Genomic DNA, 111,264 nt, shown 5'->3' on the forward strand with positions numbered 1-111,264 from the left:
TGACAGAAGCAGATTGTGCTCGCACAGGCAGTGACTGTAGAAAGTGGCATGTTTTCATCAAATCCATCGGGGCAGGAGGACAAGGGGACAGAGCTGCACAAATGAGGCACTGCAGTGAATAGAATGCAAATTGCAGAAACAGCCTCAAATGTGTCTCATTTGTACTTACGAGGGCCTCCATTACCTGCACATCATAGAATCGTTTCGGTTGGAAAAGACCTTTAAGATCATCCAGTCCAACCAGTAACCTAACACTACCAAGTCCAACACTAAACCAATTAAGGGGAGAGGAATAATTTTATGTTTCCTTGCTTGGTGGTTGGATTATTTTTTAATGAAAGTAAAAACTAGGAATCATTAAGGTTGGAAAGGACCTTTAAGATCACCAGCCCAACCATCAACCCAACACCACTGTGCCCACTAAACCATGGCCCCAAGTGCTGTGTCTGCCTGTTTTTTGAACACCTCCAGGGGTGGGGACTCCCCCACCTCTCTGGGCAGCCTGTTCCAATGCTTGACTACCCTTTCTGTGAAGAAATTTGTCCTAATATCCAATCTAAATCTCCCCTGGCACAGCTTGAGCCTATTTCCTCTCATTCTATCTCTAACTACATGGGAGAAGAGACCAACACCCCCCTCCCTACACCCTCCTGTCAGGCAGCTGTAGAGAGCGATAAGGTCTCCCCTCAGCCTCCTCTTCTCCAGGCTGAACACCCCCAGCTCCCTCAGCCACTCCTCACAAGACTTATGCTCCAGACCATTCACCAGCTTCATTGCAACCCCACATTCCCTACCACATGGCTTCTCCCAAGTCCTAGCACAGCTCCCTGCTCTTCCAAGGTAGCTGGAAGCACTTTGGGTAAAGCAGTTTCCTCCCCAGAGACAAATCACTTGGAACCAAATCTTCTCAACTTGTAGAGCCCTGAGTGTTTCCTGGGCAAAGCGCTGGACAAGCTTCAGTTGCACATGCTCTTCCTGACCATCTCCAGCATGTCCCATGGGAACGGTCCTTATCTCAAACAGGTCCACAGTGCCCTACATGGAAAATCCACATATGTTTCCAAAGCTGCTTGCTTTACTGGTTGTTCTTCTTCACTTGCAATTGAGACCCTTAAATTCAAAACAAATCTGACTGAGGTCCCCAACAGGACTTATTTTGTGACCTCATTGAGCTTGCTTGCTTCGTAGAAAGGTCACTTGGGTACACCAGGAAGAACCTGCTATTTCTATGGCATTTCACAGAGGAGATACAAACTTCATGTGACTCTTGTTTAGAATTATGAATTCATATTTCACATGAAATACACCTTCTAACTTTATGGCCAAATGGCAGTGGCAAAATAAATGTGACACTTCAAATTCCTTTACTGTCTGATGCAATAATTATTACCTTGGCTTCTTTGGGACATCATGTGGTGCATTATGCTGTACATGCATGTGCGTGTATTTTTGTGTTTTCCTAACAGTAAAACCTAGCAGCCTATTTCAGTCCAGCTTGGTGTGGGATAAGGTCTCACGGGGACGTGGCTTCTTGAAGGGCTCATGCATAACTCTTCCTCTTGATTGTCCAAGAGTGCTCCAACCCTGGAGAATGCAGCCAGAAAATGTCAGAAATTACTCTGGCTTTGATACCGCAGGTGGGGATCATCTCACTTAACTTCACATGTCCACTCCTTAGCTAGTATTCTCTCCTTTAGGATGAGGTGGCTTCTGGGGACACTTTAGATATCAACATGCAGGTGAGACAAATCCCTCTTGTTTTGCTCAAGAGCAGAGTTTCCTCCGTTTGCATTACAGCTGGATTATTTTTTCCCCAATAGTTGTTGCACTTAATTTGGGTCATTTTATATGACAGTACACTGGGGTACAATTAACTTTCCTCTGGAGGAAAAAAAAAATAAAAAAAAAGGAAGCAAAACAAAACAGCAGAGTAGTTGGTAATTGTTTCTTCTGGGCAAGAGGTATCTCTGGAGACTCATGGAACACCAGGGACAGATTTCAAGGGCAGAAATTGTCCGTTATAGATCTTAAAGATGGCAGAAACTGCTGGGCAGACTGGAGTGTGCCTTGCTTTCATAGGACCTGAATAAATCCCAGCGCTCTCTTATGCCTGCAGGATGGCTCTTGTCTTGGAATAATACCTCAAACTAACATAAACTGTGAACTGATTTTCCAGAGTCTGAGCTGACCCAACATTCACATCCACACGCTCAGCATCATGTGCCTCCTGCACTCTTTCTCCACAACAGGTTTGTACCAACCTCCCAAGCCCTCATGTACTCAACGTCCCAACCCACTGTTTCACACCATAATTTGAATCATTGCAACTTGGGCCCATTTCTAATACTTATTTCTCTGGTTAGCTTAATTGAATGTACCAGCAAGGACTAAGAGAGCACACTGTAAGAGGGTCATCAACCTTTCCAAGCTCAGATGAAGACTGCACATAAGGGCAGCCAAACACATAACAGCACAAGCTAGAAGAGCCAACTGTATGAAGTTCAACAAGAGCAAGGGCTGGATTATGCACCTGGGAGAGGGTAATCCTGTTATACACACAAATTGGGGGACAAGAGGCTGGAGAGCAGCCTCACGGAAAGAGATCTGGGGGTTTGGGTTGATGGCAAGTTGAACAGGAGTCAACAGTCTGCCCTGGCAGCCAAAAGGGCCAGCTGTGTCCCGGGGTGCATCAAGCACAGCATCGCTAGCCTGTTGAGTGAGGTGATTCTCCAAACTCAACACTGCACTGGTGCGGCCCCACCTCGAGCACTGTGTGCAGTTTTGGGCACCTCAATATACAAAGGACATCAAACTATTAGAGTGTGTCCAGAGGAGGGTGACCAAGATGGTGAAAGGTCTTGAGGGCAAGACTTACGAGGAGCAGCTGGGGTCACTTGGTTTGTTCAGCTTGGAGAAGAGAAGGCTGAGGGGTGCCCTCATCGCAGGCTACAACTTCCTTAAGGTGGGCAGCAGAAGGGGAGGTGATGATCTTCTCTGGTGACCAGCGACAGGACACGAGGAAATGGAACGAAGCTGCATCAGGGGAAGTTCAGATTGGGCATTAGGAAAAGGTTCTTCACTGAGAGGGTGCTCAGTCACTGGAACAGGCTCCCAAGGGAAGTGGTCATGGCACCAAGCTTGCCAGAGTTCAAGGAGCGTCTGGATGACACTCTTAGTTATATGTTTAGTTTTAGGTAGTCCTGCGAGGAGCAGAGATTTGGACTCGATGATCCTTATGGGTCCCTTCCAACTTGAGATATTCTATGATTTTATGATTCTATGAAATCAGGATGGATGGGAAGAGGTCACTCAGCCTGTCCCTCCCACCCTCTGCAGGAGCATGTCTACCAGCGATGGACATTGCCAGCCTCTCCTGCAGTCTACCTGAGAGATTATCCTATCCTAAGAAATAGTCACTTCTATCAAATAGAATTCTTCTTGGGCAACTTAGCAGTTATTTCTTCTCTTCACAAACAGCAAAGACTTATTTATTCCCTCTCTTTCTTCAGGTCCCTTTATATACTCGGGAACTGTTATGTATTTCCCCCTTCAACTTCTCTTCCACAGAAGTTTGCAGCCTCGTGTCTTTCTTCCTTTGCCTGTTGGTGAGATTTTCTAGACTTTCATCATTGCCGTTGCTCTTTATAGTGCCCGTCTTTTTGGAAGCATTATGCACAGTGCAAGACACCACACTTCAGGCGAGGCATTGCCAGTGCCAGGAAGACAAGGAAATGCCAGTTCACACCTCTTGCTCAGCAATGCCATTTGTATACATCATCCCAAGATGTTTAGGCTTGGGTTTTTTCCCAATTTTCAGGCTTGGTTTAAGTACCTCCTGAAAACTGCAACCTGCTACGATATTTAGCCTCCAAATGCATTGTTCTTTTGCCATCTTTGTCTTTAATCCATTACTGGTCTCCTGAACACCATAGCCACCATTCAACAAAGTCAAATAGCAACAGATATAGGTGAGCTTAGCAGCTGAATTACTTGGGAATCCATATAACTTACAGAGGGTGTTCTTCTTCCTTCAAGTATTTGGACAAAGAGCAGTGGCCAGTTTTATCCTTCCTTGACGTCACTGGTTGTGGGGTACCTAAAGGCTCCCCACTTGGATGACACAAGAACATCCCTCCAGCCATGTGTAAGGAGCTACTTAAAAGTGGCTTGATTTTTTTTTAAAGTGCTTCCTTGATGCTGTGAATGAGTAAAAATCACAAGAGAATGCCTCAAAATCATGACAGCAGGTTAAAAAAAAAATCACTAAAAATAGGATATTTTAAGAATTTAAAATAATTGGGAATAAGAGGTTATTCCTGTTCAGTTTGTAAGCCTAGAGTTAGTACAGCTCGGTAGCCATGCCCTGGTAGTCCTAGAAGATAATCTTGTGGGGCTGGAGAATGCTTTTGTATAGAAATGGGATGTAGGACTGGAAATGCCTCTGAGTCATCTTTAGTCTTTGTGGGCAGCTCTACCACATCACTCTTTTCAGGAGCTAATCTAGGAATTAGTTGCTTGCCACCTACTTTCTTACTGCATAGCTTGAACCAGCTATGCTGTGTTAGATGGTCCATTTTCTTCCTTGTCAGATGGCATCCAAACACTATACATGAAGTGTAAAAGATGGATGCGATTTTCTTGCTCTCCAGTGAGTTTGATGAACTGGGTTGCATGTAATTAAAAGTAGCAGACACATAGAAAATGTGATCACTCCTCACACAGTGGGGAGACAGCTGCCCGCCTGTCCAGAGCGATGCTCCGGAGGGCAGGGGACTTCTGGCTCCGGGAAGAACTGAACATGAGCTCCGGGAAGATGGCTGGCTCCTGGGAGGCTGGCTGGGGCAGCAGGGAAGCAGACCTGAAGCTCTGGTAGACAGAGGGAGACTTTGCTAAGGCTTCTTAGATTGCCCAGAGAGGTGGTAGGTGCCCCATCCCTGGAAACATTCAAGGTCAGGTTGGACGGGGCTTTGAGCAACCTGATCTAGTTGAAGATGTCCCTGCCCATGGCAGCGGGGTTGGGCTAGATGACCTTTAAAGGTCCCTTCCAACCCAAAGTATTCTATGATTCTGTGATTCTCCAGAGCCTGAGGGATCTGTGAAATGCAAAGATGTGAAATCTCCCTGGAGCACAGACTTCAGGTAGAAGGGATTAGCTCTGTAAGACAAGAAGACAGTCAGGCACTGGAAGAGGGGCCGAGCCTCCATTCTTGGAGGTCTTCAAGACTTGACTGTAGAAAGCCCGAAGCAACATGATGTGAACTCCACGTTGAAACTGTACTAAGCAGGAGTTTGGAGGCAGAGGCATCCCAAGGTCATCCCAACCTGAGTCTGTGAGCAGCCTGATTTTGTGATCACTTCTGACCATGCTGAAGAGCCAGGACCTTTGCACAGACCTCCATGCATAATACGTGATGTAGAAACGGTAATGCTAAATCAGCCAACGTATTGAATGAGATGTGCTGGTACATCCATCCACCCAGGCAGGATGCTTCACTATTCTGCCAGTGCTCTCTGCTGGCTCGAGTATGGCAGAGCAGCACCTGGATGTGTATTCTTTACAGCCGTTGGAGTGTTTTCTGCTTACCGTGCCTCTTTGCTTTAATGTACCATATGTCTTTGCTTTAATAGATGCTCTCAGGCGACTCCTGCGCATCCCTTCTCCTGCTGTTTGCAGCAATTGTATTGCTGCTGCCAGGGAGCAGAAGAGCACAGCAGCCCCAGGGGCCCTTCCCAGTGGAGCTGAGGGCCAAATAACTGCTCCCCTTTCCACGCCATGGCCCCAGGCAGGCAGAAAAAGAGGGAAGATATGCCACAGAAGAGGAGCCCTGGCTGAATTGCCACTTGCTTTCTGGCCAGCTCCAAGCTGGTGTAAGCTGGTGCCTACCAAAAGGCTGTGAAAGCCAGCAATGTCCTCCATGGAAGGAAAATGGTCCTCCCTAGATGACGCCATCCTGGAGGGAGCGGACCTGCAGGACAAGAAAAGTTCAGTGCTAGTCCTAGACTTTTTCCCAGCTGGTGCAGTGCCATGGGGCTCTGGTGTGGGGCTGTCCCTGCATGCACCCAGGGTGCTCGCTTCAATGTCACAGAGGCAAACCCGCAGCCCCCAAAGCTGCTGCTTATTCTGCAGGGGCCTGGCAGGAGCTGAAGCCACCAGTGCTTTCCCTGGGGACATAAGGCTGTGAGCTGTGTGGACACCAGAGCTAATGGACGGCCCTTTCAGCCCCCCCAGGATTGCTGAGGGACAGGGCTGGCTCTGTAGCTCCTCCAGCAACCTCAGGGCAGTCTATGGCCAAGTGCATCCTCACAGGCAGATATTGGGGCTCATCCCACTTAAGTTTGGACGTCTAACTCTAAGATCCCAAATGCTTCAGCCAGCCCTGTAACGATGGGATGAATCACCTTCAAGAAGTGGCTTCCACCTCTTCTTGCCTTCCACCCCTTCATCCATTTGCCCTCAGAAGTACTAGAGAGGATGCACTGATTTTATAAGCAAGTGCTAAGGGAGATACAATGCATCATCTGCCTCGCCACAAAAGTTTATTTCCTGAGTGCGCATCCACCCTTAGTTTCCATCACCTTCAAGAAGTGGCCTCCCACTGGAACCAGCTAGGAAAACAGCCAGGTCCACTGGCTGGAACTGGTGGGTTAAAGGAATCCCCAAACCGAGCTGGTCTTGGGTGTTACGTTTCTGGAGGGAACAACTATCTCTGTTTTTCCCTCCATGCTCTTCACACTTGAGTTACCATCACAGAACTGGATGAAATGTGGTGAGCACGATGCTGTGGTGAAAGCAAAGCTTGATCCTCATACAAATGAGCGCAGCTTTGAGCAGAGAGCATCAAGTAAGCTCATCACAAGACCACCTGCACAAACCGGAGGAGCACAGGGATGCAGAGGCAGGCGGGATCCCAAATCCAGGACTTGCAAGGAATGACAACCCTGGCCAGGCCCCTCCCAGAGCTGTCCCAGCAGAGCCATCAGCTCCAGTGTCCAGCTGTGAAACCCATCACCATGAGCCATTGGGAGCAGCTCTCCGGATCAGGCGGGTCAGCTTGGGACCTGGAGAGTCCTGGCCAGCGTGAGGGTCTGGACCAGCAACTGGAGCAGGGCTGCAGCCTCGGGAGCCTGAGGTGTCAGCAACTGGGGAGACTGGGAGCCAGGGGCAGCTACTGGGCAGACTGCGTGTCTGAGCCCAGCTGCTGGTGGATCCTCCTTTTACATATGTGAGTGTATATATATATATATATTTTCTCACTAGCGGACTTCCATCCTGCTCTGCCAGAGAGGGGAGCAGGATGAGGCCGTCGGTGCTGTCTGTGTTCATGTGGGAGCTCTGAGCGTCTGTCTGTGATCTGTGTGGCCAGGCATGTGTAGATGTATATACACACGTATACACGTAGTGCGTATGCGTGCTCTGTGCGCGCGCGTCTGCTGGGAATCCATCTTCAGCCTCACTACGGGCTGGGCCTGGGGACAACAGCGGCGGCAGCCTCGCCTCTCCCAGGCTGTTGGATCACGCATGATAGAGTTCCCTCTAATAATCACAAACCGAGAAAAGTGAGAATATAATAGCAAATTGATTTCTGTATTTTGATTTGCTTTTCCTTTTATATACATACATCCACTTTAACCAAAAAATGCAGTACAAACAAAAGTACATTTAACCTATCTGGCCACTGCAAAGATATAATTTCCCTAAACTGACCCATTAATAAACAGTTACTGTAGTTTACTCTCCAGAAACACAGGAAGAAAAAGTTCTTCCCTTGCAAATCCTTACAAAACATATCTTCTTGTGCTTATTTTTTTCTTGCAAAGTTAAGTACGTAAGTAGAATTATCCTCCACACATGTTATTTCCAATGTTTTGACAAATTCCCAAAACATAAACTTCAGAGAGTAATCCCTGCGGGATGCCCTTGGGGAAATCTCACTCTGTCTTCCAGGTGCCCTACAGAGGCTATGATGATTTATCCCATGAGCGTGGGATCACTGGGACATCATTCTGGTTTCATAAAGACCGATGGAGGCTGTTTTTTGACTTCAGCATAATAATTGCTGAGTGGGGGTCTGCAAATAACACGGGAGACCTTTGAAATGAGAGAGGGTGGGTGAATTTCTGATACCAAGTCATGCTGTATGGTAAGGTGTCGACTGTCCTCATGAGTCTCTGTTAACAATTAAATCATTTTGTGCATGGACAAAATCTTCCATCAACACCCGCTTGATGATCCTACCTGCCTGTAGTTTCACTGGGATGGAGGAGAACTATGAAAAACTGCAGAAGCTCTGATGTAAGGTAGGAAAATTAAGGATCTTATTAAGAACCTAGTGATAAAGAATGCAGCAAAGACACAAAAGAAGAGGAAAATGACAATGCACATTGAATGCACATTGAATACACATTGAATAATATTTTTACACATGAATTCACAAGGAATTTGAGTATCACAGTAGGTAATAAACACAACAAATAAGTATTCTTAGTTTAGCACTGTGTTTAAACCACATGGCTAAAATTAGATTTTTGTCTTCTCCATGGCCCATCTTCAAAACGAAGGGTGGCAAAATTGCTCCGTGTTATTGTTCAGTTTTGAAAGTTTGTCTGAATCAATGGTATCCAGATAAATGGCATAAGAGTCTGAAGTTTCAAGTCTGGCTGAAGACTGTAGAGGACTCTAATGTATATTAACAGGATGAGGAACTGAGGGAAGTTTTAAATCATAATTGTTGGAAATACCTATTCAGGCGTCGATATCTGGCACTGACCACCATTCTCAAAATAATGGAGATCTCAAAAAGAGAATACGTGCTGGCAAAAGGCAGTCTGCAGACATACTCCTCAAGCGTATTTCACTGCATCACACCCACTAGCTGCAGGGGAAGAGACATGAATGAATGAGAGAATAAACATGACTACTGTAATCTGTAAGAAGGAGTTTTAGTGACTGAGATTGAATACCCCAAACCTAGTACGCCACCCTTGCCTCATCCAAAGGCACAACCATCCCTGGGTTCATCACACCTAGTTTCGATTGGAGGATGTATGGAGAAATGAGGCTCTGTAGGTACCTGTAGGGAGCAGGACATGACCATTGCTCCTGTAGATGGTGCAGGCAATATTTGACACCAACATAAAACTGCAAAACAGAGTAACTTTCTCTTGTTGGCATGGCTGTTCCATCCTCCCATCTCATTCCCCCCACTTAAGTTGTCCTTACTTACTCTGGACCTTCACTTGAGGGTCACATAATATAGGAAGGCCACCTGCTCTCGCTAAGTATTCTTCATCAGTATTGCTGTTTAAGTGGTTATATGCACTTGGTTATACCTTAGATTATTCATTCCTTTGCCGTATGTGCAGACCTTTCTCCTCTTTGGAATCTTAACATAAATTTAGACACCCAAACTTCATAAGTGTAGCTCTACGCTGTCTGTCTACCCCCTCGTTAAATGCAAGAAGCAAGCAACTACAAGCGATAATCCACCTCAAATATCGGAGAGCTTTTCCAGATGGATACAATTACCCCGTGGAAGTGTCTGACTCCAATTTTAGCAAGCATATTTTCCAATAATGATATTGAGAGCTTCTCAATAAAGACATTCATGGGAGTGAAGGACAAGGATTGTATCATGCACCGAGTTGGAGGAGCATGTTGGCACTCTTACACATTGGAAAAATCCTTTCTAAAGCCTATAAAAATGAGAACTTAAGGTATGTCTTAGCATACTGAAAGGGGGTTTGGAAGGTATAAAATTGCAGGTATCTTTGACATTGTTTGAGGAAGGTTGAACGATGAAAACTTCTTTATAGAGAAGTAACATGGCATTCTGTAAAAATGCTGAGATTATTCTCACTTGATTGATCCCAGAAGTTTCTGGTTAGATATGTTTAATAAAATCTGTATTATTTAACTACAATTGGCTCTGGATTTTTAAATGAATGATATGTATTTTAGATGTCTGCTTGAGCTGTTTCACATCAGCTATGCAAAAGAGACCAGAATCTTGAACTGGAAAGGAAGTAATGAAGGGAAAATTTGCCTTAAGATTTACCCACTTTGGCAACCTTTGGTCAAAATGTTAAAAGGTGCAAGTGTCAATCTTCAGGTGTTATGTTGCATGCACGATGGGCTGCAGGGAGACAGCTGGGATTGATATCCACTCCCTTTCAACATCTGCAGTGCAAGTGTCAACACCTGAACAGACCATCTACCCGCTGAGGGTACCCATAGCCAACGTACCCTCAGAGGGTGACTTGTCTTATCCCAAGCAAAATAGTTCCTAATAGGTCAGAAAAGCCAATTTTTGTATGTTGCCTGGGAGGCCAGATAGACAGCTCATTTATAGCTGTGTACAGCGTGGTCAACCAAAGCAAGCCAGATCTTACTTCTAACGACCAAGGAAACAATGCCAGAAGGAAGGACTACACCTAGCCTGTGGACATAAAAAGATCCCAGTTCCTAGACTAAAAAGCACAGCCACTGTCCCCCAGGATGTTAAATTCCAAGTTACGTTTTCACTTTGTGATGGGGCCTTGTATTAACTGTAGTCTTAAGGTGTTTGAAATGAACTAGATGTTTGAAATACAGGAAGAATGGTCAGTGTGAACAAGGTTACCTGGTTGCAGCTGTGGACAGGATATTTATGAAACACTTCATATGCCCAGAAAAAATCCTTGTGCAAATGTGGGACTTGAAACTGGAAGGGAATCGTAGGTCAAAGGAGAGGTTGTGACAAACTGCTTTCTGTTAAGGACTTGAGAAAAAAAAACTTCTAAGAACTGCTGATGTTTCTTCCAGAGATGGCAATGCCATTGCAAGAAAAAACCCAGCAGTTCTTACATTTTTTTTCTTTTCCATTTAAATTCGATGATTTTATATTGTGTCAACTTTTTATATTGTGTCAACTTTTTATATTGATATTTATGAAGTGGAAATTGCATGAGGAATTTTTTCACCCTCTTCCCTCCACGTCTCTCTGCAGTGATGTAAAAATGGCTGATGAGAACTGCACCGAGGTGACCCAGTTCACCTTCTCGGGACTCACAGAGCACCCACAACTGAAGCCCGTCCTCTTCGTGCTCTTCCTGGGCACCTATGTGCTGACATTAGCGGGAAACCTCGGCCTGATCGCCCTGATCAGGGTCAGCCCCCAGCTTCGCACCCCCATGTACTTTTTCCTCGGTAACTTGTCCTTCTTAGACATTTGCTACTCCTCCACCATCAGTCCCAAAATGCTGCTGGACCTTCCTGCAAAAACCAAAGCCATTTCTTTTGCTGGCTGCCTCACACAGTTTTATTTCTACGCTGTTTTTGCCACAGCTGAGGTTTACCTGCTGGCTGCCATGGCCTATGACCGGTACGCGGCCATCTCCAAACCCCTGCTCTACAAGGTTGTCATGTCTCCTGGCGTCTGCATGAGCCTGGTGGCTGTGTCCTACCTTGCAGGGTTGCTGAATGCCATCGTGCACACAAGCGCCCTGCTCCGGCTGTCCTTCTGCGGCCCCCCAGTCATCAACAACTTCTACTGCGACGGGCCGCCGCTGTTTGTTGTCGCCTCCACCAACACGCGCCTCAATGAGGGTTTAATGTTTGTGTTTGTGGGTTTCAACATGATCACCACCAACCTGCTCATCCTCACCTCCTACGCCTGCATCGTGGTGGCTGTGGGCAGGATGGGCTCTGCTGCAGGCAGGAGCAGAGCCTTCTCCACCTGCGCCTCCCACCTGGCAGCTGTCATCATTTTCTATGTGTCTGCTACTTTTAATTACATGCAACCCAGTTCATCAAACTCACTGGAGAGCAAGAAAATCGCATCCATCTTTTACACCATTATAGTCCCCATGCTGAACCCCATGATTTACAGCCTGAGAAACAAGGAGGTGAAGCATGCCTTAATCATTTTTATCAGGAGGAAAATGTACATCTGAAAGACAATGTTACATTATTTTCCTTTTTTTTTCTCTCTCTACGGAGAATGTTTCACGCAGGTCTCTGTTGCCTTCAAAACCATTTGGCACCTCATATGTTAGGGTTGAAAAATTCATTATTCTGCTCTCAGACTGTGCCCACTAACATAGCTACATCAGTCTTGTCTCAAGCACAAACTTCTCGCCCAGTTACTCTACCTCCCATGCAACAATCATGATGCCACTGTGCAAAACAGGGTGAAAGGTAAATCTATGAGCCAGAGACGGTGACGATCTGGATCTTCACACAGAATCGTAGGATAGGGAAAGTTTGATGGGACCTCTGGAGATCACCCAGTCCACTACCTGCTCAAAGACAGGTCAACCAGAGAGGCTGCTGAGGAATGTGTCTGCTCAGGTTTTGAAAATCTTTAAGGATGGAGACCCCACAAACTTTCTGGTCTTTCAGTGCTTGACCACCCTTATAGGAATAAAGCTTTTTCTTATGTTTACATGGAATTCCCTGTGTTTCAATTTACCTTCTCACTGGGCACCACTGAGAAGAGTCTGGTTCTGTTCTCTTTATTCCCCCCCGCAACAGGTATTTACACACAGTGATAAGATCCCCCCTGAGCCTTCTCTTCTCTAGGCTGAACTATCTGAGCTCTCTCCTGGTATGAGAAGTTCTAGGCCCTTAATCCCCTTCACCGGTCCTCTTCCAGCATGTCCTTGTCTCTCTTGCACTGAGAAGCTGGGACCTGGACATGGCACCCACAGTGCGGTCTCACTGACCTGACCTGCTGGCCATGCTTTTCCTAATGCAGCCGAGAAGGCTTTTGACCTTCTTTGCCACAAGGGCTGCCTCACGGTCAGCCTGATGTCCCACTGGACACCCAGGTCCTTCTCTGCCAAGCTGCTTCCCACCTGGTCACACTCCAGCCTTCACTGGTGCCTGGGGTTATTCCTCCCCAGGTGCAGGACTTGGCATTTCCCTTTGTTGAACTCCAGGAGGTTCCTCTTGACCCATTTCTCCAGCCTTTCCAGGTCTCTCTGAATGGCAGCACAACCATTTCGTGTACCAACCACTCCTCCCAGTTCGGCATCATCTGTGACCTTGCTGAGGGTGTAGTAGCTGGAATTCCCCTCAAAATATTTGCAGCTACTTAGAACCATCACTCTTTTTCGGTTAACCAGAACTATTTGTTTCTATTTTCCATTTTCGTTAAGCAGTCTGACTGCAAACCATATTTCCCGAATGCCTGGTGCATATGCTGAGTGAGCAGGAATTTTAATGTGCAGTACTATATGGAGAATACTTTAAAAGCCATGATAAAATATAAAGTTTTATTAATTCTGAACAAACTTACATTGTATAGATGAATATTTTTAGGCTGAATCATAAAACTTTGCATTAACTTATTTGTTGACAATCACTAGCCTCCAGGATAGTAACTGTGTAACTTCATACCCTTGAACTGAATATACTTTCCAGTATATATAAAGAACACATTAAATGACCTATTCAAATTAATTTTCTGAGTCTTTCTTTAAAATAAGTTTTCTTCTTTAGATTATATTAAGAGCCAGAGGCACTTTTTCCATTTGCTTAGTTCAGCGCAGACTATGAAACAGTGATCAAGTACAAAACCTGGGGGGCTCTGAGCTGAAGTTAATGCTTTTTATTTCCCCCTGTGCATTGCTTTCTATATAGATATGCTGAATTTCATCAGCCATCCTATTGCTCAGCCTCTCCTCATGCGTGACTCCCCTGCGAGCACCTCAGGGTGCAGACCCCTGCATTGTGCTTGGCGTTTCTCAACCCTCCCCATGCTCACATGGGCTTGCTCCAGGTCGCGTCGAGGAGCCCACGCCATGCACCACCCCACTGGTGATTCAGGCAAGCGCTCGATTCCAAGAGGTTCTCTTAAGAGAAGTAAGGTGCTAATGTCCCCCTCCCCAGTCTGAAGTGAGAGGTTATGAACTCCCCCAAGCCTGCCAAGATGTTGGCCTGCGTGAACGGTGAATTCACTAGGACTGGTAGCGTTTTTAACACATTAATGTTCTTCAATACCCTATCAAAGTGGATTGGTTTTAAGCAGCAGCATGTCGCAGGGAGACACAAGGCTGCAACACAGCAGCAGACAGGACTGTGTTTTGACTTGTGCAGGGGAAGGAGATGGAGGACGAGTATTGGGATGAGCCTTGGATGGCTGCAGATCAAACCATGCTTTTACTGATAGAGCTGGCTGTGGAGGAGACCACCTCACAGACTTCAGCCCCTCAGGCAGCAGAAAGCAACTGAGAACCACCAGCACAGTCAGCATCCGTGAACTGGGGTAGTTCATGTGGGTCAGGACCCTGATGGCAACCATAGGTCATAGTGGCCCTGATCAACCTCACCTGGTGCTTTCTTGCCCCGCCACATGCACACTCACCCCGTCCCATGGACTAGGACCCCCCATTTTAGTGGGCCTTCAGGCCTTCCCTATGCCACGTTGTCGGTGTGCCTGGCTGCATCTGTCTCCTGGATGGACCTTGGACCCGTGCTGTAGGTAGTTTCATTGCTGGATGGGCAAATGTATGTACATTGTATTTTGTCTCCAGCCTCATCTCCTTTTGCTTCTGACTGGACCCACTGGATGAACCCTGAATCTGATTCACCATCTGCCATGGCTGTGGCTGTTGACAGACCCCTTATGATGTCCCAAGCACTTGTTGCAAGCTACTGACTGACTCCTGCCAACCAGAAGTTGTTGGCCAGGGGCAGCCGCTCTTTCAGCTGCTGGTGGTGTGATGCACAGATCTGTTTTCCTTCAAACTCCAGTGGTAACTTCTGTACCAACGGAGTGGAGGACTGGAAAAGTGGATGCCAACCCATGAACTCTCCAACCACCAACTTCAGGGTGTGGAGTAGTTGTGACAAACTAAACTGCTTTAGAAGTACTCATTGCCTTTAACAAAGAGGAAAGTTTCCTTCTCCTTAGTGTCTGTGAAGTTGTCCCCCATGGACTTGTTAGGAAGAATGAGGTACGTTTACTATGAGCTCTCTAAGAAGGTTTCAAGATCATTAGAGACTTCTTCACAATGCCCAGAAGGGCTTGTTAAGCTGATGACTCCTGGGTGGCTGGGCCCCATGGGGAGTTCCTTGTTCTGGGAAGGGGAGAAATGTAATTTGTGATGGAAACAGATGTAACGACTTAGATGATGTTGGAGTCCAGGCCTGCGAGAGGCTTCCAGTGGGTCACGCTATGAGCATTGCCTCCCCCCACTGCTAGACAAGGCCTCTTACTATTAAGGGTTAAGAAATCTCCTGTTTTCCCTACATGTACAGTTCATATGCATTTGTTTGCCTTCACTAATCAGAAACTTTATCTTTGCCTTACCTTCCCTATCTTTCATTCACAGGAAGAATATTTTTAAAAAAGTAAAGGGTCCCTTAGGTGTGGTGGAAGCCTGGGCTGGTCTACGAAAAAGCTGGTGTGTGGCTCTGGCTACACCTCCCCTTTTCTGGCTTACTCTGCACTAAATATCTTCACATTTATCTTTGTATTTACCTGCTAAAGGTGTCCTCTATCCAAGGGCTCACTTATGCTATCCCAAGAGGCTCTGCAGCAGATGCAGACTTCTCCAGTACATAGCCCACCAAGTCTAAACTCAATTCTGGGCTTGCTCAGCTGACCTAATTCAAGGCTAACTAATGTTCCTGGTAGGTGGCTGGAGGGTCTTGGTCTGGGATGGTGCGGAGCAGGAGGAATATCTGCCAGCATGTAGCACGTCCCCGCTGGGGCTGTGAAGAATGAGTTGTTCACCAAAGCGGCAATGCGTCCTACCCCAGCAAGGAGCTGTGCCAGATGTCAGACCCAAATCCTTCCCCCGGCCACCCTCAAAGGTGGCATATAGCAGTAGGGACAGACATCTGGCAGACATCTTCCCCCAGGGGACAGCGATCTGCCCAAAAACCCAAGCAAGGAGTTTGTCCTCATATGTTTTATATCTTACGTGGCATAAAAGTAAGGGAGTAGTTGAAGATACAACACTAAATAAGCTTTCTCCTTTGCCTGCCCTTGCTAGGAAGGCAAGAGCCACAGCTGGGGCCATGTGCCCTGCTCTGAGCCACAGGAGAGCCCAGACCTGTCTCTCTGGGGTGGGTTTCTGGGCCCAGACCCATGAGTGCCACCTCCAGATGTTGGTGCTTGACAGCGTAAAGAGCCAGGGCTGAAACTTTCAATAGTTTGGTCCTTCCCTGTGCGGGATGGGTGTAAGCACACTTCTGGTGTGTAGGATACTGGCTAATGAGCGACGTTTGTTCACTAATTGCATTTTCCACACTTCAACCTCCAGGCAGGGTCAGGATGCACCAATCTCCCTCAAAATACCTTTCTAGTCGCTGCTGTGATCTTCCTTAGGCAGGGAAAAGAGGTACAAATCTTGCTCACAAAAATTTCCTTTACTTTCTGCCGGGACTCCGCTTTCTGCTAGCTTGCAGGGGAAACCACATCAGTACAAAGCCTGCCTATTAAGGTTGACTGTTTTGTGTTGGCAAACATTAAAAAAAGAAGGTACACCACAAAATTAGAATTACAAATTTGCGTATCTGGAACAACCGTTATTTTCAGGTGTGTTGTTAAACCTCAGTCATGCTGGGTGGGGCGGGGAGAGCGTGTTTGCATACCTGTAAGGTTACAGGCATACTTGCACCTGTAAAAGCTGAAGTTCACCCTGCCTAACTCTGGTAGTCTAAAACCAAATTGTTTAGAATCATCTTAAAACAGGTGTCTAAAAGCCAGTTTTCCTGGACGGACAGAGAGACAGAAACACAGAAACAAGCACCAGATCGCAGATGCCTGTAACAGCTTATTTGTATTTTACATTTTTTCAAGCACATTATTCAAGCATATCAATTTCACTACTTCCCTTTTCTGAAAAAAAACAAAACAAAACAACAAACCCAGAGATATTAAGGTGAGAATTGCTTTCTTAGTCTTCCATTCACCCATGAATCAGTCAGAAAATGTCTTGTCCTGGCAGCAGTTAGGATTTGGTATGCCTTTCTTTATTAGGGCTGTAGAATTTGGACAGCTTTCCCTCAGTCTGACATTGGCTACGGAGGAGCAGTTTTGCCCAGCAGTTCAGAAGCCAGTGAGGTATCCTTTCCCGACTTGCATCTGGCAAAGCAGCCGGGGGTATGCCTTGCGCTCTCCACTGCCGTGCCCTCTCAATACCCTTCTGAAGCCGTTCTACCTCTGCTTCAGCCAGGTTAAGGAACTTTTCACACTGCTGCTTGATATCAAGCAGACAAATTTATGTCTAGCTCTCTGACTTCATGAATGCGATTCTTCTTCTTCCCTCATTTATAGATAATTCACTGGTACTTTCCTAGATGCTTACCATGGCATGGGATGAGTTTCTCTGCCCAATGTACAAGGAGCCCAGCGAACCACCTCAGAGCCTTGGGAGCCAGCTTAGACTTGGATGCTTCATTGCAGATTTTTTAAAAACATGTGAGATGACTCTCATGTTTAGAGATCAGAAAGTCAGCTGTGTCCCACCGTGTTTTGTTATAACTTTCCATACGTAGTTTTCCTGATACCTTCCTCAGGTGCTTCTGGTGATGGATATTTGACAGGCAGAAGGAAAAAGAGACAAGGCTGGAGGATATTTCTTAGAACAGAACAGTTTGGACCACAAAATTAAAGGGGAAAGACAAGATTTTGGCTTTAAAGATGATCTGCTTTGGCTATACATGTCTTAGATGTCATAGGCATCTGTTCTTGCTCTCTTTTCAAGCATTGGTTTATTTAGACTTTGAAGGCCATTGAGGAAAGACTTTCTGTGGGTTTCTCTAGTCTTGAGTTATTCCGTCTAACTTTAGTCATCAAAATATGTCTACATAAGGAAGGTTGCTCAGTCTGTGGAGAGGCCTTCTCCCTCTGCAGTCAGTGAGGGATTCAGGTATGAAATTGGAATTACAGTGGCATCCAAGGGCATCCAGATTTTGGCTATAACATCACTGAGTAACGAATAAACCCACACCGCAGAAAGAAGGATGCATGGTCATCCACGACTGAGAAAGCTAGTGGGTGGGGAGCAAAAAACACCTGCGGTGCATGAATGTGAGTACAAAGCACTTTAAAAAGGTGAGTTTAATTGTCAGTGAAGATCAGGAGGTCTGAAATACTCTTCATCTTGCCTGGGTTACCTAAAACCTAAGGATCTGTCTTTGAGTTACAGAAAGAAAACCCCACTCTGATAGTCTGATTTATGAAATCAGAAAACAAAATAATCTATGGTCAGCTGTCCACATGACAAAATAAAATTGAAGGATCTTGGCCCATGAGGACCCACAGTTGGACTGAAATGCAGTAGGAATTAAGAGGGGCAGAAATCAGTTACAGAGGAAGCAGGTTATGGAAATAGGGTTGAGAAAATGCTCGCAGTGCAAGGGGATAAATATCAGTTGCAAAAAACTGCACCCTTTTTTGGAGACAACGGCAGTTTTATTTGCTAACCAACATAACAGACGTTGAGAAATCTTCAGATTTCTTTCTGAAGAGAAATCACAGTAGCAGCTCATGTTTGCAACACAACTTAAATGTATGCTCTGAAGTTAATTATGAAACCCTTCAGAAGTAAAATACATTTTAAGCTTTATATAAAGCACTTAATTTTTCACACAGTTCTTTAACTATTTTTTATTTTTCTTATTTTTTTCTTTCTTGTCATGATGGTATTGGCATTTTCCATTTCTATTTTAAATGACATGCCAGAGTGAGGCAGGCTGAAGTCGCAATGTCTTTATTTAGCCTCTGGGTTTTAGGCCAAATCCCAAATGTTATTTAGAAAGTCATTTGTATGCAAGGTCTTTTTGTTTAGGCACTGTTGAATTTAGCACAATTATGATTTCACCTCAGTCTTTGTAAAAAATAAGTCTAGGACAATTGCAGGTAGAGAAATAATCACATTTGAGTATTGTTTCAACTCACAGAACTAAAGGCTGTACTAGCAATCCCTGAAAAGCCTTTAAATAAACAGGGATTTGGGCCTATTCATTGCCCTTCTCAGGGCGCGCTTCATGTCCTTGTTCCTGAGGCTGTAGATGAGGGGGTTCAGCATTGGGGCTACAATGGTGTAAAACACTGCAACCACTTTGTCCCTGTCCTGTGGAGGCCTTGACTTAGGATTCATGTACACGCAGATGGCCGTCCCATAGAATATGCTCACCACCATCAGGTGGGATCCGCAGGTGGAGAAGGCCTTGGATTGCACACGTGCAGATTGGATCTTCAAGATGGCGGAAAGGATATGGGCATATGAGGTGATGATCAATAGAAAGGGGATGAAGACTATGATGATGCTGAAGATGAAGATGACCATCTCCATGAGGGCAGTGTCAGTGCAGGCCAAGGCCAGCACTGCTAGCACTTCACAGAAGTAATGGTTCAAGATGTCAGGCCCACAAAAGGGCAGCCGCAAGGTGAGGCTGTTGATGACCATGGAGCTCAGCAGGCTGCTGGTCCAGGAAGCCACGACCATGTGAATGCAAACCTTCCTGTTCATGACAGTGGTGTAGAGCAAGGGGTGACATATCGCCATATATCGATCATAGGCCATGACCCCAAGCAGAACACACTCTGTCATGCCAAAAGCCAGAGAGAAATACATCTGAGCAGCGCATCCAGAGAAGGAGATGGTCCTCTTCTTGGTCAAGAGGTTCACCAGCATCAGTGGGATGTTGCTGGAGACGTAGCCAATATCTAAGAAGGACAGACTGGCAAGGAAAAAGTACATGGGTGACTGCAACTGGCAGTCAGCTCTGATCACTGTAATGATCATGATGTTCCCCACAATTGTGAACAGATAAAAAAACAGGAACACTATGAAAAGAACAGTCTGTGTCCTTGGCTGGGAGGAAAGGCCTTGAAAGATGAATTCTGTCACTACGCTTTGGTTTTCCCTGGCCATTATTATTCCACTCTAAAGATAAGAAATAGTAACAAGGTCAGCTCAAATCTGTTGCAAGATAAGTGTAACAAGAGCTTACATTTCTTTCTGAAGGGGAGAGAATCTGCCATGGAAAATAATGTACCAGACACAACATACCATCCATTTTATATTATCTATTATGGTGACCAGAGAAATGAGGAAATGCTGAAAAAATTTTCTCATGGTACATTTAGCCGAACCCTATTCAAGTTGGTTGTGGTCTAATTACACAGATTTAACAGAAAAATGACTAATTTGTACACATTTTAATGTCCAACAGAGTTACTATCCTCTTTAGAAAATCAAAATTCGATGTTAGATCAAAAGATTATGTGTTAAAATATTGGTTGTCAATATCTTTTCTTAACATGGGAAGAAACACGAAACAGACTTCTGGAGTGAAACAATCCTTCAGACATTCCCATTATGATGCAGATCTAATCTTTTGGACAAATATCCATAGACCTGTATCCTTTTCCTGCAATAAAGCCAAAATTCAGCACACAGACCACATCTAACAAATTATGTCCAACCACCTCAATGTATATCTAGGATCTTATGACATTCTCATCACTATAGCTGCTCCTACTGTTCATGTTCTGTCTTTACACAGTATTGTCTATGTTTTAGACTTTTCTATGACAAGAAAGTTTCCGAGTAGTATATGGTCACAGTTGCTGGATCCTCAGTCTTCGTGCAGTAAATGGAGAGTAGCAGAATGCCTAGATTAATAACTCTGTGGAAGGCACTAATAAATGTCACTTGATATGCTGTAGGGTATCTGAGACTTCTGAAGATGGCCGCCACATTTGATGCAGGGATGTTGGAGGGCTTCTGCTCCTCTGGAATGAAAATTGGACAAATGACAGGTCACACTGGGATGTCTCGAGTGGTACCAGGCTGCTACGGCCGAATAGATTATTTGGATGCCTAGTTGATACGGTCAATGGACTCTAAAGGGCAATTCAGATGATCAGTTAGTAGGTGATAACTTTAGCTACCTCAGCTTCTCAGCTGTTCCTGAGAACCTGAGTAGCCTTCTGGACCTAACCTTGACACCTGGTTTATTCCTCACTCATGACAGAAATTTAGATGTATAGCTTTCATAGAAGTGTTTATATGTAGATGCTTAAATGCGATGCCTTAACCTGAAACTGAATCCTATCCTGTGTTTTTAAGACCAAGCAGACTCTCACAACCTGAATTAGCAATTATGCTGTCAAGGGAAAGTATTGCAAAATGAAACATCGTTCCAAACCAGAAACTGCTCTGGAAGGGAGCTTAAGAAATAATCCTAAAAAGCTCAATTCAAGGAGGCAGTTTGCCTCAGCCCACGGTTCCAGTCTCAGGTAGGTGAGATGGCTGAGCTGTCACCCCAGTTGATACAACCAGAGGAGACTCTCCACTGCAGTCCAGCGAGCCCAGATGGCTCGGCACCTATCTCCTAGTCAGTGAAGGCAGGTGCATCCCTCCTGCCTTGGAAGGAAGGATTAAGGTGCCAAAGAACCTGCGCCTCCTGCCATGTTAGGTACGCTGTGGTATCCAGGACATCCGTATGGAACAAGCACATATGATAAAAGAGCTGCAGAAGACTCATGTCTAGCTTTTCACTGGCACCTGTGCAAACGTGGCAATCTGGCAATCGGCTCATACGTAAACATCTAAATTTTGATGAGATGGGTCTGATCCCCGATGTTTAATGAGATTTATCCAATTCTTATTCAAGATATGAACTCTCTAGACTAGATGGACTCTATCAGTTATGATGTCAACTATAAGAACCTGAATAATATGAAATTCAGCATCTTTCTTAAGATGGATGTAGAACTTGAGAGACATCTTTCTCTCATTTAAGCACATATATGCACAATAATTTTAAAGCCTGTGCCAACATAAACAGCTACATTCAACTTCTGATTCCATTCAGGCATTTATAATTTACATAACTACACTGCATAGGCAAAGTAAATTAAATTCTGCCTTCAATAAACCAGTTGCGGTAATGTTTTTGATGAATATCATACCACATTACAAAACTTCCTTCAGGATGTGCAAACTCTAAGCCTCTGGGAGCAAGAAGGGAAATTTATTCTAGCTATAGTTGTGCTGGTTTTGGCTGGGGTAGAATTAATTTTCTTCACAGTAGCTAGTATGGGGCTATGTTTTGGATTTGTGATGAAAACAGCGATGATAACACAGGGATGTTTTCGTTATTGCTGAGCAGTGCTTGCACAGCATCAAGGCCTTTGCATCATGCCGCCATGCTCAGCATATAAAGCTGGGGTGACAAAGAAGGAAGGGGGGGACATTTGGAGCAATGGCGTTTGTCTTCCCAAGTAACTGTTACGTGTGATGGAGCCCTGCTGTCCTGGAGATGGCTGAACACCCGCCTGCCCATGGGAAGGAGAGAATGAATTCCTCATTTTGCTTTGCTTGCATGCACAGCTTTTGCTTTACCTATTAAACTTTCTTTATCTCAACGCACAAGTTTTCTCAGTTTTACTGATTCTCTCCCCCATCCCACTGCGGGGGAGTGAGCGAGCAGTGGTGTGGGGCTTAGCTGCTGGCTGGGGTTAAACCAGGACAATAGTATAAATAACCAGAGTGGGATTCTCTATAGGATTTAGTTTTCTAAATACTTTGGAGTATCTGAGACCAAGTGGCTCATGAGAAGTTCCACGTACTTGAGAACTGTGCTTCCAGATCACTTACCTACTTCTGAATATCATCTCCTTATATTATTAACAGAAGTAGATAGCAGAAGCTCTGAACTTTACATCTTTTGATTTCAAAGCAATTTGAAGGATGAGAGTCAATTATGTTTTAGAGGTGAGAAAAAGTAGACAAAAATAAGGTAAGTGCTTTGCTCAAGGTTAAAAGAGTTTCTTAAAGAAACCATTAACTTATCACGGCATATCTATCAGAAGTGACAAATGCCTTGGACCTATATAAATTCTCATATTCTCATATAGACTAAAACACCTTGAAATAATCCTGACATATCTCCGTTCAAGATTTGTAAAATTAAAGAATGTTTTTTCTGTACCTGAAAATGTCCAATCTGCAAGAAGGTTGAAATTCATCCAATAACAGGAATACTGATAGCAGAATACACAAAAGAAAATTGCAGGCACCCCTTGCCCAATCTCCAGAAATGTTAGATACTTGTAGGTAAGAAATAAATGCAAAGTGGCTTAGTTCTTCACAAAGATTTAACTCATTCAAAGCGATAGCAGAGTAGTGGAAGAACTGAAATCACACTTCAAAATTTCCCTTCTGAGACACTGTAACCAATTTTAAATGCCAAAGGGAAGTGCTCCCAGAGGTGGCATTGCAATTACTCCTTGTAAGCAGAAGGCCAAGTATAATTTTAAGTCATAAACAGTTGTAGTTTTGGAAAAGTTTTTAAAATTGCCTGTTCAAGACTCAATGAACTGTACGCTACATTTCAAATGTTAAGAGACCAAATATTTTAATGGATTTGTGGGATTTTTAGGGGATTGTCTAACTATGGAATTTTAGCCAGTTATTCCTATTTTGAGCCAAATGACTTCTGTGAAGGTGAAAGACACTAATACTCCAATTTTGGTCTGAAGACATCAGGAGATGCAGAATCTGATACATCTCATAAGGTGAAATCCTCCTCAGATGTCCAAAAGTTAGTTATCTAGGTCTAAGCTACTAACTTGCTGTACAGTTAACAGCGGAAAATAGCCAGTTTCAGAGCACAAGGGAAACAACACTTCCTCCATGTTCAGCTCAGAGGAATCAGCATTTCTAGAGAGCAATTGATCTCTCTGTTTGGAAAGAGGAGGATAAATACTTATATTTGGTGAAATGACTTCCCAAGGGCTGGTGGAGCGGGAAGGCAGTGGTGGAACGGCTAGTCTAGGTAACTTCCCCTAGCACCAGGTATTCATCTCTTTCCCATCCGCCTGGACCCAAGACGGACACCTCAAGACGAGGGAACTGCACTGGATTCAGAAAATATGTTCGTTTGGGTTTTTTAACTTCAGCTGTTTGAACTGCAAAAATTTGGGCTCAGTGACTGGGTTTGTATCATGACACACTTTTGATGAGGTGTGAGTTCTGGATGAGGTGTGCCAAAGGTTCATTCAAACTTTTGGAGGCCTGAGGGGAAGTAAGACCTCACTTTGGACCTGATTCCATTAGGAATATAAGCATCATCAGCCAGGATAAAGACGCGCACTCATCTCTGAGGAGAGGTCACCAGCTGTAACCCCATCCTGGAGCTAGGTGTTCATCCATAAGTGTTTTTCAAAAATGAGAACTTTTTTTTTTTTTCTTGTGCCCAATAGCCTACAACACTAGAAAGAGGGACCTGTGTCAGACAGCTGTGATCTTCTTTGCCAGAGCTGGAAAAAACAGGGATGGATCATAATATACTCTGCCAGTTTCTGATACTCTTTCTCTGAATATCTATTTTTGGCTGCTGTCAGAAATTGATACCCCTGGGCTGACTCGTCTCACACCGCAGAGCTATTCTGATATTCCTACCAGTGGGGCTGCCCTGTTGGAACAGCAGTGTGGGAGTACAGACAGCACCATCGCCGAACGGCCAGCTGGAACAGGCAGAAAAATGTTGGCAAGCTCAGTTTGCTGATCTTTTTTATACTGCTGCTTCAGGAGGATCTCCAGACTTTCCCTGCAGTTGCTCACTCACATGTCTACAAATACATTCTTCTCTGACATGCTCTTTCGCACAAGAATGCTGGGACGGGAAGCTGAATTTCTGGAATGAGCTCCCCTCTAATTGTATAAAGCTATTCCTGTAAATGAATAAAATACGGGGGGGTCCAAATAAAGTGAAGAAAAATACCCTGTATCAATGAAATCCCCATACTAATCATCACCTGCCCATTCGCACTTCACATTTGCCACTGAAAATCAGACTACACCGATTTGCATATCTGGCTAATCTCATATAACCAGTGAGGGATGAAAACAAACCATTTTCATGTATCTATTCCTACAGACAAAGCATTCCTGAAATTCTTGATGTGCCTTCAAAAAAATTTCATATCCCTATTGCTAGTGAACTTAACTGAAACCTCAACAAAGACATTGACTTTTACTGCTTAATATAATCATATAGACCAGTTGTATATGGCTTAATATGCCTCCTGAGCTACTCTGACAATCGCTGCCATAATTGATTTCTCGTATGAATACCTTGTATTCTTACAAAGTGTATGTCAGCCAAAATGTAGAACCAGTGCACAAGAATACAGTTAAGTTGTGGATATTCATCTGTTTTCTCACTTCTCCATATTTGCTGTGGAGGAGGCGTTTCTTAAGAAAAAAAGGGGGGTTTCCTTAAGCAAAATTCAAATATATCATTACTGTGTGGTTTTTTATTGTTTGCAATGCAACCAGAGCAGATTTTCCTATCTGTCTTTTGTATGGTGCTGTCAGAGATGAAAATGTGCAACATGAAAGAGGTTGTGAGTGATTTATTTTTCTCCTTTAAAAATACTATCCAGTTGTGAAATTTGGGTTGGGCTATAGTTCTGGCTTTAAAATTCACAAGACTTTGGGGATCAAAACCAGTTAGCATTCGGTGTTTCAGTGCCATTCTCTCCTCCCTTTCCTCTATATTTTTTTAAATTCTGTACACAAAAGACAGAATCATAGAATCGTAGAATGGTTTGGGTTCGAAGGGACCTTTAAAGAGCATCTAGTCTACCCCCCCTGCCACGGGCAGGGACATCTTTCACTAGATCAGGTCACCCAAGGTTATGTGCAAAGATGCACATATCCATCATGACCACCTTCCTTTATACCCGTGGAGTGTTATAAATTTGGAATCAAGGACTTTCAAAAGTTCAAACCCAAGACTCCTACTGCAGAAAGTAGCTGAGTAAATCTAATGATGTTTTGCTAAGATACTTTGTTTCCTCTATGTGGGTTGTTTTCTAGTGAAAGTCTTTTTTCCTCTCTTAAATACTTACGCACATACAGTATGTGAGATGAGCTGTTTAGACGCGGTGCAATCCATAGAGCCAACATAAAACACTGAGGACAAGGAGATTAAAGACTAACAGCTAACTATCATTCACCTTGGACTGCACGTGCATACATATGCACACACATGGAGTAGTGTTTGTTACTTTGGTGGCACTTCATACAATCATCATAGAATAGCCCAGGTTGGAAAGCACCTTGAAAGATCATCTGTTCCAACCTTCTGTGGGAAAGGGAACCTAGATGAGATTATCACCCACCCTGTCGATAATCTAGCAACTGGGGACTCTACCACGTCCCTGGGGAGGTTGTTTCAGTGAATGATTGTTCTTACTGTAAAAAATTTCTTTCTTGTGTTGAGATGAAATCTCTCCCAGTGCAACCTGTACTTGTTGCCCCTTGTCTACTCCATATAGCTCCTTGTGAAGAGAGAGCCTCCGTCCTCTTTGTAGCTGGCCTTTAAGTACTTTGAGTTTTCATATATTAGAAACTATATTTCCTCTACTTGGGAAGCTGTGGATTCTTGAAAACTTACCATCATGTAAAGTGGGTATTTCAGCTGATTCAGAAAGTGAAGTTCGTGTTTATTTCTTTCAACGTGGAAAGCAGAAGGAGTGGTTAAATGGCATAGGACAGCCCTTATCAGTGGAATCTTAATGAGTTCCTCAACTTCTCCAAAAGAATCACTCCTCGTACAGAGATTCACGCTCTCACTAGTATTATTCTGCTAATTCATGGCCAAAACTCAGCCTTCCTGCTACTGCTTCCCAACTCCACCTAGAAGGTGCCAGGGCCTTGAGGGCACTAATAGGACTTAATGGCCCTGAGCAGTCTCACCTGGAGCACTCCACACACTTGCCCCTGCCACTGGCCCAGAGCCCCATTTAAGCTCAGTCCAGGGCCATGAGTCCTTCCTTGGCTGCACAGTAGGTGTGTCTGGCTGCAGCTCTGTTTCTGCTTCCTGGGTGGACCCCAGATGAAGATTGTGGCTTTGCCTCCAGCCCTGTTCCTGGCCCTTTGCTCCTGATGGTGCGCTGTGGATGGGCCCTGAACTTAGTTCATTGCTTGCTGTGGCTGCTGATGGACCCTGTTACCAGCCCCTGGCTCTGCCTGCTGTGTTCAACCCCTGCAGGTCTGTCCCCAGGAGTGGACCACTGCCTGCCCTGGGGTCCTCCTTAGCTCCTTGTCCTCTGTCCCTTGGGGACCGGCTGGCCCTTGCAGTTCCCTGACAGTAGCCATGCTGATATGTTGCAGGAATGTGCCTCTGCTTCTAAGATTCCATGGACTCTGAAAGAAAACACTGCTCAGTCCATCTAGCCCAGGTATGAAATATCCCTGAATATCTTCAATATTAAAGTCTTTTCCTTTTTCTTCACAAAACTTGTTGGTTTTAGGGCTAGACTCAGATGTTCTGCTCTACCTTTCCTTAAAGCTATTTTCTTTCTGTTCTCAACCTGCTGCATACAGCAGAAGTGACTAGGAGCCTTCATTCTACTAGGTGTGTGCATCTTCTGCTGTCTCTGGGTGGCCAAGTGGATAGAAGATTTTCATTCAGTTTGATGTCCCAGGTGACTATGGTGAAATAATTGCATTGTTTATACCTGGTATGTAGTTGCACCTCTTCCCCAAAAGAATTTCTAAGGTCTAAAACCCAGTTGTTGGCAGAAGTAGTTATAAACACATAGCTCATCATTGCAAATATAATTTAATAAGAAGATGGGACCAGCTGTGATGGTCAAGCACAGGGCTTGGCCAGACAAACAAACTGACCAGCAGCCTGCTTAGAGGCCACCAGCCTCTTTCAACATCTCCCTTCTCTCACTGTCCCCTTCTTGCTCTTCCTGCATCAGCCATGATACCTCAGTTTCTCCACCATTGTCTCCTCCCAAATAAATGACCCACCCTGGTTGCTTCCCCACCTTCATTCTAGCTTTGCCACATTCATACCTGATTTTGCTATTCCTGATGCCCAGGTAAACTAGACTCGTGGTTCTCAGGTGCTGCTGGCCTTGTGAGGGTCTGCTCCCCAAAGGGTGCCCAACACTTGCCCTTCAACCATCTGTGAAGTCTGCCCATCTCTAGCACCTCTGGTGCCCTCCTAACCCGTGGTGAAATCTGGCTATCCATCATGGTGTTGTTAATTTTGACAGTTCCTCACTGTTACTTGTTAAGTCCAGTGGTTTCTCATGTCATGTCCAGCAGTTTTTCATGGTTTGTTCTGTGAGTTTGACATCAGGCTAGGGACTAGTCATCCTCCCAAATATCTTTTTCTAAGATGAACATTGTGTCACAGGTGTGTCTGAACAACTCAGTTTCTGCATGGCTAAGATTCATGCCCCTAATTTTGTGTATCCAACAGGGAAACGGGCAATTCGTATTTACTTGTCTCTGAGCACCTCATTATCAAAGGGGTGAAATATGTGTCTCAAGGTAATTTTTCCTAAATGTGGCACATAGGAAGGGCTTCCCCACAAGTATTTTGAGACAAAAGCTCCCCTTTTCTCTGCTGCCCCTAAGGGCTTCAGTTGATGTGGCGTGGCATTGGTTCTGCTCATGAATAAATATTTGTGAGTGGTGATCCATCATCTTAGATGACATTTTCTATTTAAATCCACAGCTGGGGCTTGCAAATTTTTTTGTTTTGTCTTTTAAAAATAGGTGGGTTTTCTGTATCAGCAAAGGGTCCCATAAAGATGTCACACAGAATTAATTGCATCAAGCTGTGTCTGATTGCTGAACCTTATCTGGGGAATGCACATATGTAGCATTCATTTATCTGATCTTAAAACAGCACTGCCCATTAGTAATGTTAAACCTGGCTTCTGCAAACTCAGACTACACTGCCAATTGGAAATGTTCCTGGTTTCAAACACATTAGCCCAGATTTATTCTTAGCAAACATCCATGAGGACCTGGATTTCCCCTTTGCCCCATCATTCCCTCTTGAAGATCTGCCAGAAGAACTAAATAAGGTGAGGGATGCTTCTCAACCCAAAAAATATAGCTCCTTATGGAGTGACACAAAGAACACCAAGTCTTTCAAGTTGGGGGTGGCATGTGGGAAAGGAGTGCCCATGAGGCTTTGGGTATAATTAGTGTGTTTAAGGGTAAAATCTGACAGTATAGCTATGCCCTGACAGAGGAGAAAGCAAGCAGTGTCTCACTGTATCTTGTAGCAACGACATGCACAAGCACTTGGGTCCTCATGATTGCTATCTTCTTTTTGATTTTAGTTTAAATGGTCAGCAGCCAAATGGAGACTGAAATTCAAGAATGTCCAAGTTTATTTTGTTTAGTTCATGGCACCTCTTTACCAGTTTGATTTCTAAAGGAAACAAGAACTTTTTCTAGGTGTCTCTTGAGAGCCTCCTTCACCTCTGTGTTCCTCAGGCTGTAGATCAGGGGGTTCAGCATGGGAATCACCAAGATGTAGACAACAGACACCACTTTTTCCTGGGCCAGGGAGTAGCTATAACTGGGGCGGACGTACATGAAGATCATAGTTCCGTAAAAAACTGTGACTGATGACAAATGTGAGGCATAGGTGGAGAAAGCTTTGTGCCTGCCCTCTGAGGAGCAGATCTTCAGGACAGCGGTAAGGATATAACCATAAGAAACAACAATGAATACTAAAGTGCCCAGCGCAATAAAAGTAGCCATGATAAAAAGCACATGTTCATTGACAGTAGTACTGGAGCAGGACAGTTTCAGGAGCGGAAGAATGTCACAGAAGAAGTGATTGATGACATTAGGGCCACAGAAGTGTAAACTGAACACTGAGCTGACAAGCACTATTCCATTCACAGCAGCTACTATGTAGGATCCCACAGCCAGTTGGATGCAAACCTTTTGGGACATGGTGGCTACGTAGAGCAGAGGCTTACAGATGGCCACGTACCGGTCATAAGCCATCGCAGCCAGCAGGTAACACTCAGTGATTATGCAGACTCCACAAAAGTACATCTGGGCTGCACACCCTGGCAGAGAGATGGCTTTCCTTTCTTCAAAGAAGCTCACTAGCATTTTGGGAGCAACTGCTGAGGAATTGCCTAGGTCTACCAGAGAGAGGTGGCAGAGGAAGAAGTACATGGGGGTGTGGAGTCGAGAGTCAAGCCTGATTAATGCAATCATGCCAAGATTCCCCACCAATGAGGCGACACAAATCAGAAGGAACAGCACAAAGAGAATGACCCGCAGCTCCCAAATATCTGTGATTCCCAAGAGAATGAACACATCAACAGTTGTCTTGTTTCTTCTGATCATTCCCTTAATGAACCTGAATCTTTAAGAGGGAGAAAAATCAAAGAACACAAGTAAGTTACAACTCTGGATAGAAGAATAAGTCATAATGATGCTGAAAACACCAGGCACGAATGTAGTAGAAGAAAATTGGATGCCGCTTTATTTTAATGGAAACCTAGCTGTCTGCGAACATGCAAGAACTGGGTGCTGAATTCTCTTTAGAAGCTTGCTGTTATCCATTTAACACTTCTGTAATGACAGTCTCAAAGAAGGATTGCTTCTGTTCCATTGCTGAGATTGTTCCAGGAAAGAGGAGAAGCTTGTTACACATTCTGATCTTTTTTTAATATTTCCTGCTTAGTTCTATTGTTAAATATTCTCAAATGCTTATCTGCATCCACAGTGCCTAGGAGGAATAACAGGATTATTCTGGTTACCTGTTCTGTTGTTCTTAAATAGTGGAGTAATAAGTTGCTCTCAGCTTCTAAGGATGACATTTAAGTTGGCCAGTGCAGTTCTGAGGAGAAGTCCTCATAGGAAGATACCCCAAATTTAAAACAAACAAAACCATGTAGAAAAGCAGTTTATGCTAAAAAAGCAGATGATAATTTCATTACAGTTTATTTGCTGATTCCAAATGTAACAATTCAAAGGAGAAGACGGGGCAGTGTAGTCATGGACCTTGTCCTGCATCCCTGAACCTGTTCATGCTAATGGCAGGAGGAAAGTCTGTAAGTCTGTCCTGACAAAAATCACACTTGTTTTTTCCAACGTTAAGAAAGAAGTTGCGTATAAATTGAAAGAAACATAGGAGCTGACACTGAAGACAGAATCCATCTTGCCTAACATTACCCACTTCCTAGGTGGATAGCTACATTTGAGGTAGCCATCCAAGGATTCACTTACAGTCACAGAAAAGAAGTAGGCACTTTAAGGCAAAATTCATGTAGGCTACTTAAAAAGTCTACTTACTTTGGGGTTAAATGAATTGCCTTTTAGAGGTGCTGGTTTCTCATCGCTGCTTACAAAGAGCACACAATGATTAGATAAACTGTAGAAATCTATCTCTGTAGGGGATAACGTTTAGTCAGACAAATCAGACCATCAGACTTTATAGACATGTTAAATAACAGCATGTCTATGGGTGAAACAAAGGAAAGAACACTATAATCTCATAATTAACTTTTGATTTCTCTTAAAATGTTGACTTCAAGAAAAATACCTCTCTTGTTTTCAGATTGTGGTAATCTTCTGACATTTCTGTGTAAAGTTCTGTAGAAAATGAGAACTATTAATTACAGGTGTATTAAATGAATGCCTGAGCTTGCAAGTGGAGCTTCTTACTGCAACAATGGAATGGTTCAAGTATCTTTTAAGCTGTTGCTATTTGCATTGTATTGAGAGTAATTAAGAGCGTACTTTCAGACAGAGTAGTTCAACTGATTTGCAGCAACCTGCAGAGCCCAACAGCTTGATTGCTAATAATTTTCTGTGCTATAGGAAATTCTAGACAAGTCAGTTGGACTATTTCTAGTGACCAACACTACGGTCTGTATGACAGGTTGATGCTGTTAAATGATTCTTCTTTTGCTGTAACCCCACATTCCAGGGCTCACCAAGCCAGTATTGGAACTTCTGTGGATTTTGGTGGTTTGAGGTTGACTTAAACACATGCTTAAGTCTTAAACCAACCCTGCGTCTGCTGTAACCACAGAGAATGGCTGAATTGCAGCTATCGCAGATCTGCCCCAGCTGAGGGCAGAGACCTCTCTTGTGAAGTACTGACCTGAATGTCATTTCTCACTCTAAGCACAAACTTCCAGGAGCAAGAGTCCAAAAGTCTCCACGTTAGCAAAAGAAGCCACATGGACATTCACAAATATTTGTTCTCCTATTTTCCAAAATAAGAAAAAGAATCTAGCTCAGGTCAAAACAATTTTCCTCTCTATGACCATGGTTTGGGTTTTTTTTTTTTTCAGACTTGACTTTCAGCATTCCTTATATGAAAATTCATTATTTTTTTACTGTTGTGTATATGAGCATAGACCACAATTATGTGCATTTTGTGTGCAAGTTTTAAAGTACAAAGTAAGGATAGAGAATAAAACAGTGACACAATTAACAGTCTGTCAGATTTTATAATATTTCAGGCTATGGATATGTTTCCTACCTTGGAAACTAACGTTAAAAATGTTGTTTTCTTTTCCCCAGGAACAAATGCTGCTAGAAAGCTGGACACACAAGGGCACGTAGAGAAGCTCTGACTACAGGATCAAGTAAGCAGTTGGCACATTCTGCCCCTCTCCGGCTGGCATTGACTACAGATGAGGTGGTATGCACAGTCAGCAGGGGAATGGCAAGGTCTTCACAGTCAACTTCCCTTAAGTGCTGTGTGTGTCCCGGAGGGATGCCACTGAGTGATGCAATGGTTGCAGTCTGCTGAGGTCTTTGGTTCATGAACACAGAGCTCATTAGGAAACAAAGAAAATAACAACAATTAAAAAAACCCCTCCAGAACATAAGCAGAGGATTCATATTATTCTCTAGGTAATGTTATCATTTATTTTGACAATAAGTTGGAGCTTTCTTTTCATGTTGTTTTTACATAGATGACATCTCTCTGGCCACAGATCCTTTAAGTCATGGGGTTATACAGAGCAAGAGGCTGCAGAGGACTGCTGGCCTCATGAAATGATCAGCCTTTATATGAGAACTAGAAGGAGCTGACTTGAAGGGAAGGTAATCATGATTTCAAGTTTTTGCTGGCCCTCATGAAACAATACCAGCACAGGCAAGCTGAATTCCAGTCCACATTGTCCTTATTCAATCTAAAGATAGTTTACAACGCTGGCAGTCTTCCTTATTGGTCCATTGAGATGCATTTTTACTGATTTATGGTCTGTAGTCATCTGAGATAGTTGATTGATACTAGACACATGGCTGGGCCCTGAAAGCACAACTGGATCAGAAGAGAGATACACAGTCCTCTCCTGAACTCAGATAAGCCATGTCCACAGTAGTCTATATAGAGATGTCCGTGCTCTGGATACTTTCTAGGATTTGAGTGATTATTTCACTACATGGATTACAGGAATAGCCTAGAGGTTAGGCTTAGGCAAGTAACTTTTGATTGCTTGAGTGATGAACCCCATACTAAGAATATCAAATGAAAGAGCAGAGAAATGCATAACGATCCAAACATGGTAATTATCCCATATTCCTCTGGGGGGGCATTTCCCACATCACTCCTCACCCAAACCAGAGCATCCATTACATCCCTGTCGTGTGTCATGGTTTAGCCCCTGCCGAGTTTCAGAAGGTCCAGATACATCCATCGGAGGCTACTGGAAGCCTCCGAGGAACTTTCCCATCTCTTCACAGACAGTTTGTTGAAATGGGAGAAATAAAAATCAGTTCTGCTGCGGTGTTTTGCTTTCCTCCCATGTGTTTGCTTTGGTCAGGATCAAGGGTCTTGCCTCAGGCGTGTCATCTGTGAACTCATACCGCAGAGCTTCAAGTGCTGAGGGACAGGGTATGGAGGTAGGAAGGGTAGGATCCATTTTGTATAATTTCAGCAGCATAAAATTGAGCTATGCAAGCCTAACCTAGCCATCTGGGCTTATTTAATAGCCAGTGTAGGAAGGGAGACACCTGCAGAAAGCAATACATGCCATTTTCCTTAGAAACTTATTTTACAATGGAATGAGTTGTCCTTTGGAAGTGCCTATTTCTTGCCAATGATAGCTAAAAGAACACAACTAACTTAGGTTAATAACTTTTAGATGCCTAAAACTAGTTAAGATGAATTTTCACGCGTTTTTGGGGTTCTGCTGACCTCCAGAGCCTTTGAGGTCTGGTGTATTGCCCAACACAAACTGCGTGCCTCAAAGTTGTCCTCATCCCACTTAGATGTTCTTGGAGACCACTGGGAGGAGTGGCTCAGTTCGGAGGAAATAAAACCATACGACCTTAAGTGCTTGCCTACGAACATAGATATGCTCTCCGTTGCACACGTGAACTAGATAGACGGAAGGAAAAGGCAAGCAATGCAAATAAAGCTTGTTAGTTGGAGAATAAAAATATTGAAGGAGTTACCCAAGTTTCCACACAGAAAAGGACATCAGCTGCACATTCATCAAACAAGTTAAACATCTGCTAGTGAAGAGCAGTTGAATTGAAAGCTTTTTAATTGTATCTGTCCACCTAGATAGCTGCTTGATATTCTTACTTTATCACTGAACACCTTTAGGTCAATTAATATCACAACTCTCCTATGAAAGAAAAATGACTAGCTCCTTTTTAAAAAAAAAAATCAAATTGATATTAATGAAAGAGATTAACTGCTGCTTAAAATATAAGGCAATATAAGGCAGTATAAGGTAATATAAGGTAACAAGTTAAACTGCTCTAAATCTTCCTCTGGATGTGTATGTATTACACAGGGTCTTTAGCTTGTGAGAACCAGCACCTTTTAATGTGATATGATCATAATCGCGTTACCAAAAGTTCTAATGACTGCCTGAATTCCATTTTTGAAATTGTCATGGTCACTTCGAGGTGCATTGGAATTTTTTTCAAAAAGTGGTTGCTTCAAGTGGCCTTGTATCCATGACTCTAGATCACAGGTTGGGACTCCATTTTGCCAAAATGGACAGCCTCACTTCAGCACTGTTTTGATGCTTTAAAAAAATACTCTTTATGCGTTTCCAGTGAAAGGAAATATCAGAAGCATTTCCAAGAGTGCTTACAATATCTTTAGAGCATACTGTTTCATTGAAACACTTCCACTCTGAGACAACACCAGTAGCATTTTGTTTGTTCTGCTCTTCCCTTGGGAACATCATGGTCTCCCTTGTCCAAAAGGAAGATATAAAATCTGTGACATTCCTCAAAAGAAACATTTCCTGCATCCAGGGAAAAAAAAAAAAAAAAAAAGTAGTATTTCCCTAGCAGATAAGTCTCCCAATGAGTAAAATTTCCTTCCATTCAGGGACTTGTGTAGAAATTGTTCTAAGTCAGTTGCCTTGTTGACTGAGTGAATTTCAGATGCACTAAAGGAAAAGAGTTGCTGCATCATGATGCAACAGAAGAAAAAATAATTATTAATATATCTTTAAAAAAGGGGGAGTTTATTTTTTATTAATTTTTGCACCTAAAATATTGATCTGGGAACTGAAAACTCTTGCAGGTCTTCATCAGAGACCCCTGAATTTTTAGCAGCTGGTAGGATTTCCGTACATAAATTTCTGAGCATGATCAGCAGCTGAAAATAGGAAGAAACAGCTGCATGTGCATAACCATGGAATATTTTTCAGGGCAAAAAGCTTCTTTTTTACTTTCACCAGAAATCTCTCAAATTGCTTGTGATAGCATCAAAAGAAATTGTGATGTTACGTGGTCGCTGTTTAACTGGTCTTGGCTAAAAATAAAACACAATTGAAATTTTGTGGAACTTGTCACCTTACTCTAGGAATGTAACTGGGGGACCTATGTCATGACCTGAGTCAGCCCAGATATTTTCTGGAGTAAACAGTCGCATCCAGAAAATTATTCCCATTTTAGGATGCACCAGGCCTTCACCAAGAATGAAGGATCTTGAAAGACAAGATCAAACAAAGCTGTCTAAAATGGGATTCATCTCACTTGAGTGTAACCATCCAAAATTTCGGCAGTGAATTTATATTGGTCATCCAGGCTTCCTTTCTCATCAACAGACACACACGTCTCCATGATATGATGCATCCCACCCATCCCTCTATAATGGTTGTAGACGGAACTGACGATGACGCACTCAGACCAACCTTTAGAGAGCCAAATACAGGGGAGATTCGTGGCAACTGGAGTGCCTGGAAACACAGTTGGGAACTGAAGCTCCCCTTTCTGAATACCCAGGCTCTACTGCAACCATCTAGTATCCTAGCTTGAATGAATCAGCTTAGATTATTATTTTTTCAGGAACGTAGACATTTCTGGTTTGTCTGTGCCTTTGTCCACATAGCATTGATATTTACAGGATTATTTAACTGACACCTTTATTAGCAGTTATTTTATTAGATGTCCTCTTGTAATCCTTATATTTCCTGTAACCATAAAGGTGAGCAAGATATATCTGCCCTGCCTAGAATTTTTACTGGCATCAGCAGAAATGTGTCTTAACTTTTGCAAAGTTAAATTATGCACTTTTTCTGGAAAGGTAAAAGTAATACCCAGAATTAATTTTCTAGGGGACTGAGTTGAGTTCAAATTTAATTAATAGTTTCAGCCAAAAAAAAAAAAAAGAAGTGGGGACAATTGCTTGGAAAATCTAAACATATTTCTGTTTGAATATTTAAGAACAATATACATGGCTTTCTTTTCATCAATTGCTTAACAATTAATCAGCCTCAGGAAAATAAACCCACAAAATATTTTGTAAGAAACGCCAGAATGAGATGCAACATTTAATTTCATTTTAAACTCAATGATTTGTGTTTGTTCCAAACTAATTATGTCTTTTTTGTCTTAAAAAAAAAAAAAAAAATCTGCTTGTGGTCCAGCATTTCAATCCACTTTTTCCAGTGTTGAATTTCACTGCTGACTCAAAGGTCGTTATTAACTGTGCCTGAACTCCTTACTCTGCTGTTCACACAGGTAAATGCATAGCAGCTATCGTACTCAATTAATGTGTTTTTCCTCAAGTGATATATCATACAAAGTTTCTTCTGTACCTGCACGATGGTCTAACTCTTAAATAAAATCCCACCTGAGCTCCTATTTCATATTCATGATGCAACACTTCTGATACACAGGAAGCTCTCTTTGAATGTCCTCCTCAGCTTTCCTTTCAATGGGCATCGCCTAAGCCACTGGTTTCCCCCTCTGATCCTGGGCGAGAGGTTTACATTTCCACCACCTCTATCTTGTGAAAGATGTAACGTGGTTGTGCATTCCTTGCCCGCTAGGATCGACTGATCCCCTGACAAATCTTACGTGTGCGAAGCCAAACACAAGGTAATGAAATGCCTGAAGAAAACTGCACCGCACCGAGTTCATTGTCTTGAGTTTCACCAACTGTGCGGAGATGGAGTAGCTTTGCTTGGCCTCTTCCTGCTCAACTATGCTTCGTTGTGCCCGTCCAGCTCAATGCCTGCCTTCATACCCCTGTGTACTATTTCCTAAGCAATTTATCTTTCTTAGGCCTTAGCTGTTTGTCTGCCGTTGCTCCCAAAATGTTGTTGAATCTGTTAGCACGGCAGAAAACCGTTTCTTTAACTGGCTGTGCAATGCAGGTGTTTCCTCTTGTCCTATCGCTTGTTCTGTGTTACTGCCAGCCATCTGTGCACCGGTGTCATCAGTGTCCTGGTGTTGGATGTGGCAAACGACAGCAGCTCGCCAATGCTGCCTTTCTGCTCTGGGGAGGAGGCAGAGGCCGAGGCCTGCCTGGCCAGCGGAGACTCCTGTGTGCTACCAGAGGAGTGACCACGCAAATGTTTACCCTGGAGCCTGTTAAATCCTGGCCGCCATTTGTTTCTATGCACTAATGCCAAACATCAACCAGCCCCTGCGATGTGCAGGCCGCATCCCCCTCGCTGGGCTCCTCGGTGCAGGGCAGCCCGGGGGGCCTGGCTGCCTGCGAGCCGGCTGCTCACCCCAAAGCCCCTGGAGAGCCCAGCCCAGGGGCAGGGGCTGCCCCCGGCCCTCCTTCCCCGGCCTCAGGCGCAGGTTGGTCGGGCACCAGCACGCCCACCGGCCCCGTATCCCCCGCAGGGGCTGCCCACCCCGCGGCCGCCGCCCCCCCGGCCTACACTTCCCAGCATGCCGTGCGCCGCGTAGCCGCTTGGCGGTGGCGTCATCACGCCGCGACGCCGAGGCCTGATCTCCATGGCGACACCGAGCGTGCCCCTCAGGGCCCGGAAACCCCGCCGCGGGCAGCCCGCCTCCCCCGCACAGCCTTTTCCGGGATGCCGGCCCCCAAGTGACCCTGAGGAGAGAACTATACGCGAGCCGCCCCAGCCGGCCGACAGCACCCCGCCGAACCGCAGAGGGCTCCCCACAGGCCCCGCAAGCGGCCCCACTGCGCGCGGTAGCCGGGTGTCACCGCGCCGGCCACGCTGCCAGGGACTACATCTCCCAGCATGCTCCGGGGCTGCTGCGCATGCGCCCCGCTGCCCCGCCGTTCACGAAGCCTCCTGATTGGCTCAGCTGGGAGCTCCTCCGCCGGCAGCGCCCCCTACGGCCCGCGCGGCGGCAGCGCAGGGCAGGGCGCCCCCAGGCGGCGGCTCAGCGCCGGCCCGGCACCACGCAGGGTGCGGCGGCCGCACCGGGGCCCCGCTCGCCTTCCTCGGCCCACAGCGCCCTGTCAGCTCCGTCCCGGGCCCCGGGCCTGGCCTGAGCTACCCCGCGGTTGTCTGGGGGGAGGCCGGGCCGGGCCGGGCCGGACCTGGTGGCCGGGCTGGTAACGGGGCCAGGTGGGGACAAAGCCCGGTGCCGGCGTGGGGCAAGGCCCGGTGCCGGGATGGTTCCCACTTGCCTCGCCTGGCTGTCCTGGCCCTTCTCGCTCCTGGTCCTGTTGGGTGAGGGGGTGCCTGCTGGGAGGGTGCTGGTTTCTGGTTCACAGGCCCCTGCAGCCCATGGGGGCGAGCGGGGTGAGCAGCGGGGCTGGACGGAGGGGAAGGGCAGTTCGGTGCTGCGCCCAGCCTGCCTCTCCCGCTCGGGGTTGTTTCCTTCCTCCCCTCAGGTGCACTCAGCAGACAGCAGAGGCCCAAAGCTTGTGCGAGGACGTACGTGGCTGCCTGGTTCTGAGTGTTTGCTTAGTGACTTGCTTCGGGCCGGCTGGCTGGCGGGGCGTGCTTGCTTGCTGTAATGGCAAGTTGAGGTCGTGCTGAGCTGGAGGAGCTCTGGGTCGCAGGCTGGCGTAGGCTTGAGAGCAGGGAGATGCCCTGATGTTTCGGGCAGCCTTAGGCAGTCAGATGAGGTGGAAGTGTCACTCAGATTGGTTCTGCTAAGGGAACGAAGACTCAGATGAGTTCTGACACAGTTGTACAGCTTGAGGAAGCAGAGCTAATGTATATAAAGACCAACAAAATGGAAAATATTTATAGGAAGATGAGCTTTCTTGCTTTACAATGACAGGATTAGGCAGGTGTGTTAGCTCTGCAAATGGTAATGATACTGAAAGGCACCACTGGTAGTTGGCAGCTTTCTGCTGTCCTTCCTCCCTCCCCCAAATTATATTAAATCTCTGTGTTTTGGGGGGAAGGGGTTGAAATGGGAGGAGGAGGGGTGCTGGGAGTCCTCACCAACTTCTTGGTGTGCTAGCTGTTGACTGTCATCCTGGTGCTGTAAGCGAGATGGGAATATTAACAGAGTTTCTGAAATTTTCCTAGAGAGAGTTCTAAAAGACAGCATTCTTTGCAAGACAGCTGAGCTCTGAAATTAAAGCTAAGTGCTGTAACCTTTCACATATCCCCTGACTTGTGGTATAACGTGGGGACAATCTGCTCATTTTCAAAGGTGAAAAAAGATGCTTTTTAAAATTTGCTCTGGGCAAATGAATAGCGCCTTTCTTAGTTTGGTTATTGCAGATGTCAGAGAAAACACGTTACCTGAAAATGAAATGCTATCTCGTTCTCAAGAAGGAAGATGACTAAAGGTCATGTGCTGATGAGCAAGAGATTGTATCTGCTTCCCAATTCCTAGCCCTTAGGTTTTGGTTGCTTTTGTAGGTGCTGTTGCTCAATCCTGGTACTCCCACCTAAGAAGAAAGCAGAAACTGAAACAAAAAGAGGCCTGTCTGGTTATGGTGGGGGTGATACGGGGAAAGGGGTAGAACTACCTCCTACCAATTGTTTCTGGAAGAAGGCACTTCTGAAGGACACAGGACAAGAAGAGCAAGTTCCCAGTTGATCTAAAGTAACAATGGTGTCACTTGCTCTTCCCATTCCTCGGTCTCTTCATGCACTGGTGTTTCTTATGCTCGACGTGGCTGTAAAAACAGAGAGATTCTCATTCCTTTCCAGTCCCCTCTATTTCCAGCTTTTTCCCCCATTTTGTCAGCTTTGTTATTGTAGGCCTCTCTGCCATTGTGTTACTGTGATGTGACTATGGGCCAGTTTAGGCTGAAGTAGTTTAGGAAGTACTCCTTTCTCCTGTACTGAGCCGCTTCTGGATCGAGCTGCTTTTTCTGGCCTCTAGAGTAGAGCAAGAAGGTATGGAACCCTTCCCACCTGAGGAAGTTTGTGATGACACAGGGCCTTGCAGGCAGGACTAAGCTAACGATGCAAAGGAGAAGGGTTTTCAGTAGAAAACACTGGAAGTGGATGTTCTTTGCTTTGCTAGGCTGACAACCACGGTTCACCCTGTTCATCTTGAAATGCTCACATTTACAGGGAGGGAGGTGGACCCTAGTGACTCCCAAGTATATGAAAAGATGAAAGCAGAGAGTAAACACAGGCTTTTCTTAACAAGCAAGCTTCTTAAGTGAGCTTCTGGGCAAATAACGAAGGTAGAGAAATAGTGGAGATAAACGAGGGGTACTCACGCTGCCCTAACGCTACTCTGTGGCTCAACAGCAGGATCAGCAAATATCACTCGTCTACTGTTTAGACCAGACAAAATTGCTGGCAAAGTATATATGGGCAGTTCTGGCTCATTGGGTATCTTAAATCCAAAATTGTTTTTTAACAGGGCAGTCAGACAGCCTTTTCCTTGCCTGCGGATCTGAACTGACTGATGAAAGAGGTGCGTGGCAAGAGTGGGAGTTAAATAAGCACGAGGTTTGATGGCAAATCTGGTTGACCCTTGCTTCCGAAAATGAGGCACTCGGGATAGTGAGTGAGCAGGGGCTGGAGCACGTACTCCTTGCTGGGCAAGGACCTGGACTTGACGCAGCATCTTCTCCAGGGAAGCTCTGCTATAGCAAGGCTCTAGGGGCAGGGAAAGAAGTAGGAATTGCCTATGTCGGGCAGTCTTCACTGCTAGTTGAGCCCCACTGTGAGTAGGGATGTGGTCGCTTACGAATTCCAGTAAAAGGCTGGTAGCTTTTTTGTGTGGTCATGCTGAGCCAGTTTGTACAGCTGAACTTCATTGACGAAGTTTCCTGGATTAAGTAACAATGCTGCAATTCTGGCTTATTTTTCTTCCCAGTCAGAAGTTATGTTTTACATGGTATCCTAAGTAACATCCGCGTGGTTTAGCATCTGAGCCACTCCCTCCACCATCCTGTTATTTTAGCTGATGTCAGCCTGTTGCTCAATCCGCACCTCTTGACTGGAGAAATGCTTTGTAAAATAACTCCTTACAGCTGCTTCCCTTTTGGGCCTGATTTAACATCTTCATTGCTTAGCGTCCTGCCATCTTGCCCAAATCCTAGGTGTTCAGCCTTTGCCGTTTCAGCACGAGTCCCTGTCTGAGGAATGGCTGGCTGTGAGCTGTCTCCTCGGTGTGTCTCATCTCCATCTGCCCTGCAAGACTGAAGGTCCTAACCCTGCTACCGCAGCGCACTCAGTGCCTCGCTGCCATCGGAGGCCAACAGGCCTGCACTGACTGATCCCTACGAGCAAGGCTGTGGTTGCCTCCCGTTCTGTTGTGGCTTTTTTCCTTTCTTGGCTTGTACACACACATACACACACACTGGGAACTTTAATTTCATTTGTGGAGGTGTTCTGGTGGGATCATGACAGCCAGCAGAAATTCAGATGGCCAGCAGAAATTCAGATGGCTTGTCGAAACAAGAAGTTACATGGACCAAATTAGGCACAGGATTTATAGCCCATGCAGTTTTGGGAACAAATGTCTTGGCCACAGCAGGTGTGAGGCAGCACCCTCCGCTTTCAGGGAGGGTGTATACTAGCTCGCAAGGATCTGGCTGTGGCATTTGAAGCAGTTTGCCTCTGTCCCCCCACCTTCTGCTTCCCTAATGGAGCTTGGCCAGCACCCCTCATCCACCTCAGCACGAAGGCATCACCTGAACGCTTGAGCTGATCTAGCAACCTGCTGTCCTCCCACCCTGCACCTGACCTTGGAGCTTGTTCCATCCATTGGCCAGGCCAATCCTGGAAACTGGCCAAAAATGGTTCCTTTTTCCTCTTCTGTTTTTTGCTACCTTTACTCCGAGCCTACTGCTGTCCCGGGGGTTGTGTCCCTTTCACAATGGCTTTTAGAAGCGACCAAAAGCATCAAACAAAAGGCAAGGAGTCCAGCCTGTGCTAAATAAGTCTGGAGTGGAAATCTTGTTTTGTTGTTGGACTAGAAAGTTCCTGATTTGACTGGTTTCAGTCTTGGTCATCACTATCTATTTACACAGGTTTGGGGCAGTGTAGCCAGGCATGACTGAGCAGGACTACTCATAACACAGAACAACTGAGGGGAGGAGCTGATTCCTTAGACCAGGCAGAGCATTCCTCTGGCTGTCTTAAACCTGAAATGAAGCTGGCTGCTCTCATAGAAAAGTCTGAGAGCCTTGCAGACTGCCCTCACTCGCTACCACACGAAACTGATAATAACAGCTTTTAGTGGGAGTATCTTTGCAGCGTGCTGACCAAAAACACAGGGCAACGTTAGCTGATGGCCACAATTTAAGAGGTTGGTGGTCTGCCTGGGTTTAATGATTCTTCCCAGTCTGTTAAGCAGAGCATCTGCAACACAGGTAGTGCTACAGTCTGAAACAGCCTGATGTGGTTGCTGTGGCGTTTATATACTCCTTTCTATAGCAGCACATCCTCCTGTAGCAGCCCTTCCATGTTATCTAGCTGACTGCATGGAGCGGGTGGCCTGTTCTGTAACTGTTTTAGTGGTTGCTGAAATGTTGCTATCTGTGGGCATGGTCCAACATCTGCTGAGTTGAAGACGATGACTTACACATGATCCTCATATCTGATCTTACGTATTATTATCAAGCTCAAGTCAGTAGAGCCTGCTGAATATTTTAGAGCCTGCTGAATATTTTCCCCATTTTATTTCTCTCTCTGCCCAGTTACATTGCTTTTTTTTTTTTCCTCCCCACAAATGCTGTGGTGGACTAAGTTTGAAAAGGGTGAACCAGGTTCTAAGGTCTCAGCTGTCCTTTTGCCCAGTTTGTTCAGCACACGGGGCAGAAGCAGTTATGGCACAGGGAAAGCAGCAGTGGATTGCTTCCCTACCAGCTGCTGCTGGCGTGTGGAAGGAGCTGCGTCCAGCTCTTTCAGAAGTGATTTTGTGGGGACAAACACTCCGCGCTTCAACACTAGCTGGTGGCTCCGCAGGTAGCAGATGTAGGAGCAGATCCAACTTGAGCCCCTTGAACGGCTTTTAAATATTTTTACCCTGATGGCGAGGGGCTGGACATGGCTTAGGAGGAAATAACACCCAGCAGGAAAGGTGTGCAAGCAGGTGTGCGTGTTGAGCCTGCGGAGTTGTGGTTGCATCTCAGCTGCATAAACCGCATGGGTGTTTTCAGTGCCCCTTTACAGCATAGCAGGAAGCAGCTTTTCCCACAAACTCTCAGAAAACTTCCTCTGCTTTCTACCTGCCCTCACTAACCTATGCCTCACCTCAATAGACAAAATCCCTCCAGTTCTTCTAAGCCAGTAGGATGATCTAATTTCTTCACTTCCTCTAAATAAGCCATGAAATGAGTTCCTGGAGAGACGTGCTCAACAGCAGCAGTTCGGAGGTGTCCCCCCCATCAGCATGTCCCGCCTGAGAGAGATCGTGACATGGGCCGCCGCTTGTTTTTGTGGGGGAGCTGGTGCTTTATCGGGCTGGTGCATGTTCTTCAAGCTGGTGTTTAACTGCCAGTTCCCTGTAAAAGCTTGTTTCTTCTCATTATGCTTGAAAGCATTTGTCCACCTGCCGCTTTTTGGGTGGCTAAATATAAAAGCAAACACCACCTACTCTGGAAGGCTTAATGCTGTATAACGTCTGTTCAAACTCGATGCTACACAAACTGCCAAAATGGCATCTCAGGGACGAGCAATCATTACGAATACGAGCGTGCATTGGCAGATGGATAGCCTGGCTTACGGGCAGAGTCATGGGATAGGGAAGCTTTTAAAGGCTGCTGTACTGCTGCCTTACTTCCCCCCCTCAGCCTCTGTCTCTCGCTGACCAAGTACAGTGCCACCGCTTATTTCTGCTTGATAACCCTACAACGCGCTATGGCACTGCGCCGGGAGCACGCGGGCTCCCTATGTCGCACGCGGGCTCCCTATGTCGCACGCGGGCTCCCTATGTCACACGTGGGCTCCCTGTGTTGCACGCGGGGCCAGGCGTAGTGCTGTTAGCGTGCCAACTCCGGCATGTGTGCCTAAGACGCGCTGTTACACATCCTCACAAAATTAACTGAAGACCTCAGCTGGAGGGATAGAGGGGGGAATAGACATCTGTTTAAAGTTTGTCTCTCTGACAGATTGCCAAATGAAACTTCATCTTTAAAAAAACCCGACATTTCGCCTATGTATCCTACTCAGAATGGAAGCTGCCCAATCATTCATGAAGGCTTGAATACTTACCAGTGTTTTGCTGGGGAATTCATGACAGGAAGGAGGTGCTTTTGGTGTACTGAGAAATTTCCCTATGGCTGTTGACTTTAGCTGGGTGGTTCTATTTACAAGCGTGGTTTTTTTCCCTAGCTTTTCTATATTTGAGGAAAAAGTTAAGTACAACAGAAATAAGGAGCGAGAATGAGACCCACCACCCACCTTCAGACTTTGGAAATCTGAGAGTGGAAAAGAGTGGATCACACTACAAGAGGATGATGACAGTATAGCAAATACTGTGGGTTTTGGCCTGTGGTGGAATGTCAACATTAATTAAACTAATTGCGGCTTTTGCAACTCGGCACATCTGTCTTGTGAAAGCTACAGTATGTCCACCTAGTGCACAGGCTGTCATTGGGATCAGAGCTGGAGCTCTGCAGTCACAGGCAGTGGAGTCACTCTTGAAATTAGGCTAAATGGGAGTGATACATGCAAGTAAATTCACCAAATTCTGCTTCTGGCCATGCCGGGCAGACAGAATTACTGTATTAACATTAACAATGTTAATACCTTGTTCTTCCTCACTTTCTTGCCTCTAAGCACATTTTTAGAGGCATGTCAAAGAAGAAAAATTAAAAGGGTATTCTGAACAAATTAGAGAATTGTAATCTCCTGGGGCATTTCATTTAGACTGACTGTGTGCAAAAATGTTCCAGAGAGAAAAAAACCCTGTAACACAACTTAGAAAATGTTTGTCTGTCTAAAATGGGTTTTATATTACTTGCCTATGAAATCCTGTAGTACAGACTGTTACAGATTATTTTGTCTTTGGGACTTTTTTCCTGTGGCAGAACAGCTTAGTGTTCAGTTGTCTCCTAAGCAAATTTCCTAGAGTAACTTCAAATATCCTTCGTCTTTCTGTCTTAGGACCGTGTTTCCAGGAACTAGCAGTTCTGCGTAACCCAGTCATTCGCATTCTGTGCTGCAAGTACTCAGTGAAAACCTGTTGCCTAAAACCTGGCTTTCCCACATGTAGAAACTTGGGCGCCTAAAAGAAGTGACTGAAAAATTTGCACAATGTTTTGCCCAGGGAGCTAGAGGAGGAGTTTGCAGTTAATGGCGAGTCCATTTTTAGGATATCTTACAGAACAAGTGGAGCCCAGATGTTCTTAGTAAACAGCTTTCAAAACTCACAGTTGAGATCAGTGTCAAATTTCCAGACACATGATCAACCTTGGAGCTAAGTTTAGGCTTGCTTTTGTGTGTACATAAAGCCTGTGAGTGAATTACCCTGAAGTTTGTGGGTGGAATGGAAGTTCTCCATAACAAATATTTGACTGGATGCACAGTTTATCTTATTTACAGGACTTTGAGCTTTGAAAAAAGGTTACTGTATTTTTGTTGATGTAATATTTGAGGCTTATTCAGCTCTGTCTTGTTCACTGGATTTGGAACAGTTGTCGCTTTTTAACTCAGATCTGTTATTCTTCTAGCCATTAAACTGGCGTGGCAAAAAGCAAGCATTTTAAAGCCAGAGGGGAACCATTTCTACAGATGATAAATGAAACATTGTGTATTTCTGAACATTCTGGCTTGTCCAACTACAGTGAGCTCTGTGCTCACATTAAGGGAGCCCTCTTGTTGAGGGTCTACCTGGATGCCCAAGAGCTAAGTTTTTGCTCGGGGACTATATCAGCAAAAATCTGGCTTCTGTTTTTACAAGCTCAGAACGTACTTTGTGCAAATATTGTCCAGTATCTGTTTAAAAGTCATGTTTTCAGCCCACAGCAAGATCACTGCCATCATTTGGAAAGATCATGCACAAGAAGGGCACAGGTAGAGTCAGTATGAATGATAGTAAAGTGGGTGTAAGAGTCAACTAACAGCTATTTACCCTTGGCCCAGGCTGGGACTCCCTCAGACAGACACACAGGTGCACGCAGGCATGTGTGCACGCACGATGTGCGCCACGCTGCTGAGATACTCTGAGGTCTGTGCAAACACAGTCTTGGTGGATTTTTCTGCATCTAGGTCCACCAGTTCTTTGACTAAATCATCTTCTGTACATATAAGGAAACATTCATCAAAGAAGCTTAGATTATTTTTGCACGCTTAAATTGTCCTTTCCAGCTGTCACATGAGGAAGCTAAGCATTACTGTACCTAAATTGCTGATCTTCGGGTCTGCGCTCAGTGTATAATAGCTAAGCTGTAAATGAGAGAGCTTGCTCCATTGTTTCTGATGGGATCTCATCCAAGGGAAAACAGAGATTGTCTTCAACAATTTGAAGCTTGTGTAGGCAAACAATACACTGACTTTTGCCTGTGGGCAGCATGAAGCATGCCACTACTTCAGACCAAGGAAGCAGCTGAGAGCCAAGGTGAACTCAAAGTAACACTGCTCATGCACTCCACTGAGTGGATGGGTCAGTCCCTGGGCAGCTGTGATGTTTGTGTGTAAAAGTGTACTGAAAGAAGTAATTTGGATTATCAGGCTCTTTTTGCTGCATATACCGACACCTTTAACCTACTGGATCTCTCCTCTAATTTGAATAGTTGTGCAATTAACTATTAGCTACTGAAAATAACATGATAGAAAGTAGCGTGCGAAGCATTGTCAGATGGAAAAAATGAGCTTGCGGTTACTGAACGTGAATGTCATTTGATGGGAAGTCCAGCCTGAGCGTGGTAATGCTTTTAGCAGGCTTCTTCCCAAGAATGCTTGTAAATGCCATCTTTAGGAAGAAAGGCACAAGATAAAAGAAGGCTTCACTCAAGCCATAGGAAAACAGTATGAAATTAAAAACAGTACAAAGTTAAAATTAAACCATAAGGTGACGGTAGTTTGAGAGTCAGTTGCACAATCAACAGAAAAGGTCTGGGTATAGCTGAACCTAAACTCTTGTAAGACCAGAGTGCTAAACCCTCCTCTATCATGACGCATGGCTGTACAAGCCAGTGTGTCCTATTCTGGCCACGTAAATCTGCTGTCATCAAAGATAAGGTGTGTTTGTGTGCAACTTGCAATGGATCCAGAAAGCAAAATGTAGGACTTCCCTAACCTTACTGACACTTAATCCTGGGTGGCACAGACTGTCCAACTACAGAGGAAATATTCCTCTTATTAATGGACTATTTGCTCACTTGCTTACAAACTGTGCTGTTGCACAGCCTGTTCACGAAACAATGCAATGAGGATTTATGCAGGTTTGGTCAGGATGAGATTGGAAAAAATAAACGGCAAAAGCTTGCAATCAATAAGCTGCTGGGCAACTTTCTGCTCATAGTTCCAAGTGCGGCTTTGTCAGTCATGGGCAACAAGGTTAGGTGGAAAGAGAGCACAAACAGCAAACATAACGTGAAAGAAATGGTTTAGTGTTTTGTAGGTTCAAGGTTAGTCTTTCTGGAATATTGAAACATACTCTGCAACGAACTCCGAATATAGTGTCAAGTTATACGTGAGTCTGTGCTTCAGGAGGACAACTCCTAACTTTTGGCAAGCCTCTTCAGCTAAATGCTAGTGAAAATACCACAGTTTGAAAACAGTAATGCAAGTCTGCCCAGCAGTTACAACTTGTTGTTTTTTTTTTTTTTTTTTTTTTTTTACATAAGCATTTGTGTGGGAGGGGAACATGAGATTTCAAATGTACCTGGCAGCCTGCTGAAGTGATAGGTAATGACCGACGTTAACTTATAGATCTTAATTACTTCTGATGGTTAACCGACAGAACCAACAGAAAACAGTAAAACAAAGGAAGCCATAGACTGCCTGTTTCCTTCAGGCTTTCAGAGCGCCTCTAAAAGTGCCGTTGTGCTGACACAAGCCTCGCGCTGCCCTTTACCCACAGACACCTATGCAGTCACGCGTGGGAAATGACACATCACTGGGAAAGTTCAAAGACCGAATAAAATTTTGTCGGATGAACCCGTCAGAGGAAAATTGATTTACTCTGAGTTTGCAGGCTCAGCAACTTGTAATATTTCTGATGAATTTCAACATTGTCTTAGTAAAAGCCAAGATTTTGGGAGCCCGATGTTACGGGATGATCTGAAAGTTTAAGTAGGATGTTTCTAGCCCTCAAGGTTGCACTTATAATCTGCATAGAATTTCAGAAACCAGAAAGTAAAAGAATCCAATGTTTACTGAAAAATTAATGACTGCACAAACTGGATGCCTACAGTAGCACTTAAAAGCAGCTGAAATAATCATCTGATTATCAGAAGGCTCAGTTTTTTCTGTTTGACCTTTGATTTCTGAATTACCTCTTTATTATTCAGCATTATGTTTGAACTGACTATAGGCGCCTATCCTAAATCGAACATCTGAGAGGCAAGTCATATTAGTTTCTCACCAGTTTTCTTGCGTGTATGGTGCCTTTAGTCATCCCTGTTGCTAACATCCAGTGTGCTTCCTTCGCCAGGTCATCAGCAAACACCAAGAGCTGCAGGTGCCTGTTCATAATTTAGAGGAGCTCTCAAGAGTGACGGTACCGTTCAGCTGCGTTTGCTCACTCTTCCTTGGTTGGCTCATCAGGCTAACCAAGGATTTTCACCTTTATGTAATGGTTTCTTGCATTTTTTTAGGTTTTTTGAGGCAGTATGCAAAGGAGGGCCCGGGCACTGAAAAGAGGAAGTCTGAAAAGTCACCAGGTCTCGCCACCGACTCTTTTACTGAGGTGGAGAGCCAGAGCTGGCAGCTGCCATTGGCACCCAGCCGCGCTTTTGTACCGCTTTCCCGTCCCAATTACCGCTTTCAGAATAAGCGACAGGAGGGAAAAAAAAACCCATCCACCATGCCACGGGCATCTTCCTTCCCAACGCTGTATCAACTAAGCAGCTCGAACGTTCACTATGGAGCTTCAAAAGCTTTACGCTGTTTGTCGGCCAACAACCGCGCTCCCGTCCCGCTGCTCGCTGGGCCTTTTGCCCGGGCCCCGCTCCCTCCCTGCGGGGCCGGGAGCCCCGCTCGCTGGCGGAGAAACAGCCGGGGGCTGGGACGGCGGTCGGCTACCGCTGGACGGGGGAGCTTTGGCGCTTCTGGGGTGGCAGGATGGCGCTGGGGAAGGCCCGGCGGCCATCTTGGGGCCCGCCGCTTCCCCGTCGCTCTGGGACGCGGGGGGGGGGGGGGGGGGGGGGGGGGGGGGGCGCGGGCCCCGCCCACACGGGGGGCGGTGCCCAGGCACGCGCCGGCGGGGGAGGTGCTGAGTCACGCTGGGCGAGCAGAAGCGGGAGGCCCCGCCCACCCCGCCCCACCCCCCCCGGGGCGCGAGCGCTGAGAGGGCGGGGCCGCGCGCGGCGGGGTATAAAAGGCTCGGCGGCGGGCGGCCGCCGGTCAGAGCGCGTCGGCGAGGCGGAGCGCAGCGGGTTCCTGCGTCAACAGTGCTTGGACGGAACCGGCCGCGCTCGGGCCCGCCGCCCCTACCACCACCACCCGCCACCGTCGTACCCACCGGCTCACCCCTTACGGCAGTGCCATGGCCGCGCCCCCTTCCCAGGTGCGCCAGAACTACCACCAGGACTGCGAAGCCGCCATCAACCGGCAGATCAACCTGGAGCTCTACGCCTCCTACGTGTACCTCAGCATGGTGAGCGGCTCGGGGCGGAGGGGCCCTGTCCGTGGGCTTGTCCGGCGTGGGGCCTGCGTGTGTGTGGGGATGGAGGGAGGGGAGGCGTGGGGCCTGTTTGTGTGTGTGGGGATGGAGGGAGGGGAGGCGTGGGGCCTGTTTGTGTGTGTGGGGATGGAGGGAGGGGAGGCGTGGGGCCTGTTTGTGTGTGTGGGGATGGAGGGAGGGGAGGCGTGGGGCCTGTTTGTGTGTGTGGGGATGGAGGGAGGGGAGGCGTGGGGCCTGTTTGTGTGTGTGGGGATGGAGGGAGGGGAGGCGTGGGGCCTGTTTGTGTGTGTGGGGATGGAGGGAGGGGAGGCGTGGGGCCTGCGTGTGTGTGGGGATGGAGGGAGGGGAGGCGTGGGGCCTGTTTGTGTGTGTGGGGATGGAGGGAGGGGAGGCGTGGGGCCTGTTTGTGTGTGTGGGGATGGAGGGAGGGGAGGCGTGGGGCCTGCGTGTGTGTGGGGATGGAGGGAGGCGTGGGGAAGGGGGAGCGCCTCGGGCCTACCCGGGAAGGCCAGTGTTGAGGTAGGGGCAGGGGAGGCCAGGCCAGCCCCGGGGGGAGGCGGGCCCACCCGGGGCGGGGGGGGGGGGCTTCTCCCCTGAGAGGGATCCGCGCCCGCCCTGTGTTTGGGCCCTGCGGGGCGGGGGAAGAAGCGTCGCACCTTCCGTGCGAGGCCCGCCCGAGCGGGCCGGGGGTGGGCGGGGAAGCGGGACGAGGGAAGGACCCCGCAGGGGCTGGAGGCGCAGCCGGGGCGGTGGGGCTGGCTGGCTGGCTGCCCGCTCGCCGGTCCGAGCTCTCGGCGCAGGGTGGCCGAGGTGCTGAGGGCCTTGCGGGGGGGTCCCGAGTGCCGGGCGGTGCCTGCGGGCGCAGCCGCGCTCCTCCTCCTCCTCCCCCCGCCGCCTCTGGGGCGTTCTCAGCCTACCCCGGGGGCTGGGCCGGCCGCTTGTTTTCTGTAGGTGAGATCTTTATCTCGGTGGCGAACTTAAGTTACACGTTAACCGTTCTCCCTTCGTTGCCCTTGGCGGGCTCGTTATCAGCACAGCTCAGCAGCTTCCAAGCGGCTCTGCCCTTGGGGCTGGGCTGGATAGCAGGAGCTGACTAACGAAGCGATTGGCACCTTTCCCACAGCGTTCTTGTCTCTGAGGCGAGGTTTTTCGTTCATAGTTCTTGAAGTGAATAGGTAGGAATCCGTGGCTTCCTTGGCGCTGTGCTTACATGTCTCACTTGGCATGAGACTCCCATTTTAGCCATAGATGAGATGAGTAACTTTGGTCCGACCAGCAGCTCTGACCTCTGCGCAGCAATCTTGCTGCTTCAGACGTGCAGGTAACTTGAGACTTACGATGGTGGGTGATAGTGGTACGCAAGCACCAGTGTCTTGCCTTGAACTTCCAAGCTGCTGGTTTAAAAGCAGAGAATTCTGTAGTAGTTTGTCTGGTAAATAACTGGCAGTTGATACAAAGCTTTCCATTGAATCCTGCCTAAATGGCTCTGACCAAAGAACAAACAAGCTGTGTGATGGCTTCTGACCACTGTTAGTTTTTTGGGCTTTCAAAAAAAAAAGATGATTGAATGTGTATTTTAGTTCAATTTATCTTTCATTTTTTAAATGTGATACTGTTATTCTTTTTTTTCCCCCCAGAGGCAGAAAGTGTATTTCTTAGTCTAATCCCTGATAAGTCTAGGACAGCATGGGAGCTTTATTGCAGAAGTACTTAAAGTTCTTGGCCACCCTTAACTGGTATTGCAAGTCAGAACCCTGACTCCTGATGACTGTAAACAAACTCAGGCAAACAAAGGGAGCAGGGAAGATTGCTCCCTCTTGAAAAAGGCTTTTTGAATCTGCTGTGTTTAAGGCATTTGAATGGTGCTCAGAGGAATGGGTATCTTTGTGGGGTTTTTTTGTATCTTCAGAACTGAACCACAAGTACCATTTATTTGTGTCCCTGGTGCTCACGGTAGGGATACAGGTTAAAATTTAATCCTAGTTGGGAAAATCTAACTTGCTGCTAAGTGAAGAGTTTTGGCATACTGCCTTGCTGTCATCAACTCTACTGCTAGCCTTAGCTTGGAGTCCAGCAATCTTGAAGTAGGGCTGATAGGAGACATATGTGAAGTCCCAGTACGGACTTGGCTTTGTGTGGCTGCTGGAGTGAGCCTTGGGGTTCTGAACATATGAATTTTTATTTTTCAGTCCTACTATTTTGACCGGGATGATGTGGCTCTGAAAAACTTTGCCAAGTACTTCCTGCATCAGTCCCATGAGGAACGTGAGCATGCTGAGAAGCTGATGAAGCTACAGAACCAGAGGGGCGGACGCATCTTCTTGCAGGATATCAAGGTGAGGAGCCTATCTAATGCAGAACTGGACTTGTGGCCTGTCTCCAGGCTGGAAAAGGAGGAATTTCCCTGTGTGTCCTCTCCCAGAAGCAGCAGCAGCTGACAGTAGTGTACCGTGTTGCTGCAATATGTGCATGGCACTCGGCCCAAAATCTAGAGATGCATATTAATTTGATAATTTGTGCTGACTGACTAATAACAAGTACTTCCTGTGTAAGAGGATGCCTAGCCCTACTTGCTTTGCTGTGGGGTGAGGGTAACTGAAACACAACTGGTTCATCTACCTTAAATTTAATGGCAGGAGCTTTCTCTGCTCTCTACACTGTTTTGTAGAGAACTCGACTCATTTGCCATGGGAATAGGAAATCTGAAGTTTCTGGTTGGTTCTTATGGCTCACTGCAAGATTTCATAGCACTGTTTTCTTGAAGTCAATTCAGTTACATTATTTGGGACAGCAGAAAGTAAACAGTGTCGGGTCAGTTTAATGCAAGACAACTCTTCAGGGGGAAAACAGCAAACAAAGTAAGTAGTGGGCACTTGAGGAGAATTCCGTTGCTTGCTAGTAAGTCTGAGTACTTGCAAACACCAGAGTCTATACTAGGCAGTTCTGAGCTGAAGACTAGACTTGCCTGTACTGGTGTCTGAACTGCTTTGTTTCTGAGATTGTGCCCCTTACCTACTCATAGGCAGATGCTTAAGCTATTAGGTTATAATGGGACGAGGAAGACAGTAGCTCTGTTAGCTGTCTTGCTTACAAGAGCTCAGAGAACATACCATGAGGAGAACCTGGGGAATGGGGACTGGTCTGGGACTTGGAGCATGCATTCAGTTCTGTTCAGAGCATACACTGTGCATCTGCCAAATTTTTGAAGATACCTAAATGCCTGAGCTTGGTCTAAACAGGCTTTGAGACTGATCTAAAAAGGCTTTGCTCCCTAATGGTCTGTGGGTACTTACAGAAAACATGGTCGTGTGCTTTCCCCTTCTAGAAGCCAGATCGTGATGACTGGGAGAATGGACTGACTGCAATGGAGTGTGCCCTGCACCTGGAGAAGAATGTGAACCAGTCACTGTTAGAACTGCACAAATTGGCAACTGAAAAGAATGACCCACACGTAAGTAGACACTGAAGCTGAGAATGTGGCCATGCGATGAGGGGGCTTGTATGTGTCTCATAGTGTGGGTTTGGGGGCGAGTTGTGTGTCCCTGACATTATTAAAGATGAACAAAGGGTGTGAACTAGTGGTGCAGCCTTTCCAAGGGAAGGGTGTCAGCCTCGACCTTAGCTGTTTGGTGGGGTTATTGCCATCTTTTTCCAGGAGGACCAGTTGCAGTGTGTTAGGGCAGCTGAGGCCTGCCTTGCAGAAGAGTGGGTGCATTGCTTTGTTCAAACCCTTCTGTTGGTCTTGGGAACAGAGAGCACTCCTGAACAGCATCTTGAAGAGAATTAGTTTATTAAGCTCTGTGGAGAAGGCTTGTTTCTGTGGGGGATGAGTTCTTACTTTAAACCAATGGATGCCTGCAAGGCTTTTTTGTCATAAAATTTTTGGAGTCACTTCTGCTGAACGTTAAAAGCCCTGACACTTCAGAACACAGCGTCTGAAAACACAGGTTTCTTCACAGATGGAAGTTACTGGCAAGACTGGATTGAGGCTTCTTAGTATCAGGAAGGCATTAGCATGTGTCTGAATCGAAGTACTCTTGGGAGTGTTCTGCATAAGCTGGAGGGACTTCTGAAAAAAGAACCAACATAGCTGGACCATTCTACAGGTGTAAATCCTCATGGTCATGAATTCGAGTGCTGTGCAGTGGGGACTTCGAAATATGTTCAGAAACTTGCCTGTTGCTTCTTGTAGTGAGGAAGAGGGGGGACTTTGAGCCAACATTGTACTGCAGTTCTGGAGCAAGTGTGTCTAGATAAGTCTGCCTCACTTTGGTCTTGTTCTGGCATTGCTGAGGCAAAACTAAAGGCTTCTTCCTCTCAGATGTCTTCTGCAGCTTTGAAATTGTCATTCTGCATATTTTCCTTTCCCTAGAGAGAATTGGTAGAATTCCAGATGCTGCTTCAGCAGGATAAGGTGTGTCCAGGCCTATGTTTGAACTCTTTTGTCTCCCTTTCAGTTGTGTGACTTCATTGAGACTCACTACCTGGATGAACAGGTGAAATCCATCAAAGAGCTGGGTGACCACGTGACCAACCTGCGGAAGATGGGGGCACCAAAATATGGCATGGCAGAGTACCTCTTTGACAAGCACACCCTAGGGGACAGTGACAATGAGAGCTGAAGTCTTGCCGAGAGCCAGCTTGTGCGTTTCAGTGGGACTCCTACTTTACTGTCCAGCCATGCATGCATCTTCAGCTATCTAGATAAACAGTTCTCATATTCTGTACCAAATATCACCCCCCTTTTCTCTTGTGTTTTGTGTATTGCCCTCCATCCAATAAAGTGACTTGGTTCAAGTTGGCTTTTTCTGTTTCTCTCAGGAGCGAGAGGCCTGTCCTTGCAGGATTGTGCTCTGTAGCCTCTGTTGTGACAGTCATCTTAAGTGGGGCATGGATGAAGGAATGTATTAGAGGGATCAGATTTTTACTTAGTGCTTTTATAAAAGTGACTTTTTGTTTTTTCCAATCCAGTGGGATCCACTGCAGGAATTGCTAAGTGCCTAAAGTTGTGTTTTAAATGCCTTTGCCACTGAAGCTGTTGCTGTAATGTGCAAGGAAGGGAAGGCTTGAGCATCTGGGCTTCCTGAATTGGTCCTTGTGAATTTAGATGAGGCTGCTGAAGGGGTGGAGGTTAGTGCCTCACCAGGCATTGTGCCTAACAAATGCACTATGCTTGTGTGTGGAGAAAATGCACTGTGAATTGAGACTTGAGCTGTGGCCTGTGATCAGGCTAGACTGAAACAGTGGTGCTGCAGGAACTGCCTCAAGGACACTATCAGGAGTTGTGGTGGGTGGTGGTGACATCTGTCTAGGTCTAGCAGCTGTGCTTGGAAGGCAGAGAGGGTGGGCAGTTGTGATGGTGTTGGAAGGGATGTAGGAGGTAGACTAAGCTTGTCATGTGCCCCCCCTGTGATATGGGAGACTTGCAGCTGTTTCTGAAGACAAGAAGTAGGAAAGCTGTGGTTTCTCTAAATTCCTGTTAATTGCATGGAAACTAAAATGAGGAAAGAAAAGAGATGGTTCTGGACTTCAGCCTTGTTTTTATTTTCTTAGGGAAGATGGTAAAACCTCACAGCTGTGTGGTGTCTGCTACCATCCTGATGATGACCTCTCTGAGCACTGTCAAATCAGTGGCAGATGTGATGTGGAGCTTCAAAAGGAAGCAATGTGCTGGGCAAATCCCACTGACTGCAGCCACCTGTTCTAGTGGATGCTTGCCCTGCCTTTATTCCATTACTTTTCCAGTACCGGAAAACAGTGGCTAGACATGACTTTGAAGCACTACGGGTCTGCATCGGAAATGACATGACTTTGCATCAGAAATGATGTGACTTTGCTTCAGCCCCTTACTTTCCCTGGAGGATCTTGTCAGTAGTGCACGTCCTGCCTGAGACTTGTAATGGCTCTTGTGACAAATGTTAACATAAAGCTCAAGTTGCAATGATTGCTGTGATGAGGAAGGGGGAGGTATCCTTACTAACTATATTCCTCTTCTGTTTGGGGCTACACCTGCACTCCAGGTTCTTCAGGCTGGTACCTGCTGAGCTATTTCTCTCCTGTTAGGTATCTGCAATACCTAACACTCAAAAGTCCTGTTTGTTCTTTTGCTACAAATGTAGAGGGGTTTTTTTGTTTGTTTTGTTATTATTACACCTGCTACTGTCCCCAAGGCCAGCAGCAGTGCATCATTAGTGATGGTTTTAGGCTGGGCTGGGCTGCATATTCCAGCAGTAGGTGGTTTGGCTGCACTGCCCTTCTGTTTGGGTGAGTGCCAGCGTGGCCAGGTGTAGAGATACCGCAATATCGCTAATATGGCAGGTATCTCAACAGAACTGTGTGCCTCTTGGTCTCCTCTAGCTGTACTGATCTAGCTGCTCTTCACATGTGCTTTCACTGGTCTCCATGATCACCTCCATCAGCCCCACATAGTCACCTTCGGCTAGAGAGATGCCAGAGTCATTGGGGGATGGACTCTCTGCTCGTCTTGGCTCTTTTGTAGGGGGAGTGTTAGCGCTTCCGTTTGCAGTATCTCTTGTGGTCCTGGAAACCTCAGCTGAATGCTGGTCTGGAGCGCTGGCTGTATCTTCTAAGCTTAGGCTGCGAGCATCAGGGCCCACGTTGCCCATGTGGGATCTCTCCAGCACTGGAGATGTTACGGGAGTGAATGAGAAGCAGAGGGAGGCACTGCCTCCAGGGGTTTTGTTGTTGGGGGTGTGAAAAGCACTTGAATGCTCAGAATTGGGGGTGGCTGATGCTGCGTTCTCCAGGGTTAGCCAGGGTGGGTGGGAACCCCTTGAGCTCTTCAGACTCTTGAAGCTACCCTGCTTCTCGTGGTCTGGGGACTCTGCCAAGAAGGGGAATTTAGGGCTGTCTGATGCTGTGGACTGAGCTCCTGGACTTCCTGTGGTGGCAGCTTCTCTGCTTTTACTGTTACAGTTGCTCTTTTCTTCTACTGTTACAACCAGCGAGTCGGGACCTTTGCTCCGATCTGTTGGCCAAATAAATGTTTCCTTTGCACCTGAGCCAAGGGAGCTCTGGCTCTTATACATGTCGCTGACTCTGGAAGGTGAGGAGCTGACAATGACATCCCTAAGAGAAGTTGAGCATGCAGCGATGCTGGAGAGTGCAGGAGGCTTCTTGCGGCCTTGGCGTCTAGAAGGGAAAATCATGGGGATAGAGCTGATGGGTGTCTGTGGAGCACTGTAGAAGCCAGGTCTCTCATAAAATGGGGTTGACATGAAGGCGTCAAACTCCCTTAGTTTTCTGTCTTCGCTGTCCCACTGCTCCTGCGAGCTGGAATCTCCCCTTGGCTGATTGATGCTGCAAGGGCTTCCAGACTTGCCCATGTCTTGGTACGTATAATGGGAGAAGGGGGATGTGGGGTCTCCTCGCCTGCGCAGCAGGTTCATCCGGGAAGAGGACCTGGAGAAGCTTGGTGACTGGACGCCGAGGAGGCGGCCCAGGTGTCCCAGCAATGGTGTGGAGTGGTTGGCCTCCTCATTCTCTTTAATTTGCTCCAGGGGCTGGAACTCCATCTCTTCTTTCTGCATGCTGGGGAAAGGCAAAACGGGCTGTTACGCAGCTGCAAAAGGTGGCCGTTTCTGGTGGAGAGGCTGGCAGCGCAGGGAATGCTGCTGCCGGTGGCGAGCCTCTCTCTTCCTGCATTGCCATTAGATATGTGTTAGGCCCTCCACAACAGGGATGCTCATGTAGAGCGGAGGGGGGCAAGAGGTCAGAGGCATCCTTTTCCGTGGAGGATGATGGCTATCGTCTTTGGATGAGCCTAGAAGTATCTTAGTGCAAGATTTCACAAACTATGGAGAAAGGTATTACTGCTCGCTCCTACTCCTCAAGTATAACATCCTGCACAAGGCCTGATCCAAGGTGTAAACGTGGACTGTTCTGACACCCTGTGGCTGCACTCACCTGATATCAAAAGTTGAGCCGAGGAACGATGGGCGCTTGTACTCAGCAGTGGCTGCGGTGTAGGGTGGCTGGGGATCAGGCTCATTCCAGTACAGGTCCTTCTCCAGAATGGGTAAATCCTGATGCATCTCATCCACTGCCATAAGGGATACCTGCAAGGGGACAGCAGAAATGTCATGGGGTGAGCAGCATTACGTGTGCCTTTATCCGTGGACATAGGGTTGCAGGGCAGGAGGAAGCAGTGTAGCACGGAAGCGAGGCAAGTGGCTGGGTTTGCTGTGTGGTTTGCTGTGTGGTTTCCTGTCACTTGGGTTGTTTCTCACATGGCGAGATTTGATGAATTGGAAAGAAAGTGATTCTGAAGAAGACAGGAAAGCAAGACGGTCATTAGGACAGAAGGGCTCAGTGTCAGGAAGGGCTGAAGGTGGAGAGTTATTGCAGGGAAGAAAGCAGAGGAGGCAGTTTCAGATATAGACTCAGGGTGGAAAAGCTAGGGAGAGGCTGGAATGGTGTGCCATTCAAAGGTAGCAAGGGCGTGAAACGAACGGCCTGCGTCCATCGTGTGTGCCAGAGCATGGACTAAAGCTGCAGTCGGTCTCTGTGTGCAAAGATACGCCAAAAGCCCTGTCTTCCCTGGTGTGGGGGGGTCTTCCTGGCACAGCTCTTGCCCCACATTCTTCCTGGAGCCTGGGATGTCTCCTTGGCTGCTGAGGGGGAACACTGAGCTGGCCACCTTCGCCCTCATATTTGTTGGGAAGCCTTATGCTTTCCTCCTGCTCTCCTAGCCATCTCCCTCTGGAGACACTGGGCCTCTTCTTAACGTGCAGCCACTGACACCTCAAGAAAGTGCAAAGGGTAGCGGGGACCGCTTCTCTGCACCATTGCAGGCATGGCAGGTGGTCAGCTGAGGTGTTGCAGGAGAACTTTGTGACTGCGCTGGCTTGCTAAACCCTCGGGTGCGGTCATGCCTCAGTGTTCCTCTGCAGGTCGTGCTCACCTGGAGGACCCTGCCTTCACTTTACCTGCAGGTTCCTATCGATGAGCCAGTTGGTTTCAAAGTCATCGTCGTCCTCTCCAAAAGGGTTGATGAGTTGCTCGGCCACCTGCATGTGGAGAGCGCATAGCAAAAGTTATCATGGTCATACCTGCCCCTTTCGCTGCAGGGAGAAGGCCTGTGAGGCAGAGTCAAGCGTGATGTCCCTTGAATTTGGAGCAATGCTGTTCCTCCCAAAAAGGGGTGGGTTAAAAATGAAGGCTTGCCAGCGGCTGGGAGACACTGGTACACACAGATAACTGCCCCTGGCTCGCATAGCCCTCCTGCAGCTGAAGACCACCGCTGCAGGTAGCCTGTTGCCTCTCTTTTTCCCCCAAACTAGTCAGGACCAAAGCTTAGGAAAGGTGGAACTGATCTCCAGGGTGAGAGGCTCAGAAACTGAGAAGGTCTTGGCAATACCCTCAGCCCCTGTTGGCTTCCCGTTTGTCTGGCACGTTGCCCATAGACCAAACAACATGGCCTGGGTGTAGCCCAGGCTCCCTGGTGAGCACACATTGGGAAAACTCTTGGCTGGGTCAGATTCTGGCTCCAGACATATTTTCTTGGACTTACCTTTAACCAGCCAGCATAGAAGAAGAACTGCAAAAATGTAAAGACAGGCACGAAGAGATCTAGTTCATGGCCAGGATATGCTTTTTCTGGATCCAGGAACTGCCGCCCGATCAGACAGGCCAGGAAGAAGCTGTAAACAGCCACGGTCACCACCTGGGAAAGATGCCATGCCAGAGGAGCTTGAGTTCCCAGCTCGCTTTCCCAGCATCTCCCTTCAGTTCTACCCCATGCAACTGCGAAGAGCGCAAGCTGCTGCAGTGCTGCTGGCTCTGTAGCCTTTTGAAAGCCTTGAATTCAGTTATGGCAGGCTTCTCCTCTGCTTTTTGCAGGAAGATGCATTTCCACTGCAGAAAGCTTTAAATACGCCCTTTGCCCTTTAGCTGTTATGTACACCGTGTTTCATTCCACGCTGTCCCTGGAATGGCATCTGTGTAGGCGTCGCAGAAAGATAGTGGTGGAAGAAAGCACGTGACATGCTGGCTGGAAAGAGCTTAAACAACTGACACGTGGCTGCATGGTTGTTGTTCTGCTGAAGTAAGGGTTGCTGTGAGCTCTTTTCATTCTTGCCCTTGCCCCTCCTAAAAGCTGTCTCGAGCCCCTCGTGGCTCAGTCCACGCTGGCAGGCCACTTCCAAGTCAGGGAGGGGAACCCTGGCAGTGCTGCCAGCTCTGAACTAGCTCCTTCCTTCCTGGTCCTCAGGCTGGGCCTTTTTTGTTTTTTGCCTGCTTGCTTGCTCAAATTTTGGGCCACAATGAGCTTTGTGCTTTCCTCTGTAATCACGGGACTGGAAACTTCCCCTTTTCAACTTAAAAGCAGCTGAGACTTTTGCGTGGTCTTTTGATGCAACAAGCAAGGAGATTCAAAACAAACACCCAGCATCACAAGACTCTCAAGCTAGCCATGTGGTTCCTTGCAGTGAACAGCGCAGGGCTGCTTCATGATGGGCAGGATACAGAGTGCCTGGAATGACAGACTTTGCATTGTGGATGGGCACCTATAAAAAAAATGGGTTGTGTGCTGCAGAGTGGGCAAAGATGTGCTATGATATTGCTTTTGCTCCCAGCGTGCAGGACACTGGTCTGCACAGGAATATAGTTACCCATCGTGTTCCCCGTTAACCTTCAGCGCTGCGTGAACGGAGGCAGTTCCCGTTTCACGGTGGAGCGCGTTAGCGTTATCTGAGCAGCTGGATTGTGTTGAGATGAAGGAGCGAGTTGGTGCCGCAGCGTCTGTCTGGGTTTGCATCGAGAGAGCTATTAAAGAGCCGAGCACAGCCACACAGCTCGCGCTCTCACACGTGGCACGACTCCATCGGAGCTGCCCTGCCTGCTGGAGCAGCTTTGCTGGCAGACAGATCTCAACTCTGCTGAGTAGGAAGAAACTGCTTCAGGGATGTGCTCCCTGCAAGGCAGCACAGGGAGTGGATCTGCGTGTATCTGTGTTTTCCGTGCACCTGCGTGGCACACATCAGGCTTAGTTATCCCTGGACAGCGTGTGTTTCTGTAGAGGTGGCTGTGTCTGAGTTACGGAAATAAGGCTGGGCGTGCACTGCTGCGCTACGTATGTGAGAGAGCTGACGTGTGTAGGTGGGGATGAGGAGTCCAAGCGTGTCTCACGTCAGTGTGGTCCGTGTGTGGGAATCAGGTATGGGTGTAAATGGGGGGGCCCCTTGCAGCGGAGCGATAGGTGCGGAGGATCCCTTCTCACCTGAGTGTAGACCAGGGGGATGCTGATCCAGTCGTACCCATAGAGTCGCCCGCACTGGCTGCGCAAGGTGTTGAGCTCCTGCAGTGGGGGAAAGGAATGGCCTGTCACCATAACTTTGCATCTCCTTGCTGGGGGCACCGAGCCTCTCTGGCACCGTTGCCCTTTATTGCTCCAGCGCATTCCCTCCTTCTCATGCCTTCTCTGGAAGCAGGGGCTCAGCCAGGACTCCTGCTCCCTGGGTGCCCGGCCTCACCCCAGCAGCACCTCACGCTTGCCCTGGAGGAGCTCCTTGCTGCCTGGGTGTCTCCATCTCAGCCCAAGATCCCTTCCTAGCTCACTTCACAGCAGAGTTTATCTCCTTACAAAATGAGCAGCCAACAGGTTAGGCAAAGAATGTCTCAGGAGCATCCATTTCTTTCTCCTGACTATACAGTGAGTCTAGATAAATAGCCCAGAGGGAAATCTCTCTCTCTCTGGGCAGATGAATCTCACTCCAAGCAACAGAAACAATGTGACTTTCTCTGCACATGAATACCAGGAAGCACGAGCTGCCCTGGACCTCTTTTCTCTGCAGCTGGGCAGGGATCGTTGCCAGGTCTTGCCTGTGGAGCGTGGCCTACTTCTCAGGACTATCTAAGAGTTTTCAATAGTGAAGTTTTCTACAGGGACCTTGGTTGTTGGGAATGCTTTTGACCTCTCCTGGTCTCTTCCAGATACATGTTTCCATGTGCTTCCATCTGGCTTTCCATCTGTACCTGAGACCTCCCCTGGCCCCTGTGGTTGGCTGCTCAGGAGTGTGTGAAGGCTGGAGGAAAGCTGATCAAGGACGTGCTGCATGGGTGTCTCCCATTACTATGCCTAGATGGGAGTCCCATGGTTCCTCCCAGTCCCACATTTCAGAAAGATGTCCCATTCCTCCCGCCTCTACTGTATGTGATGTTGCTACCATGTCAGCAGGCCATGAAAAGCTCTGTTCTGTCACAAGCTGGAGAGTGGCAGTGGAGGCATTTCCCATCAAAGTGAATGTAATATCCTACCCCCAGGTACAGGCCTGGCTCCCTGTCCTACCTCGCCATTCCTATTCCTTGCCTGGAAATTCCTGCAGTTCCACCCAGAGGGCTGGACGAGGATCTCAAACAGTTGCCTATTGCCCCCGTCACTCACATTCAGGATGCCTTGGAGCAGCACGCTGTCCCGGATCCTCCCCTCATTCCTTGCCTTCACAGCCAGATTGGAGAACCACACACATGGGATCCAAAACTTGTTGTGGGGGGAATTCAAGCTCTCAAACTTCTTGTGCTCTTCTGGTGTCATGAGGCCTAGGTGGAAAAGAGTAGATGGGAGAGGGATGGCCATAGAGGGCAGAAAGAAATTGATCTGGTCTGAAATGAAAACATCTAAATCTCAGGTGGTCACCTTAGGTCTCATTAGCTCTCCTTAAAAATCACAGGAAAGACTCAGGCACTCAGCCTTTGGAAGCCACATAGAAGGAGGGCAAGTCTTCTTGTTAAAACATTGAGTTATAGAAGTGTGGGAGGCAGGCTTTATCTCATTTCACTTTGGATGTCTGCAGCATATCTGATCGGATCGCAGCCAGCAGGGAGGTAAAGTACTGCTGAGGGTGCAATTGCCTGGTGTACTTAGACATTTGTTGAGAATGGGATAATTTGTGTCCTAGAAGTGCCTGTTTCTCTCTCTGGATTGCAAAGGGAACGCAGCTAGGGCAGGTGCAGACATCTCCCTTTGGCAGACTGGGAAATGTTGTACTTTGAGGAGCGCCTTCAGAGAAGATTCAGGGAGCCCAGAGGTTAAGGTCGGAGGTCTGAGGCTCCAGTTCACACCTGTCCAGTGGAAAACTGTTGCCCTGAGGGAGAACAAACATACCACTTGGCAGGGGTCTGCTCGTGCTCTGCTATAGATCTGTGCACAGGGTCATTTACTACAGAGAGCTCTTCTCTTCCCATGCACAGCTTCAGTGGAGGGCGAGCAGCTCCCAGTGAAGTTGCTGTACCAGTTACCCTAATCTGATCAACCAGGGCTGCCCGGTGACCTGCAGCATTATCTGCATTCGCAAACCGGATCTTGACACTCTCCTTAGGTAAAAAATTCGAGCAGAGACCCTTCGTCTTTCAAACAAGCCTTCCAGCCACTAGCAGGAACAAGCATGCTGTGCAACAGGGAAACAGAAACAGTTGATGATTTCAGAAGAGCAGAGCTAGGGCATGAGCAGATGCTTAGCACCCACTGCAGACATCAGCTGAGCACATTGCAGCACTATCCCCTCTCCAGGCTGGAGGTCATGCGGCCCTTTCCAGGACTCTTTGCCCCAAGCACAGCAGCAAGGTGCTGCCATCTGCCTGGTGCCGGAGTTGTACAGAAGGCAGTACCAGAACTGACCTGCCCTCACGACATGCTCCATGCTGGGGAAGCGCTTGTAGACAGCCGTGCTGACTGAGCGCAAGATCAGCACGCTGCACAGGTTGCTGTAGCGCATGAGGGTGCGACGCAGGAGCCGCCCGTACTCATCCTCTCCATCCACGTTGCAGGAGACCAAGTTCATGATGCGGTCAGGCCATGGGATGCTCTCGTACTGAGCCCACCAGCGGGACACCACCAGAGCCACGTAGAAACCTAGAGGTGAGCTGAGCAAATTAGCTGTCCTAAAGGAGTGGGAGATGTAAATGCTCATGTGTAGGAAGGCTGGTACTGCCCATACGGGGATGGGTGCAGGTATGCCTGGAGGGCAATTCAGATCTCTATGCTAAAGTTAGAGTCTGGGTTTCACGGTTTATTTGGTGCCTGCCCTCCTGGCAGAACCCAGAACGTGCTAGCACATCTGACCAGTGCAAGCTGCATGCTGGGGGCATACTTCACAGCTGCAAGACGGAATGAGGTATTCTGCTTGAGGAGTTATACAAAGGCAGAGGGAGGGATCTGCTCAGCGAATCTTGCCTGCCTGCAGAGCTATATCAAACCAGGGAGAAGAAATGCTGTCCCTTTCCCCTCCCTGTGTGTTCCCAGACAGAGCTCCTTACCCAGCACAAAGGACACAGGGATTAGCTCAGCATAGCTGTTGCAGTAGAGTGCCAGCTTCTCAAACATCAGCCTTTGGCTCTCACTCAGGATCAGCCTAAAAGGGAGAAACAGAGGCATCGGTCTCAAAGAAGAGTCTGTGCCTTGCTGGGCCTGCTGGGATAGGAGCCTGGCAAGGGAAGCCAAGGATGGGTAGCCACGACACCGCCACGCCGTGAGTCTGGGGATGATGTGAGTGAACAGGCCTCGCGAGCCTGGGGCATCAGCCCACCTTCCCAAATTACCCTGCTGACCAGTCCAAAGGAGCCAGAAGCGGTCACTGACAGAGAGTGTGTGGTACCTGATGCAGTCTGATGTCAGGGACCGCCCCTATTTTTCTCACTTGGGAGAGTGCTATGTGGTATCAAGGGTTTGCCACAGAGCTTGGGTGTGCACCACAGTTCACTTAGTATCCTGCAAAATGTCAGTCGAAGCTCTGCTCGTATATGAGTTCCTGCCCCTTTCTTAGAGCTGCTTTCATATCTCTGTGCTGCATCTGTGATTGAACCAGCTAGGGGAGCTCCCTATCTTTCCTCACCAAAACCAGACCAGCCACAGAGTACAGTTGTCTCATCAAAGATCTGTGGTCCCAGAGCTGATGTCTGCTCTCAAAAATGTACCCAACGTATTGCCTGTTGTGTAACAAGGGAAACTTTCTCCTAAAGCTCCCCACTGTGGGACATCTCCAGTACTAGTTCAGCCTTGGTCTCCACTGATCTACACATTATTCTTCTGTAGGTAATCATCAATGCAACTCTTCATCCCAGGGAAGAGAAACTGTGTTACTTCCCAGGACAGAAAAAGGAGATTTGTCAGCTGCTAAGCCATACTGGAGCAGTGAGGAAGGACCTTTTCTTTCCTCCTGTGAACAGAGGCTGGTGAGCGGCTGTCCCAAACCTGTGTTGCTCAGTTGTCCTGCTCCAGGACAGGCTGAGAGTGAGGGGCTGTGTTAGTGTCGGGGTGTAAGGATGCTTACCTGTAGACAAGACTGATGGTGAAGTAGAGAGAGATGAAAATAAGGAACTCGGAGTAGAGAAGTTTGTAGATACTTCCTTTCCATTGGAGCAGGAGCTGTGAGAAGGTGCCTAGGCGGGCGTCAGCCACACGGTTGGTGTATGTCACTGTCATCACAGATCCTGGTGGAGACACAAAATGAGCAGATGTTGAAGCTGCCAGCAAGCTTGCACAGAGGGAGGAGACAGGGACACCACAAGTGTCCCAGCAAGCAAGCAAGACGGAAGGAAGAAAGAGAGAGAGAGAAAGAAACCATGAGCTGAGATCAAAAAACAGGTAAGATGAAGTCAGTGACATAGAGAACCAGGAGGAAATTTACGGTAGGCAATTAATTTCATGAGCTTGCTATCTTTTTGCTGTCTTTGAGCTGCATGTGAGCTGGTTACAATGACAGAGAATACACGTTCTGGTGGAGCCCTTGGTTTCTAGTGTTTGATTGTCAGCATTTAAGTGGGGCTGGTTGGTTGGAGTGGACAGAGCCCACATGCCACTCCCTCCCACAAAACAGCTGTTTCAGATTAATTCTCAGATTCTCAGGGTCTCAAACTCCAAAGTTGCTTACCCACCCACCCCCTTTTTTTTTTTTTTTTTTTTTTTTTTTTTTTTTTTTTTTTTTTTTTTTTTTTTTTTTTTTTTTGTAGTACTTGCTTCAAATATGTTGTTTCTGTAAATCTGCTTGTTGGGAAATATCTTCCTGGAATACCGATAGAAAAAAAAACAAAGCAAAACAAAACCAAAGGAAAGCAAAAACCCTAGAAGGGAGAGATTTCTTGGTACTGATCCAGATGAAGGTACCCATGGAGATTTGACGGTTTTGGTAGCACTTGCCCAACAAGTATAGCTGTCTTTAAATTTGGGCTGAGGGCCATATCTGGACTATGCTGGTCATAGTCTTGCAGGCAAAACAGCCCTCCCTGCTAGAGAACTGAGGGATGGAGTTTGGCCAGGCTCGCGGAGCACAAATTCCAGCAACTCCACCTCCCCTTTCCTTCAACCATACGTTGCACAATAAATCATGCTGGATGAAAAAAGGCATTCAGGCTCGTGAAATGCTTCCCAATCATGCAGCATCCTCATTGCACTTCTTCTAGTCTAACCCTGGATAAATAATTCTTTATCATCAATTAATAATCACACTCACATTCATATAAACCTGAATTTGTAAAAAAAACCCAGACCAGTGTAATCTGTGCCAGGCAGATAGGTGAGCGATCCCTTGGTTTAGAAATAATTATCCAGTGTGAAACTACTGGTATTTCTAAATCTTAACATGTTACCATGATGTTACACAGACACTGCAATAATGTTAATAGTTATGGGGCCTTGGGCTCTTCCCTGAATGATGGAGACAAAGAAGCACTTCAAGGGACAATTCAGACCTTACTGCTCTGTAGCAGCAGCTGAAGGCAGGTAGGTTTGTGTCCATGCTCCTCATTTAAGCATCTCAGTGAAAGATCTACAGTTAGGTGGGGACAGCTCGGGTCCCAGTGAGCTGGTGCTGTGAAGAAAAACAGCAAAGTCTGTTCTGTTGGCTACTTTGACCAAAGAGCATCTTTGTCCTGGCTTTGCCTTTTTGGTGCTGCTCCTCCTTTGGGGTTCCCTGTCATAACTATCCCCGAGTCCCCTCTCACAGGTTATATCAGAGGCACAGAGCTGGCACCTGCCTGGCCAAGGGCTCCCCAGCTGCACAAATGCACCTTTCACAGGGGCCTCATGTACATTTATGCCATTTCCATATGTATTTCTGGCCAGGGCACAGGACTGGAAGAGTGGTTTTTAACTGCCCTAGAGACTGCACACACATGGGCTATACAGAAATGTATGCCAACACCCATAACTTTGTTGGGGGCTGCTTAGAGAAAGCTGGCTGTTTTCTCTATGCTTTGGGTCTTGAAAGTGCTCAGGGAAACTTTTCGTTGCGTAATTCAAATACAGATTCACTTTTTACCAAACATGGAAAACTTAAGCTCTTGTCCATGTAAATAATGGATGTCACCCACCTCTATGCAGTTCTGCTCCTGCACGGGATATGGGGCTTTTCCCAGTGCTTTTTCCCCCAGCCCTGAATGGTTAAGGCACTTCCCTGCCTGCCTGCCAGCCTGTGCGGGACTACCCTGGGATGTCAGTCGGCAGCTGGCACTCTTAAAGTACCATTTGGGGTTGAGGTACGTGGTGGGAGGTGACTCACTGCAGCACCGGCACGGAGTCAGTATGGGGAGGAAGAGCCATCCCCTGTGCGGCACCCACACAGCCCGCTCCCCAGGGAGCCGCTGCCTGCATCCGCCTGCCTGATCCGTCCGGACTAACCATTGCACCTGGAGGTCAACTGACACTCATCAGACCATGGGAGTCCCCAGCAACCAAGATCCCGCAACAGCAAGCCTGCGTCAGGTGCGTTACCCACCGCGTGAGATGGCAAACAGACAACGAGCAGCTATTGCAAAGACGGAGAAGAAGCAGACGGTGGACAGATGGAATGAGAGGAGGTCACAGATAGGAAGGAAGGAAGCTAGATCTTTGAAGGAATCGATCTGCTCTTGGGAGGACGAGATACTTACAGTCATGGGCTCCTGAGCTGCGCTGGAGGCTGTGGAGGTTTGGTCCCGCACGTGTCCTTGCTGGGTCCTTTGTCGCCCACGCCACGGCCCGCCTCCTCGTGCCCCCTTGGCTCATGGGGGGATTGAACCTGACAGGCACGGTGTGCTAAGGAGCCTGAAACCCACTTGGGAGCTGCAGCCGGTCACTTGATGCCGTAATCCTTCTCATTACAAAAGAGACTCTGTTGTCTTTTGCCCTGTTCCCTTCTAATCTTCTGAGTAAGTCCTGCGTGTTTATAGAGGCGGCCGGAGGAGGGGGAGGCAGGGCTGGCTGCTCCGCAGCTGCTGCTGCTAACTCCTGGCACAGCCATGGTGGCTGCCAGGAGAGAGGCATTTTTCCTCTAATTCTTTCCTGTTTGGTCCCTTTCTCTGTGTCACAATCTTACAGGAGCCCCAGGAGATTAAGTAGGGCTGGAATTTTCCACAAAGGCTATAAAATGTGTCACCCTTGGGGCTGCGCAGCCCTCTCTTCCCTGGGGAAGCTCCTAGCTCCTTAGGTCGGTGAAACACCTGGCCCACGCTCTGCCTGGCTCTCAGAGGATGTTTCTCTCTAACTCCTCACTGTCTCTGCTGTCCCTGGATGAGTTGCCGTCTCTTCCAGCTGTGGGTTGGATGCTGGTGACTTCCACTCTGCCGCTGGCTCCCCAAGACTCTTTCCATGTGTTCACTTTCTTTTCCGCTTGCTTCTCCAGCAGCACGTGGGGGCTGTCACTGCTCTTTCTTGCATGCCACCCTGGGGAACACAGCTCCCTGCCTTTGTCCTCAAGTCTCCACCAAGCCAGAGAACTCCTTGCCTCTGTCTCTCCAGGGCCTTCAGTCCCTTTTCTGCTCCCAAGCTGTCCATCATAATTGAGACCATCCTTCTCTTCCACCATCTCCTGCAATCTCTCCTGTCAAGTCTTTAAGACACTCCCCTTCCACGAGCCTCTGAACCAAGATCCTTTCTTACCAAATTAATCTTGCTGTGGCGTGCACCCTTCACTGTCAGCAGGCTCCTGGGCAGCAACCCTGTGCCCACAGCTTTTGATGAGAGCTCTGTGTGTTTCCACTCCTTTGGAAAGTTGTCTCTGTTGTCCAAGGTCCATCTGTCCCCTAGACACCAATATTTCCTCCAGTCAGCTTTTGCTGAGCTGCTACAACGTTCAGTGTCCTGGAGAAAAGGAGCTGCTCTGAGCCTTAAGCCAAGCCATGGGCCCAAGTTCATAAGTGAGCTCTGACCCTTGTGGCCTCCGTCCTTTAGCTGGCTGTGGGCCACTGTCGAGGGGGACCATAGGGCTGATCCCTGCAGGTAAGAGCAGTTGGCGACCCAGGCTCCTCGCTGAGGTTCTGTGGGGTTGCCACATGTGTTTTTTTCATTGCTTGTTCCAAGCAAGGAGGCAGCAAAGTCTCCAGTGAAATTAAATTGAGAGCTAGTTCTTGTAATAACCAACTTCCTCTTGTGCTGCTCTATGCGCCTGCGTCTTTGACACTTGTTTAGCGTCAGCAGTGGGGATTAATTTGTCCAAACCATAGGTTTCTCCTTTCTGTGTGGCCGAGCCTGGACAAGGGGAGGGTGGTGTTTCACAGCTTCACTGCCAGGTGCTGCCTGGTATCTGTCTAATGTGAGGTTTCTGCTGCAGCCCTGGGAATTGCTGCCAGCTGTGGGGAGATGATAGTTTAAAGCATGGGACTCAGTGCCAGCATCTAAATTTCATGCCACCATTTTAATTCTGGTGTGGGCTGTAGCGTGTTGGATTACCTCTGCTCCTGATTCCTTTTCAACAAAAATGGAGGGAACAATCCTTGCTGCTTCTACCTGGCATCAAAACCATGGAGATCTCCTGATTTCTGCTAGTCTCTGGGTGGAAGCTGCTCTGTGTTGGATCGCATGATAGCAGACATGGGCACACATCTGGCAGCAGTAAGTTACCACCTCTGGCCATGCGACTGGGAGGCTGCCACAGCATGCTTTAGGAGAACGTGTATAATTGCAGGGGGAAGGGATGGACCTGGAGCATTTGGCCGTACCTGGATCCTTCCTGCATGAACACTCTGCATCCCTGGGTGTGCCGCAGCTCCCTGGCCCCGGAGCCCCCCTGCCAGGGGTGACTTGCTCTGGGTAGGTGGGAGGGCAATGCAGAAGTGAAAAGGCAGCACAAGGCTTCTGCAGTGTGAGATACAGACCCGGCAGGAGAAGCAGGGGCATGTGGAGGGCCACTGGGAGAGCCTGACATTCAAGGTGTGGAACTAGATAAGGGCTCTTATCAGCAGCCAGAGGCTAGTGAGTACGGGGTTGCCTCACTGGCCCAACCACAGCAAACTCCACATACTGACTGAAGGAGCACGTCGCTTTGCGCCTGTTGTCATGAGCCAGCTCAGGGGGAAAGAGAAGCGTCCACGGGGACCAAAACACCCCAGCTGTCCTCCCTTCCTGAAGCCTTGCCCTGGGCGAGCAGCGAGGCAGGGGTGCTGTTTTAGACCCTGATGTGGCTACCTCTGTGTGAGTGGCATCTCTAGGATAGGAGTTAGCGTGCCCTGGTTTTCCTGAGGCTCCAGGACAGCCTTGTCCCTCAGACATGTACCTACTGTGTCATGTGCTCTGTTATGGGGCTGGCCTTGCTACGAGGTCCCTGAAACTTTGCTCCTAGGTTGCAGCTGCTCCCAAAGGGCCATTTTATGCCAGGATCACAGGGTTGGGACAGGGTCTCCAAGTGACTCAGGATCATGACAATGTCTTGAAACGCCACAGAGCTCTGTGAATGGGGGTAAGAGCTGGGAGAGTGCAGGGATGGACCCTCTCTGAAGGCATGGTTTTGGTCCTCCCTTTTGGCGAGGTATCCAGATAGAAGGAATTAGTGGACGGGCAGGCTGAGACAGTTCTTGAGGGTCTCAGTGCCTGAGCTCTCATCCCCGTACGTGGCAGGGGGACAAAAATGGTTTGGGTGAGACATTTGCTGGAGTTGTTCAGGTGCCCCTGGGGACTAACATGAAACAGCAAAACCTCAAGTGTCCTGCTCTTTTCGGAGGGATGTGCTGGCATCTGGGGGACTCTGCTGCCCTCCTCTGAGAGTAGCGCAGCTGGCAGCTCGTGTGGTTCAGAGCTGCTGTTGGGACAGCATGAAATATTCGTGGAATTTAATATGAAAGTAAATAACTCGGGGGCTACCAGCCGTGGCGGCGCTGCTTGGATCTCTTTTCATATCCCCCGTGGCCTCAGTCCTTGCAGGCCTTGAGGAAGATGCCGGTCTGAAAGCCTGCCTTGCACGGAAGCAGAGGAGAAAGCAAGGAGGTGCTGACATCCATCCTCAGCCTCACAGCCCTGGAATGATTTTCATTTTCTCCATTTTACAGATCCAGAGATTGAGTCACTGTGACGGGAAGTGAATCCCCGCTTTGGGAATCCCAAAGGGCCACTCTCTGTGCTGAGTTAGCTGCAGCTGGCTCTGGGAAAGGCACGGTGCCCTCCTTGCTGTCCCCCAGAGAACAGCAAGTGCTTTGCTCAGAAGATGCTGTGGGTCCCAAAGCTTGGTGAAATCCCTTTCCCTTCTCCAGTTTCAGTGCTGAGATAGACACAGAGGCAGCTGGTATCAGGGGCATCTCTCAAACTGACATTCTTCCCTGGAATCTGATGTAATTAAAAAAAAAAAAAAAGTGGGAAGTATCTGAGGAGGTGCTGTTTTGCACAGACAGGATTTACTCTCAGGTTTGAGCCAGCCAGGAATGTTTGAGGAGGATTGCAGCGACCCTCAGTGCTTTCGTCAGGACCCCCAGACTCCTTCCCCTTACGTTGCAGAATTCATCACTAATTCTGCGCCATCCTAGGGGGTCCCTGAGAGCTGGGGGCACACTAAGGGTGCTGCCTGCCCCCCGCGTAGCACTCAAGCTCAGTGTAATTTCTTTCTTTGCGGACTATGTGCTCTTCCAACATAGGGAGGGGGTAACTTGCTGCTCTAGTGGAAGAAGCCACGTCCCTGCCAGCTCTACGGCTTTTTACAAGTGTCTTTGGGTTTTTTTTTTTTTTTCCCCAGCTCTGTGGCAAATCAAGAGCCATCTGGTAGCACTAGGTTCCCTACTCCTGTGAGGTGGAGTTGGCACGTGTGTGTATAGGCAGCCATTTGGGATGGCACGGAACAAGCTGCAGGATGCCTGGGAATCCTGGACAAACAGCTCAGTACACGGACTGACTGTACCTCATAGCCTTTTTTTTTTTGCCATCACTCCCTGACACATCTAGATATGTCTTTGCCCAGGAGAGATCAGCAGTATATGAGCACGACAGCTCTCTGTTGCTTCGAGGTTTCAGTGCCAAGCTCTGTATCCCCCTGCAAATCTGAGTGCCAGTCTCTGACCCTCTGCATTTTATTTTTTTGGGGCATGGAGGGTGACAAATCTCTCCCCCTTCCTCTGGTGTTGCGTAGTTCAATTTGCACAGACATGAAGAGGAGGGAAGAGTCCTTAGCGAGGTTCCCCTTTTCTTGCCTTAGCTGCCATGGTGGGGATTAGGTTCCAAAGGGAGGACCAAACGTGTTGGTCCTGGACGTCACTTCTCGGGACTGCCTGCTACCTCCTTGCAGATGTTGTGGGAAGGATGCAGGACTGAGAAGTTTCTGGTTGGACAAACGGTGACCAAATCAGCCAGCAGAAAGGAAGACCTTCCTAAAAAGCTGACTGATATTCCTCCTTTCGCTCTGGGTTTCCCAGCTGCTCTTCTTCCTTTTCCATCTGGTGTCTCTTCCCCTGGGTTCAGGCTGAACCCTTTCTTCAAAGGATGCTGCTGAGCATGAGGTTGCTCTCTGTCAGCTGCCTGCAGCTGAGAACCAGCAGGAACAGCAGCGTCTGGTGGGTCTCTGCTCAGCGCCACGATGCAACTGCTCTTAGCAGCATCCGCCTGAGCAATACAGACTGCTGCCCCAGGCTAGGTCTCTCCCCGGCTCTTCTGGCTCTCCGTCGGGAGCTGAGTGTTACGCTTTTTCAGTCTTTTCACCCTGTTGCCCTGGAACAGGGGGTGCACTTTGTTGGGTGATCAAGGCAGATCCCCTCCGTGAAAATCAGACATCTTAGACCCAGAGATCCCAGAGGATCCTTGCTGAAGCTCTTCCAGCCAGTTGAGCAAACATGCTGCATAGCTGGCCGAGACAGACAAGAGGGAGGGGAGAGAGTGGGTGGATGAAGCCTGGAGTTTTAGGCCATTTGTTTTCATTCTCATTTTCACGGCACTAGCATCTGCTCTGGGTTTGCTGGGTCAGGGGTGTAGTCTGTGTCTGTTTTTTTCTTTCTTTTTTTTTTTTTTAATTGTAGTAGGATCTGAATCCATGAGCAGACAAGGCAACCCAGAGGAGGCTTGAGCCCTCTCCCATGACTGGGAAGCATCTGTGCTGGGCAGGGTGTCCTAGCTGAGAGCTACTTTTGCTCTGTGGGTCGGTCTTGCACCTTGTTTGAACACCAAACTCAGGATTTTGAGTCCTGCTTTTCATTTATGACCCATTCAGAGGAAGATGTGGGTGCTCTGGGAGGGAATATAAAGGTAGCTGCATCACCTGGGCTGAGAGGAGATCACTGGGGGATGGTGTGGAGGGGCTCCAGAAGTGACAGGAGTCTGCTTGGGGTGCTGGAGGAGGTGTTGAGGCTGGAGATGCAGAGCTGGGTCAGAGGATTGCCTCTGCGGGGGCCCAGCAGGGTGCCACAAGTGTATCCGTGTGTCTGAGAAACCCAGAGGAAGGATTGAGGGGGTGCTGTCCTTTGTGAAAAAGCTGTGGGGAGCAAGGGACCTGACTGGACCTGACTTTTCAAAGAAGATGCAGAAAGCATTAGCAAGATGCTTCTTTGCCTGGAGGAGGTGGGAGGATGAGAAATGTAAGATGAAGAGTCAGGGAGGTCTGTAGCCTGGCAAGGTGGATCTGCAGGAGGGATGTGAGAGGAGTGGGGGCGAGTGGGTACAAGCGAGGGAGCAGAGGCAGAAGAAGTGGGGAAGAAATGAGGGAAAAAAAGGGTGACTAAAAATGCCTGTGGCAGTGGGGAGGTACCATGTCAGGGCCTTCACAACGGGTATGTGCCTTGCTGGGAGACTTGCAGGAGGCAAAGTGGGTATTATGACACTTCAATACCCAGCAGTCGGTGATTTCCATGGAATGTAAATGGGAAATAATGTGGGAGAGAGCAAGGTACTTCCATGGACTGAGACGAGGATGCTGGGTTAGAGCTTCCAACTGCACTGGGACTGTAAGGTTGTCTGGTGATGTGTTGGCTTCTCTTTAAACCAGAGGCGGGAGCTGAGTCCGTGTCCCACCAGCTGCTGGGCTGGAAACTTTTGGACACTTCACAACACGGCCTGGGGGACAGCTAGCCTGGTGCAGAGGGCATGGAGAAGGCAGCAGCTTTTCCTGCCTCAAGGCAGCTTGCGTGATAACCCTCAGCTTGGGAGCGGTGTGTGCCGAGTTGTGCTCTGCTGGGCCAGCCCACTCAGCTGGTTATGGAGAAATCTCAGGGTCAGGCTCCCTCAGTAGCTCTGCCTGTCCTTTGGGGCTGGAGGGGAGCGGGAGCACATGCCACTCTCACCTTGTGACAAGTTATTTTTGCAAATGGCTGGGATTCAGCATCTCCAGCACATCCCCTCTTAACGCTTCCTGTCTGCGCTGTCAGTTCTCATTCTTTCTGCCTTTGGTGGATCCTGGAAGCAGTTCTGCCTTTCTAATCTGAGGACCCTCCATCCCTGCCAGCCAGGCCTTGGGAGTTAATAATTACAAAGACTAATTACTTCTGGTGCTGCCTTGCAAAGCTAAGATCTTTCCCCTCCTCCCAAAAGTTCCTGAAGATAACAAAGGTCACAACCATCGACACAAACTTCTCGGATGCTTTGCTCTGAGACTTCAGAGCATGGGGGTGGCCTCTGCTGTCACTGTGGATCCTGGCCATGAGGCAGGGCAGGGCTGTAGATGACATGGACACCCAGGAGAAGCTGGGGCAGGGAATTGCTCCCTGTGTAGCATCTACAGCGGCGCTCTGCAATGGATACAAGGATCGCCATGTCTAACGTGCCTGCCTTTGGCGTTGTGTCTGGCAGCGAGGCAGAGGATGGGGCAGCCGAGACCAGGAGGGGAGCTGCCCCTGTGTGCGGAGGCTCGGAGGGGACGCCGCTGCCTGGAGGAAAGCCCAGGGTGATGGCAAGGTAAGGCGCAACGGGAAACACCGGGGAAGGACCGATCTGGAAAACATACTCTGATGGTGCCCTGCAAGGGTAGGGGCAGTTTTTGGTCCAATGGAGGCACCGTCACCAAAATTGCAATGCTGTCAATCCAGAGGGTTGTGGGATCTGCTGTGGGACTGGGGTAACAGCAGGAGTGTTTTGCCCTTTTTGTCCCAGCAGGTAGACATGCCCCAGGGACAGGGACAACGGGCTGGAGCGCTTTCTGGGGAGGTGGGAACCCCACAGTGCTGTGAGTGGCAGTTGTGTCTCTACCTGTAGGTAATGCCCCAGTGAGAGGATGAACTCCCTAGAACTGTAGCTCCTGTTATTTCAGTGGCAGGCTGTGGAGTGGATCCATCATTTCCAAACACCCCAGGAATCACCTGGGGCTGACCCTTTTTGCCCCGCTGTGCTAGCTGAGCAGAGCAAGCGAGGAAAAAGCTTTCAGGATGAGTATTGCCCTGGGCAAAGGGGCTCCTCCATGTACAGGTGGTGATGAAGCGGGGAGGAGAATGGGTGGACAGAGACCAGCGTGTTCCCGCTGGTTTGCAGAGAGGATGTAAATCAGTGTGCATTTACACTGGGAGAGCTGCCCTGCTCCCTCAGCTTCCTGGAGACAGCAAGCAGAAGGATGAGCTAGCTAAAAATTAGAGCCAAGGCATCCAAAGTCCAAAGCTCAGTAACGAGACTGACTTGTCTCATTCCTGTACGGGTACGGAAAGCTCAGTGCTTTCCCTGAATGCCGAGTTTAAAAAACCTGGTCCAGTCCTACTGTTGCCCACCACTAACAAGCACAGCCATTTCTCCCACCGGCCAGATTTCCCCCATCCTTTCACTTTCCTGTATAATACCACTTCTTTACATCCTAGGCTTCCCCCAGAGCGGTTTCAGGAGGCGTCTGAGGGCATGCTCAATGCCAGGGAGGGATGACGTGCTTACGGGGAGCATGAGGCTCGTACCAGTTGCTGGTACCAGTCTGAATCCCCGCCTGAGCACACACCTTCTCCCGGGGCCCCTCCAGCTGCGCAGGCCGTAAATCGTAGTGACCTCTACTTGCATACAACTCGTCGTCTCTCCGCAACCTCTGCGTACAACTTCTTGTTGTACAACAGGCAAACAACAACTTGTTGTACGCAGGGGTTGTCTCTCCGCAACCTCAGCTTCCTAGGAAGGCTTTTCACTCAGCCCAGCAGCGCGCATCTCGGACACCACGAGTCAGGAGCCCCAAATCAGGCCACTGACAGGAATTCCGAGGTTTGTGTTTCCGAGCTCTCTCCCCTAGGCCTCTCACAGGGCTTGCAAACTCTTCCACGGAATCACAGGTCTGGAAACGTCCCTGGGTTTCTTGCCGAGAGGTGAGACTGGTGCGATCGCCAGTTCGGGCAGCCGCGGCCCTCAGGAAAACACAAAGCACCGTGAGGCTGACAACACCGTTACACCCGGGGACGGGAGGCCGCTCCCGGCGCCGCACCGCCGGCCGGAGCGGATCCGGGGGGGGGGGGGGGGGGGTGTCCCGGGCGGCCCCTTTCCGTCAGCCACCGCTGCCGGGGATGTTTACCGGCAGCAAGGCCGCGAAGGGCCCGGGCTTGGCTGCGGGACGCGCTCTGGCCTGGACCGGGAGCCCGGCAGCGGGGCCCCGGCGGCAGCGCGCAGGCGCGCCCCCTGCCGTGCGAGCCGCGCCGGGGTCACGTGGTGCGGCCGCCGTTGCCGCCCTTCAGGCGGTGCCGCAGCGCCGGGCACGGCTCCGGCCCCGGCTCCGGGCATGGCGGGGGCGGCGGCGGCGGGCGCTCCTCCACCTCCGCCGTGAGGAGCTGCGGCGGCGGCGGGACCCAGCATGCGGCGGGGGTAGGTCCGGGGACCCGGCCCGGCGGGCTGGGAGGCTGAGGGCGGCGGGGCCGGGACGCGGGGCCTGGCCGGTGGCGGGGCGGGCTCTGCGGGCCCGCGGTGTCCGCAGCTGCGCCCCGAGCGAGGCAGGGCTGCGAGCCGGCGGCTCCGCGGGGACCGGGCCCGGCTGCCCCCGAGCCTGGCCGCTTGCGGGTGCTGGGACAGCGGCGTCTCGGCGGGAGGAGCCGGGCTGAGTCTCCCCTTGGGCTTCCATTGGGTTCGCTTGTGCGGTCGGTAACACCTGGCAGCCGAAAGCCTGACGGCTCAGCCCGGGCTCAAGGCTCCGCTGGCGTGTGTGCAGGCTTGCAGTTGTGTGGAAGTCGAGTAAGGAGGCAGAAAAAGAAAATGCCGTGTCCCCCAGCGAGCCGCAGACGCAAGGACGCAGCGGGCGGTTGCTGTCTGCTGAGGCAAATATAAGAAATACAAATTGCCCCGTTGCGTTACAATAAAACGCTACCATATGCTTTGCCAAAAGCTTTTTTACCGAGCGCCTGGCGGGGTGCTGAGCGGGCCGCAGACCGATGCCGATGCGTGGCATGGCGCTACGGCGGCGGTCGGGCTTCTGTCCTGGTCGGGATGGAAAAGTCGGGTCATCTTCGCGAGCCTGAGGGCAAGAGGTTTGACTTGGGAGAGACCCACAGGCCGTTCGTACGGGAAATAACACTGTCAGATCAGCGCCGCAGGAAACATGTGGGGCCCGCTGGAAAAAGTGCAGATCCTGCACATTTTTTTGCTTTTTCTACAGAATCCAACTTTAGAAGGTTGTGGGGTGTTGGGGATTTTTTTTGTATAAGTTTGCATTTCTTGTGTCAGCGTGGGACCTTCAGGATACGATACGTTTTTCCAAGGAAGATAGCCAGCAGTCAGACCGGTGATAGCGAGAGAGCGCGAGTGTACGCGGTGGTCCTTTGGTCTCGGGGGGGGTTGGGGGTATTTCAAAGCCCCAGCTGGATGCTGGAGATTGGGGCTTGGCTGGGCAGAAGCCAGCACAGCCCAGACTTAAGTGGGGATTCTGTTTGCACGGCGTGGAGAACGCGCTATGCCGTCATAGACGATTGGGTGATTTTTCAGGATAGGTTTTTAGGTTTCTTGGCATTACGGAGTGTGAGTGGGACTGTTCCGTTCCTCCGTGTCGTCCAGTTTTCTTCCATAGTGCATGGAAATACACTGGAATACCTGTGTCCCAAAACAAACAACTTTCATCTGAGAACTTGAGAGTCATAAAGAAACAACTTTTTTTTTTTCCTTCCTGTCATGTACGGGTTAGATTGGCTGTATTAGCTTAGTGGACTGTTGAAATGTTCCTTTTCCTTGCTGCTGCTTTTTTTTTTTTTTTTTTTTTGCTAGGTGCTTGGTTTTGAATCTAGCTTTTCCTCTATGCTCTGGGTTTTTTGGTTTGGTTGTTTTTTTTTTCCTTCTGATCACAGAAGCTGGAGGTGCTCGGACTGGCTGGGGCCCTTCTGGTGTGTTTCTTCTCTAATGCAGGAGAACCTGGAGAGCTGTGTTCTCTGCAACTTACCCTATCTAATCTCAAAAGTCCACAGCAGAGAGCGCTTCCACTATACCCCCTGAGAAATGGTTTAACTGTTGAACAGAGCTCTCTGTTCGGCATGCTTCCCCTGCTCCGTGGCAAATCTATTGCAGAGATCCTCCCCTGATTTCTGGGATGAATTGGTATCATTACATCCCCACCTTCCTGTAATGCATTTAATTCTTTCTGCTGGGTCATTCTCCTGCGCAATCTCTCCCCTTCCTTTAGTGTCTGGAGCCTTTGGAGACCTCCTCATCCCGTTAGCGATGTCACTGTTTAGGTAAGTGATCCGTGTTAGCTAATCTTGACCTTTCTAAACCATTTTATTTTTTCTGTGCAGTTCTGCCTTTCCTCTGATTAAGCAAATGTGCCAACAGAGCAGCCTAACTGGGTAGAGCAGGCACTGCACGCTCTGGACACCACGTAGTTCGCACTTGCGCACTCTCTCGCATCTCAAACTGTAGATGCCTGCCCAGTCTGGGAGTTCCTGTTGCTCGCAGCTCGCTCGGTCAGGCATATCCCTCCAAGTTTGTGCATATTGCTTTTTATCGAGCAGTCCCAGCATGCTGAATAGCTCAAGATGAATTATCTTTGCTTGGAGGCACTGTCTGTCCTTCTTTCTCTGGCCAAAACTAATTTTATTTTCTTGCCCTTTCCCCAAGGCACCCTTTTATGTTAGGTTTAGATTGGATATTAGGAAAAATTTCTTCACGGAAAGGGTAGTCAAGCATTGGAACAGGCTGCCCAGAGAGGTGGTGGAGTCCCCATCCCTGGAAGCATTCAAAAAACGGGTAGATGTGGCACTTTGGGACATGGTTTAGTCTAGTCTACCCTTAATTGGTTTAGTGTGGACTTGGTAATGTTAGGTTAATGGTTGAACTGGATGATCTTAAAGGTCTTTTCCAGCCTAAACGATTCTATGATTTGCCATGCTTCCAAACTCAGCAGTATCACCAGGATGAGCCTCCTTTTCTAGATCTTCCCAGTGAATGTTCAGTAAAAGCAGGTGAAGTCAAGGGGACACTAGTTAGCTTCTGTCCTTTCCTACCGTCTTCACACTGCTGTGTGACCGTCCTTCTGGTGCTTTCAGTTGTTCTCGCTCAACAGAGAGGTCAGCAAAATCTATGATGCCAACTGCATGTCCCCCTCCTCCAATTCTGTAGTCAAAATGCTGTCTAGTTGGCATGGCACGGCATGGCAGCAGGGACGATCCTGTCATCTTCATCTTCCAGGGGTTCAGAGAGTTTTCCATGTATGGTTTTCCACATGCTTTCCTCTGGTACCTGAGCTGAATTACCTGGTAGCTGCTGCTTCTTTCCCTCTTTGGAAATACGTGTGGACAGCTGTTGGGGAGAGGCAGAAAGGGAGCAATTTGAGTAGAAACCATGCCGTTGCCTGGTGGCATAGCCTAGGAGAAAAAGGCCTGTTGGTAGCTGGGCCTCATGGTTTGACTGCCTTTTGTGTTCAGGTGAGGTGAGGGAGAACAAGGCACTCTTGAGCTGCACGTGGCTGAGGAGATAAGCCCAGTCCGTGCTCTGTCATGCCGTATGGGGCTGGAGTTGGAGTGAGGGGGAAAAGTGTAGCCTGGCTGGAATACAGGAGGTAGGGCAAATTCAGGAGAGGAAAATACAGAGATTGGGAAAAGGGAAGAAGAGAAAGCGAACCTAACCAAAAGAAGGTGATCGCTTCTCTGCAGGAGAAGGGAGCGGGCAAGAAGCAGTAGCCAGAAGGGGTGTGTGGGAGGAGGGATTGGTGCTGTGCGTGGAAGAGGGTAGCACCACAGCTCAGCTAAGGCTCCTGACCCAGAGATAACGGGCGCCAGGTTAATCTGTAGTGCAGTGTGAGCGTCCTGCTGAGTGGCTGGACGTGATAGAAAGCTTCCTTGTGCGCAAGGCTTGATTGTGCTCCCGCTGACTTCAAATGGCAAGCGACCATGTGAGGACAGCTCAGTGCGTGAAGAAGGGATGATGTGCATGCTCCAGGCAACACTGTGATTGCGGTGCCCTATCCTGCAGGCACTCAAGCCTACGTTTTCCTCTTGCAAGATGCCAGCAGCTTGCAAAGCCTACTAAATTCAGTAGCCTCTTCCAGGGTTCGTGTTAGTCTGTTCACAGCTGACAAAGTCCTACTGAGCATCGGGGAACAGTGTCCTGGGTGACTCTTCTGGTTTCCTCTATTACATCTTTACTTGACAGCCATCAAAACGAAGAAATAGGGCTTCATCTCGGCTCCGTGGGAATACAATGCTTTAGACAGCTCTGTCTTTGGGCTTTGGTGGGAAACCAGGAGGTTAAAAATGGAGTTTTCCCCTCTGAAGCAGGGGTTCCGGGGGAGAGGAAGGCTGGGTTTGCAGTGGAGGGGATTAGGGCCTGTATATTGTTAGGGAATGAGAGCGCTGTACTGTCTTTTTCTTGCTACTCCCCTTCAGTTGGGGAAGCAGTGTCTCTGAACTTAGGTTTACCGCAGTCCTGAACAAGCCAGCTGCAGTCTGTTGCTTTCTGAATGCAGGCGAGAACAGGATTCCTGCAGCCAGCTGTCTTTAGTTCTCCTGCTTTATCCTGAGTTAATAGTATCTGGGACATGCTGGTTGAGAAGGGTAAAACCAGGAGTTACTACTAGCTTTGCTTTGCCTACTAAGTTTTGTATGTCCAGAATTAGCTAACTGAGGGAGTGCTCACTGAGTAACCAGCCCTTCCTAAAAGGAACGCAAGCTGGGCATCTCAAACTAGATTTGGTGTGACTCTTAAGGATCCTAGGATAGGAGTGGAGATTTCCCCCAAAGTCTTTATTTTAGACCGTCATCTCTTCTGTTGCTGGTCTGGAAGCAATCCATGCCAAAAGGGTGAAGCACTTCAATAGGGAGGCAGGGTAGACGAACTGGAGCTACTGCAGCTGGGCACAAAGCAGGTCCTCTAAGCCAATCCTGCCCTCTTCATTTTCATCACCCTCCCAGCCTCACTTCAGTGCCTGCGAGAGGCTGGAGGTGGATGTGTTGCGAGTGTTCGAGGGAGGCTGGGAATCGCCCCCATATAAAGTTTCACTGTGCTGGTACCCCACAGCCAGGCCAATTTTGAGGAAGACAGCCAGAAGCAACCAGCGGTGGGACACTGGAAGCCACTAATGCCATCCAAAGGCAGCAAGGAGGAGCCAGAGACTGGATGCCAGGATGCTGGAGGTGTGGATGAGACCCAGTCCACTGAGCAGCTCAATGTGTCGCGTCTACGCAGCTCTTCGGTGGAGATCCGTGAAAAGGGGTCTGAATTCCTGAAGGAAGAGCTGCACAAAGCACAAAAGGTAAAGCCCGGGGTTTGTGACAACACCTGAGGATGGCGGCACAGATTTGAGTAGGGGGGAGTTTTCTAGGGGAGGTGCTGAGGGGAGCAGGGTCTGAATGTGGCTGTGCCGCAGTCTGGAGCAGGCAGAAGAGGAGGGAGATTGAGCTGAGGTGGCCATAAAGTGCTTTGGAGCATGACTTCAGTTGCTACATTGACCCAAAGCCTCCGTGCCAGCATCCAAATTAGTCCTGGAAACTTGCTGCATAATGCAGCTTGAGGCAGGCAGTGCTTACTATGGAGCCTCATTGCTAATGGCAAATGAGCAATTCCAGCCTGAAAAGCCTGCTGCAGCTTCTGGAGGGATGCCTTTGGTGACACGGAGCGTGGTACAGAGCTTAGCAACACGAGTCTTGGGCCGGGGATCCATGCCATGGTGGGGAGGAAAGGTTGTGACTGATCGGTGGAGGCCCGCAGGCATCAGCACTGTTGGGGCCTGCTATGAGCTCACACATCCCTCTCCCATTTCCACAACAGGAGCTGAAGCTGAAGGACAAAGAATGTGAGAGATTGTCAAAAGTCAGAGAACAACTGGAGCAGGAACTAGAGGAGTTAACAGCTAGCCTATTTGAGGTACCACGCTCTTCCTTTTCCCATCATTTCTTAAGCTAAGCTTACATCCAACTCCTTTAAGACAGGCTTTCCCTGAACTTCCAGCCATCTCCTCCACCAGTTTCCTCCTTTCCCCTGTTGTTCTTTCCCACTTGGAGAAGCAGAGCTGGGCAGTGCTGCAGGCAGAGCCTCAGAGCAGGGGCTTGTACCTGCTCCTGGGGAGCATTTGCATGTCTTTCCCCTTCTAGCAGCTGTGGGGTGGCATAAAGAGCAGAGTAAGTATGGGTCTGTACATCTGGTAGCAAAAACAGATGCAGGGATGCCTGTAGCTGGAGCTAAGCATAGCTCCCTGTCCCTCTCCCATGCCTGTTCTGTAGTCTGGACAGCAGCTGCTGTGTACTAAAGATGATTCCCTGGCTTGTGTAAGCCCTTGCTTGGGGTGGGAACAGGCTGAATGTCCTCAAATACTCTGCTCCAGTGAGTGTTCAGAAGGCCTGTTGGTTGGGGTTGGGTTTTTTTGGTAACGTGATTCTTGCCAAGCTCTATCCTGGCAAAATCCCATTTACCAGCAGCTGTAATGTCTGGATCTGACTGGGCAGTGAGGAAAGCCAGAGCCCATCTGTACCTTTGAAACACAGGCTGCTGCTGAGCCTGAGGGCCAAGAGAGCATTCCCCTCCTGGAGATTTGGCTGCCTGGGCTCAGGGCGAACTTAGAGATAATGTAGCTGAGGGCTGTCCCCTTCCTTTGGTGGCCTTGGACAGACCGCTTCCCGACAGCGCTCCAGGGAGGCTCCAGCTGGGACTTGCAGTGCTCCCCTCCTCCCATGGAAGATGCTTTTAAGCTAGCCTCTACCATTTGGCCCCCACCTACAGCTCCTGCTGTGTTGCAGCCATGCCCAGAGCAGTGAGGGCTGGCCGCTCCGCAAGGGAAGTGGGAGCAAAGTGCAATAACAAGTCAGGCAAGAGCAGTGACCTCACCAGTGAGGAGCCAAGACGTGGAGCAGCAAGTCTGGATCTGTGCCACAGACAGCAATCAGGGTCAGAAAACAGTCCAGTGATCAACCAGCAAGTCTGCAGTGACAATGCAGGCCTGAGGTCGAGTCAGGAAGCCGAGCTAGTGAGTCTGAGTCAAGGTCAGAGCCACAGAGGTATTGGAGTGGGTGCAGACACAGCTGCTATGCAGCTGTGATATAGCACAGGTGGGTGCTAATGTTAAAGCCTCAGCTTTAAAGCAATTCCCAAGGGCAAGGAGGGGCAGGCCCTCGCTTCGAGCTTTCTTCACAGCAGCCCATATCAGTGAAAGAGATGACCTTGGACTCAGCCAGCTAAATGCTTTAATTTAGCCAACTATGCTTCTATAAGGGGGATGCGCTCCAGGCTTTGGCACTGAGAGCCTTCTCTGGGAAATTCTGGTGGAAGGCTCTTTGCGGCTGACAGAGTAAAACCATTGAATGTGGCAGTGATGTCTGTCCCCTTGCTCGCTTGCCCAGAGCATGTGATATGGCAGAGCTTTGGCCTGCCGTGATGGCTTTATGAATTGCAGCTGCAACAGGCAGACTAAAATTCTCTCTGGTCCAGGAAGCGCACAAGATGGTGAGAGAAGCAAACACTAAACAGGCGGCGTCAGAGAAACAGCTGAGGGAGGCACGGGGGAAGGTGAGAACTGCACTCTCTGTGACTTGATCTCGGTGCTAGGTTGGTGCCATCCCTACCCAGCCTGGCTGCGGTGCTTTTTGTTGGCTGGAGGGGAGCAAAATGCCTGCAGCTTGGTCTCTCCGGGATGCTGCATTTGCTCTGTTCTCTCTCCAGCAGACACTGAGTGAGGGGGGAAAAGGCATCCTTGCAGTCTGCTGCTGATCCAGCTCCCCTTTGAGAAATGGATGCCAGGGGAACCACAGAGAAGCGATATGCTGTTTAATTGCCACAGCTGCGGGGATGGATAGAGCAGGGAGCTGGAGAGTTGGAATTTCCTGATGAGGCTGCATCACAGGGCTGCTCAACTGGTTCCTTCTTGAGGAGAGACATTTCTTCTGGGTTTTTGGGTCTAAAAAGAGCCTGGGGCAAAATGTGCTCAGACTGAGGAGCAGTGGGATGGGTTCCCAAATAGCTGCTGTTTAGCCCTGTTTAAAATTCTGGGTGATGGTGGGCATTTTGGAGAATGGGGAGAAGGCTTCACAACTGGGCTTGTAGCTGGTTCCCTGTGGCTTTAGTGTTTGGTGGGGTGCAGCAAGCTTGAGCTCAGAAGGTGCTGAAGGTGCTGTTGACTCTTGGCTTGTCTCCTCAGATTGACATGCTGCAGGCAGAGGTAACGGCTCTGAAGACGCTGGTGATCACATCCACACCTTCCTCTCCGAACCGGGAGCTGCACCCTCAGCTCCAGAGCCCTTCTAAAGCTGTCTTCAGGAAGGGCCATGGGCGAAACAAAAGCACTAGTAGCGCGATGGTCTCAGCTGCCTGCCAGAATGTGACTCCAGAGCCAGTCAGTCATGAGTGCAAAGAGGTGGGTGAGGACCATTCACTGCATCGGCCTTGGAGCCGCTGCTGTCACTGCGCTCAGGGAGCTGTGTGGCTTCTGACTTGGGCTTCCTGGAGAGCTCTGTGGTTTCTGTGTTGGGAGAGGCTGTTTGTGCAGTAATGTGGCTTGTTCCCTTAATTTGTGCTGAGGCAGGCTCTGGAGGGTTTCTGTTTGTGGGGATTTCCTCTTCTGGGAAGCATGTTGAAGGCTGCTTCAGGACAAGTGCTGGAGGAAACAGCTGAGGGATCCCTGGAGGGCATGGACAGATCCGGGAGTTACCAGTGCCGAGAGTGGATATGTCAGGAGTTGCTGCATCTTGGCAGTTGAGTCCGCTACCTGTTCTGGCGTGATTTGCTGATGTTTCTTCTCTCTGACTAGTTTGGCTTGGACACCAGGACACATCCATCAACTTGTAGTCTCTGTCACTTGTTCTGTATTCTTGGGCATGTCACTGTTCTTCCTCTTCTTTGCAGAGCATTTAATTAATTAAATAACTTTAATTTCTTCCTCACTGGAAGGAACTGGGCAGAGAAGCATACAAAACGTTTTGAGAGTATCTTTCAAACAAACCCTGTTTAATTCCCTTTGCCAATCCTTTGATAGTCCCCCACCTGCTGTGACCATGGGTGTAAGTAACGCTTCTTCCTGCTAGCAGGACGTTTCCGTCTGGGAACTTTCCACTAGCCAGATGTGTACACAGCTGTCCTGGGGAGCAAAAAGGAGGCGGCTTATGGTACTTGGTCAGGAAGAATGAAAATGAGTGAGAATGTGGTGGGGGAATATGTCTCCCTAGTGATTTTTTTGGGAGCTGTGGCCTCTGTCATGAAGAATTGTTGAGGGAACACGAAGGCACCTTGGTCACTTGGCTTGTGTGAGAACGTATGCAGAAGGGCCGCTTGTGAAATGAATACTCTCACCAAACAGGACCGCGCTGGCAACACTGGTAACGTCTCCTTTTTGGCAGTGGATTTGATGAATGTGCCTTGTCAGCTTCTGTGCAGTGCTGTTGTTGCTAGGGTTTGGATGAAATGCTTCAGGCAACATTGGCTGTAGCCATTGTCCTGAGACAGCAATAGCAACGAGAGGTGAAGATCTTTAACTCTGTTCCCAGGCAGAGAGGAACAAAGGCTATGTCAGAAAAAAAGCCAAAGGAAAAAATCAGTTCAGTAACTGCAGAGGTCTGATGCACTGGTTTCTCTTGGTCAAGCAAGGAACAGTCCAGACATGCTGGAAGTTGGAGTCAAAGGCAGGCAGATAGAAGCTGCTTTGAGGGCCAGGAAGAAAAAGGTTTTAATCTTTTTAAGGTTGTGTGACCTCTCCCAATGCAATCATTCCTCCAGTCAGAACAAAGGAGCTCCAGACTGAGAGCCCAGTTTGGTGAACCACTGACTACCCCGTAGAAGTTGCCCTCTGCATACAGTAAGCAGAGGTAACTTTTGCCTACTGAGTAGTGCATTTTGCTGCTCTTGGCTCAGTCTCAGCAAAGCTCGTGTTGGCCATCTTTGGAGAAATGCTAGCTCTTGTAAGTGACTTGCTTGTTAAAGATTTGGACCTGTCATTTGTTTGTGTGGCTAACTTCCACATGGTGCAGATATCCTGGGGCTTAAGATCCCAGGGCTACAGCTTCCAGAGTGGCTAATAATTTTATGTCAGGGGTGGGGTGGTTTTTTGTTAACTTGTTACTTGCCATCTCTCAAATTCCTTAGTGGCTTCTGTGAGAGGTGAGAAAAGGGAACGTGGCCTTCAGAGAGTTGGTGCTCTATGGGAAAAAACATGCCCCATCTTAAAATGAGCCTAAAAATGACAAAATTTCTGTTCCCTTTTTGCACCTCAAGCTGAAATCAAAAGGTGTGGCTTGTGGCCCTGTGATGTCCTGAGCAGCACGCTTAGTTCCCTGGAAGGGAGGACTTGAGCCTTTCTTTGTATCTTCTGTTTTGTCTCATGTTTTTTTACTTCCCTTTCTTGCTTGTCTTTCTAAACCTTTTCCTTCTCTGTCTGTCTCTTCCTCTGCCCTCAAAGTCTGGGTTACCCACTCTCCTCTCTCTGCTCCTTTGTATCATCCCTGGGAAGGCTATCCACATCACCTATGAACCAGGCTGGCAGGACTTGGGGGCAGATGCTTCCTCATCCTTGCGGCAGGTAACCTTTCTGGACAGCACTGGGGACGGGTGGGACCCATCCGCCTCTCACACTTCCAGCCTTTCAGTTCTAGCTTCCTTTTATGCTAACCTCCTTTTTTTTTTTTTTGTTTTGGTTTGGTTTTGTGTTTTTCTCAATTTGTTTTTCCATCTTGTGGCTCTGAAGCTGTCTCCTGGTGCCAGGTGAGCAGTCTCCATAGCATAGAGCAAATGTGCTAGAACCCAGACCTTTTTCAGCTTTGTTCACTTACATTCTTTGTGTTGCTCAGCAGGGTTTCTTTAGTTTTGTTTTTCCTTTCAGCAGCTTTAACAGGACTTGCTGGCCTTTTAAGGAGATGCACTGTCAGTCGATTTTGCTAATGATCCATCTGGGGTTTAAATGTCAGGTCCCAGAGAGTCTCCAGGGCTGAAATATTTTCAGCCAGACAGGGATGGAGGGAGCAACCTTCCTGCTGGCTCAGGGGATGGGAGCAAGCTCTGTCCTTTTGAGCAGTGATAATTCTTGCGGGCCCACCTGTAAAAGGCAATGAGCAGATGTTAGAATGGGAAAAGCTGTTCCTACTCTTTGAGTTCCCTTTGAGAAACCTCTTTTCCTACGATCACCTTGCCTCCACAAGCCTGCGTGGCTGCCCAGTGTTCCCATTACTTCTGCAATTCCCCAAACACCAGAGTTCTGGGCTCTTTAAAGGGCTGGCATACCCTGTGAGCTCCTAATTGGGCTCACTGAATGTAGTCCTGTTGATGGCTGTTTATTAATAGCTTTTTCCAGTTCATCCTTTTCTGTAGCAGTCCTTTCCTTACAGAAGGGTTCTGTGTCTTGGGTGCCATTGCCACCATGCTTTGCCATTCAGCTGCTCATCATTCCTGCCATGGGCTGAGTGGGCACTTGGTCTGTTTGGTGGTTGTGTGGCGGCTTTCCTTCAGCAGAGGTGCTGCCCTGTCCTGGAGGAAGATGGGATAGAGAGGTGCCTGCAGGTTTCTGGCAGAATAAGCCCAGTATGGCTGTGTCAGTCTGGCACAGAACTGCTGATGGGTGGGAGATGAAAGATCCTTGGAGCAAGCCAGCTTCCCTCAGACACTTCTGTGATGTCTGAGTCTTTCTAGATGCCAAAGCAGATGTTTTGTAGTTAGGCTACCTGCACAGTAACAGATGCCTTCTGATACGGTATCTCTCCCTCCACCCACCTTCCCTCTTCCCGCTCCTCTTGGACACTTGCTGCAGGTCGACTCCATTTTATTTGCTGAGTTCCAGGCCTGGAAGGAATCTCCAACTGTGGATAAATCCTGTTCCTTCCTGGACAGAATTTATCGAGAAGATGTAGGACCTTGTCTGGACTTCACTAAGCAGGAGGTGAGTGCTGGAAAAGGAGGATAAAAACTGCACAGTCTGGCAGCACCAAAATTGCACGTTTATGGAGGTGACCTTTGCACATTCATATCTGAACTCATTCCTCTTTGCCGCAGCTGTCAGAGCTGGTGCGAGTGGCTGTGGAGCAGAATACACTCACCATTGAGCCGGTTGCTTCCCAGACACTGCCTGTGATAAAGGTGTCAGCAGAAGAGTGCGGTGGGCCAAAGTAAGGAACCGTGCTTATGCTCTCTTGTCCTCTCCTTGCTACTGGGCTTTTTGTACCATCTAGTGGAGTTTGGCCAGGCCTTGCTCCATCAGTTGAGGTGAACAGTTCGAAGGGCTCAGCTGAGCATTCTTCTAGCCTATGGCCAGTGGTAGTTCAGCTCAACTCTTTACATGAGAAGGGAAATTACCTCAGCTCAGCTGATGTACTGTAGCTGACTGTTTTGGGGATAACCTAGTGATGTGTTAGTGCCCTTGGCTTGAGAGAGGGGTGGGGGTGTTTTTTCTCCCCTCCTTAAGGTAGCAACTTGTTTAATGTTCTCTAAAGGTGTGTTTGTGCATAACCTACGGTGAAGGGATTGAGTCAGAGCTGTGTTATCTCATGTTCTTGCATCTTGTGAGGTTTGAGCTCACCTTGCACTCCTGACCTTGTTGGTACACCAGATGGGTTTGAGCCTAGGTCAGAAGAGATCTTCTCTTGCTGCATATCACCTTCCCCACCTGATGCTGTCACCTTGCCATCAGAATTGGGGCAATGGCTGCTCCAGAGCTTGCGTGACTATCCGATGTGACAGACCACTTGAGCTTGCCTCAAAGGAAAGGAGCACTAGCAGGAGTGACGTGATATTGCAGACGAAGATAGGGGATTTTATTCAGCTGTTGAATTGAAGATCAGTCAGGGCTCTCTCTCTTTGTTCTTCCCTCCCTTACCTTCAAGCAGAGCACCTTCTAAGCAAAGGTGTTCCTGTAACAGTAAACGCTGCTCGCATGCAGGTTTCCTACCACTCTCTTCTGTGTTGCCTGTCATCTCTAGGCAAATTGTTCCATGAGTATGTGTCAGGCCTGTTCCAAGAACAACCCATCCTGTGTTTATCCTTACCAGTTTCCTTTTGATTTCTTTTTTTTTTTTTTTTTTGTGTCTTCACAGTGGGTTCCAGTCACAAATTGTAACGTAAGTGAAGTGTTTTATTTTTTAGTCATTTATCAAAGATCTCTAATCCATTAACAAGTTACTAACTTAGTGCAATTTAGCACCTTTGAGGCTAGAGCTGAACTAAGCTAACTTTTTAACCCTGTTTAATTTCCACCCGGACAGGATGGTAAGGAATCTTGCTATTGGCAATAAAGGACCCCAGAGGAATTTGTTCCCCCTTTGTTTCCCAGGTGCAAACCACTGATTTTTATGGCAACTTTGGACATGCTGCGAACGAAAGGAGAAAGCTGGGGTCCCTGCCCAAGCTGGGACCTACCAGACCAACTTGTTTGTACCCTACTGTACAGCGCTCAGTGCAACAGTTTGAGGAGTCTAGACAGGCAGGGAGTGAGTTGGCCACTATGTGACTTTGCCTATATAGCATTAGAGCAAAATGTTGGATAGGAGGTGCTGAGGACAACTGGCTTTCATGATGGCATGCCCAGCAGAGTGCCCTGGGGTGTGTGGAGTGCTGAAGGGCAGGTGTCCACATGCTGTGGCTTAGGTTACTTCTAGCTACAGTTGTGATAGCTGGGGTTACACCAAGTGGTATCAACCAAGCCAAGAGTGACCAGCAGGGTCTCTTCATTTTTTTTTCCAGTGTGCTTCAATGCTCAAATTTAGGACCCCTTAAAGGTATCTCATTTACAAAGGTATAGGTCATCCTGCACCTTCTGAGGATTTGATCCCCGTAAGTTGTGTTAATATTTGGGCAATGATTACTTCTCATTGCATCTTGAACACCTACAGGCCATTCTTCCACTCTTAGCTAATATTTGCCTTGATAGCAGTGGAAAGCAAGCACAGAGACAGACTCAGAAGCTCTTTGAAACATCTGCTCCCGTGTGTTGTCATCTTCCATGGCCCACAGAGCAATTTTTTGCAGCTGGGGAGCGATGTTCCTTTTCCCACCATGCAGGCACTAAGTCTCTGGGGAATGTGATGATGACTATGCAGCAGGAAATTCTGCTTTATTGCTTTAAGTGGTGATGAAGGGAAGGGCAACTGGCTGGTGCTGGGAACCATTTGTCTTGCAAATAACAGAAGGAAATGGCAAGAAAATAGAGGCATGCTGCACCTTTGCTGATTACATCTTTTGGTGGTCTCCCCTGGGAGCTGAGCTGTCTTGGAAAGACTATTTTCTTCACTCTGAAATCTTCTTACAGTTGTGAAGCCAAGTGTCTTCCCTGTCTGCACAAGAAAGGATTGGCTTGTTCTTAGGAACTGCAAGCCTTATCCAAAGCCCCCTGAAGTCAGTACAAAGCCACTCCATGTGGCTTCCGCTAGAGTAGCTTCAAATCGGGCCCAAATTAATTAATAGGAGCCTAGCATAGAGACTGTGGTGTGGCTTGTTTTGAGTTCTCAGCATGAGCAAATTCTGCTCAAATGCTGGATTTACCTGTTTGGAGACAGATTTGGTCCCCAGCCAACGTGTTTGCATCCCATCAGGAAAGCTGATACACCTGAGCAGAACTCCTTCAGCAAAAGCCTTGCCTGCAGCATAGAGGACATGTGCAGAGACCGGATGACATTTGTTATACGCTGCTCCAGCCTCAACTCTTTAATATTTCCTGTGGTTTTGACTTCGGCTGTCTGCCAGGGAAAGGGTACAGCCTTGGTTTGCTTGGGCATGGAATAATTCATGGTTCCAGATATTTCGCCTAAGGTCTCTTAAACTTGCCATTTATGGAATCTTTCAAGGAGCAAAAGGCTCATATCGGTCAATGTTTTTTCTTCTTCATGCTGAACTGACAGTGTCTGGCTTCTGAGCTCCCACTTCCATCTCTTGGGATAGTCTTGAGGTTGTTGAATTGCTGTGCTCTGCTGTGCCAATAGATTGCTTAAGGCTGAAGTGTTTTTTCTTTCTGTGCAGGAAATGTGCTTTGAGTGGCCTCCCCAGGACCTGCAAGCACCGCATCATGCTGGGGGATTCTGGGAATTACTACTACATTTCACCATCCTGCAGGGCCAGGGTGAGTCTTCCACCTTCCCAGTGTGCCTCGACCCTCCAGAATTGTTCCAACCCCTGAGATGGAGGAGCTCTTGGGTCAGTCTTCAAATTGAGAGACCTGCGGGGCTTGAGTTTGTTCCTGAAGTCGAGGTGGCTCTTGGTCAATGACTAGGGTGCACGTCTCTAGCCCTGCCTCATGCTCTCGTGCTCTGCCTTATGTTCCTTCAGGCAACTTGTCTTCAGTGTGTTCGCTTTTCATGGTTTGATTCAGTACAGGGCTTTGATTGTTATGCTTTATTATTATTTTTTAATTCTCCCTTGTAAAACACAGTAATTGTCTGCTCTTTAAATGCTGGCTCTTGTTACTGTTCCAGTACAGGTCAGTGACTCAAATGGTTATGAGAACAAGCTGCCCTTTCTTTGGAGGGAAGGGCGAAGGTGAATGATTTGTTAGTGTTGCTGTTGGGGCTATGATTCAACGGAGTATTTTAGAAGTTTATTCTTTTCCGAGTTGTATATTGGAAGAGCTGATCCTGCAACACGTGACTATTTCTGAGACAAAAAGTTGGGTTTGTGCATGGACTTAAGTTGACTAATTTTTGTCACTTGCACCAAAGTAACGTGTCATGAACACCCTTACCTCCCTGCACACACACTTTCTGCACAAACCTTCAACTCCAAAGATTTTCGTTCAGTCAGAGAACAGTGCTCTTTGAAGGAAGGTCATGGACTTTGCTGCCACTTTCAGTAGTGATTACTGCAGTAGATTGGAGTTCTTCCACAGTGTGTCTCATGGATAGTGTAATATCTTGGGATGGGATTGCAGATGCCCAGAATTTTTTTTTTTCAACCAACTTTCTTCCTATTTCTTTCCATCTGGTGGTGTATGGTACTATTTCTCAGGTGCTGAACACTAAGAGCTCTTCTGCTGGGTGCTGTGCAAGCCTCTTGTCAGGCAAAGCAGTGCTGTGGCTGACTTTTTTTTTTTTTTTTTTTTTTCCCCTCTCTCCCTCAGATCACAGCGGTGTGCAACTTTTTCACATACATTCGCTATATCCAGCAGGGCTTGGTGAGGCAGGATGGTAAGAGGGGGGAGTAGCTGGCTGCAGTGGGGATGCCTTCTGTGGGTGATTGGGAGGAATTAAGAGGTCCTATTCAGCGTGACAGGAATGGGGCCAGCTTGGGGTATCCTGAACTCCCTGTGTCTCTGAGAAACAGTTAAATGACAAAAGACAGGCATGATCGGGAAGAATAGATGCACCTATTCCTTGCTTATCAGCTTGCTGGGAGCTCTGCGCTGGGGTGGAGCTGGTAAGGGGTTATTGAAGGGCCTGTCCTGCTGGACCCTCCAGCATGTCTGCTTCCCTCACTTTGGGGATCAGCCTGGCTGCGCTGCACTGAGAGCACAGCATAACATGAGGTGGTGTCCAGCTGTGCCTTGCTTACTGATTTTTGGTGGGTTTTTTTTTTTCTTTTTCTTACCCACACCCATTTTGCTTTGCAGTGGAGCTGATGTACTGGGAGGTCATGCGGCTCCGGAGGGAGATGTCTCTGGCCAAACTTGGGTTTTATCCCAGTGAGATGTAAGCAGAGGCCTGAGCACAGAAGGAAACCGCTCCCGTATGAACGGCTTGTCAAACATCGTCTGCCAAACAGATGAATGCAGTGCCTCTCCTGCAGTGGGCATTACGCTCTCCCCACCCTCCCGCTGCCTGAAGCTGATCAAGGAGCAAGAAGCACAATTCCACCTTCAGTTGTCCCACTTCTCCAACTGTGACTGGAATGCAGCTGTCAAGCTGCTGCCTCGGAGCTGGGCTGGCCCTGGCTGCTCTGGGGTGGCTGTCTACAGACTGTCCTCTTTGGAGTCTCCTATATGCAGTGTATATCCTTTTTTTTTTTTTTTTTAAAACTTTTGTTTTTATATGCAGTCTGCTTTGGCATATTCTGAGACCAGCCCTGTGCAAGGCAGGAGTCCTGGACCTTCTTTGTAAGCAAGCCTTTCAGGACAGATGCTGGCTGTCTGTCCGTTTGTTCCCCTCATTCTTTGGGGTGGAGGGTGCTGCGTCCAGCCACACACCTAGGTCCTGCTGACCACTTACTCCCCTAATGGCCCTGTAAATGCCAGCAGCACACAATAATCTTATGGAGAGCCATGAACAGCCTGTTTCCAAGTACTTCCTTGCTCCTGCAAGAGAAGCTTTCTGCCAACTGTGTCACAAAGAGGGATTTGTGTTTGTGCTTGCGATCTGGTACTGGGTAATCCAGGCTGGGGGAACAGCCGGAGCAGAGGCCAGAGCTGTGTACGTGAGGCCTTCGGCAGAAGAAAGTGAGCAGGGAAACTGCATAACTCGCAGCCGGCTGCAGCTTGCCTGCAGCCTGTGGGACGTTTTCTCCGGGTCTAGAGAATCTGCTGCAGTTGTCACAGGCAGATGCAGACCTTGACGGGTGGTGCCTTGTGACAGTCCCTGGTGCAGAAGTCCCCCATGGTGCTCTTAGATACAAACCTCACCCCCAGACAGATGCCTTTGAGCTGTTCCTGCTCTCAGGGTAGCTTTGGGCAGTACTGGCCCCACTGTTTAGATAGAAACCATGGTCCCAGGCTGGGTTCTTTATGTCTCCAGAAGGAGCATGCCCAGGCTGGGTACAGTCTTGAGGCCCCGAGATTTCCTCCTTAGTACTGTGTCAGACCTAGAGATGCGTGTCCACTGGGAAACCCGGCTTCTTCTGGGCTGCCATCCCCAGTGAGGAGATTTGCACATCTTTGTGTGCACGAGGGATGTGGCTGCGGTTCCTGTATGCCTCAAATGTGCTGGGAAGGAGGTCACCAAAGCCGTTGTGAAACGGAGGTGCTCTATAGCTTGAGCTCAGGCCCAGGTTTGTCTGCACAGAACTGTTTTAAAGCCATGACAGTGTTTTGTAGCTGATTTAGCCCTTTTTTCAGTGACTCTGGAACCAGCTCAGCCACCACCCACCCTGGGGGTTTCATCTCACGTGGCGTTTCTGCACTCTTGACTGGTGTGTCACCCTGTCCCTCTACCATCATCGTAACTCCCATCTTAGCAAGTTGGTGCCCAGAAACAGATCACCATCCTCAGCTCCATTAAATTTCATCCTCTCCTGAGGGATGCTACAGTAGGAACTCTGTATCTTCAGTGGAAGAAAACTAACTGAGCTGCTGTGTTTTTGTCCAGGGGAGGGAGGAGTAAACAGGGAAGGCAAAAGTTTTGGTTTGGAACCTAACACAAGGACAGCTTCACAGCAGATCTGAGAAAACCTTCCTGTAGAAGACCCTCACGAGCACAAGCTTTCCTGTCACTGAGCACACTCGCAGTATGCTGCTGAGTTGCTCCTCAGGGGTCTCCTTTTCTTAGAGCTATGATATTGTTTGCCAAGGTTTAGTAGCCATGTAAAACTTGAGTCGTCATCCCCGGAGCTGGGAGAACACATTCCCGACAATACCTACTAGCTCTGAATCCACCTCCTTCAGCTCAGAAAGGGCTGACCTCCAAGTCAGAGTTGTTAACACCCCAGTTCTGCTTTCACTTCCCACAGCAGAGTCCCCCAACTTGTGCTGCTCACCCAGCCAGATGAGTGTGTACATCTGCTACTCTTCACCAAAGGAATATGTTTCAAATGTGGAGTAGAAGCCTGGAAAATACATCTTTGGGTAAGAGTCTGTCTCGGTCTTGAGCTAGTGATAAACCTGCATCTCTTTTGGTGGTGTCTGCAAGACTTGTGGCAATTTGACATCAACTTTTCTAGAGGAGAAAATAGAAATGTCGTTTCCCAGCTGCAGATTTCAGCTCAGAGAAGTTCTATCCCTGGCAGTTTCTCCTTGTATCTGTTCCCCCTGACCTTTTGATCTCTACATGTCATCCTGTGCCATTAGCTGCTACATTGCACAACAGTCATGGCTGCATTGCAGCACTGGTAATGAGATGATCTCTCCGTGTAGGAGACATTTTGGTTTGTGGGATTCCCCCCCCCCCCCCCCCCAGTGTCACTTTGTAAAGCACTTTGAGATGAAAGGAATTAGAGAAATGCATTGTATCAGGTTGTCTTACATTTAAAACAAAGCAGAGAGAACAATTTGTAAATTAACATGAAGTCACTCCATTAACAGCGGGATGGTTGCACCCTGCTCTTTAATAAAGGAAAATAAACATTTGTTATTAACCTCTTTAAAGGTCTGGTTGCGGTTCTAGGGTTGGGTTGGTTGGGGCACGTGTGCTCAGTGGCCAAGAGAAAAATCAAGTTTGGTCGGCCCTGTGCTCTGTGCTTCCCTTGCCACTGCGTGCCCCAAGGGGCTGGGGTGTTAATGCTTTTCTTCATCAGTCTGCCCCTCCTTGTAGCTGAGTGCTCCCTGAGGTCACTGGGGCACTAAGTGACAGTGTTTTGGTAGCAAACAGTTTTATCACCGGTATTTCTTGTGACAAGGCAGGCCTGTGTGGTTCTTGCTGAGCAAGGCTGAGGTCTCTTCCAGCTCAGCTGTGGTCTGGTTCATTTTACTGGCTTGAAGAATTGCATGGGATACGCTGGCTGTCCCAAAGGCTGGTTGACTCAAGGTTGGTTGATTGATTGATTCAAGGATCTTCTTCCTTTCCTTGCAGGGCTTAGCAGTATCCTGCTTTTCCTATCAGCAGGTGGAGGCAGAACAGTGGTGGGAACCTTTCGGAAGCTGCCATTACCAGTGGTCCCTTAGTGGTGTAGAGTGAATGTTTCTCTCTTCTGGAGACTTTTGGATCATGGACTCTTCTTTGGCAGGTCTTCCTTTGGCTGCACGGGGGTCTGGGGCTTTGGAGGGAAAGGCAGGAGCTGGCAAGCACGAGTTGTAGCAGCACTGGGGACTGAACTTGCTCCTGCTGTTCAGGTAATTCACCCTGCTTTTAGCTGCAACTTGATTTGTAGAAGGCTGCCTTTTCTTATCGAAAGGTAGATCCAGCTCCTGCAGGCCCTTTCTTGTCCTTTACAGAAGGAGAAGGGGGACTGTGGCTGGGTTCCCCTGGCCCCAGCCCACGTGCAGCTCTCCGTGCCGCAGCAGAGGCAAGCACGAGCGAGAGATGCCAGCTGGCTGCGGGCGCAGCGTGTGCCTGCCCTGCCGCAGCAGCAGCTCTCGGGCTCTTCAGGTTGGGTCGCTCTGGCTTCACTAAAATCATTTCCTCTCCTCCTGCGTTTAGCTGTGGACATTAACATGGGAGATCTCTTGTAATCATCTCTTGGTGATGGCAGTGGAGGGAAAAAGCAAAACATCAGAGGCCTTTGGGAAACGAAACGGAGGTACAGCCAGAGCAGAAAACGGCGTAAGACCTCGTGGTAGTAGGGCTTCTGAGACCTGGGGCTGCTCTTTGCAGTACAGGTAAACTGAGTAAGAGAAAGATTGACCCCAGGGAGCCTTGTGTCTCGGGGTGAGGCAGGGTGAGTGTGCAGCGCTGAGGTTCTCCCCAGCGCGGGGCAATGAACCACTGAACCCCCATGGGCTTCCTCTGGATCTGCGCTTGATGCGAGGGTGGTTCAGGCCCTTGCCCTTTTTCCTGTTTGCATGCAACCCTGAGACCCAGCCAGTGGTGCTTGCTGTGACAGTGTGACCGAAACATCACCATGACCTTCTCCACGCTGTGTTTAAAGCCCGGAACTGTGGCCCTGTGGCCTCCCTACCAAAGTGCCCTGAGACACTCTTGGCCAGGCCCCTAAATCTCCCTGTCATCCTCTTCCCTTTCCATTCCCGTGTAAATGTGGGCATTGCCTTCCTCTGATGGGATGAGTGGTCCCTCACTGCTGCTCTCAGATTTCCCTGGCCTGTTCGGGTCAGTGAGGGTGCGTAAGATTTTCCCCGGCTGGATTCGCGCTCATTGGCATCTGACATCGTGGGATGGAGAGGAGGGCACTGGAGGCAGCGCAGTTTCAACAGGCGCCCAGAGGAAGGGGCTGCCACCTCTGGGATGCGGAGAACCCCAGTAGATAGCAGCGATGCTTACCCACAGGTCCTATGCCTTTTTCTAAAATGATGTTACCATTTTGCAAATGGTGTTGCTATTTTATAGGACAAGTCATCTGGGCATGGAGAAGGAAACCAACTGGCTGTCTTGAAGCAGGAACAGAGCTGGTGGTGTCTGCCCATCCTGCTTGTGCCCTCAGTGCCAGTGCTGGAGCACGGAAGGGGTGTGAGCAGAAGGGAGCTGCCGGGAGAGCCAGAACAGATTCCCCTGGGTGGATGGGGACTTCAGGGAGGAGATGGCAGGCAGGCACCGGGGCCAACAGCAGATATGATGGAGTAATTAGAAGGGCTGTCCTCCTGCCAAACTCAGAGCTGTGTCTGTGTATCCCTTCCCTGGCGGGTCCGGCGTGGGCTGTTGTCTGTGCTGAGATGACTCTAAAGTTGCTTTGTGCTCTCCAGCTCCTCAGCCACCCTGCGTTAAGCAGCTAAATTTTGAATTGAGAGCTGTCTCCAGAGTGGGATATAATTTTTTTTTTTTTTTAAGGATCCTACAGAGTCTGTATTAAAGAGTAATACAAGAATCTTCCTTCTCTGCAAGGGAGGGTCTCCTCTTGTTCTGTGGAGGTTTGGTCCCCTGTGCAGCATGGCCAGGCAGCCACAAGAGGGCACGAGCAGCCCAGGCAGGGGCTGTCGTCCTTGCCTGTCCCCACTGCCAGAACGGAGCATCCCAGGGTCCTACCTCGCTTCTGCTCCCGCCTCTGCGAGGGCATCGCACCTGGCTGACCTGTCTCCTGCAGCCTCTTGGCAGGTGTATTTCTGCAGCCTTCCTCCGCTGCTGGCAATGGGAATTGGTGCTGGATGGGTGCCGTTCTCCTTAGGCAACCGGAGAGTAAGTCTGTGATGTGGAAAGGAAAGGAAGGATTTGGATTTCTTCTTGGTTAAGCCTGAGGAACGTTGCAAAGCAATAAGGATGGCCAGGTGAGAGACTGTGAATGTTTTGCTACGTCTGGGTCCTTAGGTGTAATGTCCTCCCTGGAGTCGGTAGGGATTGCTGCTCAGAAACTTTCCTGTGGCTGGGAGCTGAACCGTGAGGTTGGCTCCTAAGCTTCTATGGTCTGAGAAGACATCAGCCCTGTCCCTTATACCCCCGTTTGCCTACCTCTTCCACCAGAGCTTTCCTGCTGTTCTCCCTCTCGGAAATAAACCATGGTCCAGTTGCCACATCCTCTCCATGTCCTTTGAACAGCATCTCTGGGTCCTCTTGTACATGCTGCTGTATGAGTAGCATTTCTCCTTGCACCCATTTGCCCCACAACGTAGGGGCTAGCCTGTCCTGGGCCAAAAAAGAGCTTCAAAGGGATGGTAGTTCAAACATCTGCCTTCATAGATGCGTTTGACTTGCTTGAAGGACAATGAGAAAAACCATCAAGGAGGATTTTGTTTTCCTTCCTCTCTCCCTCCTAAATCCTTTTTCCCCTGCCATAAAGCATAAAGCCCTGCGTTCTCATGCTCTGTAAGCAGAAAAACACGTGTGCGTGACCTCAATCTCTTCTTGGAGCTGATGAGGGAAAGAGCAAGTGGGAGTGGACTGCCAATTTGCCCCGGAGATGCCCTAGTAGCTGTAGGACCAGAGAAGGGTGTGCTGTGAGGGACTGGTCCTCAGTCGTCCCTGTGACAATTCATGCAGAGAGGCTTGGCCAACTTGAGTAATGATGTTTTGTAGTAGTACTATAGATATTTAGATGCACCAGGACAAATGTACAGATAGCTTGGTAGTACGTCCTGACACGCACAGAGAGATGTATGTTTCCAGGAACGAACAAATGAAAGATTTTTTTTGTTCGCCTGAGGTGCAGACAAGGAGGAGGGAGGAGGTAAGCAGATGGCCTCAAAAAAATCAGCTATTTCAAAGCTGTCATGATGCCTAGTAACCTTCTTTTATGACAAATGGATCAAACCAGCGAGGATTACTGCAGAATAGACAACACTGTATCAGCTGGGGGGAAATTCCAGTCATTTCAGAAATTCGGGGAGTGTGGCCCCTCCAGGAAGAAGTCAATGTCCTGGCACAACTCTAAATGTGCACATGGCACTGAGGGCTGGGGCTGGTCAGCTCTGCCAAGGCAACGCGTTCCTTATAGGAGCAGCCCCTGTGGTGCCACTGCTGCTGGAAGCCAAAAGATTGGTTTTGCTATTTATCATGTCAATATTTCCATGTTTGTGCAAGGGTTATTGGGCTGAGCTGAAAGGAACGGAAAGGTTAACTTTAGCCAGCCTGTTGAGGCAGATGGACTTTGTGCTGGTTTACACAACATTCGCAGGGTTATCAGAGGCCAGAACAGGCCCCCGGTGGGGTAATTCTGCTCCGCAAGAGATGAGTTGGATAGATAACAAGATGCCATCTAGCCCTGCTCTAGTCTGTAGCTGTAATGATACCCTTCAAATTTTGGTCACCAGTGAAATGCTGTAGTTGCACGCCTGTTGCTGGGGGCTAGGTCAAGCAGAAGGCTGAAGTGTGTTATTATCTACTTGGCGTTGAGGTCAAGTGGACAGGGCTCAGTGGACAGTGAGGTCCCTTCTAGAAGGGCTGATGTGTGCCGCAGGGAACTGCGGTAAAGCAGCTGCAAAGCCCGTGCACCATGGAGCTTGGCTAAGTAGCAAAGGATCTTCAACAGCCTCTTCCCAGCAGGTGTCCAAAGAGACCAACCCCTCCCTACTTACCAAGTAAGAGTATATTCTGTGGGTCCCTCCATCACAGGGGATCTGGGCACACAGTGTGGCAGAAGGCATTGAGGTGAAGAACAGGGGAAGCTTTAAATAGGGTATTTAGTGGGCAGTGTTGGGAGGCAAGAGAGGGAAGGTGAAAGGAAACGAAATTGGAGAGAAGCAGCAAGACTGAGGGACATGTACCCTTGGGGGGCAACTCGTGCTGGATCGCTGGTGTGATGGGAGGTGGTGGGAGAAGTCATAGCTCGGTATGATTGCACTGGTGAGATGGCAGGTATGCAGTGCACAGCCTGAAGAGAGAAGTGAGTGAGCTCATTTGGGGGTGGATTAGAAGGGAAGGAGAATGTAGACAAAATAAGACTAGGTCTAGCTGTGGGCTGGATGTGAGGGGAAGAAGGGCAAATCTGCGTTGACAGTGATGCCTTGGCTCAGGGAGGACAGGAAGGAAAAGGTAATTCTTAGCTTTCTTTTGGCCAGGTTGAACTTGAAATGATTCCCCTTGTAGGAGAAGATATCAGGCTGGGTTAGCTGAAGAAGAAAAGTTGAGTCATTGGTACAGGTCTGGTTACTTACAAGTAATGTCGGTGACAGAAAAGCGGTTCACAGCAATTTGTGCAGTAGTCATAAGCCCTAAACAGCTCCCCGTGGGACTGGCTCAGAGGGGAGCTGTGAAAAGGAAGCTGAAAGAGAAGTTGGAGGTGGTCCCTAGAAAGCTTTGCAGTGAAAACTCTAGCACTTATTCCTGTGCTACTTAGGGAGCTTTCAGTGATATTCCTGTGGGCACACAGAGCCTAATGAACTTTTTAACTCAATGTACAATACCAGAGACTTTGTTAATGTTTCTTATTTATGCTTCCAATTGAGTTCTGGGACTGCAGGTTTTCCTCTGGCAGATGTAGGCATGGTATTGGCTCAAGGACAGCTCTTTGCCCTTAATTCCCCTGGCTCATTGTGCTAATTCTGCTCTGTTAATCACCTTAGAGTCAATTTAAGATGCCTCATGCCAATGGACATGTATGTCAATCATGGCTGAAAGACACCTTTGCTCTTTCTGCATCAGAATTCGAGCTGGGGCTGGAAGAGGTGTCTTGCCTTTGATGACCTTCCCCTTTGTCAGGCCACTTGCTGAATGCCAGCTGGCAAAAATGGTAAGGAATGAAGCACTAACCCAACTTTCAGTCAAACTGACTGCAGTGCAGCGGGCTTGACAACGTTTCACTGGGAATTGCAGCAGTGTCTAATGGTCCCATGAGTGGATGACAAGAGTGCTTTTGGGCAGGTGAACTGTTGGGACCACCCAAAAAGCCTGACAGCTCTGGCTTGCATTAAGCCTAAAGACTCTTCTACTTCTACACTAGGAACGCTAACAGAGGGGACATGAGGACCAAATCTTGTTCATCTAACACTGAAGAGAGGAGATCTCATGTTTAACCACCAGTTTAGGTTGTCTTTGCAGCCCCACATTCTTCTGAGCAGACCATTGCATATCCTTGGGTTTAGTGATACTTCACTCCTGGTTTGCAAAGGGAATCCTGGTGTGACAACTAATTTAGACACATCAGACACTACAACAAGCTCTTTGAAATCCTCAGTGACTCTGTGAAGATTTGAGAGTTTCCTTGTGGCTCATAGTCCTCCAATTGTTTTGGCTTGGGCTGGTGCTACTGGGTCCGTGACTGAGCGATGGGATAAGTCTTACCTCCTTTGCAGCAGATGGTTCTTTCATTCACATGCAGTGAAAATGTCACGGGATATTTGCACAGAGGGAAGAAAACTCTGGAGGTAATTTAGTCCCACTCCCTGCTTGTAGCTGAGGTACATTTGAGTTAGGTCAGGCCAGTCAGTGCCTTATCCAACTGAGTTTTCAAAACCCAGAAGTAACTTTGCTGTTGTCAGCAGTAGTGTCACTAGCTTCTCTTCATTACACTGATTTTTAAAAGCCTGGCTTTACACATTCAAAATGCACAAATATCTTAAACCCTCTTACTGCAGCAGGTGTGCTACCACGCTGTGACTTGTCACTGTCGTAACAACAACACATTTATGAGAGCCTTCCTGAAACTTAGGTACATGTACAAAATACTTCAGTAGAGACCTTGAAAATTGTCCCTTTCTGTTTAGAGGTGGTTTCAGAGACATTGTGGGAAGGAAATTGCTTCTTAATCTCTACCCCCATTTTGTGTGTGATTGATTTGTGCATCATGGAGCAGACTGACACAACATCTCCTTGCTTTTTATTTATGGATTTTCAGTTATGCAGACAGAAGTGTTCAGAGAGTCATAGAATGGTTTGGGTTGGAAGGGACCTTTAAAGATCATCTAGTTCCTGACTTGCCCAAGGTGAGAGACAGAGTCTCATGCTGCAACATTCAAGCCCAGGCATTTTGTTATTAGGCAGATTGTTGATTTTCTGCAAGGATGTGAAAGGAGTCATGATGCTGGAATGCTGTGATGAACACCATAGTTTTTAAAGTCATCCTGATGATGCCTTGCCCTCTAGTGATGTTTGGATTGCATTTCAGTTACATACCTTTACCAAATCAGATGTTTAATTTTAGCATTTTGTGAGCTTCAGCATGATCGGGGGACAAGAATGAGCAAGGGATTGGAATTGGTATTGGCAGCAGCACCTTCATTTATGTTCACACTTTATTTCCCACCCCCTGCCCCGGGTGATGGTGAAGAATAGGCTTTGCTGCTTAGGTCCATGTGGGGTCGAGTATAGCCTAAAGGTTTGTTGACTTGCAAAGGGCGATGATTTCAACTCAGAGTGATTTATCTGGAGATGCTTATAGGACCAGGCAGGAGGAGGAACTGGCTCCAGCTGAGAAACCAACAGCATCTTCTGCAGCTCCAGAAGCCAAATTTTGACGTTTTATCAGGCATCTGTAAGCAAGCATTTTTTTTAAATATAGTTTTTCTGGACTAATTTGAACGGTAATATCATCAGTCTAATTACTCTGCTAAGCATGTCCTTCTGGTCTCAGCTGACACTTTTACATCTCCATGAGCAGTGACTCCCAAAATTGCTCACAGATCTCTTCACCAGAGGTGCTTTCCTGATCTGGGATGTTGTCTGGCACAGAAGGGACCTGAAACAATTTCAGAAGCTGCTACATAGACTTCTGGTAGAAAGGCAGTGAAATGGCACAGACGAGGGCTGACATGAAACCCATGAAGACTCCCAGGGAAGTAGGTTGATTTGGGCTGGACCCAAAGACTGCCAGGCATTCTTTGTGATTAGATTCATGCACGTGGGCTCTGGCTTTGTGCTGGTCACTACGAAAATAAGGGAAAAATCACAGAAGAGAAAGTGCAGTATGGTTCCTACTCCTTATATAAAATGGGTCACTGCTTCACGAAACAGGATGCAGACCTGAATGCAAGATGATTGAAGTCAATTAAATGAATCAGACAAGTAAACCAGCCACACCCATTTCAACTAGGATGTGTGCAATCACAAGCAATTACTGTGATTAATCTTCTCATTGTCATATACAAATTCAGCACCTGGCCAGTAAGTTGCATAGTTGCCCAATTGTGCTAAGAACGATGCTTCAGGCAAGGGTGGTGCTTCTATGTGAGGATCCTTCTCATTGACCTCTTTCCCACTGATTTCCTGAGAGTCTTGGATTTCTGCTGAGCTTCCTTTGGCTTCTTTGGCTTGACCTGAGTAGCCTGTGCTTGAGATTCAAACAGTCGCTTGGAGTGGGTGGTAGAGCTCTGTTACAAAAACCTAGGGTATTTAAGAAAACAGTTGTCATTCACACCAGTGGAGCTCCTCATATTTGCAATCAAGCAACCTCCCCAGGGGTTAGCTAGCACCTTTATTTCTAACGCAGCTTGCTGACTTGGGTGGTGTCCCCAAGTATAGGTACAGCCCAAGAATAACGTCTTTGTCTCAGGATCAGCACTACATGTAGTTGTAGCAGGATATTGTCATCCGTGTTAGCATCTTGAGTACTGGATACCCTTATCTTTTGGAAGCTCCCAATTTCAGGCTAAAAAACCCAACCTTTCCTCCCAACTGACTGGCTAATTCTGATCAAGAAGCGCAACAGACGTTGTTGTGAGCTCCTGCAAGTACTTCTCCAGCAAAACTGGGCTTCTCAGCAGTCCTCTGGAACTGGATACACATGCTGTCTAATTCTGCAGCAGGCTGATGGACAGTTTGTCTCCCTGGGGTGCTAGGAAAGGCATTTCAATACAGAGCAAAACTGTAATCCAGGACTTGTTCAGTGAATAGAGAAGGCTTTGAATCTAATGCCTGATTGACAGGGAGTCCATTCTCTCACTGAGTCTAGAAAAAACATTGACTGAAGGTAAAAAGTTGGAACATCTTAATTTTATGGTTCAATTTTATATATCTGTCAACACACAGCACTCATTACTGTGAAAGTCAATTTATCATCAATAATCCCTAATCCGCAACCCATAATCATCAAACTTGCACGATGATATTTCAGGAAACAGCCTTAACTTTCCATATACATCATGAGTTGGCCTGCGTATCGTAGAATAGGATCCCAGATATGAGGATTTTTCTGTGTTTCGTCTTGCTGGTCGCAGCTGGGTGTTTGTGGTTTGTTTTTGCTGGAATGCATTTTAGTAGTAGTTTCCCTTGCCAACAGGCTTTCTGCCTCTGTTCCCATTTGCTGTAGTTAATGCTACTGTGCAGCACCGGTATTTCTAACGCTGGTTGTTAGCACAGGGCTGAATGTTCTTCTGTGAGGAGCTGGAGTGAATTTATCAAAAAACCTCATTTCAAAAAATGCACTGTTTGCTAATTCACTGCTCACAGATAGATTTATGCGTTTGTTAATATAACTGACGTGCTATAGTAATAATTGGACTGACGCTTTGGTCATTTTGCATTATATTTATAGGGAAAAGGGAAGTATACTGTAAATATATTGAAGCTGTTCTTCTGGATCTGTGAACTTCTGGACTACTCTCACTGTATTTTCCTATAAACCCACATCGAAATGGATGCCTGCTACATTTCTTTATTCAGGATTACAGAAGACTGTTTTTAAATTAATCCTTTCATATGACTCGGATTCTCGGCTTGGGTACACTGCTGTTGCTCAAAGGCACAAGGTGAATTTAGACAATTCACAGACCAGTCCATAATCCATGTAGAAAAGATTCCTCTTTAGAAAAGATAAATCACCTACGCTGCAACCTCAGCAGCGTGTTTATGTTCAGACTCAGTAGATTTCTCACTCTGAAATGAGAAATAAATGAGCTTATCCTGTAGCTCTTACTGGAGCAATTGTTCTCATGTTGTTTCTGGTTAGTGTTTAGGAAACAAAATCCACACCTATCCTAATTCTGTCAGCAAGTGAAATGTGAAAATAATAACTTCTGTACACAAATGAGACCTTTTCATAATTATCTCCTCCTCCCTGTCTCATTCATCATCAGGAGACTGAGCAGCATCATAAACTTCATCCTTGTTGAAAGGCTTCTTGCCAGCTTTCTGAAAGGACACTGTAATGTCTTGTCTTCTCTCTTCTCCTCTGTCTAGTCAGAATTCTGCAAAATGTTCCTCGTGTGTCTTGCTTGACCTTCCTGGCTCAGCTCCTGGCTTCGGTGGTGACCCCCTCCAGCTGAATCACTGGATTCCTGCGGTGGCTGGGGATCATGGTGCTTCTAAAAACACACAGTAGAAAGTGACTTCAGGCTGTTAAATGACTGACATGTCTGGGGATTATGGAGGATCTTAGCATCTTTCTGAAGAAGAGGAATGACATCTTGATTCAGAATTCAGTAATGCTTGAATGGCGAAATTTCTGGGATGCTGTAAGTGTTGTGCACATGCTATGCAAAGCAAAATCACGTTGTGTTAAATAGATCTGGCCCAGGACAGCGGTAGGGTTGCCGTGGGGGAGTGATTCACCTCCCAGCTTGTTTTTGAATTCTGGAATTCTGTATTATTCCCTTAATACTACTTATAAAATGGTTTTCAAACAAATGATGATTCTCTGTCTGGAAATGTAAATGAAATATTTGCCTTACAAGAGGCCAGCAACCTCACCTATACCCTATTCTATAGAAACTACAAAGCAACTAGGAGAGAGGGACAGTATACGTAGGGCACACTACAGAAATCTTTCTATATTATATTTGAGGAATTCAGACAGATTTTTCAAGCTGCCCAACAAAATATATGATAACATGATATAACCCTAGCACAAACGTTGAACTAAAAATTGAATTTCTTCAGAGGCTGGACTTGTCATTGACTTTTCTGAACAGAATTTAAAAAACCTGTTGCAAGGAGGGAGCTAGGTGACAACGTACCTTCTTGCACTGTCTGGGTAAAAACTGTATGTATGAGCACCATGAACGCCTTTCTTGTCACGTTGATGCCACATACTAGGTAAGTTGTGAAACGTACAGTTTCTTGAGACATCTGGAATTAGGCCATTGCAGAGTAAGTAAAACAGATTTTTTTTTTTTTTTTTTAAGCAATATTGCTCATGGATTAAGGCTTCTTTCTAGATCTTGCCAATCATAAATCTCTGGGGTTTTTTTAGGCCATTAAGTAGCTTAAAATAGAGTTGGAACTGATGAGCTTGATGCCTGGCATATGAGTATTTAACACAATAATATTAGGTGCATTTTATCTTGATTTCATGCCTTAGATTCCTCACCATCCATGTGCTAATTTCAAGGGAGGGAGGGAATAGAAAAGGCTTCATTTCAACTAGTCCATGGAAAGTTTAGTCTGTCACAACTTACTGACACCTAAAGTCAGATAAATTATAAAAAACAAACAAACAAAAAAACCCAACAAAAAAAACAGCCTTGTACTACTGGGTTCACAGGGGCAGTGTTTCCCAAGTTCCCAGCTGAGGGATGAGCTGAACTTTGGATAAGCTGAGCCTAAGCTTGTGGAAGATAAAACTTGGAAAAACGGGCTAGCTTGCCCCATTTCAACTAATGCCTGGGGATTCCCAGGAGAGGTACAAGCCCTGTGTAAAAGCAGAGGGTGTTTAGGTATGGCCGTGAGATGTGGCTGGAGTGTTGGCATCTTAATCCAGAATGTGAACTCAGAACTATCAGGTCCTTGTTCCCCTTCAAGCCATGTTGCGTTGGGATGCTCAGAGGTTCGAGCCATGTTGCGTTGGGATGCTCAGAGGTTCGAGCCATGTTGCGTTGGGATGCTCAGAGGTTCGAGCCATGTTGCGTTGGGATGCTCAGAGGTTCGAGCCATGTTGCGTTGGGATGCTCAGAGGTTCGAGCCATGTTGCGTTGGGATGCTCAGAGGTTCAAGCTATGTTGCGTTGGGACGCTTAGAGGTTCTGGGAAGTGTTGTACTCCCAGGGAGGAAAGCCAGGTGATATATCAATTTGTAACAGTTTATTTTTGTGTAAGAGCTCCCTGTGTTTGTATTAGGGGAATGTGTTTATTCTAGGATCAAATAAAAGCCCTAATAATGGGGCAGGGTAGGGTCATCTTCTGGTTTGAATTCTATGACTTCTCATAGAGTACTTTCTGTGCAGAATGAGTTTACCTATGAAGCAATGAATGTGTACTCTGGAAAACTGTGGTATTGATTTAAGGTAACAGATAAGCCTAGACTGGCCGTCCCCGACTGTCGTTTTGTCGCCTAATCTAGGACAGCCTATGTGCTTCCTACTCACAGCCTCTGTCCGTTGTTGTGTGCTCCTCTACCTGGTGATGTGGTTCAAATGGGTTTATCTGCAAGAACTAAGTCTCACAGTTCTGTTAACACCTCTGGGCTGACCTCAAGCCCACTGATGGTGCTGACCTGAAGTCTGCTGAAGCATTGGATTGAGTTGTTGGTTAGAAAAGCTGCTGTGAGCTGCTTACCACACCTCTGGATAAGCCAAGAATGGGCAGAAAATTGAGGTCTAGACAAATTGTAAGAAACTTTTATGGAAGTTTTCACATCAGTTTTGTTGTCGGATGCTTCCCTGAATGGCCGGGCAAATCTTTTTAGAGGAAGATCTCCTTTTCTGTGGTGTTTGTTCCCAAGAAGAGGGTAAGCAGCACCATTGTTCCTGGGCTTTGTGAAGGCTGGTAAAGAAATCTGTCTGTCTGTAGTATAAAAATCAATTCTATGAAAGTAATTTCACTCATTTCACCCTGTGGAGTGGAAAAAAGGATCTTCCACAATCACTAGCTAACAGCTCCTCTATAAAAAAACATAGTTAGGAGAAACAAGGGAAGCCATAATCAGCAAATCTGATCCCAAATCCTTTTCTAGAATCTGCTTCCACAGCGTTCTTATAGTTCTTGGTCTGGGATCTGATTTTGAACTGGTAAGAACAGCAATTGCAAGACTAAAGCTGAAATTCAGACTCGAATCACCCTTTATGCCAAATCCTACCCTGACCCTTTAAGAATTCTGAATTTGAACATATGTTCTTGATCTCAGTGCCAGACCTGGATGGTGACATTCACGCCCTAGAAATGTCCTAGCTAGCTTAGCTGGCTTCTCCATGCTACCTGCTAGTGGGTTTGTATTGCAGAAGGTGCTCCGAGAGGAAGCAGATCCTTTGAGCACTGCAGTGGCTCTGGATGTGACTGAAAAAAAACACATAAAGCATTTTATGGTCAAGAAATAGTTATGATTTTATTGAGTGGTAGAATACACAAGAAAAAAAATTGTTCTTTTTGAGTTACTGAAATATTTTTTTTTTTTTAAAAAGAATGAAATAATCAAGAGCTGTCCTATAAGGAATATGGTTTTGATGTTTTAACAACTCCTAGAAAACATTTGAAATGTTAGGGCTCTGTTAGGAAGGCTTTCTTAGGAAAGCATCTACTTAGAAGAGGCCATGGCTAGGACATGGCAGCTTGTTACAGAAAGAAAAGGACGTCTTTGCCCTAACGAAGACCTAAAATCCAGCCAGGGTGATCGGCCCCTGTCACAAGGAGTGACGGTGCCTGGAGATATGTCCTGATGAGGCTCTGCTGGTGCTCTGAGCCTCCCAAGCCCTATTTCAGGAAGGAGTTGGGATCTTAGACTCCTCAAATCCATGCTTAAAGGAAAAATCTCAGTGTTTAAATCCCCTAATTCCCATTGTGCCTCTGCCTGGAAACATGGGGCTAGATTTCATGTTAGTTCACAAAGCTGTCACAGACCCATGGCCTTCAGTGGAGTTAATTTTTGTTGCTGAAGGTCCAGGCTACAGCTTTAACCTACTTGAGCCAGAGTGCAGGAGAAGCACGTGCTTTGTGGGGGTCTGAAACGCACTATTGAGGGGCACTCTGTGTGCTGCCCCTGTGCTGTCCCTGCCCTCGGAGCTGGGGGAGGGCGAGCTCAATGCAAGATCTAGCTCGCCACGAGACCTCTAATGATGTTTCCAGCCTCTGCCGTCTCCTTTGAGTCTGTGCTCTGCCCCTTCTTGCCTCGTGTCTCCAGCCTAAGCTGTTGTCCAGGCAGATACTAGCGATGAATGGGAGAATATGGGACGCCTGATTTCAAGTTGCGTTTTTCTTCTCTCTCCATCCCCTTGGTATTTTTTTTCTCCCACTCCGTCATGCATCCCTCCTCAGCTGGTTCCCTTCCCACCTTTCTCCCATCTCAGTACTTCTCCTCCCAAAACACGTGCCCATCCCTCTCCTGCCCAGAGGCTTCTCTTGCCTTTGCTGCACTTGCTTCAGTTAATGCCTTTCTCTGCCAACGGTCTTTGACCATCCCGGTCCTCCAGTTTCTGCTCCAGTCCCTGCTAACAAGTGACTGAAGAGAAGCAAAGCCAGTCCTTTCCTGCCTATTGTTTTATCATCTGCCCCGAAACAAACTCTGTGTTTCCAACTCGTGGCCTCTCTCCGTTGCCAAGTGCTCATGTAACCAGTGATGTGGTTTAGCTGGGTTAAATAAACCCTGGCAGGCTCCCAGTATGTTTTACAGATTATTTTTTTGTGTGTTCGTGTCTCATTACAGTGCAACTGAATGACCTTTATCAAAAGAGAAAGTGTACAAGACTTCACCTCATTATTTTCAGAGAAACTAGTTAGTTACGGTCCTCAGAAAGCTGGGCAAAACTGTACTTAAATTTCTGTGTTTGAACCAATTTGATGGCTAATCGTAACGTGCAAAGGGACGCTCATCCGTGATTGATTGCTGCATTTTGCACCAGGTTGGAGACAAAGCCAAGCAAGGTCACGTGAACTTTATATCCACCTAGGTTTGCAGTTTTACTGAAACTTCTGGAACATCCCCTGTAAACCTGATTACGCTTTGGTGCTACTTAAAATTATAACAAAGCAGATTGCTCCAGAATTCCAGGGCTCTTTGTCAGGGATCTGTTTGACCTGCTCCAGTTAAAGGATGGAGAACTTATACATCAAGGCACATACGAAACAGCTTGAATTCCAAGATGGAGGGCTGGAATTTTTTGGAGGGAGAGGAAGAAACTATGTAAGCCAGAGAAGCTTTGCCTGAAAAATTAAGCAGCATCTTGCATTTTCACCAGACAAACTTTTTGCACATATAAGTTCAATGAATAAGAAAAAGACACAGCTAGTTAAAAAGGGTTGGTGATCTGTTCTTTGCAGAATGGACCTTTTTCTCTTGCAATAGCCAGGACAATGCATGACACTTGGAAATCAGTTCTGACTGTAACATTGCACAGTTTTTATTTCTGGATTTGAGCAGCTGAACATTTTTCATGAAAAGGGAATTTTTTGAGAGTCTGAAAGAAGCAAATAGCTGGGGAAGAGTTAAAATCAAGTCCTCTCCTGTTCCCCCTGCCCCTTCTTCCCTTTGGTATCTTGTGCTAAGGTCTTGGGGGAAAAAAAATTGCCCATTTGCCTAAGAGCTGGTCTTTCCTTCTGCAGATCGTTGCAGCATGGTTGCTCTCCTTGAACGTTTCAAGTGCTTTCAGCCATCATCAGTAGTAGCTGCTGTCTGCTGTTAGGCCAG

General features: G+C 47.8%; 6 protein-coding genes across 15 annotated transcripts; 3 read left to right on the forward strand and 3 right to left on the reverse strand.

Annotated features, from left to right (window-relative positions):
* Positions 1-10,995: 10,995 nt before the first annotated feature.
* On the forward strand, positions 10,996-17,229 carry LOC104031692 (olfactory receptor 5J3). Its single transcript, XM_009483770.2, has 2 exons — positions 10,996-11,883; positions 17,167-17,229. Exons 1-2 carry the CDS (start codon positions 10,996-10,998, stop codon positions 17,227-17,229), a joined length of 951 nt encoding a protein of 316 aa, XP_009482045.2.
* A 1,181-nt stretch (positions 17,230-18,410) lies between these two features.
* Positions 18,411-32,320, reverse strand: LOC104031691 (olfactory receptor 2D2). Its single transcript, XM_009483769.2, has 2 exons — positions 32,291-32,320; positions 18,411-19,884 (listed from the first exon to the last, which is right to left on the reverse strand). Exon 2 carries the CDS (start codon positions 19,870-19,872, stop codon positions 18,931-18,933), a length of 942 nt encoding a protein of 313 aa, XP_009482044.1. The 5' UTR covers positions 19,873-19,884; positions 32,291-32,320; the 3' UTR covers positions 18,411-18,930.
* Positions 29,145-32,319, reverse strand: LOC104031689 (olfactory receptor 5G25). Of its 5 annotated transcripts, none has more exons than XM_075711772.1 (3): positions 32,291-32,319; positions 31,093-31,187; positions 29,145-30,160 (listed from the first exon to the last, which is right to left on the reverse strand). In XM_075711772.1, exon 3 carries the CDS (start codon positions 30,139-30,141, stop codon positions 29,176-29,178), a length of 966 nt encoding a protein of 321 aa, XP_075567887.1. In that variant the 5' UTR covers positions 30,142-30,160; positions 31,093-31,187; positions 32,291-32,319; the 3' UTR covers positions 29,145-29,175. The 5 variants fall into 5 exon arrangements, with proteins under 5 accessions (XP_075567887.1, XP_075567886.1, XP_075567885.1 ...); XM_075711771.1 differs by having other exon boundaries at positions 31,093-32,011; XM_075711770.1 differs by having other exon boundaries at positions 31,093-31,392; positions 31,907-32,297.
* A 17,591-nt stretch (positions 32,321-49,911) lies between the features above and the next one.
* On the forward strand, positions 49,912-54,963 carry FTH1 (ferritin heavy chain 1). Its single transcript, XM_075712569.1, has 4 exons — positions 49,912-50,139; positions 52,356-52,502; positions 53,492-53,617; positions 54,624-54,963. Exons 1-4 carry the CDS (start codon positions 50,029-50,031, stop codon positions 54,786-54,788), a joined length of 549 nt encoding a protein of 182 aa, XP_075568684.1. The 5' UTR covers positions 49,912-50,028; the 3' UTR covers positions 54,789-54,963.
* On the reverse strand, positions 54,802-65,612 carry LOC104025060 (bestrophin-1). 3 transcript variants are annotated; one of them, XM_075712561.1, is made up of 10 exons: positions 65,454-65,612; positions 64,441-64,535; positions 63,803-64,036; positions 62,570-62,724; positions 61,406-61,483; positions 59,699-59,851; positions 59,115-59,195; positions 58,093-58,244; positions 57,523-57,717; positions 54,802-57,471 (listed from the first exon to the last, which is right to left on the reverse strand). In XM_075712561.1, exons 1-10 carry the CDS (start codon positions 65,603-65,605, stop codon positions 56,520-56,522), a joined length of 2,247 nt encoding a protein of 748 aa, XP_075568676.1. In that variant the 5' UTR covers positions 65,606-65,612; the 3' UTR covers positions 54,802-56,519. The 3 variants fall into 3 exon arrangements, with proteins under 3 accessions (XP_075568676.1, XP_075568677.1, XP_009486553.1); XM_075712562.1 differs by having other exon boundaries at positions 54,802-57,438; positions 57,505-57,717; XM_009488278.2 differs by having other exon boundaries at positions 54,802-57,717.
* A 12,079-nt stretch (positions 65,613-77,691) lies between these two features.
* On the forward strand, positions 77,692-96,089 carry RAB3IL1 (RAB3A interacting protein like 1). Of its 4 annotated transcripts, XM_075712564.1 has the most exons (12): positions 77,692-78,945; positions 81,725-81,959; positions 82,475-82,570; positions 84,128-84,205; positions 84,834-85,049; positions 88,425-88,553; positions 88,667-88,779; positions 89,704-89,727; positions 91,622-91,721; positions 92,715-92,781; positions 93,204-93,579; positions 94,641-96,089. In XM_075712564.1, the coding sequence occupies exons 1-11, from the start codon at positions 78,836-78,838 to the stop codon at positions 93,284-93,286; spliced, it is 1,251 nt and encodes a 416-aa protein (XP_075568679.1). In that variant the 5' UTR covers positions 77,692-78,835; the 3' UTR covers positions 93,287-93,579; positions 94,641-96,089. The 4 variants fall into 4 exon arrangements, with proteins under 4 accessions (XP_075568679.1, XP_075568680.1, XP_075568681.1 ...); XM_075712565.1 differs by lacking the exon at positions 89,704-89,727; XM_075712566.1 differs by lacking the exon at positions 84,128-84,205.
* Positions 96,090-111,264: the final 15,175 nt, after the last annotated feature.

This window comes from Pelecanus crispus, chromosome 6, assembly GCF_030463565.1.
Source record: "Pelecanus crispus isolate bPelCri1 chromosome 6, bPelCri1.pri, whole genome shotgun sequence".
Classification (NCBI taxonomy): Eukaryota; Metazoa; Chordata; class Aves; order Pelecaniformes; family Pelecanidae; genus Pelecanus; species Pelecanus crispus.

Excerpts from the sequence above, each read along its gene's own strand:
- LOC104031691 (XM_009483769.2), bottom strand. The coding sequence starts at position 19,872 with ATGGCCAGGGAAAACCAAAGCGTAGTGACAGAATTCATCTTTCAAGGC.
- LOC104031692 (XM_009483770.2), top strand. The coding sequence starts at position 10,996 with ATGGCTGATGAGAACTGCACCGAGGTGACCCAGTTCACCTTCTCGGGA. Across the intron at positions 11,884-17,166 it reads ACAGCCTGAGAAACAAGGAG|GTTAAGGAACTTTTCACACT; the intron begins GTGAAGCATGCC and ends TGCTTCAGCCAG.
- FTH1 (XM_075712569.1), top strand. The coding sequence starts at position 50,029 with ATGGCCGCGCCCCCTTCCCAGGTGCGCCAGAACTACCACCAGGACTGC. Across the intron at positions 52,503-53,491 it reads TCTTCTTGCAGGATATCAAG|AAGCCAGATCGTGATGACTG; the intron begins GTGAGGAGCCTA and ends TTCCCCTTCTAG. Across the intron at positions 53,618-54,623 it reads CTGAAAAGAATGACCCACAC|TTGTGTGACTTCATTGAGAC; the intron begins GTAAGTAGACAC and ends TCTCCCTTTCAG.
- LOC104025060 (XM_009488278.2), bottom strand. The coding sequence starts at position 65,605 with ATGACAGTGACATACACCAACCGTGTGGCTGACGCCCGCCTAGGCACC. Across the intron at positions 64,536-65,453 it reads ACCATCAGTCTTGTCTACAG|GCTGATCCTGAGTGAGAGCC; the intron begins GTAAGCATCCTT and ends TCTCCCTTTTAG. Across the intron at positions 59,196-59,698 it reads TCTATGCTGGCTGGTTAAAG|GTGGCCGAGCAACTCATCAA; the intron begins GTAAGTCCAAGA and ends CTCCACATGCAG.
- RAB3IL1 (XM_075712564.1), top strand. The coding sequence starts at position 78,836 with ATGCATTTAATTCTTTCTGCTGGGTCATTCTCCTGCGCAATCTCTCCC. Across the intron at positions 78,946-81,724 it reads TTAGCGATGTCACTGTTTAG|CCAGGCCAATTTTGAGGAAG; the intron begins GTAAGTGATCCG and ends GGTACCCCACAG. Across the intron at positions 82,571-84,127 it reads TAACAGCTAGCCTATTTGAG|GAAGCGCACAAGATGGTGAG; the intron begins GTACCACGCTCT and ends TCTCTGGTCCAG.
- LOC104031689 (XM_075711773.1), bottom strand. The coding sequence starts at position 30,141 with ATGATCAGAAGAAACAAGACAACTGTTGATGTGTTCATTCTCTTGGGA.